The sequence below is a fragment of the Corvus hawaiiensis genome, chromosome 10 (genome assembly GCF_020740725.1).
Source record: "Corvus hawaiiensis isolate bCorHaw1 chromosome 10, bCorHaw1.pri.cur, whole genome shotgun sequence".
Taxonomy (NCBI): domain Eukaryota; kingdom Metazoa; phylum Chordata; class Aves; order Passeriformes; family Corvidae; genus Corvus; species Corvus hawaiiensis.
Window position 1 is genome coordinate 9,454,362 of NC_063222.1, and position 144,179 is coordinate 9,598,540.

The 144,179-nt window shown below is 41.3% G+C and overlaps 1 protein-coding gene across 3 annotated transcripts; it reads left to right on the top strand.

Moving 5' to 3' along the window:
- Positions 1-39,971: 39,971 nt before the first annotated feature.
- Positions 39,972-89,188, top strand: PXYLP1 (2-phosphoxylose phosphatase 1). Of its 3 annotated transcripts, XM_048314609.1 has the most exons (6): positions 39,972-40,069; positions 55,306-55,437; positions 76,268-76,429; positions 77,319-77,445; positions 85,317-85,456; positions 86,849-89,188. In XM_048314609.1, exons 2-6 carry the CDS (start codon positions 55,359-55,361, stop codon positions 87,778-87,780), a joined length of 1,440 nt encoding a protein of 479 aa, XP_048170566.1. In that variant the 5' UTR covers positions 39,972-40,069; positions 55,306-55,358; the 3' UTR covers positions 87,781-89,188. The 3 variants fall into 3 exon arrangements, with proteins under 3 accessions (XP_048170566.1, XP_048170565.1, XP_048170567.1); XM_048314608.1 differs by lacking the exons at positions 39,972-40,069; positions 55,306-55,437 and adding an exon at positions 71,072-71,273; XM_048314610.1 differs by lacking the exons at positions 39,972-40,069; positions 55,306-55,437; positions 76,268-76,429 and adding an exon at positions 82,577-83,966 and having other exon boundaries at positions 77,364-77,445.
- The last annotated feature ends 54,991 nt before the right edge of the window (positions 89,189-144,179 follow it).

Here is a 144,179-nt window from a genome sequence, read left to right on the forward strand (position 1 = left end):
GCCTGCACGTCGCTGTTGTGTTTCTTGGGAGAAGCTGAGTCTCAGTGCAGAGGAGGGGTCACAGCAGCACATGTTGCTCTCTGGGCTGTGTTGGCCCTTGGTGTTCTATGTGAGCATCCTGCTTTGGACAGCTGAGCAAACCCGACCATCCTAGATGTGCATGGAGGCTAAAGAAGTGTTTTCAGGCCGCTGGCAGTTGCCTAGGGAGTCAGTTGCCTTGCTGCTCTCCCTTGATAAATGTGGTTTAATAATTAGTGTCCCTCTGGAGGAGATGTTATTTCTCTAGCTTGTCTAAGCCTGGACAAGGAATTTTCTGACCCAGGTGTACATTAGGGACATAAGGTTCATTATTGCTAATGAAGCAGTTAAAGACATTGCCAGGAGGCTTTGTTTTTTGCAAGAGATAATTCATTGGAAGTTTTGGTGTGTAGCTGTGCAGTGTAGTTTGTTTCCTGGATATTATGCATATGACACAAAGCTCCATTAGAGACTCAGTTTTGAAGTGTAGAAACCATACTAGAAGGAAAACTGTTACATCAGCTGCTGCTACAAAGGGAGAATGTTGAGTATTGTTAACAGGTTGTTTATCCTAATGGGGCAAATATTATTTCCAATTTTATTTTCATTGTATAAACTCTTCACTGTTTCCTGTAGACTATTGAACGGTCTTGTCATGTTCCAGATTCTTCTGACAATCTCATTTACTTCCAGAAATGGTGGGGGAACAAAGTTTGTTTAAATTTGTTTTTTTAAAAGGGTCAGATTGTAATTGATTTTCTGCCCCTGAACAGCCTGTGGAAGTGATTCCTTTGCCTAGAAAAGGCACTTTCAGAAATGGAAAGAACCTACGTACAGTGTTAGCAATGCCAGTTTAAAAGATGTTTAACAAAACAAAAAAGAACACTTACAAGTTGTTCTATTTTTTTCAAGGCTTTGTGGAACACTGATTTACTTGACCTTTGATAACAAATTAACAAGATTATGATGAGCAATTAATGGCTCTGGGACAGGGCATCAGGTCAAACAGATGAAATCCCCATTTGTTCTGGAATTTATTTGGCAAAAGTAGGCTCATGTAAGTTCTGGGGTTACATCACAGTCTCAGATACAAAGCCCTGGTAACTCTTCATTTCTCAGTGCTGTTATTTCCTCTCCTGTGAAACACAAGCTCACTTATTTTTTAACCTGTTCTCTAATCAAATGCAGTGAGTTATCTTTCCCTAGTTCTTTGAAAATACTTTACAAAATCTTCTGTGCATTTTTTGTAAGTTTAGACACAATGAACCTCAAGTAGTTTCATTCACAACATGCTGTATGTGCCTTAGCCTTGATGAAATTGCAGCTTGGGTGAATTTGATCTTATTAGGCTTGTGAAAAGAGCAGTGGTTTTTGTGATGTGAAATGAGTGATATTTGATGGATGTGGCTTTGGCAAATTAATCTTTCAAGTCTTGACTGGATTTGGAGTTAGGTTGTTAGTCACTGTGGTGAGAAGAACTATATTTAATTTTTACCTATGGCATGTAATGATGAGGAAATTGAATTTATTATCTTTTCATGATAAAACATGATGTATTTATCTCCATAAATGAAATAGACATGCTGCATAACCCAGTGTCAATGGTGACCTAAGATTTTAACCCCGCTATTTTTAATCATACTATGAAATTTTCTGTCTCTCTTTTTTAAAAGAATCTTTTCAATTTCCATCTCTCAAAATACAAGAATTTCTGGCTAAGAATATACTCTTAATTATTTCTTCTAGTTATATTTGAATCTTATCTTGAGTTCAGTTTGCCTTGTGTGCAAAGCAGAAGTCTATGTGTTCACAAAGCCAAGTCTGTGTGAGATTATGCAATACACATGTACTTCAAGTGTCTCCAAACAGAATTCAAATGGTCCTAAATCCAGCTGTGTAGTACAGTGCTGACTTTGTTTTCTGTGTCCTACAAGTCCAGAGTTCAGATTAGGGGAAGTTTGATTCCTTGCCTGTTACTGTGTTTTATCCAGAACGGAGCAGTGTTGAAATTCTGAGATATTTGACCACATTTTTCCATGAACTGGCATCTGAGGGGAGGTTTGCTGTGTAACTTGAGGCATAGGTCTGTCTTCTGTCAGAGCAGATGTTTCGAATTACTTTTTTTAGAGATACCACCAGTTACTATAAACCAAGCTATCTTTCCTGACCACCATCTGCCACTGCAAAGAAAGGAAGGGACATCCCCACTGGAATAAAGGTGGAGTAGGAGCCCAGCTCCTACTGCTGCTACCCATTGTCCTTCACAGTCTTTTATTGATTTTTATGGTATCAAGAATAAGAATGCTCAAATAATGAAAGTCATCAATCTGTATGTTGAAATCATCCTCAGAAATGGATATGGACAATTCTTATATCTAAGGGAGGATGAAGGGGGGAAGCATTACAACTTTGTTCAAGTAATTGTCAAATTTATATGTAGAGCCTGCATCTCTGGGATGGTGGTAGATATACTGATAGAGGGGTTCTGAGATAAATGTTAGAAATAAAATGACAGGTTTTTGTTTTAACAATGTGTAAAGGTCTTTTTGAATGGCTTTAACCTCTGGTCTTTTAAAAATTATTTTATTTTTTTAAGGAACGAGCACCTGAATGACAGTACTCTGGTAGCTGACTTTCTTCTTAAAAATCTGAATTTGTAGCATTTGGAGGAAAAGTTACTTGCCATTCTGCAACAATTATTTCCAGAAAAGTAAGCTAATGGTGAGATGGATCTAAGATTATTATATCTGCTGCTTCTTTCAGGTAAGCTTAAATTGAGAATGTATTATTCTCGGAGTGTGACAAGTACAAGGATTTATCACAATAAGAACGCTGCTTTCCTATTGTTTATAAAAAACACTGAAACAAAGCCTCTAAGTTATAATTCAACTCCCCTACAGTTATCAGGCTGACACTTTGTAAAAGAGCTATTGATAGAACCCTCATTAAGAGTGTGTTCAAACCACCTTTGAAAAATACGTGTGAAAAGTAGTTCAAAATGCACTGGTGAGCACTACAAGCAATAGGGTCCATGGTATTTACAGGAAGCAGTCATTCCATATTATTATTTAGTATTTAGTAACTCCAAGAGAGTTACTAAAACCAATTGCAGTGATATATTTAAATTATTGGGGGATGGGGTGGGAATCCTGAGATCTGAACATATGTTAAGTGATAGCAGTGAGACTTTCAATGTCAGTTAAATTATATTTACTGTGAACAGATGGGATTTTTGTTTTCTAATTCTCTGAGTTGCCTTTAGGAATTCCATCTTAGACCAAGTCCAAGATACAATTTTTTTTTTCCAGTCAGTCACAGAAAAGACTGAAAGTGCGAGGATATGCTGAAATTTGTTCTCTTCTGCATTTTTTGCTTGTAGTTATTAGTGATATTTTCTAACTGGAGGAACCATAATTAAAATCAGATGGCAAATATATCCTGAAATTTTTATGCATGAAAAATTTCCAAGCACTGCCAGCTGCTGGTACTATTCCAGAAATATAGTTGGTTTTGCTTGTTATATCTGAATGGGTTGCTGTGGAAGTTTATTTTCAATCTCAGCCTAATTCTGGAAAGAAATAGACAGAAGAATAACTTAGAAATACAGCTCCAACATTTTCCTCATTTCTGTCCCTGCTTTAGAAGAAAGAGTATTCCTGCTGAAAGAGGATGTTGCTAATATATTTTTAAACAGTACTGGTGTGTAATGCTGGAAAGGAGCATATACCATGATGTTAATGATATGCAATTATGTAGCAGTCTGTAAAAAACCCCAAAACCAAAACTATTTGGTGGTCAAAAGACAGGCTTATGTTCCACCAGGTCAGATAAGCATATCCACTATTTTGAATACAGTTTCCAAGAACTTCTATAGCTGGAATTTGGGACTGCAGTCACTATAGAGGCTCAACTTAATTGGCTTTAACGATCTTTGGCCAAGTGACTTCTTTCACTGTCTTGGAGGTGATGCACTGGTGTGTGCGCGTGAAGGAAATACTTCAGTTGGAAAACTGAGCCATCCTCAAACAATGTGACATTTCCATCTCCTCAGACTCTGCGTGGAACCTAATTCACACTGAATGTAATCAGTTACACTTCAGTGTTGGCTAATCTTCAACTGCAATCAATAAATCAGCCTGGACAGGAAGAGAGTAGGCGAGTCAGAAATGTACTGTGGCGTTTGCTTTTGTAGCCTTTTTGAGAGGTCGGATAAAGGAGACATCAATTAAAAGCAGGATAAACAGCAGGCTTCTTCGAGTGCAACAGTGTTTCCCTTTCTTAAATGGGAGTGTGAATTTAGCTTTAGAGTAAGCAGTCAAATCATTGGCTGTGTTTATAAGCAATATAATTTAGACATGGCAGGCAAAAACTTCAGTGCTCAAACTTTTTTCATAGAACACAGAGTGTAGATTTTGAGTGAAAATATCAATGTCCAAACCTTCTTTACAGAAAACAATGGTTTGAGATTTTTCAACCTCATTAATTTTCCAGTGGTTTTTTTTCAGTTATTTCAGCCTGCCTTCAACACTCAAAATGAAAGCTGGTTGTGATGCACATATGTGTGAAGGAAATAACTCAATTTGGATAAAACTGAGCAAACCTCAATGTGTCACTTCCAGGCTGTAATGGAACCTAAGTGTGCTATCTCTTAAGTGTCTTTGTTAACAATGATTGTTTCTATGGTGGGTGAGACTACAATATTTATCCATTGACCTTTATTATCTGGGCTATTTCATGCAAATAGCCTCTTTTCCTCCACTGTCTTGTAATCCAATAGACTTGATAAATACCATTGTTTTATCTCTGTTTTTGTTGTGTGGATATTTTGGCTCCCAGCCATGTTTCATAGTCCCCAAGCAATGATGCCTCTGCTAGTTAGAGGTGCCATTGCTGAGACTGTTGTTTAACAGGAAAAAAAACGCTGAATCAGAACATCTGTTGAGAAGTGCTTTGGCAGGGAGTTTGTCCTCAAAACTAGGAAGCAGGTTGTTCTAACTCCAAGAGCTGGTGATCTTGGGCTTGCAGAGGACAGAAGTATGTGAGAGCTTTATGGGTTGTGTTCTTCTCAACAACAGATGTGTTCATTTGGCCGTAGTTCAGAAGATTTACAGGAACTTTATTAGAAAATTTAGCCAAAAGGCAACACGCTCTGGTAGTTGATGGTGATTTCTTACATTGCATTGGATACTGCACAATAATTTTGCAAGAAGGCACAGCCAGCTGTGAGACAGATGGAACCACATATGTTTCCACACCCAAGAGAGAGGTTTGTGTACAGAATTACAGTCAGGAATAAGGCCGAGTGAATGGTATCAAAGGTTATTCACACAGCGATATCTGGATTTGTAGATAAATTCACTTGGATTGGTTGTTTTTGTGTTAACTTTCTGACTATAAAAGAGTTTTATTGCATTGAAGTCTATAAAGCAGTAAACAGCGAAGAGCACTTGAAGATCATTCCATTCTGAACTCAAGAACTGCATGACTTGTGCATGTGGTTTCTTTCCCAAACTTGGAATGGTCATACCACTTCCTTCCTTTTTCCCCAATGGCACCTTGCCACTATCACCACCCAGAAAAGTTTAGTGTGAAGAGAGATGCCACGTTTTCCTCTCACACATGCTGCAGCACCAGAAAACTATGCAAAATGAGGTTAGAGCTTCTGCCATGCTGAGCCTCTGCAGCAAAGCAGGAAACAGACACCAGCCAGGCTTCTGCTTGCTTGTTGTAGCATCAGGTAGAGGGAAGAAAGTTCATTCAGCAGTACTTTGATTCCAGACAGCAGAGTCCTTGGACTGGAAACAGATCAAGGAGTGCCAGTATCACCCAGGGCAGCGGGGGAACATGACATCTCATAGCCAACATGTGTAAAAAGAGTGTTGTCTCTGATGTGAATAAAAGGAGATTTTTTAAAGTGTTCAGGTTGTTATTCACTGTTATAACTTTCTCCTTTAATCTTACTGCCTTTTTAGAGACAATGGGACTAAAAAGACTTGTCTGTGTTTTAGCCTTATTAAGTCTCTTACATGAACATAAAATGAGAACAGTTCTGTGGAGAACTGAGCTCCCAGAGTGCACACAGCTAAGAGCTGTTGAGGGCTGAGTAAATGCACTAAAGGTAATTTGCAGACAGATAACTGGATCTTCCTAACAAATTCCCTTCCCTTGTTACAGTCAGTTTAATGTACTATAACACTCTTCCTTTTGTAAGTAAGGGGGAAAAATCACTGCTGGGATTAAAGCAAGCACAGAGAATTGCAGATGAGGGAGAAGACAGTAAAGTTTGGGAAGCCAAATGTTGGTAGTCATAATCGTAAAGCTTCCATTCCTAGGCTACTCAGTAATTTCCAAAGTGACTTTAAAAAAAAAAATGTAACATTTGAGGACAGATGTTGTATATCTTTTCTAGTTCATCCTAGAACAAATCACATGTATATGGCTCATAATTTGTTTCTATTTCTTTGTTATGTATCACATATATTTCCTTGAGGAGAAGTTAGTTTTTAGAAATACTAAACAAACCTTCAATTCAAGCTGAAGAGCTGCAGATAACTGACCCTGCTAAAATGCAGGTCCCATTGTCATGGTGAAGACTGGTTTGTATGGGCCAGATATTACTGCTGTCAACAAAATTAGTTCAGACAGTAGGGATCCTACAGGCTGGGGGATTCTGCATGTATTGTAAAACAAGTTCAAGAAAACTTAACAACTTAACAGTTAATTTAACTTTACAACAGGAAGTTGTAAATGGTTTGGGGTGAGCTGTAAACATTAACATATCCAGCCTATTAGTGAGCCACTGCTGAAAAGTGGAGTCACAATTCCAGAAGATGGGTTAGGTGGGGGTGTCCAAGTTTAGTTGTGCACTTTCTTCCAGCCATGGCCTGACTGGAAACAACACTGATGAGCAGACTCGAGAATACAGATTCTGCTATGTGACATCACACACTGGTGTGTCACATGATTTGGGACATGTAGGGGTCCTTTCTTCTGTTGCAGGGTTGTCCTAGAGAACTGGCCAGGTAGATTGTGGGTTTTTCCCTATATCCTGTAACATGCTTAAGTACTTCTGAGAATGAGAGACCAGATGCAGTGCTACATTACCCCTGTGCTAGAGCAGCTCGCTTGATTTCTAATCAGGATGTGTTGAGCACTGTCTAAATTGACTAATATTAAATAGACACATGTAGTTCTCTAGGTACATGAAGTTTTGCCTACTTCAGGAAGAGCTGGTAGAAAGGTAGCACAAGATATGATTCCCTTTACTCTAGCCTGTAACAGAAAAATAGGGGACTGAACACCTGATACTTTGGCACCTATCTCTGTTCCTGCTTTCTACCTCTTTTTTCCTGATGTGGTCCTGTGGTGACAGTAATAGCTAGAAGAGCTGGCATATTTGTTCCCATTTGGCCTTTCTTGCAGTTGAGGTGAGTTGCTGTTACAGTACCAGCAAGTCCCACTGCCTGCAGCCTGCCCAGAAGAATGGAAAAGGCAGAGCAACTGGAGCTGTGAGATGCAGATTAAGAGACATCTTCAAAATATTGAGCAATATATTTCAGCCTAAATGTATTGCAATAGATTTGCCACAATGTCAGGGGTGTTTTAAATTGCACTTAAGGATGTAGTTGAAGTCAAACAAACTGGAGAAAAGTCATCTGCAGTACTTTGAACGCTTCAACAGAACCATTTGACAGAACGAAGTGATCAGACTTTATAGGGCCAGTGGGAGAGACTAGCTCTTTGCTTTGGAACTGACTGTCCTTCTGTGAGCATGCCAACAGTGCCAGCAGAATACCAGTGACAGCAGTGTGATGTGCTCCTGTATAACACCTCTGCAGAGCCTGGCTGCTCACTTTATTGGCACCCACAGTTTCCCATATGTGCACTATCACCCCACATGTGAGGTAGCTCTTCACATTTTAATTACAGATAATGAGTGCCTGTCCCAGAACTGAAAGAAGCCCTGAAAGTTTTCAAATCGCCACCAGACTGCCCAGTTGTTCATCTTCTGTTATTGAGAGGTGTTCAGGAAACAAGGCCAAAATTGCCTTTTTACAACACTGTGTTAGTGGTTCATTGTGGGCATCAGGGAAATGCCGCTAGAGGTAAATGTTGCTTCTCACTAGAACTGCTCCAGACAAGCAGGTTGCAATGATAGTGCTGATGATACCAAATATTTAAGGTGAAATTCAGAAGGAAGTGAGGGGTAACCTTTGGAATGATTAAATTATTACCCAAAAATGCATTTGGCATTTGTATATGAAATACACATCTGGCAAAGTAGGTAAGTACTTACATGCCATAGGGCAGTTCAGCTGAGCCATCCACTACAAGACCAATTCTGCTGGACAACACTTTATGTCGGGTATTGCTGAAAGCTTCTTGCTCCTATAGGAACCACAGTGCAGGATATTAAAAAGCTACAGCTGTTTCAAGACAGACTGCAGTTGCCGCCATAACCATTTCCTATAATTTTAAGAAGCTGTAACAAACGAAAAAAAAAAAGAGAATGTGATAGTGAGGTTTAGGTGCAGGGAGTCTAACCAGTGAACATCCAGTTTTGCCATACAGAAGAGCAAAGTTACTAAATCTTATAAAAGAGGACAGCTTTTAAGAGGTTCTAAATTTGCAGAGAATTCAGTATGAAGTGGGACAGCTAAGCTCAGGCCAGACATATTGCTTATCCTCCTTTCTTGGCATTTACTTTCAGATAAAACCAGCTGGATTCAGAAAAGTGGTTCAGTGCTGAGTACTTCCATGACCTGGAACTGGAGTAGTTCCCTTTCTTGTATTTGACTTGATAAAAAAAAGTCCTTTTCCTATCACTGATGTTTTCAACTTATCTAGATACCCTGTTTTCATCAGTATCAGAGGCTGTCCTGCTGGAGCCCTTTGGACTCTGCACCACTCATGCTCTCACATTCCTCCAGGAGACAAAAATGCATGCTTATGCTGCTAGAGAGTGGAAACTTACTGATTGTACAGAGCTTGGCAGGAGATCCTGTTCCAGCCTTCTGACAGGAGCAGGGACAGGCTGCATTTCTGTAAGTGCTGAGCCAATCAAAGCCTTCTTGTCCCTGCACTGATGCTTCTTCTCTGCCTGTTTGTTCCTTTCTCTATTCTTATGACAAGTATGCAAAGCAAGAAAGCTGCTTTTTTCTGTCCCTAGTCAGTGATGTAGGCGAGGTTTGGAGCAAATGCAGACCCATTGTAACAACATTTCTGCAAGAGCCCCACAAGTGGAACTGCCTACAGCAAGAGCACAGATTATGTTTAATGTCTGACACAGCCATCACTTAATGTATTAGAGCAGAAGGTGGAACAGTTCCTTCAGAGTCCCCAAATGAATTAGCAGTGCAAATTGGCTTTCTACTGCCTGGAGCTCTGTCTATGCTCCTTGTTTTAACTCTTTGCTAGCCACAATCCAGACCACGAAGAAAACTGCAGTAAACGATGAAGTTCATAACTGTATGAACATATGCTTTTATTGTATTATTAATTTACATAAGCTATTGCCTGTCGTGGAAATGTGTTGCAAAAGCAGCATCAATTTGTGGCTATATTGGAAGAGAATAGCTCAGTGCACAGTATTTTCCCCCATTTTCCTTTTTGAAACATTCCTACTAGCAAGCTTTAAGGAAGTAGTTCAAGCACATCTGGTGACTCCAAAGCCATACCTGTGCAGATGCTTTAGGGGAAGGCTTGGTGAGTTACTCCTGAAGGTTCAGAGCAAAGGCAGCCTGTTTCTACCCTTCCTTCCACTGCTTGGTGCCCTTTTCATGAAGTCCTATAAAACATGCATTTTGAATGGGTCATATTATGGGCATTTACATAGTCAGACCTGCACTTTGATTAATGACCAGCATTAAAGGTATATCTCCAAATTTTTATCAAAATATCCAAGACTAGCTTTTCAACTCAGTTATGATAAATTTTATTTTGCAGGTATGCCTGTGCATCCAGTATGCCTTAATTTATGGTGTATTAAATCTACCAGAACAAAGACTTAGTCATCTGTAATTGTTTTATTAAAACTGCCAGTCTGATATTTGGAAATATAGGTCTGAAAACAAATTTTCTTATTATAATTGTCATAGGATAGTAAGGAGCGCTAAAGAGCTAAGTCTGAGTTTGGCTAAGCTGTAGTGCAGTACTGAGTATAAATACACTGTCAGTAGATCTCTGGTGGGTATGAATGCCAAGGGAGAGGAGAATTAGTGCTGTACCACTACTTATTTTGAGATGTGCTTTGAAGAAAGTGAAAAACTAGAAGTGAAGAACTATTTTTGTTATCAGCAAAATCCATAAGACCTGGGTTCAATTAGAAGTTTCTGCTTTCCTAAGAAATATTTAAAACCTATTAAACACAGAGAACCAGCTTGCACTTCAAGAAGATAAAACAGATGAGCTATCTTTTCCCTCCCTATCTTTCTGTTCCCCTACTTGGCTGCTGACTGTGGCCATACTGTGACTCACCAGCTGTTGTGCATGGGGAGCACTTGGGCTGGAAGTGAGTGCAGGACAGGTGAGTGCTTGGAGACTGTCCCCACACTCACCGGTCAGTTCCTTCCTTGAGGAAGTGCACAGCAACATGAGAACAGTCACTGCACTCTTCTGCTGCACTTTAGGTTCAGCACTGTATTCAGAGAAAGAAGGTACCAAAGTTGGTAGGTTTTTCAGCAGGACATTGATAAAACATTGATTTGTTCCAGATTTTCCCCCTTCCATTGCTACTTTCCCTCTCCTATCCATCCACACACATTCATTGCCTTGAGTCACAGTGCATTTGTTACTACAATCTGTGCTGCAGCACTTTTCTAAAAGGCAGTTTTCCCTGCTAGTACTCCTGCTGAGAACGCCAAACCTTTATAGACTCTAGTCATTTCTAAGTGACAGGATGCCAGAACATGCAATGGTGAAGAGACTAGCTTGGCTAAAGTTGGGTAGGCTCTGGTTAAAACCTCTGTAACTCAAACAGGGAGTGGGAAAATGTCAAGCAGTGAATGGACAGGAAGTCAGACAGTTTAAAGCCCATGATGTTGTTTTTTTCCTAGCATTGAGTATTTTCACTTTCATTGAAGTTCATTTTCTTGTTGGTAAATTACTTTTGCATTGTTTGCTTTTTAAGAGAGAAAATACGTTTTTCATGGTAAGCAGTGAGTGAACTTTCGATTTTTAACACAAAGAGAACTTGTTTTATGGAGCCATGGCCAAAATGAGAGATTATATATCTAAGTGTTTTCTTTAGCTGAAAGTCCTGAAAACAAGTAAAACTCAGAGAAAACAGTCTTCGATGCAAAGAGTAGCTAGAGGCCTTGTTTTGCTTAACTTGTTTTATTTCAAGATCAAAGAGAAATTTATGGAGAACAGTAATGCTTTAGAGACAGTTGTTTGAACTTTGGATTTGCTAACACTAACAGCTGCTGATATCCTTGAGAGAAAGATCCTTGGTAGCTGTGCAAAACAAGCTCACTGCTTTCATCTGCATTGGGAAAAGCTTGGCTGAAAATATTGCTGCTGTGAACAGAGGAGCAGAGAGAGTGTGGTTGTATGGACTGCCTGGAAAAATCACAGAGGTGAAGGACAAAGTGTCTCAGTCTAATATAGACGAAGTTAAGATTATGATTGATTGGATTTGATTGCCCTGTGGTGTGGTGAGTTCCCTTAGGAGTTAGATGGCATGTTTGTGTAAAGCTTGTATTTCGCTCTGAAGATGGATGGAAATGTTTCTCAACAGGAGATATGTCTCAGAGCTAATCTAGGAAAAACACAGAAATTATGGGAAAAAATCAGTTTTTCAAAGAATTGTAAAATGGGAATTCAGAAGTCCTAGTTTAGGCCAGAAATAATGTTAAAGGCATATTGTAGTCTTCCCCTCCTTTTGACATGTAGAAGGATTCGGATTTGGCCTTTATCTTCTGCCCCTGTCTGACATGTAACAGCTCTGAAGAGAATTGTGTTGACAACTCACGATAAGGAAAGGCAGAACTTGTACTGGAAAGAGTGTTTTTCAGGCAGTTATCAAAATCCTTGCAGCTCCCCATCAAAGCAAACAAATCCACAGCAAAATGGATTGAATGTGGTAGTTGATCCTGAACTCTTAACTACCAACCAGCACAAAGATACTGACATATTCTCTTTGGCTGACATTATTAAATCCTAATGGACTTTCCCCACCCTTCACCTGTTTGACTTGCCTTAGAGTTCCTCTCTACCAAGCTTTGAACTGTTTGCCAACTCACTTTGAGCCCAGCTTCAGCTGGAAGCAGGCCCGACCTGTGGTAGAAAGGGTCTAAAACTAATTTGTTGTAGCAAAGACGTATTTGGCCAAAAGCAGACAAGCGTGTGCTTTATTGAGTGTTTCATGCTGCCTTCCAGTGGGACAGAGCTGAAAACTGTAGCCCTTTTAAAAGCAGTAATGCAATTATGTGCTGTATAAGTTCTTTAAAAGTCCTTTAATGAAAACCAGCCAGTTGTGTTGTTATCAGCAATGCTGGGGAAGGCAGTGTGAAAGCGGAAGGTGTTATATTGCAAGGGTCCTGAGCACTGGGGTGAGTAAAACAGGAACACCAGGACTCCTGAGATTGGTGAGTAAGGCACATATTGAGCAGATAGCTACAAAACCATTGTAACAGCACCTTCTGGCTACTAAATATGCATTAAAAAATAAAATTACTCCTATTACAGTATTGCTACTACTACCACTACTAATTAGATCTGATCTTGAGGCTGTAGCAAATGTGGCCTTTGGAAAGTTGCTGCTTGTTCATACCAATGGCTAAATATGTGTACAAGCCCAAGTTATTTGAAGCATATTTTAAGATTTGAGACATAATGCACATTTATATTCTGTAAAAACTGTAGTTTCATCTATATGACATCTTTGCTTCAGAAGAAGTCCCTTTGAAAGGGCTGCAAAACGGTGCTCTCTGATGTCCACCTGGAGTCTATGTAGTCAACAGGCTTGCTTCTGCTGACTTCACAGGGCTTTGATAGCAGATCATATATGAACTGGAATTTGTATATTCATAAGCATTACACACAGAGCTATCTACAAAAAAATTGGAAAAAATACACAGTCTCTGTTAGTCGGAACCTTTTTTATATAAAGATGGAAACAGGTTTGCTGGTTTTTTTTTAAATAACCCCGCAGTTAATTTCTAATATTAGTAACAAATTATATAAACCCTGCTCTGCGAGTTATAAAGAAATCTGGATCAATGATGTCATTTATCAAACAATGTCTGCTTAGAAAGCTTTCATTCATGTGCTATCCATGCTTTTTCTGGAGATTTTGGCTCAAACCATGTAAACTTAATATCAGAATAATAAGATTCCACAGAGTCCAAATATAAAATAGATTTAGCAGTGGCTGGGATGAGATGAAACTTACCTTTTAGCAAGAAAAAAAAAGACCAACTTCTGACTTGAAACATGCCTTGATGCCTTGCAGCACAAGCCTTCAAATGTCTGAAAACTAAAGCAAAACTGCATGAATTGTTTGCCTTCACTCAGAGTAATACCAGCATTCACAAGATGGTGTTACAGCAGGTTTTTAACCAGAGATACACACACTAAGGTAGATGCAACTGCTTATTGAAACTTCCTTGGCTCAGCCTGACATCCGCCCAACTTGCTCAGTTCTTTGGATTGAGATAATAGCAAGGCAAGGAAAAGGATTCATTTTGGTGGTTTAAAGATGAGCAGCTTGTGCTTTTCCCCTTCAGTCCTGTGGGGAACACGCAGAAAGGAGCAGGTTGGTGCTGTTGATGAGTGCAGGCAGTGTATTTGCTGGTGCTGTTTGCTGACCACAACAGCAAGGAAATGTAATAGTGTACTTGGTTCTCAGTGTTTCCAAAACAGACCCACACTTCACTGATCTGCAAGGCACTCTGAAATTGCTTTGACATCAGTTCTGCCTTCTGGTATAATTGAGTTCACTGATACCTGGTTTTATCTATATCACAAAGGTACTTTGGGTACAAAATGTGCTATTGTGATGGCATTACCTGGCCAGCAGATTGGGAAAGAAAGCTAACCTTGATGGAATGTAGGTATGGGAAGAATGGTATTATTTCAGTTACATTTTTAAGAGATTTTTTTAAAACTCTAGTTCCCTCATCTGTTCTGCTAGAAATCAGAAAATATGTTTGAGGACAGGTTCTCTTTTCATTTGCTCTGATCAACAGGTCTCCTTCCAGAGTAAAGACAGTGGCATAAATGGCAAGAATGAAAACAACTATCAAGGTATGGGCTTTGAAGCAAACTAGTTGTGTGTGTAAGCCTGATTATTCTTAACTTCCATTGCATGTTTCCAGCATTCCCAGGTGCTGAGGTTGTCTTATCTGTTTTATAACATAAAATACTGGAGGATAGTTAGTGACCCTCATTCTCAGCTGTTGCAGATCTCTGCTATGTTTGGAAGTTATGCCCAGTTCACAGTGCTGAATTTGGCCTACTCCTAGAATTCATAGTTCTTCATATTAATTTGGGCACTGTTGAAGGGGGGCTTAAAAATTGAGTCACTGAAATTAATCCAGTTAAGAGGATGGACATTCTAAAAGACAGTATATGACTGATGGCATAGGCCCTGCAAGCTCAGGGTAATTAGGTTTTGTACTTCACTTCTTGCACCTGAGCTGTTGCCTAAGGGACACCAGAATTTCCTGTAGTGTTCATAAAGTCAGTCCTGGCTGCAGAGTCTCTGGACAATTCACTTGGCAACTTCCCAGTGTTTTGTTTTCCTGCTACATTGATACAGACCCTAAAACTTACAGATATTTTAGTTTACTGCAGCCACCTCTTTTAAACCAAGAAAATCAGTTATGTGACCTTCAGAAGTAATCAGGCCTATCTTGGATCTCCAAATTTCCTGTGCTTTTTTTTTTCTAAAGGTAAAATTGAAGTGTCTTTAAGAAAGGTTATAAATTTAGCAGAACAATTCCTTTCTGTGAAGAACATTCATCAGGGAAGGGTTCATGCCAGCTCTGAGGAAAGTCATACATTTGGGTGCAGTGTGGAACAGAGACAGAAAATGGTAGTGCTGCAGGTACAAGGCATTGAGAAAGTCTTGGAGCTGGATCTCACTTATCTGTACAGAATCCACTTCCGTGTGGGAGAATTTCATTTCCTATATCCAGCTTTAAAAAGCAGAGTGAGATTTCCTCAAATATACAGAAGCATGTAGAATGCATGTTCCAGAGAAAGTGAGAGCAAGCCTATTCAAAACCAAATCTGTGACACCCAGTAACATTTCCATGGGAGGGTTTTCAGCTCAACCAGTTGTAGTCTTCTGTCCTTTTTCCATCTGAGTAAGTAATATTACATACTGTAATTTATTTGAAAATAAATGAAAGGGACACTGTTGGTTCAGGGAAAATATTTTTATTACCCCCTTAGAACTTCCTGCTCTTTTTAATTGATTTAAGCTAATAAGATCTAATTTTCATGAAGCAACCACACCAGTTTGAATCTATCACAGGCTGTCAGGCACCATCCTTGAAGATACACTACACTGGGAAAACTACATAAATAGGACAGAGAAAGGGAAGGAATTAGCAAAGTTAAGGTCAATCTTATGCCTGTGGGGATACTTTCCTTTTGTCAAGTAAGGCAGCCAAAAACCCTTCCTGCTGGGTTAAAGAACAGAGGGCAATGGTACTTGTTGCAAAAGCTGTACATGATCACTGTAGCTCTAGGAATTATGCACACCTAGGAACCAGTGCCACACACCCTTCTGATCTGTTTGGTTTCCCTTATATTTACTTTCTGTTAATTAATTTGTGTCCTTGGGATGCAGACCATAACTGCATGCTGTACTTAAGATGTGGGTAAAGCAAGGATTTATATAGAAAAATGATACTTTTCAAAATGTTTTCTCTTTATATTCACTCAGATATCAGAGTCCTAGAAATACAGATGTTCACACAGCTTTATTCCCTCAGATATAGAAAGCAGGAAAGCATCTAAAGATTTACTCAGATTGAATTAGGCAGCAGTTATGCCTCACATGGTAGGGCCTTACATCAGCAATTGCAGGAGGAGGTGAAGTTGCAGCTGCATTTTTGCTGTACTTGGAGTGACTGGTTCCTCATGAGTGCCAATGGTGAGATCCATTCTGTATTGCACTATTTCCCAGCAGGGCAGTCCATCTCATGAAGTATCTGGAAGATAATATTTTTTATTTTGGTGAAAGTATCCCACATAAACAGGACACCTAGGTTTATGGCTGTTCTGTGGTGCTGAAGCAGCATCCAGCACTCTGAGTGTGAAGAACTGGACCACTAAAACTGCAAGTCATCCCTGTTTGCACAGCCTGTCTCGATGGAGCTGCGCATCAATTATCTCTCTGATCTAGCTATGAGTTATACTGTAGAAAGGAGCTTAGTACCAGCAGTTCCTGAGAAATCTGTCAGTGAATTATTAAAACCAGTGTTTAATTAAAAGATGCACTCAATCTCATGGCCAGAGAAGCTCAAAGTAGGACATATGAATGACTTAAAGCCAGTTCAGACCAGTTTTCTCAGAGCATCGCTCAAAGAATCACTGGTAGGGGAATTATTCTAGCAACACTGCTTTGTAAAGAGAAAGAAATCCCATTTTTTCCTTATCAATGCAGGGCCTGTTGTTTTGCAGCTTCTGAAAACTCTTTGACCCTTTCATGGGACTAACACGCATCTTAGTGTTAAACACTTCAGATACATACATGTTATTGTTAAACACATCAGATGTGGTTTATTTTTCCTTTACCATTACTACAGGAACCAATTTAAATGGAAAAGTTTACTAAGTTGGACTAAATAGGACTTAATCTAGTCCTCCTCCCTATGCTGCTACACCCAAAATTACATTCCAACTGATTGTTCTAACTCACTCTTTTACACAAGTTGGCTGCCCAATGAAGCCATGAGGGAGCATCTGCATCAGTTCCAGGCCACTTTCCCTTGAGAGGGATTCTTCTATCACTTTTTTGGATGCAAAACATTTATTTATGTTAGAATTTTTCCTTCTGCCTTTTTTTCCCCCCAGTACTTAGGATGGAGAAAGGAGAAAGATTGTTCTTAATGGGCAGCTCTGGATTTACTTTTAAATGTCCAAAGTCTCTGTAGAACTTCATGTGTGGACACAGAGAAAGTAAAGGTGTAAAAAAGGAAATTCAGACTAATGACTAAAATTCCTCTATTGTTTTTATGTTGGTTAAGAAAAGGAATGAAGAAACTATTCAATGAGGACTCAAGCCTCAAGATCATGATAATTTTTTTAGATCGCACTGGAGGAAGAATTTCCAGGTGATTTGTATTGAGTTATCAATTATCACTGATTACTCACTACTTCTGTTCTATCCGTAAGTATTTATTGGCTTATCCTCACCTGGGGAGAACTCTTTGAGGTGAAAATGTAGGTGAATTCACATTTCACTTTTTGATACTACCAAAATGCCACACACTAATGCCAATAGTACAGGGGGCAATTGGTCTCTGTAAGTGAGGACAGCCCTTCTCAGACTGTGGTGCTGAGAGACGGGGGAAAGTCAGATTGTCCAAATGCTCATGATGTGTGTGTGAATGAGGAGGGAGGAAAAACCCTTTCTTCATTTATCATGGCCTTTAAGCAAATACTTAATACTGGGGGACAAAATCTCCTTCCATCCGTGCAGATCTGATTTAGACTCTGCATTAACAGATAGGAGTTGTGTGTAGTAACTGTTTATTAATGGCCTATTGATATTTTGAGCATTAATTCATTAGCAAAGAACAAAATTTAGTGTACTAAAACTATTCACCTGAAGTTGAGACAGACATGTATCCCACAGGGCATTGTTATTTATTTGTAGTTAAAGAAGAATTTTGTTCTAGTTTGATAACTCTAGAGTAACTGAAAAATGCAGACATAGGATCTCAGGCTAAAGAAGATTTATGGTTTCCAAAGATACTTTTTTTTTGTCTTAAGTTTTGGGGACCATAATATTTTTTTCTTATTTTTGTAATCGTCTTGTTTTTAGGACAGTTTATGTACTTTCAAAATTAATGTCTTGAACATATTTTTTCTCTCTTTTTAAGCAGTTCTATGAGAACATTTTGCCCTCTAGTGGTGCAGAGAAGTGAGACTGAGCTCAACCCTTGCAAGACCTGTTAAAAACATTAAAAGGCACCTGTGGTATTTAAACACAGAAAATACAGCTCCATAGATCATCACCATTTGTGAGCTAGGTTTCAAGGGCCAAGAGAAATAATGAGTTTTGAAAATGTTCTAAATACAGTTGATTGTCTTATGCAATCAGTAATGAATATTGATATATAATAATGAAAATTGTTCTAAAGTGTCCAAAGTGTTTTGGTATTCACAGTAATTTGTTATTCTTCTTTGTTGTAAAGCAAAGGGAAAGGCTAATAACAAATACCCTTTAACCTATTCTAGAAAGAAAACATGCATAATACACCAGTGTTAGAAACAGGCTTTAGACTGGAAAAAGAGATGTTTAATCAAATTGTAGCCAAAAAATGTATAAAAGCTTCCTTTGAAAAGCCTCACTCTGAAGGATTAATATGTTAATTCTGAATGAATTTAATTCAGTTACCCAAGCTCAGAATTCAGCTAATTTACACTAGAATGCATCCTACTTTATGTGGGTTTTTTTTAATATCTCTTCATAATCGGAGAGGTGTTGCAGATACTCCAGCATTACTGACATGCTTGTTTGCCGCTGATGATGCTCCTGGCCTCCACAGCGTCCTTTGGCTTATTCCAGAATATTTTCAGGCTTAAAAAAGTCTGAAGAATGAGTTGCTGGGGCAACCCTTGCAGGAGGTGATGTGCTCTAAGCTGCGAGGACACGCTGTGATGTGCCAGGGACAGCAGTAACCACAGGGAGGCAGGGCAGGCAAGCGTTTAGCGAGCAGGTAACACTACAAAATGCCAAGCGTTTCTGCACTTGCCTCTTCCTAAAACACAAAAGGTTGCTCTGTTCCTTCTGATGGCACGTTTTGCTTGTGCATTTAAGGAAGACACAGAAAAAGGTTATAAACAAGTGATCAGAGGTCCACTGATATGCTTGATTTTTTTTTTAATTTTTTTTTTTTTAAGCAGAGTTGAACAGTAGCTGGTGTGCAAAGGAAATGACACAGATGAAGCAATGGTGATGTGCACTGTGGTTTTCAGGAGACCACAAAACCAGTCCCATTCAGTTTTTCCATGCCATGACCTTCAAAAAGCATTTAAAATTTACATGCAAGAAGAGGCAAACACAAAGGGAGCTGGGGCCTGGGATGAGTTCCTCCCTGTGTAAGTTTTTCTTTCTTTTTTAAGCTCTCTGCTCAGTAAGGTTGAAGCAAACAACAAGGTTCCCCCTCACACATCATACAAATAACTACTTTTAGAAGGTACAGTTTACTATAGCTTCCCCTTAGCTAAATTAGCTATAGCTCTGGTGTTTCCAGTTTGAAATTGAACACAGGCCAAGATCTGCAACACAGTCCCCTCATGACAGTAAATCAGATGCCATTAAAACCCAGCCTCTTACAGAGCAGCTTCCCTCAGTCTATTGTGATGACAAACCCATCTAGCATTTTTGAGGACAATTCTATGCCATATTGCAACAAGGGTTTTCACTTGCAAACAAAGAAGAATCAGACAGAATTCAGAGTGGCCTCCAGCTGCTTCAGTTTTCTCTGTAATTTGCTTGTTGGTCTGAGAATATGTAAGTGTTTGGCAGAGGAATGTTGCTTTTGGGAATCACTGCTGGTGGTTGTTGCAGGTCCTTCTGCCTATATTAATGCCATTGAAATTAATTGTTCCCTTTTTTTCCCAGCCTTGAAATACAAAAGGCTTGAGTTGTGGCACTGAGATTTTTATCTCACTAGGTGGGTAATATTACATGTCTAACTTTATTTTATTTACACTGAATGATGGGAGGGAAATAAACTTCATATGAAAAAATCCCATGAAAGTTCAGGCAACAGGTCAGGCTGGGTTGTACAAATGGAAATTCAGTTTTGATTTACCAGAGGATTAAAGGAATTGCTCAGTTAAGTTTTGCTTATGTATTCCTTAATGTTCAGTGTTTTTCTATAGGCACAGCGACATCTTAATCTGTCTCAGGCACAGTGAACTAGGGAGGAGTTACCTGAGGATTGCTCTTATGGAGTGTCACTGTCCTCCCAAGTCTGGGGCTGTGTTAAACTGCAGTGCTAAGGAAAATTTCCTCAGCATCTTGACAATTAGAATACAATTCTTTAAGGTGTTTGGACCCACTGCCTCAGGTCCTTCTGATCTGATAAGAAGATTCATGGCAGAGGTCTAAGTTGAATGACCAAGGTGCTAGGATTTGTTTTAAATCTGAGAAATTTCACTTTTCTACGTGCTTTTTCTGAAGCTGGCAATTGACTTTCATTCACAAACTTTAGCTACCTTGGAAGTAGCATGAATCCTCTTAACCACACAAAAAACCAACCCACCAAAACAAAGGCCAAACTAACCAAGAACAATTTAAAATATTGCCTAAAACCTACTGCCTTTGAAGATGAATATTTACTCCTGTGAAAAAAATTTACCTGTAAGAAGCTGAAAAAACTTCTTACAAACACTGACTGGTAGATTTTTCAATATATGTTTACAATAAATAGTCTTTTTAAGTCTATCCATGCTGCATCATTTAGTTAGAGAAATGCTTCCTCATGTTTACCTTTGCTTATGGCACTGAACTTAAAACAGAGTTGTTTTGTGAATAAGATTTATTTTACAATGAAATGACAGCGTATTAAGACAGCCACAGAAAATACTGCTTTTCTTACTTTTCCTGGTCTCATGACTTCAAATTCCAATAGTTGCCTATAGATTTGCCAACTCCTAAAAGAAAAGGTGTTTTTTACCTCAAGAGAGGACAAAGAGTAAGGAAAATGGACAGAATTCTGGTTCTCACTTCTTTTTCTGAGCAGGGAAGTAGGAGTCTGTGTGACCCATCCACCCCTGCACATTACTAGAAATGTGTCACATTCACAGGGCCCCTGCTCTCTCCAGGAAAGAAAGACACAGTAAACAAGGAAGGTACTCCACAGGGTTTTTTCTGCTTTACTTTCCACCCCTCTGCTCTCAGAATGGCTCTGCCTTAGAAGAACAATTTGCTCAAATTCTGAGTTCCTGTTTTCTGCTCTGTTGGCCCTCTGAGGGGCTATGACATAACACAACTGTCATTTCTGCTTGTTTCCTGCTTATAGTACTGAGACCTTTCAGGTTCAATATTTGCATTTACCTAAAGTCATTACTGCATCTGCTAAGTAGTGAATAATGAAATTGCCAATAGACCAGCACTTTACTCATTTCATGAGGAAAATCTGCACTGACACTTAGCTGGAAGTCTATTTTGAATTTTTCTAGCTATTGATCTACATTCTGAAGTGCACCCCAGACCTTCTGTCTCTTGACCTGATCATAATTTTTAGTCCTTCATTTACAATGAATTAAAAGATCATTTCCAGTAAACCCAAGTATCCCCCTGGAATGTTGCCTAATTTGCTGGAAAGTAGTGTAACTGCTGTTTGCAGAAAGACATTTGGACTTAGAGCCTTAAACCAAAGGCTTAGGGCCAAATACTGTCTTCAATTGCGCCACGGTAATTCTAATGTAATTATTCTGCTTGTCGTGAAGCTCCTCTCTTGTCATCCTCTTCCTGTTTGGGATTTGCAGAATATTTTTCAGGAGTAGTAACAATTTCCTCTGAAAGCACCTCCAGGAAATGGTCAGAGTGACAAATCTTACATGATTTCTGTAGATTGGTCAGTGTAAAGATGGAGAAATCGAGTAAGTTATTACTTGGCCTCTGGTAAGAGCTGTGTAGCATTTCTCAGAAACTAGAGAATTATTATCTGGCACTTCTCTAACTCTATTTTTAGCAAAGAAGCCCTTTCTTCATCCTCACTAGATTCTTAATTCCAAGCAAGAAACTGTCTTCTCAAAGAGGGGGAGGAAAAAGAAGAGTTGCAGGGATATGGCTGGGATACCAGAAAGCACAGCACCTCAGCTGAACAGTGATGACTTAGCATAGATCCTTAGCTGTATTTTCAAGGTAAATAACTTTGACCATGAAGGGAAACTGGGTGCCAGTGCAGAGGGCACTGACAAGCCAATGCACTCATTAGAATTCAAAGCACTCCTGTGTGTCTTCTGTCCCCTTGAGAGCAGGCCACAGATGGCTTGTAAAATGTACCTCAGCCTTTGGAATATGAATTTTAGAGCTGCCAGCTGATGCCCTGCTTCCCGCTGTTGGTTGCAGAGTCTGGTTGGTGGAGATCAGACAAAATTACGACGTCAAATTGCCTGATATACCTCCACCACATGTTTGCTCTTCAAAAAATACCCTCAAAAGCTCTGATGTAAAAGTATCATCACATATTCCCTGGGCTAAATCATTGCAGCTAGCGAGCGTGGGTAAGAGATCAACTTGAAGGGTTTTGTTTTCCCTGTCAGAAACACTATTTTAATTATATCTCCTGTGGCCAAACAGCACCTCGAATACTGACTTTTAACAAACATGTCAATTGAGGGTTTTAAACTAATGCTTGTAGGTCTATTTTGGCTCACTCCCTGGCATTTAAATGTAGGGTTTCCTCTGATAATGTTTCTAAGTTTTGTTCTAAAACCATGAGAGCTTGAAAAGTTCAGAAATGCATCAGCTAGCTCTAGAAATCAGGAGGGCCCTGGAACCAGGAGATCAGCAGCTTAAATTCACATCACTGCCTATGGATGAAATACTCTATCATCTTTTAGAAAAATATAGCTTGTAAAATTGGACACAGAAATTTAGTCTCCCTCGTAACAGGAAAAGAAACTGTGTTGAAGGAGAAAGAAATGGGATGGTGAGACTATAACAAAGAAAACCAAGTTCTTTACACATGACATGGCAGTGGGCTAAGGGAAAGGGCTTGCTTAGGGAGGGATCTGTGCTGATGGGAAAAGAACCACCCAGAGGGGCAGAAGAAATTTCATTGTGCCCATCCATCACCGGAACCAACCTGGCCAAACCCAGTCTGTCTGTTGTAGTCCAGGCAACAGCACAGGGGTAGAGGTAATGCTGCCTAAAATCCTGCTCTCTTGTAGCTCATCTCAGCTTGGAATAGGAGCAAAGCTAGGTAGTGGCTGTCCCTGCAGGGATAAAGACAAAGTGAGCTGCCAGGTGAGCATATTTATGAGATGGAAAGCATTTTGAACAACACTGACAAAAAGTGGCAGAAAAATTCTTGTTCTTGTCTATAGGTGATAAAATGGGCCACTCAAAGCCCCTTATTTTCTCCGTGTGTCTTACACCAGCCCTGAACAGCCTCAGCCTGCAGCAGAGGCCTGGCTGTTCCTGGGTACCTCTCACATCCTAATGTCACTCTGGAAACCTCAGAGTGCCTCACACGGAGTCCTGGCTCTTGTCTGCTTGTTTGGTAGGAAGGACAGTTGTAACCTATCCCAAACCAATTATATTCTCTAGGTTTGGTTCAAGTTTTAAGAAATTTTTTTTTAAATTTGGGAAAACCGTTCAGTTGCATGAGGGAGGAGGTGATGCCAAGACATCGACTGTGCTTCAACATTTGGTTTTATCAAAGCGACTGAGAGGCAGGCATCTAAAAATTCCCAACTAGCAAACTAATCTTGTCTGTGCTTTATGTGTTAGAAATTTCTGATAAGTTTTGGATATGCTGTTTTAAAGGCAACACTGTAAGTGGTTCTGTGTACCAATGTCTGTCTCTTGAGTTGTGGTTGTCTAAAGCCTCTGTTCTGTACAATAACAGCCCTTGCACTTGCTGGCTTTGTTGTTTTCTCTCCCCACAGTCCCCACCTCTCCCTTGCCCCCAAAATGCCTGCAGAATGCTAGTTGAAATGAAGAGTTCTAAAGAGGTTGGAGTCATTTCTAGACACAGTTACAATTTTGTGGTGTGGAATTCAAGAGGATTCAGCCAATAATGCTACAGCCTACACTTGCCATTGACAGCAAAGTTTAAACCAAATGAGATGGTCTAAATGGACTGAGCCACAGAAACACATTTTGTCCTTTGCTATTTTTCTAGAAAAAAATAAAATCAAGGCCGTTTTGGGATGTAAAACTAAATAGCTGCCTCTGGCATTTAGGAGAATTAGAGGAATGGTGGAGGGTCTGAAAGAAAGCCATTTTGAGGGTCACATTCTTTACTGCTTTCATTTGCTGCTGTTATGGACATTGGAGCACAGTTGTGCTTAGCGCTTGGTTTCCATCTCACATCCAGCTGGGAAAATGCAGTCAGTGCTTCTATGACTGAGGGGTAAAGTTTCTGATTTTGATATACATTCTCTCTGCTGAGTGCTGAAGGTCTAAAATTCCACCTCTCTAAGGCATTTTCTGCTTTTCAGGTGAATTGGACTGAAGATTTCTGACGTCCTTTTGAAGGCTTCCTGCAGGAAAGATGAAATTTCAAACCTATATATTACCTGAACCTTGATCTCATCCTGTCTTCTATTGAAATATATGACCCAAAAATGCTTCCCCATGAATTAGGCACTCATCATGCATTTTAACCTCCTTGGAGAAAATTATGCAGGTCTCTGAGTTGCCTGCATGAGTTATCTTTTATTCATTAGAATCCTAAATGTTATTGACATGCATTCTTAATTATTCCCTGCTGGAAACAGTAGTGTTCCTGAACAAGTATTTTGCATTTGTTATGTCCTGCTGCTAGCATAGTTAATAATGTATATAATAATAAAATATGAAACTATCAGAGCAGAATAAGAGAACTTACTAATATGACTCAATATAAGAAAATTGTTACTTGTGACTTTTACAGCCTAACAACAACATTTTCTGAGTACTTCAAGCATCCAGAATCTTTGTGATAGGCCTAGCATGGAAATGACACTGCCAAAATAAAAGCTGGCAAGACATCATCTGCTATCCCTCCAAAAGCATTAAGTGGGGTAGTACCTTCCTTAGTGGAACTCATGTTGCCAAAAGCTTTCAAAAGCAGTCTTTGGACATGTGTCTGGAATTGGCAGCTGTTTATTCAAACAGAAAATCCCAACCCTAAAAATTATATTTGTGCTTCAATGTTTCCCCTATCTACTCTTTTTCCATCTCTTCCTCTGTGCATACACATACATACTTTTCTTTTGCTTTTTGCTGTATGGGAAACCCAAAGATTTCTACAAAAATAAGTTTGTTCTGGAAAACTGTACAATATTCAGGGTTGCTCTCTGGTAGAAAATCTAGAAGGATCAAAAAAAGTCAGTAAAAATGACAGCCTTTTTTGTGTTGTACAGCAGACAGAGTGTGAGTGATTTGCCAGCGTGTCCACATCTTTTTCCTTAGTCATTTCCAGCTGGCTGCAATTCCTTAAATACACAGCTTTGCATGCTGTGCAGTTACATATCATCCACTTCCTATGCTGTCATCTCAAAGATTTCTCATTTCATTCTGTAGGATATTTCAGTCTTCTCTGATACTGATAACATGTCCCACCTTTGACATTGACAAATATCACCTTCTGCATCTTTTTAATGATAATGGCAAAATTAAATATTAAAGAGATGTAGTCGCAATTTCAGACCTTGAAAAGACCATCTAGGAACCAATTTTCAGCCTTCTCATTTTGGCACAAATTATCAGTTCTTTGGTTTAATCAGATGCCTTGCTGCTTTATACTTATTACACTAAATGTTTTCCTCAGCCTGAAAAACTTAAAGTGCTGTTTAATCACAGCAGGTCTAAACTACCTGGAATTTCTTATCAAAGAAAATACTAGAATGATCTCAAGGGTGTGCTACTGGTAATCTGATACAGGATATTATCTTGTTATCCATTCATCACTTAATCTTCAGTATTTCTTTAAATTGCATCCTAAAATCTTAAAACCTCTTAAAGATAAGCCAACAGGCTCATGGTTGATTAGATTGTTTATCTTGCTTTTATTTTCCAGCCATGTGCAGGTTAACTGCCAACAGCTCCCTGTAGCTTTTCTTCATGTATCTAAAAATCATAGTGTCATAGTATAATTTGGGTTTGATGTGACCTCCAAAGGTCACCTAGGCCAACTTCCTGCTCACAGCAAGTCTAATGAGATCAGGTTGTGGTGGCATCTGTCCAGGGGAGTCTTAAACATCTGCAAAGAGGGAGGGACATTCCACAGCTGACTGGGCATTTGAGTACCTTCATGGTAAGAAAATTTTATTTCTATCTAATTGCTTTCCTATGTTCCTCCTTGTGCCTGTTGCCTTTTATCCTACTGCTGTGCTGTTCCAAGAAGAATCTATCTCCCCTGTACCCCCTGATCAGGGAAGCACAGGCTGCAGTAAGGACATCCTGCGAGTGTTTTCTCCTCCAGGCTCAAGAGGCCCACATCTCTCTGCCTCTCCTCTTCCATAATATTCTCCAGCCCCCTAAACCATCTTGGTGGCCACTCACAGAACTCCAGAATGTGAATGTCTGTCCTGTACTGGAGAGACAGTCCTGGATGTTATATCCCAGAGAGGTCTCACAAGTGCCAAACAGAGGGAATGATCACTTCTCTCAACTGGTGGCCACAAGGATGCACCCCAGGCTAAAGCCTCCTAGGCTCCTTTGATCCAAGGACTCCCTGCTGATTGATGTGAACTTGTCCACCTGGACCTTCAGATTTTTTCTGCAGAGCTGCTTCCCAGAGAGTTGGCTCCAGCCTGTCTAGGTTGTAAGGGTTCATTCCATCCCAGATGCAGGAATCTGTATTTGCTTTTGTTGTTTAACTCCGCCCGGTTCCCATCAGCCCATTTCCCCAGGCTGTTCAGGTCCCTCTGATGGGCTGCCCTGCCATCCAGCATGTTGACAGCTCCTCCCAATGCTGTGTTATCTGCAAACCTGGCAAGAGTGCACTCTGTCCCATCATCCAAATCATTAATGAAGACATTAGACAGCACTGATCCCAGCACTGATCCCTGAGGGACACACCAGTAGTGGCTGACTGCCGGGTATATTTTGCATCAATAGTTATTATTGATGATTTCTCTCTCGACATGCCAGAAACCAGCAGATCTGAGGGAGATTTGTGTGTCTTATTCACATTTGCAGTGAGATCACCAGTGGCAAGACTGACATAGTCCTCAAAAAGTACTGGTTGCTAGCAGTTTCCCAGTGGAGCTTAGTTTGAGTACAAAGTTTTGGGAACACCATTCAGGTTATGCAATTTATGTTGGGAATAGAAAATATTATCTAAAACTGAAGTCTTTAGACTGAGGAAGTCTTTCCAATAATGATTTCTCATATTCTACATAATAACGTGGGGTTTTTTCAAGCAAAATATGTAAAATTAAAAATATTTCCATGCAATTCAGCTGGAAACGATTGAAAAGGCCATTAAAATAAAATACAGCAGTGGGCTGAAAACAAAATAATTTTGTTACTGGCAGTACTAAATGATCCTCTTTACTGCTGTCTTGTGAAGAAAAATGAAAAGATAAAATACAAGAGGCAAAACTGAAAGCAGAGCGTATTGTGTCCACTCTGGACACTTAGGTAACTTTTGAGATTTATTCTCACAGTTAGAATAACTGGCTGATGCTGAAATAATCCCTTGCCAGAGTAACAAGAATCACTAGCCTAAAAAAATTTTTTTTACAGCACATTTTAATATCAATATTATTGGCTCTGGGACTTGTGTTCTGTCACTGGTTTTGACAAAGAAGAGAAAGCAATTATAGAGCTGAAACATGTTTGCCATCAGTTGTACTTGAAAAGCCTTCAAGTTAAAAGCGTGTATGACACCAGATTGGGTAATGTGTTAAAAGATGTTTAAAATGTACAGGAATAAAGGCTGAATTAAACTCTTCTTATAACACTCTTCAACTTCAGGAAGCAGTCAAACTAATCCATACTTGATGCTAAGTAATATTTCTGCTCTACATCCATTCACAAATTACATGAAGGTAAAATTCTGCCAGATGATGTAGACAGGAGGAGTTTGGTGACCCTGTGAAATTATGGGTTAACATAACAATGCCTCAGCTGTAGCCTGTATTGGAAGAGCAAAATATACAAAGAGAAAATGGAATCATTGGAGGCAAGGCTGAGATAGTAAGAGAAGTCTTTTTTTACACTGCACTTTTGGAGAGAAAATTTGTAGAACAGCTGTTTCAGAGGCACTGCCTGGGATCTTACAAAACAGTAACCTTGTGGGCAGATCTGTCTGACCTGAGCATGTTCAGATTTTTAGAGCAGTCAGACAATGAATGTCTCTTTCTCTCCAGGCAAGAAATTCCTCAGTATACCACTCTTGTGTGAAGTTTCATCTGTATTTTACCAGGCAGCTCACTAATGAGTGCCTTTGTAGCCATGTTCTGTTGACTTTGAGGGCGAGAACCGGACATAATCACATGTGACAAACAGGCTGCAACTCCAACTGGAGTTTGTCCTGTAATAACAATGTTTTGCTGAGTACAGGCAGAGGCATCATAATTCAGACTCTGTATTTGGGGGGTTGAAGTGTGATCTTTCTTCAATTTCTCCTAAATTTGGGGTTTTTTTTTGTTTTTTGGGGGGCCATGATGTGCATGTGTGTGCTGGCTTACACTAAACGGTGCAACTTTAGACCCAGTTTGCCAGTCTACTGTTCTAATCTTTATGCACCGCTGCTGTCTGACACAGAGCAGTCTTTAGGGGCTGAGATTAAACACACCGTGAGTCTCCATTTCTGATGAAAGCTCCATGGGAACTCCACTGGGATCCCTGCTACTTTGCTGCAGTCAAAGTTGTATGAGCCCCCGTCCCATCCCTTTGTGCCTTAGGGAGACAGCAGAACCATGGAGACAATGAGAGTGCTCTGCTTTCACGCTTTAGGGCATTCATTGCAAAGAATAGCAATGCTTTCCTCCTGTCCTCAAAGCCACTTGTTTACCCACCTCCTTTCTTCAGAACTGAAATATTTAGCTTTAAAACCGGACAGAAAAACTGCCATTTTTTTTACTTAGCAGCAGTAGGAAAGTCACACAAAATCACTGTCTCTTTTAATATGCTTATTTGTTTAAGCATGCAGGGTGGTAAATTAGCTTTCTCTTCTCCATGTGGTTTAATACCCCACCCATCTATTGGCTGAGGACAAAACAGGCCATAACTCAGTTTTGCCTGCTGTGACAAGTGCTGAGATGAATTAGATCTTAAAGGACTGAATTATGAGATCCAGTATCACAAGGACCTAAAGTCTAGTGAGCCCTATACTGACAACTATGAACTGCACATTTGTCATAAGTGTGAGTAATTATGCACATTTGAGAGGGAAAACAATGCACCCAAGATTGCTAGTGCTAGACTTTGGGGAAATAATGTCTTTTATCAATTCTACTGCTTACTTACCAATTTCGGTGAGGAAGCTGTTATTATGCTGAAGGCTGCTACATTTAATTAACAATTTCTTCTGTGTAAAAGTTTGAAGATGCCCTGGTTTCAGCTGGGATAGGTTAAACCACATCAGAAGATTTACGAAAAGTCTATAGTTAAATATTTTCAGCTCTGCAGCGGGTTTCTAATCTGCCAGAATAGAAAAATCCAAAAGAAAACATACTTGCACTGTAAATAGGGGTCTCTAAACATTAGAGAGTACCCTTAGATAAACACAGATTGTTTAATAGTCTGCTAAGAAACCAGCATTTCCTCCTGGTGTGCAAGATATCAAATAAAAAACCCACATACAAGCAGTGAAATCTCATTTTACTCAGAGAAGGTTTAACACATAAACCCAACTGAGACCTATGCAGTGGTTTTACTTCTTTAAATACAGGCAGCCAGAAAAAGAGATGCTAAACTTTCATAGCACACCCTGTGCAGGTCCTTTTTTGCAGGTCCTTAGTTGTCCTTTTTCCCAGCTGTATGTGGTCCCTCTAAAGGGCCATAAAGTCTTAAAAGGATTTACTGGAGTTACCTGGCATAGTTGGTGTGTCAAGTTTTGATTGTTTCTTTGAGACACGTCAGGTCATCTCCGTAATTCCCACCTGGCTTGGTTTTACTTCTCATGCAAGGAGGTGGAGTAAATCTGACACCAGTGTAGCCAAAAGCAGAATATAAGAGGCAGCTTGCTTTGTATCTGAGCCCATTTAAAGGATTTTTTAAAAAAAGCCTTCAAACACGTACCTAATATTAGCAGAGTTCAGTAGAACTCAAATACTTATTAGATGTAAGAATGCTTTCTTCATTCAGAACTTGCACATGACTGTGGGCAAGAGGCTTGCATTGCTATGTGGCTTTTTAAAAGGGCTAATTCTCCTCCTCTTAGTCATGCTGATGTAAACCTGAAATAACCCCACTGAGGTCACTGGGGAATGGCAGAGCTCTTCTTGCGTGTCTGAAATCAGCCTGCAAAATAAGCACAACCAATATAGACCACTTGAAAAACTCTCAGCATCTACTAAGACTGCTATTGCATGCATACAGGGGAAAAAAAATCACTTAAATGTTGTTTCAACTTCAAATTCAATTTTAGAACGTCAGTTTTTGAAGCAAAAAAATAGACAAATTTCAGTGGCTAATATTATTTTCAAGCTTCTGAAAAGAAGTATCAAACTACTGGGAGTGAGGAAGGGGAAAGACATTCTCAAAATAGAAAACTCTCTTCACTTGCAGGCTGTCAAGAAAACAAACCCCCGCCTTCCTGCAGCTGCAAGAGCAGCCAGAGCTCACTTTAATGACAGTCAGTGAGAGAGAGGCCAAGTTGCTCTATTTTCTCCACACTTGGGCTGCAGCTCACAATGCATACAGATGTTTGGTGTTGGGATACACATCCAATCCCCAGTTCTCCCACAGCACAGACATGGAAAGGAGGTTCCATACCCGGAGTTGTCTGCAGACCTTTGTATAAGTGTCAGACTGAGAGTATTCATGCCCTGCCTGTCTGTCTGGTTGGTATGGCCCCTGCCATGTATTCCTTACCACGCAACATGTTAAGGAAGTATTTTGGTGGATCCCTCAGGTCTTGATCCTTGGATAGGATCTGTGATCCCTCCAGTGGATTCCCTAATTTATTTTTGAGGGGACCTGCAGCTTTTTCTGGGTAGCAGTAGTAAAATGCTCCCTGTCTGTCCAATAGCTGAAAATGAAGCTCTTCAGTCTGCTGCAGCTAGGTCACTCTTCACTTGGGATTGTGGGATTAATCCTTCCTGACAGCTCCATGCATATGGATATGTTTGTTTTCAGACATGTACTTGAGCTAATGAGCGTTTGGGCCTTGCTTGGCTAATTCTTTTCATTATGGGCAATCTGATGCTCGTCCACAGGACTTGTGTTATTTAGCTATTCTCTGCAGTGACTGTGATCAAATGGTCTCTTTTTATCATCACACAGTGCACAACATTATTTGTCTCTCTCACATTCCTGACTCAATACCCTCCCATCTTTGCTTGATCTTGTCCTGCCCTTGAAACATGCTAGTTAGCTGTATGCAAAAACTAACAAGACAAAGACATCACAGTTTTTCTGAAAAGGAAAAAAAGTGAGTCCTCAGAGTGACAATGACAAATGATTTATACTGGCAGGCACTCTTCATTAATGCTGAATGCTGATAGTCTGCATTCAGCAAGACAGAGGTGACCTCTAGGACCATCATTTGGCCTGATGTTTGTTCATTTAACCTAAAAAAATTATGCTGTCTTTAACATACTAAAATTACAAAAATTACATTTCCCCTCACGACATATGCAATAAAGGGTAATCTCCAAGTAGCCTTTTTAGCATCTATAATTTTACAGAGCACTCTAAAAGTTACAGGTTTTTTCCAGCCATCATCAGACCCACTGACGTAAAAGTTGCTGCCATCACGTTGCACATGCTGGACCTTCAGCTGTGGGAAAGTGTCATTCCCCTGACCCAGCATCACATCCCAGCTCAGCATCCTGGCCCTTGCCTCCCTTGTTTGTGTTTGCCATGCTTCACACGTATCTGAACTGATAGTGGAAATCTTGTAAGAGCTGATTGTTGAGAGCCACCGGTGCTCTTTGTAGAATATTAAAAGAACCGATTAATACACCACACAATTCACTGAGGAAGGTGCCTCTGTGAATGGCTGTAAACAAGAAATGTTGCTCATATGGAGAGGAAATAAGTGCTGTGGCCCTAAGGGTGCTAACGGCCCCTAATGATGCTGCCCAGGCTCACCAGGTGCCCCCATCCAAAGGCACGAGAAGATTTAGGAATTAACTGCCTAAGGGGTCCCCAGGTACAGTAGAATGGGGGATTTCTTTTCTTCACAGAATGTGCTCAGCAAAGATCTCTAAGAACAGGAGAAGCTGAAAGGAATCAGGCAGTGCTACAATTGCAGGTTTTTAGATATTCTGCGAATACTGCTTATAACTGGTGTTCACAGTGGGTTCCTCCAGGCTGAATCAAGTATTAAAATATGGCTTTTTCACTTCCTTGTCTGAAACCAAGTTCTCCTAAGACTGGAGCTACTCTTAAGGCTACTGGATTTGTTCCTTTGACAAACCTTAAAGTAGTGAGGAGGAAATTAATTCTTGAAATCCTCACCATATGTGGGTGTAAAACAGAGAAACCTGGCTTAGCCACACTGACTGTTTTTCCTCTGACACACTGAGAAAACACTCCACAACTCATTCACTCTCTACATTCTACACACTTCCTTATTTGTTCCTACACACTGGAGTAGTGCCTTCTGCATGTTAATGCAGAAGAATTGAACCCTAAAAGTGAGGTGTATTCTGACACGAGTATCAAATGCAGCTAGGAATAAATTATATTGAAGCGTCTGGCTTTATAACTGCTTAGTATGTTACTATTCCTGCCTTGGAGCAATTACATGTGTTTATCCTGGAAGTTCATCTGATACAGCAGGATCGTGTGTAGAAGTCTTCTGCTGATTCACAATATGCCAATCAGTGTTGACTATAAGCAGGAAGAATTAAGATTTTGGGAGGGTGGATCTTGCAGTGCTATTTATCTCTACTTAAACTAGGACATGGCTCCAGACTATATGTGTCTTGCATTCTCAGCCAATGGATTTGTGCACAAGAAACAGGACACCAAGATACTCAGATGCCCAAATTATTCAGTGTTATTCATATTTCAGGTAGCAGCAACTTAATATTCTTATTCAAATGTATTCTACACCAACCCATGTTATCTGTGTTCACGTACACATTGTTTCCTGATGGAACATCAGGTCTGTATGCCAAGTGGAGCTGTACCTGCTGGCTTTGTTGCAAAGCACTGTTAGTGCCCACAGACTAAGGAGACTAACATTCCTGTTCCATATGACTTCTTTGCCTCTCTGGTGACAAAGAATACAGTATGAAAAATGTCTTTATGTCAACACCAACTTCTGTGCATGTGTGTCCATAAAGTATTCCAAGGCTTTTCCCAAATTCACATTTTGGACAGCAGTGTGGGACATAAAAGTGCCCTAGATACTGATTTTAATGGAAGGACAATGACTCAGGAGGAAACAGCCACCTCTTTTCATGTCTGGCTGGGGTCCCTCATGAGCTGGTTTGACATGTATCAGAGAACAGGATAATAATGAAGCTGGAAGTGATGTTGTCAGTGCTGAAGGCTATTTTTCCAGGTAGGTTTCCCTAATTATACTTTTTAAGTTAGCAGTTTCCTTGAGAACTAAATACAACAGGGAAATAATATACGTGCTTAAAATTCTCCTAACTTTATGGAAAACTCTTTAGTTCTGTAAAACCAGAAGGGTCAGAAATCTTCCCCAGCAAGATACCTGGGAATTCCTCAGAAACCAGGAAGCATTCAGACACTAAAGCCAGTTTTGCTGGCATCTCACCATCTGGTCCCAACTTGCCCGGCAACAGAAGGGCTAAGAGCTGCCACTCTGAATAACTTTACTGCCTACGTCTTTGGCAAGTTGAGTCTGAATTTAACTAAAATCACAGCTTGCAGCAAGAATATTTATGAACTAGGAAACCCTCCTGTAAGCGTATAAGGGCAATCTTTTATATATATATATATATATATATTTTTTTTTTTTTATATATATATATATTTTTTTTTTTTTTTTTTTTCCACACCCCCTCTCCTTCCTCCTATCTCCACGTTAGCAGCCAGCAATGCGGCCACCCTGGTTGCCTAGGAAGCTGATTGCTGCTCCTAAAGGATCTGTTTAAAATTCTGATCTGGATTCTAGTCAGGTTTGTGAGACCCTGGGAATGGAGCTCTTGAAGTGATGGGTACTTTCCATTTTTCCCCCCTCCTCAGCTTCTCTGGACTGAGAGAAGGCAGCTGTGCTGCTTTGCAAGACAGAGCAGCTGGACTTGGTTACCCCTAGAACCAATTAAGTGCTGGAAGAATGGCTTGCCTTATTCCAGGGAGACAGAAGGAGCTGTTTGGGATCATAAATGACACTGGAGAGTAGCTGTGTATGTATGCAGTTATTTTAAGGGTTGTTTTTGAGGCTTTTTCTATGCACCTGCCCCCTTTTTGGGCATTTGTACTTTCATCTGCATTGTTTGAAATGCAAATAAAAGCAATGATACATATTCAGACAATCTGAGACCTGTGTTTCAGAGGACTATGCCGAACCCTTTGGGGAGTTTCTTTTCAGAAGCTAATTCTAGTGGAAAATTACTAAATGGATCTTTAAGTAGGTGAAATAATAAGCTGGCCAAATAGTGCACCTATCAGAGACGCAAAGGTGGGTGCTCTCTCCAAGTTGGTTTCCATCCCATAGCTCTACTATTTGGACAGGCAAAGCAGGGTTTCTAAGAGGAAAGTTCCTTAGCATTCAATTTTGGCCTAAGGCTGTTCCAGAAGTTGTCTGTCACACCTCATTATATGTGCTGTTCTAACCTAGATAAGCATTCAGAATAACACCTGGATAAAAATCTGTGAGTACAATCACTGGTTATCAGTGCAACAGTTCATTAAAAGAGATCCTAGATGGTAGCAAAAGCTAGAGTTTGAGTCACTTGTTTATGCTCTTAAATGAGTGTAGGATCTCATTTAAAACTGCTTTGAAGTGTGAATTATGAGCAGGAGCCCTTTGATCAGGAGTGAAGTATGATTTGTCATAAGGCGTTATGCCAAAATAAAGAAGCCACTTAAGCTTTCTCTCCAGAGACACTGAGCAAAATGAGAGCTATGGTTCCCCTACAGTGTCTCATGCTAGCAAGTCCATGCTGGAGAAATTGGGCTATGAAGATTACTGCTGAACCTCTGCAAAGTGGGAAATGGCATTTGGTTTTCTGCTGGGGAGAAATCAGAAATGCACGATATGAGTGTTTTCTTAGTGTACCTATAAAGCCTATTTCTACTGCACACTTTCCTCCCTGAGTGTGGTCCCACACACACTTCCTCTTTCAAAAGCTTCAGCCCCAAAGCAAGTTTGTGGTTTCTGCTGCTTGCAGCAATTTCTCCATAAAGAAGTGACAACAAGCTCTGTTCTTCAAAATATGTCACTCCGCACATTTAGAAAAAGCACAACTGGAATGTGATGGGCAGCACTGCCATGTGGTGGCTGCTGTCCCGTGAGCACTACGCTGCCTTTGTACGTAGCTGACTGCATTGCTGTTGGGTGACTTCACTGGCCTTCGTCATTCTGCCATGTGCTCACAATACTCTTGTGGCTCCTGCTGGGATAAAGCATGGACCTGCTGGGATCAGAGGCCTGTATTTTAATCCTGTGGTTGGTCTGCATCCAGCTTCATGGCAGTGGGACATGAAAAAAAAAATTAGGAGGAAGTAATAGGCCAAACGAACTGTACAAGTTATATTTGTTCAGAGGTCCTAATTTATTTTTGAAGTCCTGCAAATAAATCAGTGATTTTCCAAATGAAGGGGTATTATATCCACCAGGACACAGAGTCATGAGCAAACAGCACTCTTCACTCTGAAAAATAAATGGGGTTTTCTATGATGTTATACAGAAGAAAGGGCAATATTGGCATGTACAGCCAGATAAGGCATATTCTTCTGTATCTTTCTTCACCTAGAAACAATGTAGAAGCTGTAATTATTATTCGGGATTTAATCAACCCGTGAAAGAGTAGAGGAAAATAACGAGATACGTGGTAATATTCCTAGTATGTACTTTAATTACTGATTGCTTGATTACTGCTGAAACCGATGAGGCTGAGTGTGATGATATTATCAGGAAGTTAAGCCTGATAGCAAGAGATGAAAACATAGCATTTAACATGATCATGATACTCTGCAAAATAGCATCTTTGAGGGTTGGATTGAATGACTCCCTGCAGAGATAATTTAAATGCTGTGAAGCCATATATGTAGAAATGCTGATGAATAAGACAACAGACAGCCTCTGAGGAAAACAGAAGCTGCTTTAATGCAACAGAAGAGTTACAGAAATCTCTGTGAGTGGCTGTGGCACCATATCCAGGCCAGTGGTTGCAATATTATTAGAAGATTCCAAAAGATCCAATGAGACTTAGAGTCTGGTAATTTAATGGGTAACGATATTTTCATCCCAGGAAGTTATAGGAATACAGTTCTGAAATATACACATGAGTCACCAAGGCACTCAGAGCTATAAAAACGGGGAACTTTGTCAGGCATTGGGCAGATACACCACATGACACCTGGAATGACACAAGAACATGCACAAAACAGCTGAAAGAGGTGACACTGGACTTCAGATATGTGGTGGTGGCAAAAAGAGGCATAAATAACTGTTTTCAAAGGGTTTTCCTTCCAGAACTGTCAGTTTCTGTAACATACTTAAAAGCAGTAGAACCGAAACACAAAGCATCTCAGCCAGTAATTAGTAAAATGAAAATAGTGCTTGCTAAGAATGTCACCTTTTACTAGATGGAGAGTGAGGACTCTCTGAAGCATCCAGGCGTGTAGCTGAGAAATCCAGCCCAAGTCAAACAATGGAACTGAAAGAATGCTTCAGACCACTGAAACTCCTCTGTTCCTAAAAGAAGAAAAAATCCCCACCCACAGACTTAGAGGGTCTGAAACTGTTAGTGAAGAAATAATCCTAGAAGTGAAACAAGCACATAAAAATATCACTTCATATAAAATACTCTCACACAGTTAAAAAGTACAATAGGTTAGAAGTGCCTCAAACCTTTCTTTATGCACAAAACTGACCGTAAACTTATCTCTCAAGCAGTAGCTAGGATCTAGCTGGTATTTTGGGTAACACATTTGAGCTTACTGCCTGATTCCCATTTCTTGCAGAAGTATTCGCTGTTGGATTGAATAGAAAATTGAGTTATTTTATGCTGTGAAATCGAATTGATCGTGTACTACGTGTGTTATAATTTGTCTGCAGGACAGCTGTGAACTAACCCCTTGCTTCTCCCGATCAGCTCAAATTCAAAAGCTGGCAAACAGAAGCATGTGGAGCTGCTATGACTTAGTGACTAGAAATGAAGGAGAGGGAGAAAAAAACCCACCTAACTGTTGGAATAGACATAATTTCCAAAACAATAACAACAACAACAACATTATGACCATGAGCTTGAAAATCTAAGTAAACCATTAATTTAGAACTGTTCTGGCAGGCTGGTGGGGCTGCATTTCACCATGACCTATCATCTCTAACTCAGGTTGTCAGTTTTCCTCTTGGGATTGAGGTCAACCAGAGGAACACTGCAGTGTTTTGACCATATATAACAGTGGATTGTCTTGGCCATGGCTGGTTGATGGTAGTGAATGAGCATGCACTCCTAACATCGAGACATGCTCACAGCTACTGTCTGGTTAATGCAACAAAACCTTTGTCAGTTCATAGCTGATTCACTCTACTGAAAGGACAGAAGAGCAAAACTTGATGCTATGAAATGTTATTTGCACTATCATTTGATGCATAATGGTATGTACAGCAGAAAGTAGATACAGTTGACCAGAATATCAAGTGAGGTGATATGGTGGGGCTGTGAGTAACTCAGAGTCTGCCCCAAGGACATGAGCTGCAGTTGCTCTGTCCTGTGAGTATTCAGTTAGTCTCTTCTAATTTCATCTCTAAAATCCAAGTGCATGTGATTTCTGCAGAGAAATTTTCAGGATATTAACAACTTTAGAGTAAACAGTAATTTGTTGTATAATATCATAACGACTATCTCTAAGGAAGTAGATTTCTTTTGTGTGCATAAGCAAGCATATTTTATTCTCCAAAGCAAAACCATCTTGTAACGAAAATTAAATCCTTTTATTCCATGGAGAACAGATTGACAGTTTCTGAATCCTAAATCCTTTTTGAACTGCACTTTGTTCTGGAGGGACATGGAAATGTGACTGCCCTGGCAGGCATTTGCCATCATGGTAAATCACTGCTCCCGTATGGAGATGACTGTTCCGTAAAGTATGTCTTCCGCTTTCTGGGTAGGGGAAGGCCAGATTTCTCTGTGCAATTGTTGGGCATTTTGCAATCCTAACATGCCCTAAAGTGATCTGGTGAACTGCAGTCAGAACTCACTCTCCACACCTAGGGGCCCATAGTTTGTCTTCTGCTTTTCTGCAAAGCCATTATTTTTCAGATGGTAGGCACTGGTTTTATACTAAATAAGAAAATCATTATGATCAATTAGCTCTAATCTGATGTGATGCTGGTAGCAGGGAAGAACAGCTGCGCCTGCGTTTGATGTGCAGCAGTTGCTTGCAGGATGCTGAGCAGCTCTGGGGAAGGCTTTTGGAGAGCACCAGCGGGTAAAGGCTCCATTCTTCTGATCTGCAGCTGGACAACCCCTTCCCACACTGCTCTGCAGTCTGTTGGTTAAAACTAGATTAATTTCTACTTCTTAACCCAAACAGAAAGTTGCAGAACCTCAGCACATTTCCAGGTGGAATCATACCAGTCATTCAAAAGTAAGAGTTTAGCCAGGAAACCATGCCCAATCTTTTTCCGGGGTATGTTGACTCTGTGGATGTGCAACATCAAAGGAAGACAATTTGGCTCCATGCTGCTGTTTGCAGGACTGTGACCACCAGTCACCGTGACCCAAGGGCAGAGGCCATGGAGATAAGTGTGTCTGCTGGTCTGGCAGAGCAGTGCGACAGCACAGTTGGAAGCTGGCAGAATTATGCAGGGCTGCAAGTGGAACCACGGGAATATGAGAACCGCAGACATTCTTTGAGGTGCCGCCCGACTGCCACAAAAACCCCGACAGCCACTTGCTATAGACACTGGTGCCGAATACTTAGTGCATTGCTTTTCATCACCCAGCATTCACAAAGTATCTGCATCCACATACCAGAGTAGGTGTGTAAAGGGAATTAGGGCATTCCCCAAATCTGTAGAATTGATTTGAGTCTGGTTTAGGGATCCATGAAAAACTGGTGTATTTGAAAGGTGATCAGCTTGTAGGATTGAACAAGCACTCCTGCTGGCGGAGCTTGGAATTGGCTCCTGTGAGGGCACAGACTGATTAGCTGGGAGATGCTTTGTTTGGAGCAAAACCTGGTGAGTACAGCGCAAGTTATGGAATGAATTCACTTTTATCAGCTGCACAAGAGAATGTGCATGTTTTATCTTTGTATTGAAATTTGTGGCATTTTTTCCGAAGGGTCGTGACAGCTTCGAGCCGTACTCCCGGCGAGTCAAGTATGAGAAGAACTTGCCAGCGGAGTCAGCGGCAGTAACCACCTCACCCAGCTGCGGGAGATGGTCGTGCCGCATCTCCGGGGAACTGACGGCCATCCACTCCAACGCTACAAGCTGAAAGCAGCGGGAAGTTGAAAAACAGGGCTGGGGCGTGGGGAACTCGGGCTGGGCGTCCGCTGTTGGCCCCGGAGCCTCTCGGTGCTCTCCGCAGCTGTGCCTGGGAAAGGAGGCTGCTTCAGAGGGCTGACACTTCCCGGCTCCTTCGCGGGCGGGCCGCGTATGGGGCGGGCGGCGGCGGACGCCCTGTCCCACGCCGGCTGTGGGACCCGCCCGTCTCGTTACCGTGCCGGGCCGGGCCGGGCCGTGCGGAGCTGCCCGGGCGGTGGCGGCGGCGGCGGCCGGCAGGGGGCGTGGGCGGGCGGCGTGGCCGTGGGGGCGGCGCTCGGGCGGGCTGGGCGCTCGGCGGGCGCGGAGCCGCGGCCGTGGCGCGGCGGCTCTGGTGGCTCCAGCTCTGGCCGCGGGAGAAGGCGCCGAGCGCGGCGGGGCAGGTAAGGGGTGGCTGCGGGCGGGGCTGTGCCCGCCGGGCAGCTGGGACAGCGCCCGGGGCGCGGCTCCAGGGAGCGCTGGGGCCGGTGCCCCAGTACGCCCCGGCCGTGCCCGCGGTGCTCCGTTCCCCCGGTAAGGGTTCGGCGGCGCCGGCGGGCGGTCGCTGCCGACGAGCGGGGACAGCGGGGGTGCGGCCCGCGCCCGGCTCCGAGAGGGGCGGCGGGAGCGCTGCGGGCGCGGAGCCTCGGCCGGACCGGACCGGACCGGCGGGGGCTCGGCCGGCGGCCCCTCCGCGGGGCCTCGGGGCGGGTCAGCCCTGCACCCTGCGGCCGGACGGGACCGCGGGCTGGAGCTGGGGTGTGCGAGACCCACTGTGTGCGAGCCGTGTGTTACGCGGTGTGTGGGAGCGGTGCAGGGCAGGGGTCTGGCAGGGGCTCGTCCCTCTGGGAGTCCCCGCGCCCGCAGCCTGGCTCGTGTGCCCGCCTCGGCTGGCAGGGGCAGCGCGGCTGGAGCGGAGCTGCTGCGCCGCTCCGGGCACCGGGACTTGTCATCCATTGTCGGCGGGTACGCTGTGGCCGGAGTGGAGTAACTTCGTGAATTCACGTATTTCCTGATGCCTCTTGTCTTTAGCGTGTCCCATAGCATCCTTTTCATCGCACATACTTAACCTAAATATTTTCAGAGCCTTGAACAGACTTCTTAGTCTATTTCTGTGCTGCAGGTTACCGAAGAACAACCCTGAACGTTTTGACAAGCATGGACTTCTCATTGGAAGTGTGTTCTGAGGTGAACATTGTCTTGGCCTTAACACAGAGTGTGGCCCTTAAAAAAACCAAATAAAGCTGTGAAAGTGTATTTTACAATGCCGGGAAGTAAGGGGTTAAAGAATGCATTTGTAAACACTGTAACCAGAATTTCTGGACGGATCACTTTATGTAAAGTCTTTGACTGTGGAAATCACAGGGTGAGAAAAGCATGTGTAATAACCTTATAAGCCTTTTTATTTTGTCTGGCTTGATAGTCTGAGATGAGCATCTGAGTACAGACCTTAAATTTTCTCTTCTACAAATTTTACGAAGATATTTTTATGTGGTGAAAAATCCTGTACTGAGTAAGTGGCTCTATCCTTGACTAACTGCAAAAGCTGTCACATATAATAAGTTATTGTGCCAGTATTACAATAGTAATGGGATATTAAACCAGCACATTTTGGCAGTAAGTAGCTGTAATACTTATGCCCTGTTTTGACGTCTCTAGAAGGAGGATTAGCTCAGACAGAATTTGTAGTGGGAGGGTGTGAGTGGGATGAAAAGCAAAAGCTGCTTAATTTTAATCTTCTCAAAAAGGTAACTACAAGTAGTGCACATGGTTAAAACACATATGCTCCTCTCTCTAATGGCTTTTAATTGTAGTATCTGAAATATTTTATGTAAACTCAGTAGTGCTGAAATACTACTTTCTATGAGATTCAATCCATGGTGAACAAGCTCCCTGTTCCGGGGCAGAGGAAGCATTGGGGGATAGCAGGGTGTCATAGGAAGGTCTGACAACAACAAGAGCTGTGAATTGGCTTTGGTGTAACTGAGGCTGTGTCTGTACCGGTGTAGAGGTGTGCCTCGGGTTAGGCTGCAGGCATTTACTTAAATTGTTTCACTTTTATGATTGGGAACTTCATTTTCTGTAACAGCTTTCTTTTGTCTTCTGAGCTTTTTTTGTCTAGTTTTAGAGGTGGGCATCTTGGAGTGAAGAAACACAAAAAGCAATGCTTCAGGGTGTGCAAAACCACTGTTGCCGGTGAAGTGTGCTTCCTCCAGTGGTTTTACAAGGGGCTGTATATTCTTACATACTTACCATAACCTCCTTAGACGAATGAAACCTCAAGTGTTCTGTGAGGTTTCTTACGTAGGTCTTTGTTTATGTTCACAATCTTATAAGAGACCTTTGAAATTAGATTTTGGTTGAATTTTTTTGGATGCTTTTTCTGATGAAGTTGCAGATACAGAAAAAAAATTTCTTTTACTTACAGAGGCTTTGTATTGTAAGTGTGTCTGCATGTTATTGCCCAAAAGATGAACGGTGGATTCATGTGGTCCTGAGTGTGGCTTTTATCTGGATTTATGGTCAGTTCTAGTTGCAAATTCATCTCCCCATGATTTTATCTTTTGACTAACAAAAACGTGTTGGCAATTAATTAAGTGGAAAACCACTGCGAGATACGTGGTGCTCACAAACATACCTCACACGAGCGTAGGAATTAAATGTTAAGCCACCTACTAACATATGCTTTATGATTTAGATTTATGGTTTATGATGGATGCTACAAAGGAGGTGGTGGTACTTTAATTGTTCAAGAGGGTGGAGTCTTCGAGCCTGCCTCTGCCAAAAGGATGAAGGTGCTCTCCCAAGGAGCTTGGGAGTGTGCAGAAAATACACAGCTATTGCTTTGACTGTTAAAAGAATCATTTGGTGAAGGAAATATGAGAAGATTAAAGAAGATGGAGTTTGTTACAGGGAATACAGGAAAGTTTTGGGAGTTACTGGTAGATGGTAACAGATAAGATGCAGGAAAAGGCAGCATGGCATCCCAGCCACACTGACAGGCACTGGAGCAGCACACACACAAACACTGGTAGACAGCAGCCTCAAGCGCTGCTTAAAAAGAACCTTAGTGGTCCAAATGTTGGACAAACAGTGTAGTTTGGGTCGAAACTGTCCCAGCAGTGCATCACATTCGGGTAGTGTTTGAACATAGCTTTTAATCTTGACTTTTCTGGGAGAGGCAAGCGAGCGATGCATTGATTCACATTCAGAAGGATGTATTTAAAAATACTCTGGCTTGGGTGGTAAATTATATACAAAAATGAAAATTTAAATTTTGCTGCAAAAAGGGAAGAAATGTCAAATGCTTGGGAGGAGACTTTAAATGTAGGTTTCATGCAAGATTTCTACTTGCATGGGTTTGAGTGTCATCGTAGTTTTACTGGATTTGTATTAAAATATTGCAGTACTGATAAAATATTGTGCTTCAAAGTTCTTACTTTCTTTGAAAAGCTTTTGAAAATGCTTTCCATAACAGGGAATGGAAATGCAGGCCACTGTATGGCATAAATTACACAGAAACAGAGTTGGAAACAGTTGATCATAAAGCTATGTAAAGGATGATGACGACTGAAGGTTTCTGTAGCAGTTTTCCAGGACGATACAAGGGATGCTGTACAGACTGTAACATGCTTCATATTCTGTTAAAATCAGGCTGCTCTTTGCTGAATGCCAAAGAGAGTCCCCTGAAGCAAGCATTTGGCTTTGCACACTATTTAGGGTAGAAAAATTTGGGAAATTTTATTGTCTAAAATTTGTAGGGGAGGATACATGAGTCTTGTCAATGTAGGAGCATATGAGCTTTGCCCATGTGGCTTGTTATGTGCCATTGGGTTTAGGTTAGAATTCAAAATTCATGTTCTTGTTTATCTTGTAAATACTAGATGTTCTCTGATTACAGCTGGGTAAGGCATTCTCTTGTTCAGTGAAGAAATAAAAGAGTGGGAAGGTATACTGTGGTGAATGGCATTTACGATTCTTTTTAAAAAATCAGATAATGCCTGAATCATCAATGTAATGGTTCATCCTAAGCAGCAAGAAAGAGCATTTTTTTGCACTGTGCAAGCTGATAATAGAAACATTTTCTAGGAGGGCTACAAAGGTAGATGATAACTGTGTGATTAGGCACTAAGTGGTTCTGATGACAGGCAGAGGATTCAGAGCGTGATCGACAGGCTATTTCATATTGATTAGAGGATTAAACTGGGCTTTGAAAAACTAGACAGCTGGCATATTTCTTGAAAGTAACTGATTTTTGGAAGCTGAAATAATTAGGCTTATTTGTTTGGGCCACATGGTAAACATGTTCAGAACTCTGTCTGGAAATACTAATCAGTGGCTGTTTTCAGCTGATCCATTAATCGTTTCTACAGCCACCTGAAACTTTAGTGTGAACCAAGAATGAAGTCAGTTTCCCACAGAAATTGTCACAGGATTCATGGTTTCCCTTGTGAAAATAAAAAAATAAACACCACAACTTTGTGTCAGTGTCTGCAATGAGAAATGTCACGGTTACTTGAGTAGGGGGAAGATGCTGTTCTGTGCCTTCCTAGTGCTGGCAGTGGCTGGTTGGGGACCCTGCAGACAGCTGGTACCCTCTGTGGTTAATCATTGTTTAAAAGGACAAAGCAATGCTGGTGCTGCTTCCTGCACTTTGCCATGTATTTCTCATGCTTTACTCATCTTCCCTGCGTGGTGGTTGTGGTGTCAGTTTGTTGATTGCTCCTGAGTCTGAACACAGGCTTGTGTTTCTGACTTTGAAGACCTTTGGGTACCTTCACGAGGAGCTTCTGTGAGGGCTGATAAAATGTAAAACCAGCTAAGCAACTAAAGCAACAAAACTGTAGCCAAAGGGCCTTTCTGAGGAAATGCTGGGACATGGTGTTTAATGCCAGCACTGTTTACCTAAACCTATTTTTATTTTTCCTTTTAAAGCAATAATTCCCTGGCCTGTCCCTGTGTATTCAGCTGTCTGTAGCTGTAAGATGATGTGTTCCTAGTGGTTAGCTTGTGCTGCTGCCATGAGGATCCAGTGGAAAGCCAGGCCTGCCCTTTTGCCAGCAGTATGGCAGTTTTCCCAGTATGTTGCCTCTGTTATTCCCCATTCAGCTCTTCAGCAGCCAGGCAAGTTGGCAGTTGTGCAGAGTGTTGTGGGGAAGAAAGGGCAGCAGAAAATGCTGACTGTGTGCTAATGCATCTGTGTAGTCACCATTCTGGGGTTAGATTGCAGGAAGATGACAAAACTGCTGAACAAAGTATGTTTAATCTTTTTTTTTCCTCCCCATGAGCTGCAATAGGTAGTAGTAGAATCTGTGGAGAAGCACAACTTTTCCATTTGGAACAGAAGTGTATTATCTACCCTGTAATTTTGAATCTTTGAGATTGTGTGGAAGTGGTTGAATATGGAAGTTTTGGGTGACCTGACATCATAATATATATTCCATATAGGATGGAACAGATCTCATGCAGGGCTATAGGCAGAAGAAAAATCTTTTGGGATGAGGGTCAAAATACAGCTGGAGCACAAGGATAGGATAGAGTAGAAATGTGATGGGTAATGAAATCAGTGTCATCCCTTCCATCCCTCTTGCACAAACTCCTCTAACATCAGGTTGTTGCACTGCTGTTTTGGAGCTGTGATGTTACCTGATCAACGACTGGCTGTGATCTGGGGGTGAATAGGATCTATGCTCATAGTTATGAGCATATGGTATATGGTTTTAAAGTTGTACGTTTAAAATAATTACATTCTGGTGCTGTTTTTTAAGAATTATTTAATTATCTGTATGTTCTAGAATGGTTTTGCTGCCATTTCTGGCCTTGAGCCATCAAAATCATAAGGTTTCTTTCAAGTTTCATAATACTGTTTAAAAAGAGTTGCTCAGTTTCCTTTAAGGAAGTAAAAGAATTTCCTTTGGTTTTGTTTTTACTTTCTCTCCAGTTCAGAGGCTTATACGACCTATTATTGCATAGGAGAAGGAGTAGGACTATGGGGACATTACTGAAATGGATAACAGAGAGTTGGGCTTGTGACAGATTTTTCTAGATACTAAAATTTGGTTCACCTAGAGTCTCCAAAGTGATATGCTGGACTGGTGGGTTGGTATTGACTTCAAGTTCTTTAAGATTTCTACACGGTAGTGTAGGACATTGATCTTACTTCCAACCAAAAAGAGGTAATCAAAGCCAGATCAAAGCACTGACTGAGAAGTTTGTCTGAATGGAAGAATCTCTTGAACTAAGGGTTTATGTGGACCAAAAGAAACCGAAGTTAAGGACACCTACTCCTGGAAATATTTCATGATCTCATACATTTGCTGTTCAAATGAGTAATCCACATGAGACCTATAAAATCATAGTTGGAAAACCAAAGGCCAAAGCATGGAACTTTCAACAATTCATGAAAGAAATATCAAAATAAGAGAAGAGGTTTTAAGCTAGGAAAGGAACTGCAGTGGTTTCTTCAATACTTCAGATTTGGGTATGCCATGAAGTCTTGACTTTTTAAAAAGGGGAATGGCTTGTGATCCATTGTTATTTAAACTCTGTTGAAAGCTTTGTAATTTGACAGATTTTATTACAGACTGGATTTTATTGGTAGACTGTAACACAGTGACGCTTCTCTGTGGTTTGAGGGAAGCAGTCCTTGCTGTATCATGTTCTGCCTGAAATGCAGCTTCAGATTCAAACCCACATCCATCTTCAGGGACTGTGCTGCACTCTGAGTCGTTAGAGCAGCATTGGTTGTGCCAAACAGACATCTCTGCTGAAGGACTGGAGTTCAGAGGTTTCTGTGGGTGCCAAGTGGAGCTTTCCCTGTGTGTTTTCCATGATGTGGAGCAGAACTCAGGGGCAGAGGTGCCTGCCTGGGCTCTGAGCCCCCAGAGTGAAGTGAGACACAGCATCAGTGACTAAAGGTACAAATCAAAAGGAGAGAATGCATGAGCTGGCAGGCATGAATTTTGCTGCTGACCACTCTTTTGTCCTCTGATCTAAACAGATGTCAAAATCTGAGAAAGTAGAACATAAAGGTTGGAATAAACATTCCATTAATTGTTTCTATGTGTAGCCCTGCTTTTTCTCTTTGTTTACAGTCACAGCTAATTTAGACTCTTGTTAAGTTCCTGCAGGCAGGGACATGTCATCCCTGTGTCCTGGCTGATGGGAACACTGGCTATTCTGTATAAATAGACCAGTGAAGCTGGTAGGAGCAAAAATGCCTGTGCTGTCAGGGTGCTGCCAGAGCCTGGGCATGAAGGCAGCAAGCTGTCTCCAGGCTGAGTCTCTAAAGGGGAAGTGTTCTGGGAGAAAAGGAGACTAATGTTAAAGTGGTTTTATTTACTTATTTTTAACAGAAAGATATGCCGGACATAGACATAATATTTGAATTCAACTGTTCAGAACTTCTCTCACATATACTGATAATTTTAGGAAAAGAAGAAAGCATGGAGAAGGAAAAGAGTGATCTAGGGCAATAACTTAATCCCGAAAGAAATAGATATTTACAGCACCTTATATTTTGGAACTATAATTTTCTTCATCTCTAAGTTAGTTAATGTATTTACTTATATTTTTCTTATTAATAGTTCTAGGAACCATTGATTATGTAGAAATAACTGCAGTACTGATCCCTTTTAGTGAATGCTGTCAGAAATTGTGCTTGATCTTAGAAAAACCATGTTTTGGTATTCATGTGTTTGTAAGTGTGATTTTGAAACATTACTGAATCAAAAAGGATATTTACAAGTCACAAGTATGGTATTTCTTCCAAAAGTTTGAGTTTTCAGAAGCATTTGGTTTTGGAAGTCTTTTCTTGCATGATCATTAGTGGTCAGAGGAAGTAAGCTCACACACCTAAATGTTTTACTGTGCAAGGTTGAAAAAAACCGATTAAAATCCAACACTTAATGATCTTTTCATGCTTTTTAACAGTTCCCACACTTGTTTTTTTTACTCATTTATGTCTGTTCAAGATAACATGGGCATCATTTTGTCAGAAAATTGATGTAAGTCTAAGGAAATTCCAGAAGCTGGAGAGATTTCTGACTGCAAAATAATCCCAATGCTGTGAAACTCATAAAGAATAGTTGTAGTGTTCTAATGTTACTTTGCATTAACTATAACATTAATGCACAAAACTCAAACATAGGTGTCTCTGCATGACTGTGTTTATTGCCCAGGTTCAGGAGGGCATTCATAGACTGGTAGGTTCTAAGTTCAATAAAACAAATACGTTCCAAAGGACTTAGACTGGCAAAATCAAATGCAAACGTAAACTGTGCAAACACTTGTTCTGCTCTCATCTCTTAGCATCTGGTACATGAAAGAAGGCAGCTCCTAATGGTGACTGAGTAGGACAGAATTGAAAAGAAGGAAACAGCCCCTCCAAAAGATGTAAGCTGAAGACAGCTTTTCCAGCATTTCCAGCATAAAACTTCACGAGAGTCCTGCTCAAACTTGAAAGCTGCTTAGGACAAAGGGGTGTTTAAAATGTTCCCCAGTTCCTCTGCTTGTGCACCTTGAGGCTTAAAAGCTCAGATTTTGGAGTCAAGGGAACCTTGTATTTTGAGAGCAGGGGATTATCTTCAAGGTGTGTCAATGTTCAGCCTGGCTGAGGGTCCCTTCATCACTTCTGTGTGCTCAGCACTCGTCACTGTCCAGGCTTATTAAATTCAGGGATAAATCTGCTGCGCAGGGAAAGTGAGTTCTGTACAGAGGGGCAGAATTGTTCAAGTAAGATCTTTTCGATCCCTTGGCTTGCATGAAGAGGGAGCTTATGCTGGTTGCTTGAAATACTGGGCAGTACTGCTGGGCCATTGCCAGGAGCTTTTGCCCTTTGTAGGACCAGCTGTGCCAGTGTGAGGATTTTAAAACTGGCTAGGTAAGGAAGAAACTTGCAAACAGAAGACAAGAAAAATTTAGATGTGGACATTTTAATGTGCTAAAATATATTAAACTTCAGCATCTTAGTGTTTTGGGTTTTTTTTTGATCAGATACTTGTTGCTAAAATGTTAAGTAATTAAAAAATAAAATTATCTTATAAGGAACTATTAGTTTTTACATATTAACATGTAGCCATGCTCTATTGGACAGTCACTGCTTCCTGCTCTTTCCATGCCTTACTTGTGGAATGGTGCACGCTGCCTTTTTTATCATGGCTTTCTTTTTCTTCACTTAGGTGTTGGGGGTTGTCATGGGTTAGCAAGCATAGTCTCGGAAGTGATGTTTTTGCAAAGGGGTGCTTACAGCTTCCTCTGTGACCTGACAGAACCTATCAACTGGCCAGTTTGAATATGGACAATTCTTTAACACACTTGAGAATAGACAAACCCCAGGCAGAGCGCTCTCGTTTCCAGTGCTGGGACAGGTGGCTGCGGGCCCCGTGTGGGGGCCGGCGGGCCCAGCCAGGCCCTGCTCCGGCCGGGCCAGGCCACGGCCATCCTGGAGCCGATGGGCCCTGTTCCACCTGCGGAACCCCCCCACATCCCTGCTGTGGGCAGCTGGAGCGGCTCAGCTCCCCCTCTCCAGTGCGGCCAAGATCCGGCTGAAAGCTGCACCGCTGTCCGGCAAAAGATCATGTAACCAACAGCGATAAGCCACATTCCAGCTGCAAGGCCTGGGTGAGATTAACCCTTTTAGTGCTGTGAAGAGCTGAAAACCTGAGGGAGAAGAAAGAGGAGATGCTTAAAGCTGAAATTCTGTTGTAAAGCTATGGTGTATCAGAGTACCCGTTGTAATTTCATGAAGGCATGGGGGGTGGACCATTCAGCTTGTACTTGTGAGCAAAAGCACCTGTGGTGAGATAAGCAGATGCTGAAGCAGCTGTAATTTGATGAGAAGTTTGAACAGGGAGAGATGGAAGTGATGAGGACTGTTGCTCCAAATGGAAAGGAGAAGACCTCAGTTCCTAGAGATGCTCCCAGAGATAGTCCTAGAGATGAAGATGAGGAGGACCCTTTGCTCCCAGGGAAGGAGTAGGGCCTCTGTTCTTAGAGATGAAATGCTCCCAGAGATGGGTGAAGAGAACTTTTGTTCCTGAACGGCTCAACCTTAAAATTGTACCCCAGTAACTCAAGATTGGACCCTCGAAAGCAGTTGTGGGAAAAGCTGCAAGTTGTGGGAAGGGACTCACATGCGAGCAGAGAACCAACCCAGGCGGCTGCCTCGTTGTGATAATGTTTTCGTAGCATGGGCAAGAGAGACTCCTCTTCCTAAATGAACTGAACAAGGTTATTATGGAAGTGGTAAACAGACTGAACATCTCAAGGGTTGTCTTTTTACATTGTCAGTGGGAGAAGGGAGAAAGGTGGGGGGAGGAGAAGAGTTCTGAAGGTGTGGTATGATTTTATTTTTTCTTTTTCCCTCTTTTAGGTCTGTTAATAAACTTTATATTCTTTCAAGTTTGGTGCCTGCTTTGCTTTTCTCCTAATTCTTATCTCACAGAGGGTAAATAGTAATGAGTATTTTGGACCAAACCACTACAGGGGGTTTTTTGTGTGTGTGGTTTTTTGTTTTGTTTTTGTTTCATGAGGCTGCTGACCTATTTGTATTTTCAGTTGAGTTTTGCATGTCCCGTGGTTACTGACCCACTGGGTGGGTGGGCTAACATGAGTAACACTCCTGAGCAGGTTTTATTTAATATTTCCGATGATGAGCCAGTTTTACTCTTTTTAGAAAAGCATTTATTTACACCAAGTGTTGTGACCTATTTTTCTTAAATGCTATTAAAAAAATATATGCTTCTTGTTTTTTTCCAATGGGAAAATTGAGAATTGTGCTGAACAGCATCACAGATGCTGTCTTATTTTGTGATGCCATGCAAAATGCACCCTCAGTGTTGCAGGGATCGTATGTCCAATTTAAATTGCTGCTGCTACAGTGGCTGCAGGGGTTTTGTGAGGGCTTCCTCACTGTGACAATTACAAGCATCAGTAACTAAGCAGGTCATGCTGACCAGGGAATTGGTTCTGCTGCGTATTCCCATTTCCACTCTGTTCTGGTGCTTGCCACGGCTCTTCATAGCACCGGTTGATTTGGTCATGACCAGAAAATCCCAGCCACTATTTTGTATTCATGCAGGAAAAAAAGCAAATCCCTTGAAGTGCCAAAGAAAAAGTTTGACTTGTGTCATTTGCTGACACAGCTGTTTTCTCTAGTTGCCAATTCAAGGCTATGAACTCACTGTCTGAAGTTGTCTGGGGGCTGGACTTGTGAGTGGATGAAAAATGTCCCTGGTGGGCTGCTGCCCAATGGCTGGGGAGTGATTGGTGGGGCATCACGAGTTAAAGTGAAAGTCAAGGCAGAACTTTTCATTGAAATTGTATCAGGAGCTGTCACCTTCATTTCAGATGCCTTCAAAACAGGCTTTGTCAGAAAATAAGCCTACAGATGGAGATAAATAGCAAAAGATATATCAAAAAGAAGTGATAGTTTAAATCTCTTATGCAGTGTAGAGATATCAGACTAATGGATGGGTCCCTGTGTTCTTCTGTGACCTTTTCTAAAACTATCTATGAATGTTACTCCAGATCGACCTTATGTTATCTCTGGGCTTTTTGTTCTCCCCCCTACACTCTATAAGCTTGCTCCAAAATATACTTTTCTCTGTCTTTGGCACATAGTTATGTACAGACTGAGCACTACCTTCCATTTGGGGCAAAGTCACCATTTGTCTGCTGTTTTTTTCATTATGACCGCTTTTGCTCACTTGTGTTTCAGTAGACAATGTCATTTTGATGCAGCACATCACATAAATATATTAATTTTATTAAGGCAGACTTTGAGGAGTACTATTGATTATTTATGGAGACATGCTGTTTTAATCAAGTAGATTCATTTAAGCTGTCATGGTGAGTCAGTATAATTCTGTGTTTACGCTTCATGCTGGAGAGTAGGTTTGTATTATAGATGGATGCTGGTGATTTGGAGAATATAACAGCATCAGTCAATTGGCACAGGAGTTTGGCAGTGCTGGTTTAATGTCACATCTAATCTCACAAGTGCTTGGAAAGCATTGATGTAAAGTTATCTTCAGGGGCTGACTTAAACAAGCAAAAGAAATAGTTTAGCTGGTCAGCCGTGCAAGAAATGTCTTCTCTCTGGTTTGCTGAGGAGCTGGTGCTGCCAGGGAGAGGTTCTGTGTGATGCCCTGGCTGGCAGTGCCCCTGCAGTGCTGAACAGAAAGTAGGTTAGTGCTGCCAGCTGCTCTGCTCCAGCTTCGTGCCTCGCCTGGGCTCTGGGCTGGCTGCCTCTCTCCCAGCATTTCTAGGTAGTTACTAATTTTTCCTGACTCCCTGACCCGGCCTTCAACCATAACTCTGGTTTTACCTTTGTGGGAGCATGCAATAACACCTTACACCAGCACTTGTGTGAGATTAGGTAAGAACCGAGGGTGCTCTAAATGCTGTGAGTCATTCTGTCTTGTTTTGATGAGTTGAGATTTTGGATCATGTTTAAAAGGAAAAGTTACATTCTGTGGGTAGGTATGTAGGTAGGTATGCTAAATTCTGTAGGTAGGTATGCTGCAAAAGGTGACTCAGAAGTAGCCTTTTACTTACCCCTATTTCGACGTAGGATGCTTCGTTAATGACTATCCCTATGAATTTCTAAACTGAAGTGTGTCACATTTAAAATTAGTGTGACTGATTTTTGGAGTTCTATAGGTCATCTTTATCAAGTACTGCATTCATAGAAACAGAATTGTTTAGGTTGGAAAAGGTTGAGTCCAACCATTCCCCCAGCACTGCCAAACCCACCACAAATTCTGTCCCTGAGCACTGCATCCACAGGTCTGTTAAATCCCTCCAGCGATGCTGCCTTCACCAGTGCCCTGGGCAGCCTGTTCCAATGCTTGACAGCCCTTTCTGTGAAGAAATGTTTCCTAATATCCAGTCTAAACCTCCCTGTCTCAGGTATGAGCATCAACTACTGCACTTTGGGCACACGTCAGAAGCTGCTGCTCCTGATGCTGCTGTTCCACCTCAGTGTGGTGCTTATTCCCCTTTAAAAGTAGTAAGTACTTCCTTGGCTCCAAACCTCAGAGGGTACAAACCAGGCCCATTCCTGCAGCCCAGCGAGGTGGTGCTGTCAGTTGTTGATGGAATTGCCCTTTGGGAGCTCTCAGTGTGGAGATGTGCCCCTGTCCAGGGGCAGGACCTGCACTCTGGCCTGGGTAAACAGATAAAGATCAGCAGTGCCTAAATACCAGGTTAGCAGCGGATGCTCTGCAGTGCTCTTGCTCTGTGGTAGTCTGGCCTGAACACCCCAAATGTTTTTTGATCTGTTGTTTGTTGATTTGTTTCATGTGCATGTAGGAATAGTTTTGTGGGAAGATGAGGTTGGTTTGCTTTTATTTCTCCCCCCTCCAGGCTTCATTTTATCTTTTTTAGTTTAAAAATGCTCACTTCAGTGAGTGCTTACAGTACTTACTGTACTGCTTTCATTTAACATGTGCTGGCCAAGCGTTGCTGTGCCCTGGGAGCACCTTGTGTGCCAGCCTGGAGGGGCAGAGGCTCAGGACTCAGTCTTACGTACCTTCAGCTGATTCCCAGCAGCTTCTTACCAAGGAGGAGCTACTGGCAAATTGTATTGGCAGGCTTTTAATTTACAGCTTCTCAGCAGGAGCTGTTCCTTTTCCTCACAAGTCACAACACAGCAACTTTTAATTTGTTAGCAAGCCAAAGTATATTTAAAAGAAAAATCTTTCCACCTTGTTTGTAATGTCTTGAATGATGCATTTCACACTCAGTGTTTTAGAACTTCTGATCTTGCAATTAAGGCTTAAAGCTCATTAAGCTTAGTCACTAAAACATTTTGCTAATATGAGATGTGTAAGATCTCCTATTTTCCAGTCTTGTAATTTTTCCTTTTTTGTGGCAGCTTTATTTTATGCAACAACAGTATTAATGAGTATAGACTGTGCACAAGACCTCTTGTTCTGAGAGCTTTTTAATAGATTTTACCTTCTCCTCCCTGCTAAGTCTATTTTTTGCTTTTTCCTCTGGTTCCCCTTCTGTTCTCCCATCTGTTTGGTTGAACTGCTTTATTCTCTCCTGTTGTTTGGCATACACTAATCCTTTTACCTTCTATCCTTCACAGCTTTGTTGAGTTGCAGTGGTGTAGTTCAGTTTTGCTTCTGCCTGCCTTTCACTAGGATGTTCCAGGATGAGCTATGATTTTTTGAAATTGAGAACTGTTAAAATTGTTCCTTCCAACTTTCTCTCTCCCTCTCTTTTTACTTTATTTTTATTACTGCTTGCGCATGCCATTTATGGTGCTGTTGGCATTTGGAAAAAATACTGTAATGACTCTGGTTTCTTCGTTCTCAGAATCTCCAGATCTTTCCATTTTTCCAGTTTCCAAAAGCTGCAAAGGTAGCTGTCCAAATAAAATGAGATGGAAAGAGCTCAATCCTACAAAATGTATGAGTATAATGGATTCCACTTACAGCAAGCCCCACTGCCTTAATTTCTGTGATGACCACTTGTGCTCGTGGGTGCCATGGCTTCGTGTTGCTAAAGCCCCCTTGGGGCACCTCATACATCCCACAACTCTTTTCAAGAGCAACCCCAGCAGATAAAATAAGTTCAATGATTCCTGAGACCTTTTCAAATACTAGTAAGAAAATTAATTGGGGGGGGGGGAGGGGGGGATGAGGGGGAATGAGGGAGTAGAAAAAATGAGAATTTTGAGGTTGTGATTTTATCAGCACTCAGAGACTAATATCTTGCTGAAATGGTCAGGTTTTGGAGTCCAGAAGAGCTTTGGTAAGCAAATATATATTAATTACATGTGTATGTAAGACCTGTCATTTTCAAAAGCAGGAAAAATAAAGAGAGGCCTCTTTCTGTGTGGAAATAAGTGCTGGGTCAAAAAGAAACAGTGATGGGGGGAAAAAGTTACTTTCTGTCAACATGCTTAAATGTTCTGTCATAAACAGAGCTCAGTTCAAAGGATCTGGGAATCTCAGAAGATTTCTTTCAAGACTAACCAATTTCCTGCAACACGCTGTCAGTGCTAGGGAGAGGCATCTCTTGCACATAAGAGCAGCTGGTTGTTTAAAAAAGAAAAAAAGGCATGTAGGGGGGAGAGCACCCCCCCCCCCCAGCCCTTATATAGAGCAATTTTCCACAGGAAAACGTACATCTGTGAAAACAGGGCACTTCAGCAAATTCCATACTCTTTGGAATGTCATTTTGCAAGGAAAAGTGTGTTTGGATGTTTTCAGGAGAGGGGTGTTTTTTTTTTTTTTTATTTTTGAAGCAAGTAATGAGTTCTGAGGTTTTATTACTTTTTTTGTTTGTGGTATTGACACCTTTTCTTACTGTTTATTATCTTAAATAAGAATTGTGGATGTAAGTATTAACCCTGTTTTAGCAGGAGGAAGGTTAATTTTATGGGAAATGGGAATCTTTTTATCTACCTGAAAGTTTTGTTCTGGAAATACAGTCAATCCTATTATTAGGGTGAAATTAAGGTGAAGGCAACTTATCCATTCTGTTGTTGCCAATTCGAATTGCCTTATGTGCTTGCCTTTGAGGAACAACTTGACTCTTGTCAAAGGCATATTTAAATTTTCTTTGCTATAGCTGATGCTTCCACATCTGAAATATATATTTGCCAATGTTTTGTTGTTTGCAGGAACCACAGATATCTGAAGATGAAACCATGAAGAGCAAGCAGAGTGAATAATAATGCTTTTCCGAAACCGTTTTCTGTTCTTGCTGGCCTTGGCAGCCTTATTAGCCTTTTTGAGCCTCAGTCTACAATTCTGTAAGTGTCCTCATGTTTTGTTTTCCACATATAGTGGTCTATAGGTGTGTTTAAAAATGCCCATGATTTCATGTTGTTTAAGCATTCTTCCTGTATTGAAATACATGGGGTTTGTTTCGGGGTTTTTTTGTTTGTTTGTAAGGATTTTTGTTTGTTTGTTTTCCAAAAAAATAAGAAACATAGTTTTGTGTGCCATATAGGAGTCTATACGATCTAGAGAGTTCAAATCAGGCTATTTTACGTCAAAAAATTCTGCATTTTGTAGTGCAGTTAAGTAATTTAATGCGATTGAATCCCTCCATGAAAGCATGCAAACCACATTGGAGTGAAAACTGCTGCAATTCCTATTTTACATTGCATCAGACCAGATGGGATTGAGGAAACTGCTGTGAGAGCTTTGAGTGCTGGAACCTCTCCTGATTTGTACCCTCACATCAGGAAACTTCACACAGTTGAATTGGTTCATCACAAGTGGTTGGTTTGTTTAAGAACAGATAAACTGTGTTGTGCTTCAGATGAATTTATCGTGGGTCACTGCAGAGGGCTTTGCTGTCCTGATGAGTGAGCAGGAGGTGGTGCTGAAGGCAGGGCAGTGGAGGAGCACTGTGCCCTGTGGCTGATTAGCCCCTGTTTCATGAGAGAGAACATTTCCTGGGTAAAGCCATGTTTTGTGATAATGTGGTCTGTACTAATGCCCAGCAATGTAATGAGTTGCTTTTAGAGGACAAGTAAAAGTGCATGTCCATAGCATAGGATAATATTCTTCGTTGTTGTTGTCATCTTTCATCGTGTTTTAATGAGCACAGTCCTTCTGGGCTATGCTTTTTTTGCATAGAGTAAAAAAAACGTTACATTTAGAATGTGTCTTTTGCATATGACAGACAACTTCAAAAAAGGGGGAGAAAGAAGATGAAAGAAACTTCGTGGGTTTCTGCTGTTATTTTTGTGTGCCTAAACTCATCTGCATGTAGTAAAGGGACCTGTGGCTCTGAATTGCTCTTTGAGCCTCCTCTGGGCACAAGCCAGAGGGTCAGACTGCAGCTTGTTTTGCCTCTTAGGCTCGTTATGGCTCTGCCCTTGATTTTGTAGGGTTGGTTATGAATTGTGCATAGGGCGAAGGTCCTAGAGGAGCTGCAGCTGAAACATGAAACTGAATTGTTAACTAAAATGAGTTTTATTTAGAGATGAGGAGGTAGACATTTAGGAGAGTGAATCACATTTCATCTAAAGATAAAATTATTTTCTACTTAATTAGACCGTAACATTTCTGCTAGAGATAAGGATGTTTGAGGGGTGCTTTAAAAAGCATGTAAACTGCAGCAGGCAGCCACCATGAAGCCAGTGCCAATACCAACACTGATACAGAAACTTTTACATAATGAGAACTGCAATACAGTCCAGTGGGAACCAAGACATTCAGGTAGCCTGATACTTTTAACTTCTTCCGGCTTCAGGATGTAGAGCAGTTAGTCCAAACTTGGAGTAAAGACCATCTCCACAGCAAAACCAAAACTGTCTTTGATCACCATGTGCTTCTGGGTGAGCTGTGCCAGCTGGGCAGCCTGCAGCTCAGCAGCTTGAGGTGCGTTACCAGTGCTGTCTTCATCAGGAACTTTGTCACATCCTCACCAGTGTCTGTTTCTGTCAGGAAACACTGTTTTTTCACATCCTCAGAATGTTTAACTTTGGGGTTGTTGAGTCAGGCTGGTCTCAGCATTCTTCAGCACCAAAATCAGCATGACCCCCTGCTTCTCTGTCCTTTCATCACTGATAACTTTTGCAAATGGAGTAAAATTTGAGCTGTTTTACCCACACTTAGGCAGAGCATCCTGCTACAGGCCCGTCATGACAAGGCAGATACTGAGATCTGGAGCAGTTCCCCAGTGGAGCTGGTGCAAGGTCTGGAGTCCAAATCTCATAAGGAGCAGTTGAGGTATCTGGGGGTGTTTATCCTGGAGAAAAGAGGGCTCAGGGGGATGTTACCACTCTCTACAATTAAAGAGAGGAGTTTGTACAAGGTGGGGATCGGTCTCTTCTCCCAGGTAACAAGTGATAGGACAAGAGGAAATGGTCTCAAGCTGTGCCAGGGGAGGTTTAGATTGGATACTAGGAAAAATGTCTTCACCAAAAGGGTGGTCTGGCATTGGAACATGCTGCTCAGGGCAGTGGTGGAGCCACCATCCCTGGAGGGATTTCAAAGACGTAGACGTGGCACTTGGGGTCATAGTTTAGTGGTGAACATGGTTAATGGTTGGAGTTGATCTTAGAGGCCTTTTCCAACCTAGATGGTTCTATGATAATATGATTTATGTTCATGGAATGAAAATGAGTGTTTATACATTTAGACTCAGGAAAATGTCGAAGCCACTGTTTTATTTTATTTTGCTTGAAGGGAGGTACCTCCTTGAAGCATTTGGAGTAGAAATGGATGTTTTATACTGTTGTGAGATTGTGAATCTCTGTTAGCAAGCAGTGCACAGCTTTGTGGAGGAGGGCAGGTAATTTTAAAACATGCTACTGCCTTTCTAAGCATGGAATGTTCAAAATGTCTCTTCCTTTCTGTGATAAATTTGTTTATAAAAGAAAAACAGTAACACTAAATGTATAATTATACAAGTGGTACATATCTTCCTTTTTTAAAATTGTGCATTAGGGCAGGGCATAACTCCTGTAAATGTTTGATATTTTATCCCTCTTGTCCACATGTGAAACTGTAACATTTGAAGCCAGACTTGTGAGTTGTAGCTAACTCTGAAGTGAAGGGAGTAGTAAAGGCCAAGCTCAGCTGATTTACCACAAGTTCTGACTCAATATTACAAACAGCCCACACTGGGATGGCTGACAAGGTCACAGTCTGGCTCATGCTTGAGCTGTGAGGGTTCAGGAATTGCTTGCAGCAGTTTGCCATCCAGTCAAAAAGAAAACGATGCTGGTTTACTTTAATAGACTGTGCTTGGAAGGGTCTGGAACTGCTTTATGAGCAGTGATTCCTGCAGCCATGATGAAGTGGAGGTGATGGGTATCGTGTCAGCAGTCCTATTAAGTCTGTCCTTGCTTGTAAGACAAACTCCTGAGGCAATTGTTTCAGAGCTAATAGTTGTCATGTCTTGAGTTTAGACACAGGGAGTGAAATGCTGGGGAAAACAACCAGTGTAGGACCTCACAATCTTCAGTGTTGGTAGGCTGGGGATGGACCCAGGATTGATAGAAAACTCTGTCCCGTTTTGATGTTTGTTTGTTCTTGGTCCTTTTATCTTCTGTTGTGGTTTATGAGTTCTGTAGTCTGCTTTCCTGTGTTGTTTTCACTACGAGGCGGGTGCTATACATGGATACTAACAGTTTAACTTACAGGGTAAATCATGGAGAAAATTTCCCCCAATGTCTCTCTCGACAGCAAACAACAGCTCTGTGCTCTGAGTATTCTCTCCCACCAACAGTTTCAGTGGATGAACATGGAGCAGTTGGCAAGGATGCAGGTCAGAAGCTGCCCTCAGAGCTCTGTCCCAGGAGTACAGCAGGCGGCTCTTGGAGCAGTCAGTTCATGTTCGTCACATGTTGGGTGCTGGCTTGGATGGCTGATCAAATGCCAGCTGCATCATCTTCGTCTCCTTATCCTGGGAAGAAGGAGACATATAAGCAGACTGCACTTTGCTGTGCAGCTGGAGACTCTTTTTAAACTGTAATAGTCATTCTGCAAGGTGATGTGATGCTGTGGATCCTGTAAGACACCCTCCTTCCTGCCAGGGTCCTCTGTCCTGTACCTTTTGGGCAGTGGGGCACCTGACTGGTTCTGCTCTTTATGTCCTTGTACAGGAGCAAAAGGCACAGGGTCTCTGTACGATCTTTGACGGCCTGGCTGCTTTCCTGGGAATTTCACTTGGAGGAGTGGGGTAAGGGAACTTTCTTCAGGAAGTCCTACTGTTTTCAAGCGCCATGTATTTATTTAGATAAATAACGCCACAAGTTTTTTTTTCTGCACATACCTGGTAGATGATGGCAGAAATGCATTTGAGACACATTTGAAAATTTACTAAAATATTCTAATACCTATTCATAGTTTTGCCAGGTTTGGTTACCATTTCTAGTAGGCACATAGGACACTTTTAAAAGAGAGTTTATACTTGGTGAGAACATACAAACCTGAGGAGTTCTAGGCATTTTTAATATAGTTGTGTGGCCTGGACTAAGAAGCAAAAACTGGGGACCAGATGTGCCCTCAAGTTTGGTTTGGCTCTTAATGCATTGCACAGAGTGAAACCTGGAGCACTCAGCAGTAGAGGGAACCTCTCTTGAATGGCAAATCCCACTGGATTTTCTAAGTGTTTGAATTTTTAAATAGTGTAGGAAAATGACGGTGTTAAAAGTTAACACTAAAAATGTGTTCCACTGCTGGCTAAAAGCATACTCTGATGTCTCTGATGGATAATTATATCAATGGAGAGTTTGTGTTTGGGAAACCCATTGGATAGGGAAACTGGTTGACTTTCAAACCAAATATGACTGGCAGATTAACGTTTTATTAGGAATTGTCATTGTTTCCCTTCTTGTTTTATGTTTGGGGCCAGTTCTACATAAAAGGGTGAAGTATTTTTCTTATAGTGTTTATCATTCCACATGTGTTTTTATTATTCTCCTCTTTGTTTATGTAAATGGTCATGGCTGTAAAACAGTTTAAAACTTCAGCATTAGAGACAAAAGGAGAGCTGGTTTTGATAGACTTGTCAGTTAAGGCTGTACTAAAATGTAATTATGTTGTTTTTATCTGAAGTTTTCAGTGTTTTTCTTTGTCAGAAAAACTGCAGAATGAAAAAATGGCCTGTGCTGGGCTGTGGGCTGTATTTTTGTCTCTGTAAATATTATCCATAATGCTGTTGACTAAAAATGGGCAGTTTCCTTGGGTACAAACACAAAGAATATATGTAGGGATACTTTATTCTTTTTTTGCCAGAAGAAGAGGTTGCAGTGGCTGAGGTCTTTCTTCCTTCTCCGTGCTGTGTAACATGCCCGGAGCAGTGCAAAGGGCAGGTAAATGCAGTGTCCCTGTGTTTCAGAGACAGAGGATGGCAGCTGCATTCAAAGGATGTATCAGAATCCAGCTGTGGTCCTGCAGCCTTACTCTAAGGGGAAAAGACAGAATTTAGGACCCTGTCAATGTTAATTGCATTGGTTAGCCGTTAGGTCAGCTGAGCAACAGGAGGTTGCAAGTATGCCCGAGGAGCTGCTCTCTTTTTCTCCCGAAGATAGGTACCTGAGAACCCAATTACTGGGCAAACACAGGCCTTCCACGACATTAGAACATCAGTGAATGGCTGAGGGAGCCTCACGGTGGGTGTCCTCAGGATGTTTCAACTATTTATCCATGAGATACCTTGAATAAACCAAACTGAAAGGCAATTTAAAAGCTGGCTGTTAGGATGCCATGTGTAAACTCTGTAGAGTTTGCTCGACAGTGATTTTTTACTCTGTAATCAAAGGCATGAAAATTAATTTTTTCCATGAAATAAATATTTTTGTTTTATTTTGTTGCTTGTTTTTGTTTTTTTTTTTCTATTTACTGAAAGTCTAAGGAAAGTAACAGTCAAGAGAAGAGGACTAAAACTATAGTGGGAAAGCATCCCTTTTTACAGGGATGCTTTTTATAACCCTGTGCCCAGTATCAGTTCCAGACTGTCCTTCTGAAGGCCCTGGCTCTTGGGCAGCTCTTTCCCAGGGAGCTTCTCCTCTGGTTTAGAGTTTGTTTTCCTGCATACTTTGATACTTTGATCAGTGGCTTAGGCTTGCCTTTTGATAAAAAGAATTTTGGTATCTGCCAGTGCTTTTTAGGATGTCAGCCACTGCTCAGGCAGGGTGCTGGTTCCCGTCTAAAGTGTGGAGAGCTGTTTTATGCTTTTTACAGTTTTTTGAAAATACTTTCCCTGCCTTGATGGTTCAGGCTTGGGTGTTGGTGTATCAGCATGTCTGGAAATGACATTTTGTTGTTCCAGTAATAATTTTTCTCTACTTTCTGTCATTTGATTTTGCACTGGAGCTTTTGGTTTTAAAGATGAGTCACAGGAAACAGAAATTGAGATTTTCCACAAAAAAAAAACCCAGCAGAGTTTTATTTTCTTGGCTTGAGCTTTGCAGGCAGCTCTTACTTACAAGGACAGTGTGGGCATCATATCCAACATTGAGGTGTTTGGGGCTTAGCCTGAGATCCTCACCACGGCTTCCTTCAGCCCCTGCTGGGAACCAGAGCCGTGGGGCAGTGGCTGCTTGGGTGGGTATTGCATTTTGCTGGTGTAGACAAGCAACTGTATTTAAAAAGCCACAGCTTTAGAATCCTTGATGTAGAGAACTTGATTTTGTCATGTGTTACCAGCATACGAAATTAAAAGGAGAGCAGATATCTCCCTTCATGAATTTTGCCTTCAAGCTCATAAGCATGGCAAATTTTCCACTCATGAGAAGTCTCTCTGGGTTTTATTTTTGCGAGTGCTAATTTAATCTGAATTTAAGATTAAAGAGAAAAATGACCCACAAATAATAAGTCCAAGGCTTTGTGCATTTTAATAGTGAGTGAAGAGCGTTAACTGTAAATATAGAGATTTTTGTTAAGGATCCTTTTTATGTTGTAACTGGAGATGTAGATAACTTTTTTGTGATTTTCAAAAGTGGTGGTATAATGCATCAGTACACCAAATGAACCCTTGAAGGGAGAGGAGATGTGATGAATGCTTGAAAATTATACTATGAGACAGTCTTACTTTCTTCTACAAAAAATAAAGCAATCATTTCAAAATAGTTGCTTCAAATATAGGTCAGGGTTAGTTGCTTGAGACGGGATTTGACCAATGAAAGTTACTTATCAGGCTACAGAACTTCATAATTCCTCTTTAAATATACATTCTGACTTCATCCGTGGTGATTAGTTGGACTGTATTTAAGCAGAATTGATATGAACTGTTACAGCACATGTTTGAAGGCTGCTGTACAGTTGATTCTGTAGCAGTAGGTCATGTGATTTGTTTAGTTTTGTCTTAGCAAATTCTGTTTTGTCATGAAACCAGTTCTCTGCCCTTCATTTTTCACAGCTCTCAAAAGCCGAGTCAGGCTGCCTTACAGGTCGCTGCAGGCGTGTTTTGGAATGGCACGGCTGTCTTTTAAAGCCAATAAAATTGTTCCTAGGATTTTTCCATACATTACTTGTATAGTGGGCCAAACTGTGTTTTAACAACTGAAACATTGTTCTTAAGCTTGGAAATTCACCCTATTTTGTTTGTAGAAGTAACAAAGAGAGAATATTGTTCCTAATGTGCGGCTGTTCCATTCTTTATCAATGTTTGGTGAGTCAGGGTTAGTTCACTCAGGTGAAATCTGCACAATGTAAAGCCTCGATTCTCACAAGAGCATGGCCCCTCTGTGTGGGGTTTGCATTGTAGCTCTTGTGTGGGGTTTTCAGGATAGCAGATGCCAGTGTAGGGCTCAGTCCCCCAGCCCTGACTGCCGGGGCTCTCTGGGAGATGGGTTCTGGGCTTTGCTCACCTGTGGGTGAGCCAGCAAAGGCAGAGCTCACCTGTGTCTGGTTCTGCCCTCCTTGCTGAGTGTTCCTGTTGGGGCTGGCTGGGCACTGGCAGCGATTCTCATCCCTAAAGGTTTGCTCTTTCCATAAGCGATTTCTCAGCTGCTCCTCCCCTTGCTTACAGGGCTGCTGCCTTCCCTTGTACTTCTCTTTTTCTCATGTTGCAGAGATGATGACATCAAACCAAAACCTGGATGTCTTAAGCTAAGAAAGTAAATACAGCCTTGTCACTCTGGTTTTTTTTTTAGTAGGAGCCTTTTGTTAATCTTTTGCTGTCCACGCTGATGTTAGACCAGTTTTCTGAGAATTCACAATCAATTCACACTTCATTAGCTTTATCCCTCTTACTTTTAGCAGAGCTTTTAGGACAATGTTATAATGGACTCATCATACTTTAATCATTTGCTGTCCATTGTTTGAGATTTGGGTTCTGCATCTTCCTCAGAGGATGTTCTGACCCAAATTTCTCTTGCCTCCTTGTTCAGTGAGCAGGGTTTGAACGGGAGAGCACTAGGAGAACTACTTGTAATGTCAGTGGGTATAATGCAGTTGTACTTACCCTGTTTCTAGGCCATGTGCAGTCTTCTGAAAAGCATGGAGGGCTACTTAAACTTCATGTTTGATGATAGGTTTGTTTCTCTGAGCTGTGCTTTGTGCCTGCCTTAATCCCCACTGTGCTGCTGCAAATTGAGTTGAAAACCATCAGGTTTATGGATGTGCTGGTTCCACTGTGTGTATCTGAAAGAGAGATGCTTAATATGCTTCATATAGTTGTTCATGTTTCTTCTTAGTCCTTTTAATTTTTCTCTTGTGGGTTATCTGTCAGGGAGTTTTGTTCTTTTATCTGTGCTTTTGCTGGGCTCTCATTGCTGAAATGATATAGCGACTGACTTAATCCAAAGTGTCTTGTCACTTGACTGTGAGGGTTTTTGAAAAATTTACTGTGTGTTCTTGGGCATGTGGAGTTTCTGTGATTAATAAGGGGTCTCAAACTGATTTTGAAGATTTTAATGTGTACAGGCTGGTTTTTTTTTTTCCTAGTAAGAGTAATCTCTGTTCCCAAAATCAGTTCCCTTTTAGCTTTTCAAAACTCATTTTCTGAGAGAAATGCAGTGCTTGTACATAATTAATGGCATTGTGGATTATTTTAAATGAAGCAGGGTCTGGTTTGTATTTAAAAGACTGGGGCTTTTGTGGACTTGCTGCAGTAAAATATGAAGTCTTACAAAGTGGAAGTGATCTCCCTTCATGATTTTTGTGAGATGGTTGGATTAAAAGAGCTGGAAACGTATGTGGTGTAATTTTGGGTTTACCAACTGTGCGCATTAATGCTAAATGAAGACAAGAAATAAGATTCACTGTCTTCCTCTAAGCTGTTTATGGCAAGGGTCCCAAAGATACCAGTAATTCTCTAATCCAGAGAGCACTGTTCTGAATTCCTGAGATTAATGACTAAGTCTGTCATGGAAGGCTTCCCCAGCACAAAAACCTGTCAGGTTGTACTGTATTAAATATGTTGTTTTGAGGTTTGCTGCTGGCAAATCCATGGCAGCTTTCTGTGTCCTGTCCTGGTGTTGACAAGGACAAACAAGTGAGCTGGCTTGGCTTGGGTAAGCAGTGGCATATGGTGTTGAGATCACTTCCCTGAGCAGGTCAGTTTGTGGACAGAAAGCAGTTGGGATTAGATGCGAAACAGAAAAGTGCTAATTTAATGCAGTAGTGAAAATATTGATTTGAATTTGTAAGGCTTTTTACCTTGGAAGGACAGTGCTGTAGAGAAGTGCCAGATGTCTGTGGATCGTGTGGATTGTGTCTGACTGATGACATTAACATATTAAGCAGTTGGTGCCCTGTGCCTTTGCAGAGGCTGTGGCTGAGCTGCAGAGGCTGTGTGTGTCCCTGCCTTTGGGGTGGTAGCCCTTTGAGGGACAGACATCTCTGCCCCCAGCCCAGGTGTGCAGGCAGAGGTGCTGCAGGGAAGTGCAGGAAACAGCTCAGGAGAGGTGATCAGAAGCTGCCTTTACCAGTGAGCAGATGTAGTTTGTTGCAGCCGAAAAGCTGCTGCTTTGGTGTTTTGACACCAGGGGAGCAATACTGGTGAAGATGTGGGCAGAGCTAAGGTGTGTTTTTAAGTCCCTTTATTTATTTGTTTTTCCTGTGTATTTTGGGATTCCTGTTTCAATAGCTGGATGTTCTAGTACATGCCCTAATAACAGTTGACTTGAATGTCAGAAGACATTCTGAGTATTTTGGAATGCTGTCTGAGGAGAACCCTAAGGCAAAGAGGCATCTAGGATGATAGAAAACAGTAGTGCACACTTCCCTGTGTGCAGGGAGCACTCATAGGGCTTCAGCTGCAGAGAGTCCATGTCAGAGATGTGAAGTGTCAGCAACAGATTGCTGGATAACAGAACAGGAGCAACTCTTGAGCTATCTTGAACTCTGCTTTATGGGGCATATTTCTGTATCATTCCCTGCTGCTGTAGATGAAAGGGTCACTGAAGCCAGAGGATTTGCAGTCCGTGTTCCTGAGAGTACTTTTTCCTGCATTTTCTTCTGCTGTGCTGAATCTTCTTGGCTGCGATGTTGGTGTTCAGTTCACATGTGAAATCTGCCAAGCATCTTTTTTTCAGTCATGTTGCAATCACTGCTGCACAGCTTCCCACTCCAGTAGTTGTGAGAATCATGCAGGACAAAAGGAAAAACAAACAAACACAAACAAGCCAACCCCAAACTAAAAGCAAAGGTCCTCACCCCCTGGAAAAGGATGGCAGAGCATTCACTATAGTGTATATCAGTGTAAAGCATTTGATCTTTATTTTGAGACAATACTATGGAAATGGGAAGAGTTGCCAACAGTTTCTGAACACAGCTGATAAAAGCTGTTTTGAAAATCTGTTCCAGGACAATTCAGCTGGATTAGTTCATTTAGCAGTTGATGTGTTCTGTAGACAGAAGCAGGACAGTGCTTTAAAATCTTATTGCAATGCTCATGAGTCTCGTTGGATAAGCAGCAGTGGCTGGATCGACTGTATTTATAAAAATCATGTGCTCAGGCCATAATTCCCCCCTGTTTAGTCTTTGCATACTTAAGCCTTGTTTGGTGGCCCTCAGGACACTGATTTGACGTAGTTGAAGTCATCTCACAGCCTGATGAGACATGGCAGCTCTCAGCAGTAGGAGGGACTTCCTTCAGAGTGTGGTGTTTGTTGCCCTTCTCATTTGGGAATCCCAGTGAGCCTGTGGTAGGCCAGGGACCAACATAACTGTGTCACTGTAAGCACTGCTGAGGCTCCTGTTGCATCTTGTCGCTAAACCTGGAGAATGAGCAAGATGTGACTTGAGCAATGTGTTTATAGAGCAGCAAATCTGTGCTTGTCTGGATGTCCTGTAGGAACCTCGCCCACCCCCTCCAGTCTGAGTGTGGAGCCAAGCAATAGGGTAATTAGTGACATGCTGGAAAGGAAAAGCTTTAGTATGCATGTGTATTTATTTTAAAGAAAGTAGTACATTAAATTGATGAAAATATAAATCTATTCTGTGGTGAACATTGTAGAGTTTCAGTGCAGTAGGAAAATACGATGAAGTACAAGGAGTAATTTTTCACTTTGGGCGGAGAAGTGGAAAGCGATTGTCATCTCTAGAGCTTGAAAAGGCTCAGATTTGCAGTCAGCATTGCTGTGTTACTGCTGTCAGGCAATCCTGGAAGCTATTTAAGCAATGCCATATGCTCCTCTGAATTGTCCAGTGAAAAACAATGGGGGGGCGGAGGAAAACCCCTAAAACTATAAAGCTCTTTTCAGAGCCACATCTGGACTTAATAAATGCAAGCACACAGTGTATAATTTAATGTATCTGCTTAAATTAGGTCTCGAACACAAGAGTGCAAGGCCTGCCATGCTGTGTTTGGTGCAAAAAGGATTTTCTCAACATATTTATTTTCCTCATCTAAGTCCGATTATGACCTTGTAAAAAAATCTGCTAGCCATGCAGCTAATGCGGCTGGAAATAAGAAACCTGTTCTCTGCAATACTGGTGTGAGTGGTTTAAAGCTGGTAAGCTACCAGGCATGGTGGTTGTGTGTAGCTGTTCTATTTTATCTTTGAACATGAATACACAAGTACTGAAATCTGGTCTTTTGCCCTGACTCTGGTATGGAATAAGGCCCTGGCTCAGTACCTGAGAGCTATCGCTCTGTGGGCAAGGGCTGCTTTTGGCAATTGCCCCAAAATGAGGAAAACCTTTAAAGAAGTTCACAACTTGTGAGCCGAAAAAAAGGCAGACACATAGGCCTTGCCCCACTCCTGGAAAGAGGTGGGAGGGTTGGCTATTTCTGTCTAACTCTGTGAAAAAACAGCTAAGGAGAGCAGCCTATTTATAGTAGTTCTCAGTTGTCCATAGGGACATTTTCATCTTCAGGGAAAAACTTTAGGGATCTGAAAACTAAGAAGGCTGAAAACTCAGATGGCATTAGACTAAAGAATAAGCTTTTGGTTGCCTTTCATGTGAGAAAATGACACCAGGATTGATTAGAAAAAGTAAGATGCACCTACAAGTTGTAGCTGCAATTGTGTTATGATGTTCTGGGGAGAAAGCAGGGACTGTGGTGAGAAAGCTCATACTGGGGTGCATCTGTGGACTTCCATTTCTCTTGTGCATGGCAGGAGACCATTGTTAAGTCTTTAGGGTTTTTTTTCCTTATGTCCTAATGTCTGTGATTTTCTTCAAAACATGTGCATTAAAAATTTAAATACTCTAGAGCTCACACTTGTTCCCCCTCAATCAGATCTGACTTCCACTGGGTTAGCTGAGGACACCTGCAGCCTCCTAGTCTCCCTGAGTTCCCATTTTCTGTCAGTGAACCTGTGATATACAGGATGCTTCAGAAAACTTCCATTTCCTACACGTTAAACAGAGGAACGGCATTTTCATTGCAAATTTCCCCTGGGTATTTTTCCAGTTGGAGGAGAATGGTTCTTCCTGTTGGCTGCCCCGCTCTCATCTCCAACATGTTTTGGGTGGAGACTGACTGTAGCTGACTTCTCCAGGTGGAGAAGGGCAGGAAGGGACCTGATGCTTCAGGCTCTGTGGTGACTGAGTCTGCAAGGCTAAAAGAAAAGGGAAATCCGCCTTTTTTCTTTATTAAGTCACAAGAAGTAATTGGGGTTGGAAATGGGGCTGTGACTTCTGTGTTGTCACTATGAAGATGTAGTTTAAGGAACCACATGAGGAAAGACAAACATAGCACTTAACAGAATTTTAAAAGCAGCATTTTTCTAATAGTGACCCAAGTAATGCAGAAATTTACCCAACAAAGATAAGTGCACTGAAATGGAAATGGACCCCCGCCCAAAAAAAAAAAAAAAAAATCCCCAGCTATGTGAATTTAATCAATTTCTCTTGACAGGTTAAAGTTTCTCTGTAAGAATTTGAAATATGATGTTCTGTTTCACAAGTCTGTGGCAGCATTCCTTATGGTCTTCCAAAGTAATTGTTTTTTTTGCTGTAGGAAGGGAGATGTCCATGTTCATTTGATAGGATCGATTGAACTGTTCTAGTGGGCTTTAATTTCTGGTGTCAGAATATGGTGTGCTGAAGGCCACGGCAGAACTGTGGCTCTGCAGTATGAAAATGCAGGTATTCAAGGTTGCTGTAGCAAGCATTTTTCAGCACTTTTGATTAGAAACTCTGGCATGAAAAGAATATTTATTCAATGACATCTGCTACTTGCTTGCTGCACCTAAATAGTCTTCGTGAATATTTTTTTAAAGTTTGTCCTAGAACTTGACATGTAGGGTGTTGGCAATATGACTGTGCTGTAAGACTGCTTTAAAAGTCTCTAAATTACTATGATCTCTTTTACAGAAGGAAAAACAGCAGCTGCAGTCACAAAATTGAGTGGGTTAAATAGGTGTATGTGTCTGGGCATGTGTCAGCCCATAACTCACCGCTGGTGCTGAGTGTTTGCAAACTGTTGGAAACTCAGAGGATGGGATCTGTAGTCTCGGTTTTCTGTCTGCTCCCATTTGGCTGTTTAGTGAATGCCACGAGCTTGGAAGTTCCTGCCCTCTTTCGTACTGAGGTTGATGAATCTGTGTTTGAATCATCCATTTTCGGAGTTTGGGTAGGTAACATTTCAAGTGTGTAAGGAGGGGAGCACTTACCTCTGCTGCCCTGACACAGCTGCATTCTGAAGGCTGTACCTGTGTCACCTTGGAACACACACAATTGTTAGGTTGAAATATTGTGGAGAAATTACACTCCAAGGAACCTTCTTTATATTCTCAGGGGTTTGTCAAGGCAAAGCATTTTGTTGTTACTATTCCAGGTTCAATTTAAGTGTGTGCCCTCCTCCGTCCCCCACTGTTCTTCTCTCTGTTACCCACCTCCCCCATAGCTCCCTTCACTCTTTTTTTTCTCCTTTGTAGTTGTGCTCAGAGAATTTAGCAGCTCTGTGGGAAGAAGACCTTGAAGCTCAGAGCCTGTTCTGTAGTAGAGAGGGCTGTGGATGCCTGTGAACACATCTGTGCTTTAGGGCCCCTTGCTCCACTTGCTCCTTAACAGGCAGGACACTCAGCCAAAGTGGAGAAAATGGAAGGGCAAATCCTTGGGGAAGCAGAGTTGTGGTGAAAGAAGTGGTTAAGGGATAGAGACTGCAAAGAAACTGATGACTGTGATTCTGTGACTGTCACTTCTTCGACTGTCACTTCTTCTTAGGTTCAGTGTGGACAGGTCTCACATATAAAAAAAATTCCTCCTCAGGTTCTATAGGGCAAGAGGTTTGATTTAAAATAAAAATTACTGGCTTTTTTTTCTTAATTAAACTACATGTTCTTAATATACTAAAAGCCAGTGAAAATTTAAGACTGTAAAAGTTTAGTAGCTCCATTTATATTTTATATAAATATAAAATATAAAGCTTAGAAGCTTATGTTCACAGGCTTAGAAAGCTTTTTTAAAGACTTTTATGGTTATTTTTCATAGTAATACTTGATAGTTTGACCAGTGGTAGGTTAATAAGCCTTTTTTTGTGTGATTACTCAGCATTCAAATACAGCACATTAGTGACTGTGGCCTTATGCATTATGGATGAAAGCCCTTGCTGTTAATACAGATCTTACCTTTGAGCCAGTCAAAGCCTTTATTTAGCTGTACAAAAGAAGAAAATGAGAAAGGTGCTGTTGTGTGTCACACAGGTGCATTTGAACTTCATTGATACCCAGATGTGCATTTGCAATCCAAGGCAGAGCTCTAAAACTGATCCTGGGGGTGTGCTGGTCGGGCACGAGGGTGGGGTTTGCCAGGACCACACCTGGGGCTTTTCAGGGACCTGACCTGGGACTTGCAGGGATCATACCCAGGATTACAGGATGTCAGAGCTCTGGCAGTGCTGTGCTCATGCTGCTTCATTTCCCCACTGGCAGCGTACCTTCAGCGTTGGTGTGCCTTAGCTGCTTTTTCCAGATTGTTTTTCTTTACCTTTTCTCCCCACCTCAATTGCTTTCAAGAATTCCTGCCTCTTTTGGGTTGTTCTTCCATACACTACTGTTTTTTCAGGGAGAGAGCAACTAGAAGAAGAGCTGGGGTGTTTAACCTGGATGAAAGGAGGCTCAGAGGGACCTTATCTCTCTCTACAACCACCTGAAAGGAGGTTGTAGCCAGGTGGGGATCAGTCTCTTCTCCCAGGTATCAAGTGACAGAACAGGAGGAAATTGCCTAAAGTTGTGCTGGGGGAGGTGTAGATTGGATATGAGGAAAAATGTGTGGATGTGGCACTTGGGGACAGGTTTTAGTGGGGTTAACAACTGGATTCAGTGGTCTTAAAAGTCTTTTCCAGCCTTAATGATCCTATGAATCTATGAAGTCCACATTCATCACCAGGCTTTCAGAAGCCTGAGCGTTCTGCTCTGTGCTAGGCAGCCTGGTAGGAGCAGAAAGGGGTGGGGGGAAAGGTGGAAGTGTATAAATAACTTTTTGTGCTCTCTGACATGCGTGTTTGCTTTTCTTTACCCATCAGCATAAGGTTACTTACAGTGGGGTTGCTGTTTTTCATTTCTGCTGTGTGGCTGCATTTCTATTTGACTGTTTTAAATAGTATGTTTGCATGGGGCTGAAAGAACCTTCTGTATTATAAAAGATGAAAATTTCAGCTCTCTGTTAAGTCAGAAGATCAGGACTAACATGGCTACTTGTGCTGCTGCTTCTCAGGCTGGTTGGAGCTACAAGGAAAAACAGCAGTGGAAACTGGTTTTATTGCCCATCTTTCTGGTTTTAGGTAAATGTTGATTCTTTTTCATGGATGAATGTGTTCTTCTTGGTGAACAGTGCTGCTACCTTTTGTATCTCAAGATGAAAGCAGGACTACAGGAGGGAGAAAAATTGATAATTAAGTGATTTAGCATTTAATTTGGTGTTCTTTCTACAAGAATTTCACTTTGCTTTGTGTTTGGTTTTCTGCTGTACTGAATTCTGTCAAATTCATGTCAGTTTTGTAGCCCTAATGTGTATCTGGCTCCCTGCTGGCTTCTGAGCACAATAGCTGATTTGGTAAACTCGACATTTTTCCAGAGGGGATTAGTTGCTATGTAGGAATTGTTACGATCGTTCCACTGAAAGCACTTCTGAATGATTGTCTCTCTTGCTTGGAAGCTACTTGTCTGATATTTGGGGGATTTTATATATTTCATGGCATTCAGGAACTTGGTTGGGGAGAGTATGGAAGTCAGACAATCAACTTGTTGCTCTTTAAATAGGTCATACTTAATGTACACTGGAAATAAAACCACGCTCATAATGTTTGAGATGCCACTGGGTTTCTTAAAGATGTTTCTTAGACAAGCTATTGACTTCATTTTAGAATGTGGTCTTCAGGTTCTGTGGTGTGATTTAAAATAAAGGTTCCTGGAGGTTTTTTGTTTAATTAAACTTAGTATCAGAATTTGCATTTTACTTCTTTTGAATTGTGTTGACTTAAAAAAATAATCTCCGTTTGGAGCGGCAAGGATTCTTGAAGGAGTGATTCTGCAGCAGTATTTAGGTGTAATACTGTGTGACCAGTGCCTCTCTGTCTCACAGGGCAGCAGTTGCTGTTTGACTGTTCCATCAGGTCTTACTTTTGTCTGATACCAGCCTACGTGTTTAGTTTTATTTCATGTTTCACACAATTTTAGCCTGGTGGCACCCTGGGAAGAGTTGCATTGAGCTCTCTTTCCTTTTATTGTTTCTGTAACTTTCTACTTTTTTTCCTCACTATAACTTTTTCAGAATTACTGTTTCAAAGTAGTTTTTATGTAGCTTCTTTAGTTATAAAAATAAGTTTATGAATATTGGGAAATAAAATATGGTCTCTCCCTTTTTGTTGTCAAGCTACCTCGGTAATAATATGTCCATATTCTTTATAGTTCCCGTGTTGGCAAAGCTTCCAGTTAGATGATGAAATATGTTACAGATCTGTTTTATTAACTGCTCTGGCTGAGGCAAATGCACATCAAAATCATCTGTTCCATTTCTGGTTTACATTGTTGTATTTCTGTCATAGTAAAACATGAGCTTTGAAAGGCACAGCAGTGGAAAAATCCTGTTCAAAACCTCTCTTAATCATAGATTTAAGTATGCCTATGTGCACACTGTCAGACTTCTGTTTTGGGCAAGTTCATGTTACTGTGAACTAATAGAGAAATTCATATAAAATAGTGCTAAGCTGTAAAAAACAATGTGAAAACTGTGTAGCACTATTCTGACCTTGTAATGCTGTACATCTGGAAGAGCAACTGAGTTTGGAAAAAAAGATGAATTTCAGCTTCCTGTGAGGGGCTTTCTAAAATTTATTTTTATTTATTTTTTCACTTTCCTCTCTGAGCTGTTATCAGTCCAGTACTGTTTGTAGGTTTGCCCATTACAAACGGACCAGAAAACCCACGTGGGAGACAGAGGTGGGATTGACACTTCAGAGGGGGACTTCAGCAGGGAAATACTTGGATACAGAGAGTCAGCTCTTCAAAGAGCTTTAGAGAACTGCTCTGTGTGGTACAGGGAGTACAAAAATGAAGGAACAAACTGAGCCTTCTGTGCAAAAGGAGCTGGAGAAGATGAGGTGTGCAAAGCAGGACTGGATAGCCAGGAAGTGGGATAAATGAAGACAGCAAGGGAGCATGAAGGCCAAATACTTGAAATGAGAAGGGAGGGAGAAAGGGGAGAACATCATAAGTACATGAGGCACAAACAACGTCCAGGGAATGGTAGGAGATGAGGAAATATTTGAGAAACAACTAAGGGCATGGAAAATACCTCTGTTGTTTCAGCAGCCAGAATACAAAGAGAGGATGTGTTGCTTGGGATCCTCATCCCAAAGCTCTGAAACTGCAGGGATGTTCCAGCTTCTGAGTAGTTGTAACAAGGGGTGAGGAGGACCAGTGTGGCTGGGTGGGCTCTTCAGGGTGACCATGCTGAGCAAAGAGAAGGCAGCTCCAGCTGGCATTCATCTCTCCTTGGTCTTACGTTGTCATTCTTCCCTGTTGTCCCCCTCATCCTGGCCGTCCCCATTCTCCCAACTCTGAAATACTTGTTATTTTCATGTATATGCACTTGATGGAGATTTCCAGGAGACTGTAGAGACTGATGCCCAGTTCATGTAATTCTTTTTTCTATTTAGCTATTTTTTCTATTTAGCTATGTTAAATATAAGGTGTTTGTATAGGTGGTTTGACTGATTTTGTCATTATTATTTTCACCCAACATTTGTTATTTCCAGTGTGTTAAAGGAAAATCCTGCCGATGATGTGTCCTTTCCTCTTCCCAGGCATAAGCCAAGCATATTCATTGTACAATAACGACAATATTTACCAGCTAGTACATGAACTATTGTTGTTTCTAATCTGTGAGTCCATTTTCAGTCCACAAAATATTTTTAAGTTGTACCCATAGCTGCTGTACTGACTTAAGAGTCTGCTTTAAGAGTGTTCTTTCAGTTGCTTTTTAAACTGCAAGCATGTATTCTGGCAGTCCTGCAGGTGTTACTTTTAATATTCAATTTTATTCTTAGTATTCAATGTTGTTCTTAATATTCAGTTTTATTTTTAATATTTTAGAGTAGATGCTTCTCTGTAAGATTTAGTGCTTTTCCTTATTCTTAAATTTGTCTGGCAGTGTTATGGGATTTATTAAATTAGTTTGATTAGAAATGAGACTTGCGTTCTGCAGACAATGTATTTGGCCCTAGGAATCATAGGCACTTGATTTTAATAAGCTGATGTATGCATCTGTTGGCTTCTGCCCTTAATAGTCTCAGTACAAAAATGGGATCTGTTCAGGCTTTTTTGTGGCTAAAGCTGCCTTAGATAAAAAAAAATTAGAATCTTTATTTTGCTTTTAAATCTCCCCACCAAAATTGAGGACCCAGAGTTAACTTGGAGTTTTTGCTGTTGGGGTATGGTTTCCCCTGTCTGCTGAAACACTCCTGTGTCTAAGCTGGCTTGAGCTACGTGATCTCTTGAGTATTTCAGCCAACTCTGTGTCTGTGATATTAAGGGAGCAGAAGCAATGTAGTTTGTGGGTTGCTCTAGAGAGAATTGTTGCAGAAAGCTGGGAGTAGTTGCCTGTAACTTTCTGGTTTGGAAACTTGGCCAATAGAATGTACCTGTAATTTTCCATTTGTACTGTGGACAACTGCTGGCTGTAGTGGTGTTTATTTGCAGAGTCCAGTCACTGTTGTAACACATTCTTGGGTTTGGGATTTATACCCCAAATACAAATGTGCTGCAAGCCCCAGAGTTCCCAACCTCTGATAGATATTACCAAGGCTCTGTGTTACTGCCAGTTTCTTGGGCATGGATTTGCAATGTCTCAAAACAATGTGAGTCTAAGCAAGGAGCTAAAAAAATGAATCTGTTAGGTAAATGCTGGGATGGCAGCTGAGGTCCGCAATTTAAGTGTCCAAAGTCAAAATTACGGTTTAATATTCTCACCAAACGGAGTTGAAAGCAAAATCTGAAACAGCTTAATGAAAAGTTTGAAGTTGCTGCACTTGGCAGGTACTGGCCTGGTCAACAGCACTAGCGAGGCTGTGGAAGGTGCTTGGGTTCTGGTTTTGGCAGACAAAGAATAACCACATAAAAACGTTTCAAGTGTAGTGTATTGTAGTGTAAGAATGAAGAGCCTGTGTTTTATTACTGGCTACATGTTCTTAAAATCTATGTGCGTTTTGCTTTAGTTTGCTGTCTTCATTGGTTTTCTTGGTCAGCACAACTCTGTTTTGGGGAGCAAATTCACCTCTGAAATGGGAACTGGAGGTCAAGATGGAGCTGAGGAACTGATGCAGAAGAATTAGTAAAGTTTTGCTTTCAAATTCGTTCTCTCATCTTTTCTTTCTTTTTTCTTTTTCTCTCAAGATGGAAGACTAATGGGGTAAAAATGTGAATGCTTTTCCTCCTCTTTTTCGCCTCTAAAGCTTCTGATTAAAATACCAGAAAACAGAATAGAATAGAGGCATTTGTTACTACAAGTGTAGTCTGGTCAGGCTCATAAATTGACTGAGGCTTTTGCATCAAGGCAGGGTCATTACAACTCTGGCCTTACATTTAGATATGCTTCAACTTTCATCTTCATGTCAGAAGACTTGGTGGTGGTATTTCCGTTAGTTTCTCCTCTGTGTGTGTTTACTGCATTTCTTTGTGTTCCACAGCTTTTGGGTAATATCAATTTCATTTCAAGAAATACATTTCGTGTGCTTTTTTTTTTTTTTTTTTTTAGATAAGCCAGACTGTTTAAGGTTGACAAGGCAGCAATGTAAGGGCAGGGATTAGTGCAGAAAATGATGAATAATCCAGCTCCTTCAGTTGTGACCACTTTGTTTTCCCAGTGGCTTGTACTACCCTCATCATAGCTGTGCTGTGTCTTTTGCTGATGTCCTTCAGTGTCAGTTTTTAGGTTAAAATGATGAGAGACAGCCGGACCTATGTGGCCCTTTTTCTGTGATTCATAGTCAGAGACTGATAGAAAAAGCAGCTTCAAGAAAAGTGCAAAACCCAGAGTTGTTTTACATCCAGATCTGCTTCTGAAGCCATTGGCATTGACTTTGCCAAAAAGCTCTTCTGGGCTATGTAAATCAGGAAAAAAGTCACAACAAAGTTGTTGTATACTATCAAGAGACATCCTTTCATGGAAACCATAGTCTTTATCCATAATTACTTTAAAATAATGATTAAAAAGTCATAATCCTGTATGTCCCTAAACTCTCCTGAAGATGCATGGTGTATGTTTTGTATCTTTCAGTGCATTTAATCCCAGTAAACCCTGTCAGGGAAGATGGGTTGAATCCTAAGAGCCGGAAGAGAATAATGCCCGATTTGCTGACAGAGCCTCCTGCCATAGACCCCGTTTACGAAGCTCATGTTTACTGCAATATTCCCACCATTGCTGAGCGCAGCATGGAAGGTAAGCTTTGGGAGGGCAGATCTCAGCCTAGCTGCTTGTTTCTATGTGCTGTTATTAGAAGTGATAACTGTGTATTGTCAGTTCATTGGTGCTTGGAGAAGGTGCAGCAAATGCCAGCTGGTTGCCGAATTATGTTAAATCATTCAAAACATGCTCCTGCTCTTTCCTTCCCTTTGTATCCTCTCCGTTGTCTTGATTTTTGGAAATGGTTCTGTCTCCAGCCAATGGTCAGCTTAGGCCTAGGATTGAAAGGGTTGGGAGAGGTGTAGATATTTAATGTTTGAATTGTAATTCCTGGTGCAAGTTGGCTGCATTTCAAACAGTTGACTTGGAATTCTGGAAGAAACCCCCCACAGAAGCAATTAATTTTGGAATTCCAAGCCATTAGACATGGTCAGCTAGAAGGCATATTTGCATTCTTTACCCCACAGCGGCTGCAGCGAGTCTGAATGAAGTCTTTCATTAGCATATCCTACTAATGCTTATCAAATAAATCACAAACTAGTATATCAAAAAGATCCAGATTAGACATGCTGCAAAATCCATCATTATGATGGGGACTGGAAGAGAGGCATTATGAAAGTGGAATAAACTTATTGTGTTGACAGAGTTCAGTGCTTGAATAATGTTTTGTGTGGTTGGTGGACTTCAGATGTACTGTGGAGATGTGCTGAGAACCTCAGTCTTGTATAACGTGTCTTGCGATCTGAAGTGAAATCTTTCTTGGGTTGGTAAGTTGTATTTTCCTAGGGATGTTTTCTTTCACTGCAATACCACAGCTATCAAGCTAATTATACCTGCTTTTTTTATTAAAGAAAGTGTATGCAGGTAGCAACTTTTTTCTCTCTCTCTTTTTTTTTTGTTTTTGTTCTCCCTTTCTTCACTTTAGGTCATGCCCCTCATTATTTTAAGCTGGTGTCAGTTCACGTGCTGATTCGACATGGTGATAGGTATCCTCTATATGCCATTCCCAAGACAAAGAGACCTGACATCGACTGTATGTTGGTGCCCAGCAGGTAAAATTCTTGGAGTTTGTCTTTACTAAGCTCTTTTTTTGCTTGAGAATAATTTTTTTCCTCTTCAGGAAACAAGTTGTGCAGCCTGAAGCACATTGTGACTTCTGACCATTGTGTATTACCGTGGTTTAAAAAAACAACCCCTGTATCAGTGGTGCACAGTATTTTCTGTGAAACAACTATTACATGTTACCAGTTCAGACCAGAGTAAGTTCTTCATGTTTTTTTAAAAAGCAAAAGCTATTTAGTTGGATATTTAGGTTGCCATTCCTCTTAGAAAAGGTTCTACGTTTTGAAAATGTAAGTGCCTTGTTTGAGGTGGTCTCTTCCATTTCAGCCCAGCATGCTTCCCTTCATCTGAATACGAAAAGCTCTCAGGCAGTTCAGCACTACCATAAGAAAATTTATATTTGTATTTTATATTATTTTTTCTTTTACTCTTCAGAAATCTAGGCTATCAGAGTTTTCCCTTAATGATTTGGGTCAAAATTTGGGAAAAAATGGGAGTTGTACATTTAACTATTAAAATAAAAGTTAACAGAAAGTGCTACTGTTTGTTACTTGAAAACTACCCCTTTCCTGTAGTTACCTCTCACTGTTTAGAACTGTCACATGTAAGTTGTGTCTAACTGCCACTAAAACATCATTTTCCTTTCTGTTTCAGTATAGTGCTTCTGTCTAACATCATGTCTTTGTAGGTTGCTGAAAACTCTTATCACACCTGAATCACTTTGAGTGCAGATATGATCTGAACTGTTTCTTTGTGGCAGAATCTTCCTTTTTGTTTAGATTTTATTCACTGATACAGATAAATTATAGTGTACAGCAATAGAAAAAACCAGTGATGATGTAATTTCCCAACATGGCTTCTTTGATTACATGTAAGTACTTTTAAGTAGGATGATGATGATGATGACTTTTCCAACAGAGGACTTGCAAGTGAACCTACTGAATACTTAAAAGAAAAATAACCAAGATATGTTAGCAAAACCTCTGGACAAATCTACCCCTTCATGCTGCTGTCTCCTCAGCAGTGTCAGGTGTGGAGATTTCAGTGGCTGAGGGCTGTGTGTTGTGTTCCTGCCTACATCGCTCAGGAAAAGAGGCACAGTAGGTACACAAAGCAGTGTAGATGGACCATAACTACCTTTTTCCAGAATGGCATGAAGTCTCCTCTGTCTTTAATTCCACACCAGAAAAGCAAGAACGTTATTTCTTTATTCACAAATGGCTTTACTCTTGTGCTGGAGGTGTTAATGCCACACTGAAAGTGTATTTCACCTCAGTGCCTGGGAGGATCATGGAGCAGATCTTCATGGAAGGAGTTTTTAGGCATGTGCAAGACAAGGAGATGATCCAAGGCAGCCAGCACAGCTTTACTCAAGGCACATATGCCTGACCAGTCTGGTGGCCTTCTATGATGGGGTGACTGAGACAGTGGTCAAGGGAAGACTGACCAGTGTCATCTACCTGGAGTTCTGTAAGGCTTTCTGTGTGGTCCCACATGGCATCCTTAACTCCAAATTGGAGAGATGTGGATTGGAAGGGTGGACTGTTCAGTGGGTGAGGAATTGACTGAATGGATGCAGAGGTGATCAGTAGCTCTATGTTCAGGTGGAGGCCAGTGATGAGTGGTGTCCCTCAGGGCTCTGGGACTGGTGCTCTTCGATACCTTCATTACTAACACGGACAGTGGAAGCAAGTGCATCCTTGGTAACTTTGCAGTGACAAGAAATTTGTGTCCAGCTTGAGAAATGGGTCCATGAGAAACTCCAGAGGGTCAAGAAGTTCCCCTGGGTCAGGGCAATCCCAGACATGGGGACAGACTGGGAGAAATCACTGAGAACAGACTTGCAGAAGACTTGGGCATTCTGGTGGATGAAAAACTGAACATGTGTGCACTGGCAGCCCAGGAGGCCAGACATTGGCTGCTGCTTTTCTGTGTTCACACTTCAGCTTCCACCAAAGTGCCTGTTCTGTCAAGAGGTGTTATTCAGTGGTCTGATCCAACATCCTCCAAGAGAAGTTGGATTTCCTTGAGCGGTACCTAAACCCAGAAGCACTCTGTGTCTGCTGCAAACTGAGTGGCTTCCTGAAATGAGATGTGCATTCCTGAGATTGCAGAGAGGAGACCAAACTCCAGTTATCTGGAGTCCAGCCATAGAGTGGAGTGGGAAATTAATTTTTCTAACAAGATGGAAAATGAATCGTGTGCTAATAGCTGTGATAACATTTTTAATGACCTGCCTGTAAAGGGTGAGATTATTTCCAGCATGAAATACTAAGTAGAGAAATATGATCCAGATTTCTGTTGGAGTTCCTAAAGGCTCTGATCGTCTGATCTTTCTTTATATCTGTCATGTTAGAATGTATGTGAGAGAGCTTTATTGAAAAGATGTTAACTGCAAGTGACAGTGTTGGATGAGTAGCTGTGTTTCTCAGTGTGCCACAGGAGACCTCAGTTTTGTATTTGTCAGAGAAGCTTTTATAGCTGTTTCCACTTCAGTTTCAGGCAAGGACTACAACATGAAGGCCCTGGAGTCAGAAAAACTATCCATAAAAGGCAAGGGAGTAGTGTGGCTTTGACACAGAATGACCAAATGGAGCAGTTAAGAGGGCACAGCCAGGCTCTGAGGAGGCCAGAGGGGGAATGCCTGTGGCTCTCACTGATTTATGAAGCATTAGAGCATCAGTGTGTAGATGACACAGCCCTTACCACTCACAGCCCCTGAACGACCTTGTCTCCTCAAGAACAGAATGTATGTAAAATAGCATCTCCTCTCCTAATTTAAGGCATCAGAAAGATTAAAAGAGTTGGCTCTGCACCATTCTGTTCAGATGTGTTAAAGCTGACCTTACTGAATAAATCTAGAATTCAGCCATTGTTTTGAATGGAACATTTATTACTTCAGCATCAGGAAGCTATTTGCTGTGTTTGGCTGTCAGGCTTATATTCCTTTGTGATGTAAATTGGGTGCTCGATTGTCAGTGTATTTATATGGGGAGTGTGGCAGGGTCTGTAATCGCTGCCTTTGAACTGAGGGTTTCTTGCTGCTGTGCAGTTGAGTTGAGATGCCTGATGGAAAGTCTGGCTTGTTTAAGCTTTCTGGACTCACAACATCAGATAAGCAAGCTGCTCATATGCAGGCTGCTCTTTATTTGACTTGGCATTCGGCTGATGGAATTCATTAATTAAGCAGATTATGCCACAGCCCCATGGACTTCTAATGGATATGCAAAATAGCCTTGAGGTCACGCTTGGGTTTTGTGAATTATGGATTGTGACATATAAATGTGGAATGAATATAAGCAAATGGATTAAATGCTTTGGAGATTCTTCCATCTAAAACTTCAATTAATATTATTATTATCATTTTTATTGTTCTGGATGCAAATTTCCAGAGGGAACCAAATAACACATACTTTTTCCTCAAGAAAATGACTTGAATGATGTTATGAAAATCCTTTCATTGTAGTGTTTGCTTATGGGGGAAATAAATTAATCCCACACGTTTTTTTCCTTATGTAGCTCACATTTATAGTGTCAAATGTAAAAAAATATACAGTTTCTTCACTGAGTTTGTATATGAGAGAGAAGAAATGCTTTTTGGAAGATGCTGAAATGATTTCAGAAGACTGCTATAATTTGATAGTAAGCTGTGTTAATTAGCATATACTTGAAGGCATTTTGAGAGGTGTTGATGTTAATCATAAGAAGCTTAGTAACAAATACTGAAATTTTAGGTTCAGTATGCACATGTTTTGAAACTGCCACAAAAATGAGCTGGGAGGTGGGAGATGAGACAACCATCATACTGTGAGCTAAAGGGGCTGTGGGTTTGACTTGGGGTGAGGTCAAAGTAGGATCCAGACCAGCATCAGCTGAAGAAAGGTCTCCTGAGGCCTCTGCTGACTTTGAAGACTCAGAGCAGTGAAGTAGATGGAATTACAGAGCCATGGAATAATTTGGGCTGGAAGGGACCTCACAGATCCTCTCATTCCAAGCCCCTGCCAGGGGAGCACTCTGGAGTTTGTTATAAAAATGTAAAAACTGCGAGACCTTTGTGAATAAATAATCCCCAACAGTACTACTGCTGCCTTAGGATCTCTCTTGTAGACTACAGTGATCTATTGTTGGGTTTAGTGACTCTTTCCATTCATTTTCCTTCTAAAAAGGAAACTGTGTAGTCCCTTTGATCTCACACTTTTTTTTTTTTTTTGCCTACTTGAACTTCACAGAAAACACATGTTATTTTTGCTTGAAGTTCTAAAATGATTTTTTGCATTTTAAGTAAAGAGAAAGGGACTTGCTTTTGGTACAGTTTGCAGGGAGAATCTTGCGTTGTACAATCACAGAAAGGTCATGTTTGTGTGTCTGAAGCCTGGTGTGGTCACATTTACTCACTGAGTGATGCACTGAGGGCTCTGCAACTCCTTGTGAGAAGCCTGGTCCTTTCAGCTTTTGCCATGCATCTCAGCTCCTTAAGGAAAAAGGAAATTTTATTGAAGGATGCCAGCTCTGTTCCTGGCAGAAATACATAATATAGTTCAAATAGTTGTGCAATATTTCTTTCCATGTACACTGTAGCAATAAAGAGGTGATATTTCAGTATTAAAGCATTTTAAGACCTTTGCAAATAAGATATTTAAATGTTGGTCCATCTTAATGCTAGTGCATGAAAACCAGAGTATTAAATCTGGGATCTATTATCCCAGTGTTTAGTTCGTAAATAACAAAAAGGTCGCCTGAAATAATTATTTGAGGGAAAAGAAGCATCCTCAGTTTTGTTACAGATAAAATTTATTCTATTGTACATAAATAAAATCATTAAAAGGCATATTAACAGATATTAAATAAAGGAACCAAATGTTAAAATTGGGACGTGTGGCTATTGTTAGTGGGTTTAAGTGAAAAGCTGTTCCATTTTCTGACAAAATATGAAATTTTTTTTATACTAATACCTTTTGTAAATGTGGTAGCTTGCCATTGTAATGCCAGGAAAATTACAGAAGGATATCTCTTTAGCCCGTTTTTATTTTGTGATTATTTTAATGGAAATAAAATTTTAAGGGTAATTCAGTCTTTTCAACTGTACAACTGAGCAATTTCCTTTGCTTCCTGCTCCAACAGCCCCAGCAGCCTCAGCCGTGTTGCCTTGGATACTCCATCTCCTGCAGCATCTGTAAATTGGCCAATTCAACAGGAGGATTCATATTCTAAATAAAAGCCAAGTCGTGGGGTGGGAGGGGGATTGCTTTGTCAGCTGGGAGCCTGAGTGCTGCTGCAAATCCTGCTGCTGAGAAAAATGGGTGTTTGTTTTCCCAGTTGTACAGGGATATGTACTGAACAAGAAGTAAGCTTTGAATTTCTATTCAGAAAGATGTCCAACAGTCATATTTCACAATGCACTTCTGCAGGCATGTGCTTATTTTGTGCTCACTTTAAATACAGTGTAATCCAAAGTTAAGTAACTTGAATCTCCATATCTAATATTATTAATACGCTGTATTAATACACTGGAATATAAATTAGTCAATTATCATCCCTTTTTAAATTTTGTCTTGAAAGTTAATTTATTTTGCGTGCTATTTTTTCAGAAAATGCCTTTTGCAAAGTACAGATAAATACTTTGCTTTCTTCTTTCCTTTCTTTCTTCCCACAAGTGATTGCTGGCAGTTTTATCAGCACAGGTTGGATTCCGTTAGAATTCTTTCAGGCTTTTGTGAGCAAAGCAGAAAAAGAAGCAGAATGGATAATGCAGTTGTTCTAGTTTTCTATCACATGTATTTGCAGAACTTGTTAATTAAGTGAACAGCATTTAAGGAAAATTTTGATTGTCAGTTTATTCATGTGTAGAGTTTTGTGAAGTTCAAGATTTAGAAAATTGGTGGTTCAGCCTGCTACCTCTGTAATAAGCTTAAAAGGCCATTTGCTAATGGGTGTAATTTAATTTTCTCAACTTACTTCTTCATTTTTAGATTTCACTGCTGGGCTGTGAAAATAGTGCGATGTACAAAATGTTCTCTTGGAAATTTTCTTCTGGAGCTGGAGTGAGCTTCTGATGTACGATTGTACAACAGGAAGCCTCTGCTGCTTGAGAAACGTAAACCAGGCTTCGTTCCTTTTTCTGCTTTGCAAATACTAATCTTCATTTGCCCTGCTGAAATTACAATGTACAGAAGAAGCTGTGGATTTAGAATATCATAAATTGGCTGGTTTTCCTTTAATTTGAAGTAAAAATGAAAAAATGAGTCTGATTTTTAATCTCATTATGCTTTTTGTCTCATTTCCTTTCTTTTTCTTACTGGCAGTTGTGGCATAATGGTAGCATTTTCCTGCCAGGATGGTTTTTTTCCTGAATGTAAATAAAATACTGGAAAATTCCAATTTTATAAGATGATATGAGCTACCTTTCTGTTGACAGACAGATTCTTACGAGCCCTCATGCCTATGCAGGCTGTGAGCATAGCCCTGCAAGAGGTCCTCTCATGTATGATAGTTTCTCAGCTGGCTCTTCTAAGTAAGCACGCATGTCTTTGTCTCAGTAAACTTTGATTCCAGACACTCAGTCCTGCTTTAGTGGTGTTACTGCTCCCTCTGGTGGGTCCTGCAACTTGGGTTTCTTTTTAAGACCTGAGGTTTTTATATCAAAAATAGTTTATCATTCTAAAAAATGTAAATATGAACAGTAAACACAAGTCCCAGACTTCTGTAAAAGATCCCTGACAAAATTTATTTTCTATATATATTTTATTTTTTTAAGCACCATGAAAATATATTAACTGTATTCAAGCTGAACATCCTATTAAGACAAGAACCGTCTAGGGCAGAGTTGGGTTGCCAAACAGTTTCTGATTTAGTTTTGCACAAAATTAGAGAGGTGACTGTGTGACCTTTGGTAACTGTTGACATTTAACAAAGAAGACCCCACTCATGTAATGCGTTTCTGCTGTAGGAACATGATCACAGGTTTATTTTTTAAAGGTTCAGATTACCTTTGGGTTACATTGTGGGCTTTTTTTTGTACCTGTAGCTTTCTGCACAGCAGTACCACAGTGAGCTGAGTCTGTAGTGTATTTGAAATTTTCAGCACAGTTTGGGAGATCTAAGCATTCTTTCACTGACTTGAACTCTGTTTCAGTGAGTTAACTCAGACATTTTTGTGAATATCTCTTTTCCAGCTGCATTCATCACTTGCATGGTGGGGGTATCTTACCTGTGTAAGTGTCCAGCAGTGTTGGCCTCTTTCTTCCTGGATAAAAGTGCAGTACCCCAATTATTCCAGTTTTAATGGTACTTTCCTGTCCCATGTAATTGAGACTACACATTCTAATTGATTTGAGGCTGAAGGAAGTAGAAATAAAAGCTGAGATTGTAATCAGCTTTGTACATTACAAAATCTGAGAATTCCTTCAAGATCATCTATTTAAAATACTGGTTATTTGAACCCCTTTAGAATGTCACTGCCTTTGGCTGCACTGTTAAAGAGTGTTGGTACTTCAGAAACTGGAGAGAGGTTTGCAGGGTTTTTAAAGGAATTTTAAATCTCTTTTCTTTTTCATTTTAATTCATAACAGTATTAGTGACTGAATTCAAAGCAACCCCCAGAAATTGCTCTAAATTGCTTACTGAAAGGTATCATAATTTTAACATGACATCTGTTTTCCTATAGTTCTTTGGTTGGTAGTAAGTGGTTAGATTTCTTTTCCATACTTGGAAAAGTCCTGACTAAGAGCAGATGTTGTCTCAGTGGGAAATAACCTCACACCATGAAATTTCTGAGCTGACATATTTGGAATACTTGACTCTCTCGAGTTGCTTTCCCATACGCTTTTGGAAGTTTTCACATTTTGGTTTTTTACCTCTCTAGGAAACCTTCTCATCCTCAGCTTGAAGCCTTCATTAAGCATATGTCCAAAGGGTCTGCAGCCCAAATGGATGGTTCCCTGAGCAGCCTGCCTCGCTTCCCCAGTCATTCTCTATGTGAAATGGGAGAGCTTACGCAGATAGGTGAGTTCCCATAGCAGCTCTGTCTCATCCTCTGCTCTGTAAAACACAGTCTGCTTGAAGAGGGATCTTCTGATTCTCTTTATATTGAAATAAATGCTTGTTTATGTAAACTTATCATGTTGGTCCTATCCTATGCTATGCTGGGATATGGATAAAGTATTAGACTCTCTACTGTAAAAGTGGCAGCAGTTGTAGAAACCATGCTTTGTCCTGTAGCTTGACAACTCTGTTACACACTGGTCAATCTTGGCATCTCTTTTAACTTTTTTTGTAGCAAGGCAGAGCACCTTTCCTTCAGGTTACTACACACCACACAGTTGCACTGTTACCCTTGTGACAAACAGCAGTGTTCACTCCCTCCTGAGGAAGATCTGGTGCTCTGTTACTGACAGGGTTGTGATTCAGAGGGACCCTCTGTCCCCTACAAGAGATGCTGATGTAGCAGACAAACCTGATGCTTGGTCTGTGGAAATGCTTTATACATCTCTTCCCTTGTCAGATCCTTGTGTGTTCTGGGATCCCTTTGGGAGATATCCTTGGTCACTGTCAAGTCTTGCAAAGTGATACCAGGAGGAGAAGGCAAGGCAGGACATCACAGAACGCTTCCTAACAATATAATGTTGTGTGTGAAATTGCACACAGTACATGGATTGTGTAACTGAGCTGGCATCTAGAGACTCCTGTGGCCTGTAGCAAGTTATGTAAAGGTGTTCTAGTGCATAAAGGGTTCATGCCCATTGCTTTGCTGCTGTGAGAGGTTAGTGCAAGAAATGCAAATACTGGAGTAGAGGTTTTTGGCACATGAGAAGGATACACTCTCCCTTTCCAACTGGATAAAGGCAGAGCTTAGCATAAATTACCAAGCAGTTTAAATACTCCCCAAAGGAAGATGGAGAAGGAAGTTCGATGCAATTACTGCACCTCACCACAGTTCTTTGAGTTTACACACTAGTTTACATTCTGTGTATTTGTTTCCTGACTGCTGGTGGTTTTATTGGCTGCCATAAATTTTCAGGGACACAGCATTCTCTGCCTGCCTGAAAACCTGACTCAGGTGCAGTCTTCAAAAACACCTTACTTTTATAGTCATGTTAGACACAATCAGTCTGTCCAAGGAATAAATATTAAACCACTTAAGGTTTTAAACAAATCTGATAGAACCAACTTCTTTTCTATATTTCAGGTTAGTTCCTAGAATCTGAGAGATACTGAAGAATAGCAGGTTTCTCATGTTTCAGACAGTTTTCCTAATAGTCAGTCACAAGTGAAGTTCAGTTTTGTAAGTTTATAACCTTTTAACTTATTGTTCATTTATCAGTAAGGCTGCTAGCTGTAATTCTTTTTCTCAAAACTGCAAAGATTCTAATCATGTGAATTTGTTTCTAAATTCAGGGGTTGTACAACATTTGCGAAATGGACAACTGCTCCGAGAAATTTATATCAACAAACACAAACTGCTCCCTGGTGACTGGACAGCCAAGCAGCTCTACTTGGAGACCACAGGGAAAAGCCGAACCCTGCAGAGTGCTTTGGCGCTGCTCTACACCTTTTTGCCAGATTTTGACTGGAAGAAAATCAACATGAGGCACCAGTGGAGCACCATTTTCTGCTCGGGAAGCTGCGACTGTCCCATGAGAAACCACTACCTAGAAGAGGAGCAGCGCAGGCAGTACAGCTTACGGGTGAAAAACAACGATTTGGAGAAAATATATGTGGATATGGCAAAGATTGTGGGCATTCCCACCAGGCAGCTGAGAGCTTCTAACCCAATAGATTCTCTCTTGTGCTATTTTTGTCATAATGTCTCATTTCCATGTACCAAAACTGGCTGCATTGGTATGGAGCACTTCAAAGTAATCAAGAGACATCAGCTGGAGGATGAGAGAGAAAGACAGGAAAAGAAACTTTACTTCTTGTATGCACTATTGGCTACTCATCCTCTCCTCAACCAGACTGTCAATCGACTGCAGCGTATTGCAGAAGGCAAGAAGGAAGAAGTGTTTGTTCTCTACTCTGCGCATGATGTCACCTTGTCCCCTGTTCTCAGTGCCTTGGGCATTACAGAGGCCAGATTTCCCAGATTTGCTGCCAGATTAGTTTTTGAGCTCTGGCAGGATGGGAAGAGGCCCAAAGAACACTTTATCCGCATCCTGTACAACGGTGCTGATGTCACATTCCAGACCTCATTTTGCAAGGATCATTATAAACGGTCCAGCAAGCCAATGTGCCCACTAGAAAAATTTGTCAACTTTGTCAAGAGGGATATGTTCTTGATTTTTAACAGTACTAGCTACTATGATGCATGTCGTAGGAGAGCACTGTAGAGAAGGGAGGAGGAAAGGAGGCAGTGTTAACTTGTGTCAGTGATCTGTTTTCTGGTGGAGGCACAACTCAGTTTTGTTACTTCTTGTACTTGTATGTGTAAGTACAGAAGGGTAATGGTTGAAGCATTCTTCAAATAGTTTTATTTTCATTCAGGCTGCAGATGGCCTTAAGTAGAAGAACAAATGCCAAGGGTTATGTGTATGTGTATGCTCACAAATGCTGTTAACTGTTGTGATAAATCACGTGGGTGAATGTAACCTGCCGCTTGTTTGATAGAGTGAGAGAGCATAGACTTTGTGTTTCTCTGTTCCAGAGCAATACTTGGACAGCATAAGTTTAAAGCCAAAAGTACTTTTTTTTTTTTTTCACCACCATCTCACTGCCATTTTAAGCAGTTCATGTCAGGGTCATGAATTCTAGGTGTCTACATTAATGCATTTTTAAGGAAATTTTGAATTTCCTTACTTGGAGGAAGCCTTCTGATGTTGTGGGGCAGGTCCGTAAAGCAAAGTGCGTGTATTTGTGTGTGAATACTTGCCCGAGCATGTACAAATGAGTGTGTGCCTTTTGGCCCTCACAGACCTAGAAACCCTTGGCTATTGTTGCCAGTGCCAGAGAAGGGTGTACTGGAAAAGGGATACAAAACTCTACTCTTTGATCGCACTTTCAGCACTTTGAATAGTTGAAACACAGTCTAGAAACATGTAAAGGTCTTGTGGCATTAAAATATATAACACTAACAGCACCACTAAACCTGAGTGGGAAATTAGGGTTAGAAATCAGTTTTATGGTGAAGTGTTGGGCTCTTTCTCATTGTGAACACGTTCAAGCTGTTGTGCTGTGGAACAAATAAGTGTTTTAGGAATTTGCTATGGTGACTGCTTGAGACAGCTTGACTAAATACTGAGAAAATTTTGTAGTTGAGTTAGTATTTTTATGGACTAGGGAGCTCTTCTTTTGTAAGACCAGACTTGTACATATTGTACTGTGTATATTTATAACACAGTAGGTCTTTCTTACTTGTTTAGTTTGTAAAGACTTGTGGAGGTCACTTTTTAGACTTTTTTTTCCCTTGATCAGGATGTTTAGACTTAAGAATAAACTGTCTTTTATGGGTAATTTGAACAAGGAGTAGATATGAAAACCTGTACTTCAGACTGCTTTCATCTCTGTAGGAGTAGTAAATTGAGAACCAATTTTTAATAGAATTCATAGAAATTTTATAATGGTGGAGGTTTTTTAACCTCTAGAAATAAATTAGTCTGTGACTTGTGATTCAATGGTGCTAGTTTGTCAAAGAAAACATAACTCGGCATAAGTTCTCTGACTGTTGGCATTCCGCTCTCTCTGTTTTCAATGCTGCATTTGAACATGTTTCTTTTAATAAAATTCTGGGGTCTCTTTGTATATTTGTGTGTTACGTGCGTTGTGACTTCCTCAGCTGTTTGCAGGAACAAGGTGGGTGTTGTTAAGCTGCTTGTTGCATTTGTAACTTCTGCACTGCATCTGTCCTGGGCCCCAGTCTGGGCAGGAGCAGCTAAACATTTCATGAATGCTGAACTAGAAATCCTGATGGAGTATTTGGGGCTTTTGTACCACATTGGAGTGATAACCTTTCTACCCAAGAGACTGGATCTGCTTGTCGTCATCCCTGTTTGTGTGCTGGTGGGAGAAGAGGGAGAGAATCTGAAAGGCGAGCTCACTGTGGAAATCAGGGGAAGGGGACCTTTTGCCTAATATAAGTAGCAAAGGTAGAGACCCCATAACTTTTCCTTTATGTTGAGGTGGAACCTCTTGTGTTTTTGCCCCCACTGCCTCTTCTCCTGGGCAAGACTGTAAGGATCTCTCTTATAGTTCCCTTCAGGTGAGTACATTGGTGAGATTCCCCTGAGCCTTCTCTTCTCTGCTCTAAGCAGACCCAGCTCTATCATCATGTCAGGTGTTCCAGTCCCTTGGTCGTCTTGGCTGTCAGTGGGGGCTCTCTGGTAGCTCCATCTCTCTTGCCCTGCTGTGATGAAGAGCACTGATAGCTGTTTCAGCCAAAACAGCCTCCACTGTGGCCAGGGCAGTGACAAGAAACTTGTATTGGGCAATTTAAGGAAATCTGGAACTAAAGTTTCAGTTACAGCTTCAGGTTGTCAGCACCTGCTCGCTTGTATGTTTGAGGGTCACTGGGTGAGCAGAACAAAATCTCTAATGTAGAAATAATAATACTAATAAAAAAAAAAAGGCAAAATCTAATTATTCTAGTGTGTATGCATAGTTCATTAAGATACACTCATCTCTTCTAAAACACACACACAGAGGATCTGCAGCAGTGAAAAACTCGATCCATCTCCAGTGCCACCAGAAGTGCTAAAGGAAAGAACTGCAGGGCTGAGATCATTCTCACAAATCTTGGACCTGGCTGTGGAGATAAAGTAATAAGCAAACTGCATTACTGAAGTTGATTAATCATTACCTTTTGAAGTTTGACCTAATTTATGATTCAATTTGCAATTTCAAGTGGATTTATATTTGGATTAAGGTAACAGATGTAACTACCTGAACAATGAAAAGAGGAATCGGTGGGAATTTATTTATCCTGGAATTGATGAATAGCCTTTCTATAGGGGTGCAGTGATGAATTAGCCCTACCAGCTGGGAAGCATTGACTTGAGCAGTTGCACAGTTTAATCAGGTGATAGAGCAGGACTAAAAGCTGCTGCCTTAAGGAATGCTGCTTGAGATCTTACTGTTGGCTTGAAACCGACGTAGGAGCGGGCTGTTCTGTTGTGTGCTAAACACGGTATTCAGAAACTGATGTTTATACATGTTGAGTACTTGTACTGTGAATGAAATCTGTCAGTGCTTCCTCACCCAATCCAGCTCATTTCCCAGAGCAGTGCTGATGTCCCGTCTCTCCCCACCCGCTGCTCGCTTCTGTTTGTGCCATTCCTAGGAAGGCGTAACAGCTTTAGCTTCAAACGCTCCTTGCACCCTGCGAGTGCCAAATGGCTTGGCTTGAGCTGCCGTGTGTTACGCGTGTATAAAAAAGGGAGGGAAGGCGTGTAAACGCAAGATTCCCGGTGCCGGAGGGCTGCGGGAGGCGGATCCCCCGGGACACGCGGGAGCGCGGCCGGGGCTGCGGCGCCCTCGCGTGGCCGCTCCCTGCGGCGCAGCCCGGCACTGCGGGAATTACCGCGGCAGAGCGGCTCCGGAAAAGCAGGAGTTAAAACCGGGAGAGTTGTAGATGGATTTCGTCCTGCAGTCTGAGCAAGAGGCCTCCTTCCCTGTGGTTTAAGTGAGTAGGTGTCTATGTGAGATGCTCAAACCCTTGTGGACCGAAGGAGGAATAAAGATGACAGCTGTGATGAGTATTTTGAAGTGAGTACTTCATGTTGCTGTATTCTGCAGGTATTCTACAGCTTTGCTACCCTGTGTACTAAACTCAGCCCTACAATTTTCAGCAGAGCTATTTTTAAAATTAGTAAAGCTTATTCTATATGGAAATATAAAGCAGAGTATTTTTTTTCCTGTCAGTTTTCTGGCTTGGTCTCAGTTTGCTTGCCTTGCGGTTTTGTTTCTTGCTCCTTTTTCACATGAGAGGAGCTATGCTGCATGTGAGTGCTATGTCCTTATTCAAGCAGTTGAGATGTGATAGAGTCTGAACTTTGTAAAGTTCCTTCAAACTAAAGTCAAATACCATTAAGCTCTTTATTTTCAAATATCCTGGAGAACCATTTTCAAAAGTGATTTAGAATTACACTTAAGATATTCCTTTAGGATCCCCTGCCCAAAATCATCATTAAGCTTTTCTTCTGTTGAAAGTAAAAAGGTAGAGTGAATAAAACTGATGGCATTTGAAATGCAAAGCAGTCCAGATCTCATTCTAGAAACAGGTAGAGTGAAAAAAAGTCATCTGTGCCAGTATTTAAGATGACATTGTAGAATGATCATTGGAGGATATAGGAGGGGAAAGTTTGAGCTGAAATTGTTGCTGTAGGTCCTTGCAAAACAGAATACACAAGATGAAAAATAGATAACGAATGTAAAATGTGGCCTCAGTTGCAAATTCTTGCATGCATCTTTCCTGGAGCAGGTACAGAGGCAGCTGTTTGAAGCTGTTCCTACCAGGAGGCTGTGGACCCAAGGCCAGCTACAGGACAGAAGGAATGTCTGAGGGCAGCTGCAGGGGTATCTGCAGGCTGTATGTGTGAATGCTGGGGTGTATGCAGCAATGCCTGAGGTAACTGGAAGGCTGAAGGGTCCAGGGCCGACTGCTGGACACACTGCATGCTGTCTTGTTGGGGTCCCTCCCCTGCCGTGTAGTCCTGAGAGAGGGGTCCTGAGGGCACAGACACGGGGTTTCCATGTCCCTGCTCAGCCTCGTTCCCATTGGTTGGTTTGTGTTCCCTGCGCGGGCAGAAGGACCCCTGGTCCCGTGACTGGAACAGTTCCTGGGCAGAGCTCCGGCCATGCGGCTGGAGAAATAAACATCTCTGAAACAGCTATCAAGAATCTGTCTGTCCGTATATATATTTCCTTTCCACGGGACTCCTGGTTTGATATATGCGTGTTGCAGGATCCCCACTGCAACAAATGGTGGAGAATGCGGGCAGAACGATCCCCGATCCCTAAGCGACTGATTTGTGTGAGTAAACCCTGGAAACTTTGGATTCCTCTTCTTGGTTTTGCTTTGCTATTCCATATCTAAACTATGGAGGAACCGTGGGAAGACTCTTGGCTCTCAGAGCCGCATATGGACATTTATCTTAAACTTAAAATGATTCTTGAACAACGATTTGTAAATTTTAGCTTGATTCAAGCTCAAAAAGAACTGAAACACTTCCTGGCATGGTTGTTTAAGAACTTTTTCTATGTTTCTTGGGATTTAATTCTTACCAAGGGCTTTTGGAAAACCGTTTGGACACAGTTAATACTGGAGTCAAAATATATGCCGATGGAAGAATATTTTCGTGAATATTATTTAGTTACCGAGACTGTTGAGCAATGTCAGCTGTGTCCTGGCGAAGGGAAACCTGGCGCAGGGACCGTGCGGCCCAGGCCACGTGCACCGAGCGCTCTGAGAGCAGCAGCGAGGCAGTTCCCGCGCGCGGGCGGAGCCACGCGAGCCGCAGTGTCGGTGGCGGAGCGAGGAGCGGCGGGACCCGGCGGTGCCTGCCCGGTCCTGTGCAGCGCGTGGTGGAGCGAGCCCCGTGAACGCCCGGCCGAGAGGGGCGGCACGCGGGCGGCGGCTGGCGGCGGTGGCGGTGGAACGGAGCCGTGCCCAGCCGAGACGCGCGCTGGAGCGGGGCGCGGGGGAGTCATCGCTCGGGGGCCTGGCCGAGACGTGGGTGCAGCGCCCGGCAGCGGCAGCGAAGCTGCGACCAGAGGAGGCGACGCACGGAGAACTGAGCGGCATGGCCCGGCCCGGCCCGCGCAGCCCCGAACGCGACCCCGGGAAGAGCGCGCAGGCACCAGCAGCCCCGACAATTCCAACACGGGAGCGACCGAAAGAGACAGCAAAGACGCAGCGAGACAGAAAACAGCAGCCACTCGGAAAAAGGAAAAGATCATAGCAACTAAGACCTTAGGGATAGTAAAATGGTATAATGTTAAGCAAAATTATGGTTTTATAACAAGGTGTGACAACCAGCAAGACATATTCGTGCATAGAACTGCTATTAAAAAGAATAACCCTGAAAAATGCATCCCAAGCTTGGGAGATGGAGAGGTGGTGGAATTTAATATTGTACTAGGGAGAAAAGGGTTACAAGCATCGCAGGTCACTGGGCCTGATGGTGTTTTTGTAAAAGGCAGTATATATGCAAAAAATCGTAGTCATGTTAGACAATATCTCCATTGTAAGCCCCCCCTACAGTTTCCCTTTCCTAATCCCACCTTTCCCTTTTACCCTATATCCTATTACCCCCAGTGTACTCCCAATCCGTTTTTTCATCCATGGTTTCCCTCACAAAACCATGCTTTTGCCAATTGTTTCCCCAAAAATCCCTTTCCAATGCCGAGTGGGGGATGAAAAGGGGGAGGGAAGAAGTTAAACCCTCTCCTGCCTCAGTTTCCCCACAAAGCATGCTCAGAGAATTCTGTCTCCCTTCTGTCAGCCCTAAGATGTTCCAGAGAATCTGTTTGGACATTTAAAGACTCAGGAGGGTGGCTTGTTTTGTTTTGAAACTGTTCTTGTTATGTTTATCCAGTTGTTTTCATTCTCCTTTTATTAAAATAAAACGGGTGAGGTGTTGGGGTCCCTCCCCTGCCGTGTAGTCCTGGGAGAGGGGCCCTGAGGGCACAGACACGGGGTTTCCATGTCCCTGCTCAGCCTCGTTCCCATTGGTTGGTTTGTGTTCCCTGCGCGGGCAGAAGGACCCCTGGTCCCGTGACTGGAACAGTTCCTCGGCAGAGCTCCGGCCATGCGGCTGGAGAAATAAACATCTCTGAAACAGCTATCAAGAATCTGTCTGTCCGTATATATATATTTCCTTTCCACGGGACTCCTGGTTTGATATATGCGTGTTGCAGGATCCCCACTGCAACACTGTCTTACTCCTGGCTGGTCCTGGGTAGGCACAGCTGCAGCTACTGCATAGGCCCAAACAATTTTGTCATCAGAAGCAGAGTGATCCAAGAAGGGATTCTGCAGGTTTAGATGATGAGAGAGATGGCTGTAATACTGTTTCGTCTTTTTAAAAGTCTGTCTGTCCCCAAAAGTGGTGAGTAACAGAGATTGAATCAAGCCTGGTTTCGGATGAATCAGTATTGACCCACTCGTTACTAATTTCATTTTCCTTTTTGAACTGATCACATACGTAATGTTCTTCTTTAGCAATGCCAGTTATTGGTCAGTTATTATCAACAGCCTTTTGACCAATTCAGTGCCTTTTAAAAACAACTTTGACAACCAAACCTTTATAAGTAACAGGCTACAGTGCTTTTCTGCTACACTCATATATGCATAACTCAGGCTTATCTTGAAGGATGATTAATAGCTACTGTCATTTTTAGCTGTCAAGTGGACAACAATAATGGCTTGAGTCCTATCTCAAGCCCAGAGAGGTGTCTTTTTGCTTAAACCTCTTCCAAGGGGAATTAAATGGTGTCCATGACTATGTAATAGGACTGGTCTAAGATGACATTTGTCAGCAATTAGTGTGCTCTCAGCTGTGTTCCTAACCCTTTAGATGTGAACCCAGAGTTAAGCAGGTTTAGGGGGAGTTTTACCTGTTAATATTTAACTGGAGTCTGCGGTATGGTAATTGGGGTTTTGGTAAGAAAGAGCACTGCATCTTGCTGAAGAGTGATAAAAATACTTTTGCTTTTAATAGGGGACTAGAAGCAGGCAGTGCTGCTCTGAAGTGGTGTTTATAAGGAGGAAGGCAGCCAGCTTAAACACAGATAGACAGGGGCTCATTAGCTGTACGGGCTTGTTGTGAGTCTGGGCTGCTTCTGGCAGTGCTTGTTCTGATTGGCATAGAATGGAAGGTAATTGCCACAGCAGGACCCATGCATCCCGGTATCCATGTGAAACCACTGGATTTGACTGAATCTCACCGTTTCACAAAGGTTTGCCATCCTTAATTTTTGTAAAATGCTTTGTTGGGATGCTTTTCCTGCTTGGCCTGGAGGAAAATTTCCTGCAAATCCTGGAAGCCCGTGGCAGGACAGAAAAAGCCAGCATTTCTGTGTCCTTGATAGCTCCTTGCTGGAGCCGTGATGTGCCGCAGCTGCTGCGGCCCGGGCCCTGCACCTTCCCCGCTGCCCCACCGCCTCCCCGCTGCAGGTTAAATCCCGCGGCTCTGCCCCTGTTCTGGAGCTGCTCCCCTTTCACTGCTGCCATCCTCTCATGTTCGTGGACCAACGCTGAAGAACGCTGCCTGTGGCCTTGCCAGCAGCTCGGTCGGTGCGCACAGAGTTTTAATAGCAGCTTGCTGACCTTGGCCGTCATTGATGGTTGCAATTTTAATTAGGGGTCGTAAGCGTTACTTCCTCAACATCAAATGACAACGCAAATGTTACACCTCCTTTGTTGTCGGGGAAAGAGACTGGTTTACTGTCTTCTAACTCCTTCATTGGATACAAAAAGTCGAATTTTCTGCAAGTGGTCCAGATTGTCAATCCCGCAATTCCACCCGTAAGGTTGTCTCATACCCTGGGCGGGGGGCAGTGAGGGGCGCACGGGGCTGCGGGTGCCGGCCGGGCAGCGCTGGGCTGAGGAGGAGGAGGAGGAGGAGGGGAAGGAGGGCGGAGGCTGCCCCGGTGAGCCGGAGCTGCCCCGCGGTGCCGGAGGTGGGAGCATGAGGGGACCGGGACCGTGCCCTGGCCGCTGCTGCGGCTCGGTTCGGGGATGGACTGACGGCATGCGGTCCCGAAGCGGGGAACGCGGGGAGTTGTTGCTGAATCGCCGGGGAGTGAAGCTGGAGCTGAGAGACCCCCGGGCCGCCCCCGCCTCTCCTCGGGCAGCGTCTCCCGGAGACGGGCCCAGGACCGAGCCCCACTGCAGGAACCCGCACGGCTTCCCCAAAACGTGACCAGCAGGAAGACTACGGTCACCCGGGGGTTAATCTGGGCTTTGAAAATCGCTTCATAGGGGACATTGCAAAGTCGCTCGTGTTCAAGTTGTGACAGCACAGGAATCGTGGGGTGTGACCGTGTGAGTGAGCCGAGGCCCACGCTGCTCTCTCTCCCTGGTGCGTGCAGCCCCGTGTGTGCTTGTGTCTGTGGGAGCAGGTCTGAGCAGCAGCAAAGTCCGGTGGAAGGTGTAAGGCGGGGCTTTCCTCGGAGATAGGATCTCCTCTCCCTGAAGTAAATCCTCAGAAAGCATTTCCTTCAAATAACTGGAATGCCACCTTAGTCAGCCTTTTGCTTCATCCAGAAATTCTGGATGCAGGTTGAGTTCATGCCCTGTGCTGATGTTGTATCCCAGCTTTAAATGATTTATTTCCTGTAAGTACTTATGCTCTCATGTATCTTTAGGGGGAGTAAACCAGCACTGGCACACCCCACAGTCATCAGCTGTTGTGCAAGTATTTATTTCCTTATAAATATGGTATAGATTTCGTCCACCTTTGGCTGTTGTAAAGATATTTTGGTAGTTATATGTTGGACTTGGAAGCTGTCTGATCAGAGAACATAAATATTAAAAGTATGTGAATGAGATGAGAAAGCTACAGAATGTCAAATATTAACCACTGGTAACAGCAGGTGCGGGGAACAGTTTGCATTAAAGCTCAAAATTGAAATATGTTATTAAATCCCTTTGAATATTTCTGAAAGTGGCACTGAAAATATGAAGTTGGATTGATGATCCTTCAGCTCAGACTGTTCTGTAATCCTGTGTGGTTAATTTGTGGATGAAAAGATAATAGATTAGTAAATGGTTCATTGTGCACACTTCCAGCTCTAAACAAACCATGAGCAATTCACTTACTGCTCTGGAATAGGAAATGCACTATTGCATTTCTTTTTTAAAATGGCATTGTTTCGTCAGTACAGAATCCAGGTCATGTTTTCTCAATCCTATGTGCTTTTAAATAATGAATATGGATTGAGGATGAAACATGTTTCATCCTCATTCTCTTAAGCTTTCAATTTATCATGGCAGCAGTCACAATTCCTTTTGCTTCTTGGAGCTCTCAAGCATATTGAAACATTATTTCACCAGTATGAAATGGTGTTAAAATACCTGGTGCAATCTTTGAAGGTTTCTCTCCTCTATATTTATTAAAAATAACTCTCAGGATAACTCAAAGAATAAGTTCCCTGCAGGCTGTACTAATTAAGACAAAATACATCTATGTAGCAATAACACTGACAAGGGAGGAAGTGGGGGTCTTTCTCAGAGCCTGGATGGGGCTGTGTTCCTGAGGGCTGTGTGAGAGAGAACTGGAGCCAAGTGATGTTGCTGTCTGGGGACTGCATGAGGGAGATCCCAGGGAGGAGAGGATGGTGCACTAAGGAAGTGTTTTGCCCTACAGAATGCATGGAGCAATTCTCCCACTCTCTCAGTGCTGGTGAAGGACTTGCCTCAAGTGCCATGTCCACTTTTGAACATCCAGAACAGTGAGAAAGCTCAAAACTATGACTGAACAACCTGGAGGGAGACAGATCTCAGAGAGAAATCTGGAAAGGGAGAAGCGTGTAATCAAATGCAAATATGGTTATTATGAGGAAAAAAAAGAAGGATTTGAATCTCTTCTTCCTCATGTCCTCATGGTTAGGGCTAGAAGTAATTGTAGTTAAAAATACTGAAGTTGGACACTTAAGAAAGAAATTGTAGGAGTAAGCCTAGCAGAATGGTGGGATGAACTGATGGGAGAGGTATGAAGTCACAGTCCTTCAGTGTCTTTATGAACAGGAGATACAAACACCTCCCTGACCATTTATTTTGTTTTGTAACTAGGAGATGAAGAGGTGACTTCTAAGTTTTGCTCATCCTTATTTTTCTTTGATTGTATGGAAATACTTTCCTAATGTCCACGACTTCTGGCATGTATTTGTGGTAGCCTCCTGGCAAAGTACTCATGAATTTGGGTATTTGGAAGCTGTGCATTTCTCCCAAGTCTTCCAGCCATGTACAGTGAGTTGTCTAAAGCCTTTTCATCCATCAAACTGAAGCTACAGAGTTTGGCAGGGCTGGGGTTTCTCTCAGTTCCCACTGGAGTGTGCAAATGTAGATTTCATTGCTGCCAAAAATCTTATCAGGGAAAAACCTGTATCATCTTAATCTTCTACCTTTCATTACTTCCTTTGAACCTATCCCCTCCCCTCACAATTTTCTCTCTTTCTAAAGAAGCTGATAAAATTTTTCTCTTAAATCAGTGGCCACTGAGACAACTCTAAAATATTGATATGTGTGTGGGGGGGATTCTTTTCCAGACACAGAAGTGAGAAGAGCTTATTGCATCTCTGATCCCTCTGTTTAGAAATCTTATAAAGTTATGATTTTTAACTTCTTATTTAATCTTGTTGCAAAGTTTGGCTTTTCCAGAATCCAAATGGTGCCTATAAGTTCACGTGCATTTGTTTGTGGGCCTGCATATAAATACAGTATTTTACAGGGGTTTCTCATAAAGCTTTTTTCACTGTTTCTTATTTATGCCCAGGTTTCAAATCTGTCAAGTCAGAATTGGGATTGAACAGAACACTTTGCTCTGTGTGAACTGTTTTCTTTCCTCAGGCCCTCCTAAATGTGAATTTTCAAAATTTCTTTATGTGATTTTCCAGCAAGGTTCCCTGTATGGAATGTAGTATTTGTAAAGAGAACACTTCCCTGCGAGAGGAGATTACAGTCCTGTTAAATATTGATCAAAATTTTCAAGCTTGTTACAGCATTTATCAATCCAGTTTCTATCAAAACTTCTGGGATTGGTACAGTTCATCTGGACAGAGATAGGCAAAGACATTGGTTGTTGCCTCCTTCAGACGTTAGGAACAGAAAATGACTTTGCCAGTGGAAGAGAGTGAAGTGTCCTTATCAAACACTCTCAGCAGAGGTCTTCTCTGTTGAGTTTTTCTCAGGCTGACAGAACGCCAATATCTGCTGTTACCCTGTTGGGCCTGCTCTGTAAATCACTGATTTTTTGCACGTATGGGAGAAAAAAGCACAAAGCTTTGGTTCTTTAATGTGGTGCTTGAGTCAATCTGGTCTATTGGCAGCCTCTTAACACAGGAGAGAAGGGTTTTTGTAATCACACCGGGTACTAGTTTGGGGAGAGCTTCCCCCTTGGTAAATTTTAAACCTAGGTGGATTTCAACAACCTTTGTCAGGAATGAGGAAGTCACCAAACTCTACAGATTTTGTGAAAATATGTGACCAGGCAGAGTAAAGAGGTTCTCCAGGGGAAGTTAGAGAATGTTCTGAAGACACTGAATTGATCAGAGGTAAGATAAAAATGCAGAGACACCAGGCTTCTAAAATCCTGAGCCTACTTTTTTCTTTGTTGTTTTCCATCAATAGACACTTGTCCATAAATGTTGTGCAGGTAAAGCACCACTTCCAGGTTCTGCTAATACTCCCATACAGCTGGCCTGAAGGGAGAGGTCTCTGTGAGGAGAAAAGGAAGGTAAGTTCCAAATTATTTTTTTTGCCATGGGATTCTGCTTTCTTGATGTCAAGAGAAGAAGCAATTTCAAATGAAACTGGTGGAAATGTTAGCATGCTATTTGCATTAAGAAATGATACATGTACCTCCCTGGTGGGTGTTACTTTTAATGAGCATGGTCCCTTCACAGATGCGAACCAAACTTTGGAAAGGCTCCCCTGCACCCTCATTGAAAACCCTGACCTCATTCCAACATGCAATATCTGTTGGGAAGCTCTACCAGAGCACAATTCCTTTGTGATTTTACTGACCACTGAAATTGAGAGTTGAGTGAAGAAATGTCAATCCAAAATAAAAATGGCTGGAGGAAGACCTTTTCAATAATTTAAGTTTTACAGACTTTCAAAAGAAGCAATGAAACGAATGTCATCCTTAGCATTCTGATGAAATTCCAGACTCTGTAATTATATTGACTTTGAACTCCACCTGCAGTTTCCGTATAAAAAACTGCTCTGCTTCCAGCTGCAGCCTGCTGTGCAGCGATGCTGCTCAGTGTCAAACAGGTGCTAGAGCTCATCTGAGAGGGAAATGATAATATAATTTATATAATTTATACTGTGCTTTGCTGCATATTTTAAAGTCCCTTTAGGATTCCTCTGGATAAAATGCACAACAGAAATGAGATACTGCTTGAAGCGATTTTTTCTATCAGCCTGGCTTATTATTTAACTTTTTGGGGATGCTAAATTTTTATACTTAATTGTGTGTTTTGCCAAAACTTAAAACCTAAATGCACTAGATCAGTGTATACATACATCAATCAGGTGTCCTGAAACATAGGTCAGCTTTCCTTGTAAAAGTAGATCAGCAGAAAGGTCCTATTGATCGAATAGAGAGTCTGTGCTACTCATTTAGGAGCAATTGCTGAGTCCTGTTTGCTGGTCGGGTGTGTATGGACTCTGAAAAATGTGCTCCCAGTGCATAGTTACCTTCAGTGGAAAGCTTTTCATCTGTTTTGGGAAGAGGCAGGGAAGAAAGAGGTAATCTGCAGTTGGCTGATGTCAAGAGTGTGCCATCCTTCACCTGTGTTTTTGTAAATGCAGGCATTACCCAGAGTCTGTCATTGTGTAGGTTGTGGTTAAGGGCTGCTCTGCATGGTGGCTTGCTGGAAGGCTCTTTGGCTTTACCATTTTTTAACAATTTTAAAAGGATTTCTCTTCAGGAAGGCAGCTCGTAATTAATGGGGCAGCAGAGTTAAGAGGTTTGCATTGCTTTCTCTTTAAGGAATTGTTCCCTGTTCTGTGGATTTGTGACTTGCACACTACTCCTAACACAGCAGTGCAGGACCTCCAACATCTATAGCCTGAACTTTGGCTTTATACTGGATGTGAAACATTACAGACTGCATTAAATTCTTGCACGCAACTCAGATTTTCTTGATTCCCTAGACTGATAATGATTTCCTCTGGTTCTTCTCCATTAATCCGGCTCACATGATGTTTTAATTCCTTACTTATGACCGCCATCTTCAATGTGTTCGTAATTTTAGTCATGAGACTGCCAGCTGAGATTAGATCTCACTACCATAATGCACGTGTGTGTACACCAAGAGATGACCCTTTTACTGAAAAGAACTGGACAAAATGCTTTGACTAGACAGTGAAAGAAAAAAGTCTTGTCTCCCTGATCCTCACCAGAACCTTGGCTGTTCCCCTGGAGCCAGTTGGGTGCTATAAAGCCTTCACTACAGGAGCCTCTTTGAAGTGGTTGTGTTTAATTTGCATCTTGTCTCTGGTTCTTGAAAGTCCATTCTTACTGTTTATAGGCTAAACCTCACATTCTTAGGCTAACCCTTACACCAGGAAATGCTGAGAATTTTCTTTTCCTTTATAAATCCCAAACTATAATTGTATGTAGAACTGTTTGAAGTGACTGGAAGGCTGTGACTGAATTTAATCAGAGATTTAATGTATGTTATATATGAATGTAAGTCTCACTCCTTCCTAGAAGTAATTAATATTCTGCTAGTGCTTGTGTAAGAAACCACTGTGTGTGTTGGGGTGGAGAGGGGGAGAGTAAATGATTTGAGGAGAACTCCTGACACTGTGAGATGCGACTCAGTGTGAAATGACAGCTTGAGCCTGCAGGTGATGATTTAGCGTTCAAGTAACTTGAGGGAAGGAATATTTTCCAGTTTGCCTTGGGCACTGAGAACCTTTGTGCTTAATGCATTTTAGAAATTTTCTCTGCAGACTTTTTAAGGCTGTGAGGACTTCCTAGGGGCTTCAGTGCCTTACCCTTGCTATTCATTCCTGCCTTGAGGTAAACAGTGCCTGAACGCTCCTGGAGCTGTGAGGAATAATTCCCCTTTGATCAGGCATAGCCTGAGCCGTGTGCTGATGCCGTTCTTCCATTGATTTTTTCTAAATTGGGCTGCAAACTGAGAGACGTACCTGCAGTTTGATAATTTGTAATTTATTACAAACTTGTCATAGGACAGGAGACCGTGGTTAGAAGCTCTCCAAATGAGAGCAACGTTAGCAATGTCAAATGAAGTTCAAAATTCACATCAGTGACCACACTGAATTGTGATTGTCTCTCTCCTCCCATTCTTTTTTGCAGCTAATCAAGATACAAGTCAGCAGTGTCCCGCTCAGAAGCTGTCCTGCTTTCTGCACACAGCAGAGCTGCCAGCCACCTCAGGGGGGAAAGGAATCCCCCAGGTGTTTGTTCCACTGTAGTGTCTGAGATATTGCTGCCACTGTAAATACGCCATGTTGGAATCCACGCTGCTCATCTGGGAGCCCTGTACTTGTAAAGTTCTTTCATTTTTAAAGGCTGCAGTCAGGAACTTAACACATTGTCACCTGTAGCCTGGTCATTGGCACCACAAAACCCTGCTCTATTCACTGCTTTCCTATTTATCCACAGGCAGTAGCACTTTGGTTATTATTTTGCCTCTTGGAGGCATTCCTATGAGAAGTTTCATAGCCTTACCTTTTATAAATTTTGCAGATAACATCCTAAGCAAATATGAGTGGATTAGTTAGAACTGCCATAATCCATAATGATATGAAACTATGACATCTTAGAGAAATGACTGGAGGAAATGTGTAATACTTGGACTTTTAGCTAAGCAAGATGACCCTTTGTTTCCATCTGAGCTATTTTAATTTTTAACTTTAGGAAGTAACCACCTGAATGGGGATATTCTGCCAGGTTCAAAGTGATGCAGGGAGTCAGTCAACCAACAGGATCTCTCTTGTGGAAGATCTGAATTTGAGTCAAAAATCATGACTTATTTCATCTAGAGGTTCCTCTCTTTATGATTCTAATAGAGCTGTCAATTGCTTGAATGTGAATGAGTGATTTTTCTCAAGGGTGCTGTGTCTTAACAGTGTCTTTGTCAGTCCAGAGAAGAGTCTTGTGTATATTCCTACTTGTTGTCATTATGTCAAGATTTGTTGTGGTAGTTTGTCTGCAGATCCCAGGAATATCACTAATTTCCTATTCTTTCACTGCTGGAGCAGAGGAAGTGTGTCTGTTTCTCCAGGAGAGGGTGTCCCATCACTGTGTGCCAGAAAGATCTCACATGTAGGCTTATGTGCACTTTGGTCTGCTTTTCCCTTGCTGTATCTCTCCACCAAAACCAGCTGGGAGAAATGCAGAGAGAGTAAATAGAAAGAATAATGTGTTAGAAAAGGCTGATGGAAAGACTCTGCATATGTCTCTTTCACTTTCAGGATTATTGCTATTGACAAATCCTTCTGTTGAGTATAGAATGTAGTTCAAATGTCCTGGGGGAATTGTACCTACCACACTCCTTCCTTTTCTGTTTCTGTAACAGTCTATCCTATATTTCATCCAATCCTTACCAAAATGCAACACCTAATTTGTGGGCCATATTTCTGTCCTTGTCAGATTTTGTTTTCAGAAACAAGGTGTGTTCTGTACAGCAAGTACAATATTACAAACACCTACGCTGTGAAGTACTTTTATTTGATTTTAACTCCTCTTCAACACGAATGCATTGTGCCTCTTTTCCTCTTTTCTCTTTAAACAGTGACTCATTATTCAAATACATGGCAACTTTAATGGAGACTTGAATGGGGCTGTAGAAGTCAGGCTGGCTGATGGTTGTGGAATGAATGTGTGCAAAATTTGTTTGGGACTTCAAGTTCTTTGTTATAGTTTTGGTTGTTATTGTTTTCCAAAACCCTAGCAGCTGAAGAATGAGAAAGAGAATAAGCAGAGAGAGGATCGATAGCAGGAAAATTAACTCCTAATGTAAAATGACAGCTTGACAGTGAACACATTCAGCATGAATTGCAAATGCAGCAGAGTCTGGGAACCCTAATCTCATACTTTTTTCCCCTGATTCTATGTAATTCTTCTACAGATAGTCTTATATGTGCTAACACTGTTTGTGTCATAGGAGGCTTAATAGAATCCATATTATACTGCAAAAGCATTCTCAATGTAGTTAGAAGGATCTCATGCCTCCTCAACGGAATTTGCAGTTAATTTTTCGCAGTGGTAAATGTTAATTTTGGGGGAATACACATAAGTCCAAGGAAGTCTTCTCTACTCCATTGACTCACTTCATAAGAACAAATAATCTCAAGACTTCTGCTCTGTGGTGCTCAGATGTCATGGAAGTAACTTAAATTGATATTATTAGACCTGAATCAAAGCACTGGTCCTGACTTGGCTCATGAATTGTGGTGGCAATCAAATCCAGGCTCACATCCTCAACTCTTCTGATTTAAAGGGATAGCTGATGGTAGTGTGTGTGTGGTGTTCAATTTGTGCATTGTGTCCTTGGTAGCTGGGGTTCAGTTGTTTCTCCAAATGCTGTATGTCGTATTTGGGTTTTTCTCCAGCTTATTCCAGCTCTGTTTGCTAGACCTGATCCTTGCCCTTCCTGAGCCTTGAAACAGCCCTTGCATCCCATGTGAGCATATGCACAGCCCCTCATGGAATTTCCTTTTGTGTTTTGGCTTTCCCAGCCTTTGCTGTGTGGCAGTCTCAAAGGATCACGTGTGGAATGTTTCGTCTGAGATCCCTACTAAACAACCACTAATTCTTTCAGATGCTTTCCACAGCTGCAAAGCATTCATTAGAACCAAGAGAACTTTTGAAAACTAGGGAAATGTCTGGTTTAGTAGCAGTAAAAGGATTAGAACTAGATGTGGTTTTGTGACATGAACCTGTTTTATGTCTGAAGCTTAACATTTAATACAATGTGTGGCTGAGAGACTCACCTTGCAGTGGTATCACACACATTCCTGTGCTTACATGTGTCCAGTGGAAAAGATGACATTTGAGGAAAGCCAACACTTGACTGCATTCACTGTAATTTACTACAGGGACTTGGTTCCAGTCTCCTGAGAATGACTTGCAAATCCTGTGTACTGCAGCGATTCAGATCCTCTTTCACAGCTACGAACCGACCCATCAATTATCACTCTACATCTTAAGCCAAGTGGTCATTCCCTCAGCCCCCTGCTTGGCTCCTTGGCCATGGATCACAGCTCCTGCACTCAGGCTCATTTTCATTTCTTCGGCTGGTGGAGCTGAAAGATCATCAGCCAACTCGTTATGGGAAGCGTGATGATGTCTCTCTTCCCGAGGCTCATTAGCGCTCGCTCGGCGGGGCTCCCCAGCGTGCCTGCTCTCTCTGGAAAGAGCAGGGAGGCTGTGTGGAGGTGTAGGAGAGCTCTGCCAGCGACACGGAATCCATCTTTAGCAATTCTGGCTCTTCCCTGTGAGAAGCGAGCCTGAGAGTCCCTTTCTGCTTTGTGTCACACACACACCGTAGCGCTGGCGGCGCTTGCTGCACGCCAGGAGCGTGCACAGGCTCTTGGTTGAACAGCCTGGAGGAGAGAGACTGTGTGTGTGTGAGTGTGGGCTTGCACATGCCCAAAGACACGGTGGTTATTGTGCCAAGTCAGAGACATGAATGTCAAGGCATTCCACAAAGCCTAGAAGGGATAATAAAAGTATTTATGAATGTTACAGTCATAACTGTTACATTTTTTAAGACCTCCACAGACTGGACTGATTTATGGCAGTGCAGCTCCTTAAAAAAAAAAAAAAAAAAAAAAAAAAAAAATCAAAACTTACTGCATACAAAAGAAATTAAGGAAGTCAGAAGTTATGCATTCAAAGAACTATCTAAAAATAAGAAGTACAGCTAGAAAGTTTAATATCCCACTGAGCAAAGGAGAAGGATTTTCTTGTCTGGCTACAGGAGTGTGTGCATTTTTGCTGAAATGTAGTTCTCATTTTGCCTCATACAGTCTCTATGGCAGTGACTGCTATTTTTACTTTAGACAGAGGCTTTTTAATTTCCTTATTTATGTTTTCATTAGCATCATAAAGGAGGTATTGTGACTGTTCTCTGCATTCTGCATGTTTAATTCTAAACTCTGACATGCAACAGCTCTGGTTTGGGCTGCGGCAGCTGGAACTTCAGTACAACTGGTATGCAGTCCCCAAGTCTGTAAAGGAAGTGGAGTGACAAAAATACAAACTTTGCAATAGAACAAATGAAAAAAAATGCTCATAGAGACCAACTGGTGTTGTCTTACACTCACGCTGTGACTGCTCTCTGTCACTGTCTGCATGCTCCGTATTTTTGTATAATTTTGGCTCTGTATTCTTGGGTGGTGTGGCAAAGATTCTGTGTTACAGCACAAGTGTCCAGATGTGGAAATTTAATGTCTAATCATGGCAGCCCAGAGTGGACAGTGCCGTGCTCTCTTCCAGTGACAGAGATGCAAATTTTGGTGGCCTAAAAGAACAGTCATTATGAGAGAGATTCTGGAAGTTGGTTAAGAGAGTGAAGCAATGGAGTGAGAAACTGCTTGTCCCTCTCAAACAGTCCATATTTTTACTGATTCTCCTGAAGGAGTTTCCATCTTGGTGAGAAAATTCTAGCTATTCCATTAAGTCTCTACCAGAAGTGTGAGAAAAAGCTGATGAAAGTTTTGCTTCCTTTTAGAGAATTGTAAGTTACTCCTTGGCTTGCTTGTCATGCTGACAGTCATGTGAGCAGTGGCCTGTGCAAGAAGAAATGTGAAATCTAGTACAGATGTTCTTGGATGTAGAGTGTAGAAAGGAGCAGAGCACTTTGGCTAACCAAGATGTTTTGGCACTTTTGAGAGGTCTGACTTTTAGAGAGAACAAAAACTGAGTTTGTTAACAACCACTGAAAATGAGATGTCAGAAATACAGTGATTAGTAGTGTACCACTTCAGGTTTAAATTTAGAATTTCAGTCCAGAAGTTTTAGCCTCATATGTGAATTTAATAACACAAACATTTATTTTAAACCTCTGCATTGACAGCTTATATAGGAGGCTGAATTCTTTTGGTCATGCACAAAAGATGCAGCTCGCAGAAAATACCTATGCTAGATTTTTTTTTTTTTTAATATGCCTTCTTCCCAAGATGATTTGAGTAGCATCAAACAAGTTATGATAAACAGAACCTGAGGACTGGATAGATTTATGTTGCTGATATGCCTCCTTAGCCATGCTGAGAGATAGCAGAGTTTTTAAATTATCTCCTGAAACCAGTTTCAAGCTCTTTTTGTCCATGCCTGATTTCAGCCATTGGTCAGGAAGATGATAGGGAAATGAGAGTTTAAACACCAGCCTCTAATTAAATCTGTTGGAAATTTATTTCTGGCCTTGCATTGTGCTTGCTGAATGTCTCAAGGCAAGTACTCGTGTCTCTTGAAGAGAGGTGTTGTAAGCAATGCTCTGTAGCACCCTTGGGGTGCCCCAGTGGGGCCCAATGGAACAGTTTGTACTTCTCTTCAGAAACGCTGTCCAGACTCTGTTTCTAGAATGCTTCCATGTCCCAGGTGTGCACAGACAAGTAAAGTGAGATGTGCCCCAGAAAAATGCTGTGGAAGTGATGTATTTAAATGCTTAGCTAATGCAGTGGTAAATCCTGTATAAAAACCATGTGTAACCAGGAAAGAGCATAGGGTAATATATAGACATGCTGCTTTAAGGTATTTCCAGAGTCTAACTACATTTCATGTTCTCCTCATTAGTCAAAATTTCCATACCTTCCTTTCATGTCTGCTATTTCATCTGTCACGTGCAACTGTAGAAATCTGAGACTGGTTTTCAAACATAGTTCTAGGAAGGTGTCCCCCCCCTTTAGCCTCTGCCATGAAATACAGCAGAGAAGAACATTTAAAATGGCATCAATTATAGAATATATGCAAAAAAGTGGCATGCCATAGACCTTATGGAGGAGGCTTGCAGATGTCTTTCCTGTTGTAAAGGGAAGTGACAAGAACCCAAGTTGGTAAAAGTTTGTGAGAAAGATGCCAGAACCTTCTGTCATAATCCCTTCTCAAAGGCTTTAGCTAACAACAAACAAATTCTGTTACAACATAAGCCAGAATAATGTATAAATACACAAAATTCACAATGTCCAAGTCAGTCAGGATGCAAAACAAAGAGTTTAAATAAACTTCTCACTCCCCATCCCTTCCCAGTTCTGTCATAGTGGTGGAAGGTAGATCCTTGCTTCTGTGCTTAGTTTAATTCATTTCAGTTGTTTTGTGGACTGCAAAAGCCTCTAGCAGTGCCCCCCAGTCTCTCAGATGGTTTATTAATTATTTCTCCATTTCTTTCAGTGTGCATTTGTTTGCTCCCTGTTTGAGTTTAAGCTTTTTGCTTTGGGCTGTGGCTTTTTCACTCAGAAGTCCCGAGGCCGTGGCACAGTTGCTGTTGTGCTGTGCTGACTGAGCTGCTGGGATGCTGAGGGAGGAGTGACTCCCACCCCATGGGCCCTTGTGCAGCTCTGTCTAGCACGGTGGTAGGGAAGAGCTGCACTGGAGAGATGGATGCGAGTAGCTCTGGATGTTTTGATCTGTGTTTAGAAACCTGTTCATCCCTGTGGTTACACCCATCACTGGCTTTGCAATACTGTTATTTTTGTTTATTCCGTAGCATAATCAGAACGAGTGTTTCTCAGTAAGAGTAAGTTGTAATTGATGCAATTGCAATATTTTTAATATTCATATTGCTACTGTCCCTTAGCCAGCCTCAGATTTGCTTTGTTAAACACTCATGCATATTGAACAGAGGTATGAATTGATATAGAGAGTTTTGGGGTTGGTTGGGTTTGTTTGGGTTTTTTTTTTTTTTCCCTTCCAAGTGGTTGCAGTTACTTCAAAACTCATCAACTTCTGTTATTCAAATGTTGAACTGCATTAGACGAGTGCAGGCTTAGGAAACATTCAGCCCAGAAAACTCCCACCTGGAAATGCAAATTACATCTTAAGCTCCTTCTTCCCTATTCCTGCACACTGTGGGTAGTCTCCTCTGGAGAAGGAAATGAGATCAAAACCATATGGATGCTCTGGAGAGGGGAAAAGCCCAGAACTGAATTTAAAGCATCATTATGGGCTCATTCAAGCTGCTGATTGTCAGAGAAAGCTGAGCCTTGTACCAACTTGCTAAAGTTACTTTTAAGCCATTAACACATCATCATAATACTGTAGGAGTTTGGAAGGGGGAAAGAAGCCACAAAAATAGTTTTGTGTGACTGTAACTTGATCTGGTGAATGACAATGTGTTCTGAATGCTGTTTGTGTAGTTCTCATTATGATTGCGGCCTTAGATAATTAGTTAATAAACAAGGCTATGGCAAAGCCTATGTCACTGCTTTCATCATATGCTGCAAGTATTTCAGAGGTCAGGAATGAATGGCAGAGTCAATGAGGTCTCTTTGAACTCATTTGCCCCTTAATTCTTCCATAATCTTTAAATCTGCATTACATTACCTCTAAAACATTTGCTGAACATGATTCTATGTCAGTTAAGATGCATATTCCTGGGTTCAAATAACCTCCACTGCCCTCTCTTCCTCTCTGTGGCCTCCACTGGGTTCCACTTAACTGCATTTCAAGCTCTCCAAGGTGTGGTAGCTATTTGTGAAAGAAAAATCCTGTCACTTCTTCTTTTGTGAGGATGGCTGGTTTCTCAAGTGTTTTCTCTCAGGTCTTGATTTTCCTCATTCTGTGTTCCTGGTATTGATGGCTTTCTTTTCCCTATTCTTTATGAAAGAACTGCTTGAATTTAATTCTTTTGCCTCACCAAACTCTGCTCAATTCAGTGAAACTGTTGAGATGCGTAAAATGGGAGGACAGAACTTCTGTATAATGCTATGGTCAGTGTTTGGAGTTTAATCTGCAATGTCCTTTCTTGTCTCTTTTCTTAACCTGATGGTAAGTGATTGTGTAGTGTTGACTCTGGACCTATCTGATTTTTCCATGATCATGTGGCATTGTCTATGTTTTTTAGTGAGCAGTTTTTTGTTTCTTGGTAGTTTGAGTTTTTTGTTTCTTTTCTGCACTTGGGAGGTGGAACTGAATGTGTTCTCAACGCCTTTCTCTTGCATTATTCCTTGATCATTCTTAGACTAAGACTCTGTTCTGGTTTTTCATCTCTCATTTCTTCTCCTGTGTATTATTACTCTCTGGATGTTGGTATTGCATTCTCTTCCTCCTTGGACTTTCATTTCCCATCAGTCCCATTTGGCTGATGATTGTTGTTTTCTCACTCCAGCTACACCTCTAGCAGCTTCCTCAAAAGATCTTTCTTCCTCCTTCTGTCTGAGGGTTGGACACAGAACCTCTCTTTTCTTTGCACCTTTCCAGTGAATATTCTTGTCCCTGATTAATTTTATTGGTGCTAATGGAATTCCGTGGCTATCTCTTTGTTGAAGACCATTAGATCAGCCCATTTCAGATCTGATTCCTTAGGACCAAATTAAATCTTCATCTGGTCTCTTATACCTTGTGGATGTCTAGACCATGAACGCAATTGCAAGAGCTCTTACCTGTGTGTGTCGGGAGAATCTGCCTCACATTTTCATGCCTTGCGTGTTAACAGAGCAAGGTCTGTGCAGATGGCTGAACATGTCCATGTTGCTGTTGTTTTTCCATTGTTTCCATGGATTCTCCTGTTTGTTACAAGCTCTGTTTCTGTCTGTTAGTTCCATTACTTAGAGGTCTTGCACGTGAACCTTGAGAGGGACCTCTGTGGAGTGAATTGTATTTGTACTGGATTTTGTACCAGTTTTTAGTGTTTCTTTCTCATGCCTTTTGTAGTCAGAAAGACACATTCCATTGTATTACAATCTCTGGGACTAAATAACATGAGCTCAGGGAGTGTTCTTTTGTTACACTTCTGCTAAGAAAACAACAGTTGTCCAATCTTCCACTGTCTTTCAGTCTCCTCAAAAGATCAGTTGCTGGATTTTGACTTATCCAACTTCCTTTTTAGCTCTTTAATACTTATGTTATTGGTAGAAAATATGAGTTCTTTTTCATCTTACTTAAACTAATTTTACACCTGTATATTCCCACTAGCATTGACTTAATTTACTGTGAAGTGAATGAAATCAGAATCAGGACCACTGAATGTATAAAACATACTTGGGTTTGCAGGTCTGATTAGCTGTGAAATATTTCATGGCAATTTTGAGTGCAGGATGGTATACAATGACACACTGTTTGGTACTCTGGGACAGCCAGGCCCGCAGGGCCCACAGGAGACAGGCAGGAGAGCTCTGTGAAAATGAGAGAAGTGACAGAACAGCAAGTGAGAAGAACAGAGAGGGAGACACGTGAGGATGGATAGAAGAATGTGTAAATGGACTGATGAATGATGAAAGAATGTGCAGCTGAATTAAAGAATGTGTGAGCTGATAGATGGGAGATTGGGCAAGCAGACAGCAGAACCAAATCCATTTTGGGGCATGAATAAATGTTCCAAAGAGCTATAAAGAGGAGAAGAGACTGAGGGGATATAAAGATTAAATAAAGGGCTCAAAAGATGAGGACATTCACAGCCAGGCTGGCAGACGTTACAGTGGCATGACCAGGAGAATGTTGCTGAGCAATTAAGGGAAGGAGAAAGGCAGCACTGGCTGACATGAAAAGGCTTGGGGGAAAGCTCTAAGTGACACCAGTGTGGCAGGGCAGATCTAGCAGTGCTTTGAATTGCCCTCTGAAGAAGCTGGCTTTTCCTCTGGGATTGTCCAGGGAGGTTTTTAGGCCATATACCATCTCTGTTCTGTGCATGTTAACTTGGATGGATGTGCAAGCATATTTCTTATAATCTTACTTTGTGGCCTGGACTGAGAGCCCACCTATGGCATGTGGGTGCAGAATTTCCAGAGCTTGTGGTATACTCATATATTCATGTTTCCTGAAATAACTTTGAGAGTCTAAGGAACAGCTTGAGAGGTGTAAGCTCTTAATCCTGGCACTGAAATCAATTCACTTAGATTAGACAATGTAAACCTCCCAGGTCATGAGATGCAGCATCCTCAGAGCATGGAACTGGAAGTGTTCTCTTCTGCACAGCTTTAGGGAGATTACTTAGATTTCAGTAGAGGGGACTGGGATCACTCTAATGAACAGTGAGAATCATAAGAGTTTTTTTTTTTTCTCCTGTCCATGTCTACTTCTTTCCCTTAGAAAGCCTTAACTCATGGGAAATGCTGGTAAGAACTGTCTGTGTTGTCTTTGTATGTTTTGGCTGGAAGACTGAGGCTGTCACTTTTTATGCAGTCTTAGCTGGAATTTACTACTGGAAACTAGTCTGAGTTAAAATTAAGTGCTATTTTTGACTGGTCAGATTTTATTCTCCATCTGCTACATAATCTCTTATGCCATGGTGCTGCACAAATGCTTTTGCTGGGATGAGAAATGAGGTTGTTATGGTCAGAAAGAGGCAGCTGCCGAGTAAATCTGCTTTTTGTGAGGGCAGTGGTACCTTAAAAGAGTGTGTGAATCTATAGACAAAGATGCTTCTTACCTATAATGATTTTTAAATTTTTTTTCAAACTGATGATGTAATAGAGTTCACCATGGGGCAAAAGAGGAGAGTAGAGCTTTCTTGGACTGCTGTCATGCAACAGGTCCCATGTGACAGCATAAACCACCAAGAGCAAGGGATATGTGCTGGTGAGGGACTACTGTCTGGCTTCATTATCTTTTAGGCATGGTAGGAGCAGGGTCTAAGTCATTCTTACTCTCTGATCCCTGAAGGGAGAATGTTCCTACGTAACTCAACATGGAGCAAACTCATTGTAACAAAACACATCCACAATACATGAAGATTTGTAATCAATGTGCATTTATTTCTCTTTATAATTCATGAGCATTGTTTTGACAGACTAAATGATCTTTTTTTGAGTTCTGAAGCCATCCTATCTGATTGCTGAAATGAATCAATATCACTAAAAACATAAACTATGACAGTGATCATTCATAAAGGCCTATTTTCTGCAGGTATTGTTCTGGTAGGCAGCAGAGCTTAGAGGTTGTTGCACTTTTTAAGCAAACTGTAGTGTGCAAATAAATCCAAACTACAAGAATTCTCTTCCAAGAAAATGTTTTTTGAAACATATTCCTAAAAATTCCATTAATCTCTTACCTGAATTTACTATCTGTGTTCTGCCAAGGGCTTTGTGAAGCAGAACTGCTTCCTCTTCACCCTGTGCCTGAGTACAGACATCCACATCTGCACCACTGGGAGACAGACTAAGATGTTCAATGTTTCTGTTGAGGACTGTGTGAAGGTTTCAGGGCTTCATTTTCTACGGAGTGAGAGGATTTTTTTAGAATCTTTTAATTTTCCTGGATTAATAGTCTTCAAAAGAATCCAGGTAGAAAAGAGGTACAAATAAAACTCCATGCTATTTTGTTAAACTTTGCATAGTCAGGAGATAAAGTAGGATTTGATAATTTCACCCAGGAACTGAAGCTGGTGATCAACAAATGTCTGATCTTGGCTCAGAATAAGTACGGTGAACAAATTGTGCTCCAGGGACATGCACAGCTTGAATTATGGAAGTGCTGTAGAGGTCACACGTGAGATATGGTAGTGAAGGGGATTTTTTTCTGGTGCGGTTCTTAATACACTTCTAAGTAGAAAGGATAGGAATTTTATTTCAATAAACTCTAAGATTTCTTTCCAATTTAGAAAAGGTATTGTCATACCTTCTGTGACTTTCTGAAGTGTCTGTAAATAGCTGAAATAAATTAGAAAAAGTTCAGTGCTAACTAGTTCTCCTTGCTGATCTGATGGTGGGGGTGGGAAGACGTTAGAGGCACTGAGTAATAATCTATATATCTTCACTAGTCATCCAAACCTTTGTGGTCATGTAAGATTAAAGGTCTGGGCAAGGCTGATAATGGTCCCATGTCCTCACTCATTTTTTATCCAATCTGTTGCCTGAGAAGGATTTTTAAGGGGTACAGACACAATTACAAGTCAGTAGTGTGCTGAACTTCATAGTTATGTGATGGGGAAAAGGAGTATAAACTCCAACACTCCAAACCCTTATGATCTACTATTTTTCTCAGAGATAGTAAGCCAAAACTATCTGCTGGAACTAGTTTAGGATTTTATACAAAATAAAAAGGCAGGGAGATGTGGATTTCTTACTATTTATTCTTGCCACTTATTTTCTGAATATTTCTCTGTCATGGTTTATTGGTGCTGGCCTCTTGTTCTTAGCAGTGTCAGTTACCGAGAATTTTAGAGTAACCTGGTGAGACTTTCACCCCTTTTTTGATCAATTAAAACTGAACAAGCTGCTCCTTAATTCATAGTTACAAGTTTTAATGATTGGTGAGGTATCTAGTGGAACGTTCCAGAGAAAACCACGGTAAAATTGTTGTCTGAGATGTTTTTTCAGATTCCAAGCATAAGAAATGCACTAAATTTACCCTTTCAGGGCAAAGCTCTGCAGAAATCACTGGAAACTTTGCAGGTCATAGAATAACCTGAGGAAACCAGGGACTCCAGGCTGATGACACCACACATTGTAACTCCCATGGTGTGTCTGTACCGTGGGCTGCAAGACAAAGCACTAAATGTTAGAAACCACAGGGTCAGTCTCTTAAAAGCAAATGGGCCCAAGGTAAGTTAGGACAACACTCAGTGTACTCTGCTGGGAATGTCCAGCTCGACACACATCCCTCCTTTTTCAGAAGCTGTGCTGGGTTTATCAGTAAACTCTGCCTCTGTGTCTCCCAATTCCGGTGCTGCCCAGCCTTGCTCTCCAAGACTCTACATTCAGGGTGTACCTGTCCAGTACGTCTGTCCTTGTCTTCCCCCCTGCCCCTTGCAGCCATAAGAACAACCCAGCCTTGTTCTCTGGGGACAGATATCACTCTCCAGTATCTGCTGAGAATCCTTGAGTCAGCCCTAGAGCCAGGCTAATCAGTCAGAGCACAGCACCATGTTGACACAGCCATCCTGCTGCTGGGAGCAGAAATGAAATCTGTGTGTTGTACCACAGACAAGCGCGCTCTTGTGGAGCTGGGATGTGGATCTGTGCAGTGGCATTCTGCTGTACTGTAATTCCCTGTCAGGCACTGGATATGAGCTTTGGTTAGCACAATTCCAGCCAAACAACAGTCAAATAAATTCAGCTATCAAGAAAACAGCCTAATTGTCTGCTAGGTACTATGTATTTCTCTTCTGGACTCTGTGCAATATTATATCTTGTTTATGTTAGATTTTGCCAAAAAGGCTTCCTTTAAACTAACACTAAAGACTGGCTATTCTGCTCCCCACCAAGACAGACGCGAAAGTAGCTCACGTGCTAGGCCTGTGTTTCTTCTACACACCTGCAGAGCAGGGCAGTAGTCAGTAGCTAAAAAAAAAAATTATGATGGATAGCAGCAATTATAAACCAATAATATACGGGAAGCAGAAAAGATTGCAAAGAATTTCCTGCCATATGCATTTAGGAGGCATCTGGACTACATCTGGGAAAGCACACACTCAGGGAGCTGCAGCTTGCTGGAGGTGCATGTCTGTGCTATCAAGAATAATGATAAAATGGTGCTATTCATGTTTACTTCTTTGTGTGTTGAGGGGAGGCATGGAATACTCAATAGGAAGCATTTCTCCAAACAGATGGAGTACAAGGCAGCATTAATTGACTGAGGAGTAGGGGAGATCACCTTGTGAGCTGTTTGCTCACTTTATTGCTTAATCATATTCAAGATGATTGATAACATCCCTTAAAGAGCGAGGTATTGTGATTGTGATTAGCATAAGTGGTGACATGTAAATATGACCGACCTTAACATTTACATTTTGGCTTAGTGGCCACAGGGACAAGCTGATGTAGAGGAATCCATGTTGCTAATGAGTCATTAAAAACAAGGAGGTTTGGAAGCCATCTGAAATTTGTGCCTGCTGTGTCACCAGAGCAGAGTAATTTATTAAAAAAGAATTGGATGCCCGTTGAGAAAATTGCGGAAGGAAGGAGAAGATTATTTCTTAAAGAGTATTTTCTAATGTGTGGAAAGCTTTCAGGTGGTGCTTTTTTTCTTTTTTTTTTTTTTTTTGTCATCCCTCTCCCCTGATGAAAACTGGTTATGGACCTGAATTTCTGAAGGGCTACTGTGAGTTTTGGTCAACTGGTCTCTTCAGTTTATCTGCACATTCCGGTAAATATTGAAACAACTCATAGTTGTCTGTGAGGATATTTAAGAAGAAACGAAAAAAACCCCAAAAACCAAGCTAGGTTTCCTAATTCTACTGAAGTAAATTCAAACAGTTTTCCACTAGTGGACAGTGAGTGGGCTTTTATCCTGGCGCACTTGTACTGTCTGTCAGAAGAAGCAGCTTGAAAATGCCTTTACACCAGGCTACCAGTAAGATGTTCAAAAGCCTCAGTGCATCTGTCTTCTGAGGGTCATTGTAAGGGGCTTCTCTTGCAGCCTTTGAAATTCCAAACTTCAGCTAATAAATTTGACTTCATGAATACACCAGGGGGACAATGATGACTTGGCTTGTATTTTTAGACAGGCCCTAGGCTGATTCTTTGTTCTATCAAAGCTTATATGTTCTGGAAGTTACTGTAAAATATATTTCTGTTTGATCTTCCAAGGCTTGCAATTACTCTCATATTTTCTTTTCTGCACAAAGACTGATGCAGGCAAAAAAGAAAATGCTTGTTTTAAGCAAATTTATTTTACTGGAGATGAGCAACAATTTGGATCTGATGGATGAGTTTCATGACGGATTTCCAGAGCTTCAGACATACCTTGCTGGGGGTCTAAAATTCGTATGTGAGATAGGGGGCAAAATGCTGTGTGCTGTAGTTAATCCATACTTGTCAAGAAATAGCAGCACAGGTCAGCTGCTGGATCCTTTAATTACCAAGGTGTTACATCAGCACTCATTACATCCAGTCCTTCTGCTCTGTAAGTGTCCATCCCTGGAAGGAGTTCAGAATAATTATGGACCCGAGAATCATTCTGAAGCTGAAATAGAAAGATTTTCTACTATAAGAGCAATGTTTTTCTAGGTCTCCCTCAGGAAAAGGTATTATTTACATCTGAAACCTTTCTCACAGGGTTTAGAAGACTAAATTGCCATTTTTTTTCCCTTGCCAATCTAGCCTCTAAACAAAGTAAGTTTTAGTCAGGCTGTCAAGATTGACGCTTCTTTGAGCTGTAACCTGCCTGTGGGGTAGCATGGTTCAAGAGGACTGGTAGATCTGCCTTATTACACACCTCTGTGGTCCTTGGGAAAAGGAAATATGTTTAAAAGCTTTTGTTTCCTTGCTTCTCTGTGTGTTGTTCCCATTTGGCAGTGTGTTTGCAGGATTCTGTAGCTGGTTCCTACTGAATGCTTGACTGTGCCTGAGTATCCGCTGTGAAACCTGGGCCGTTCTCACCTCTTCTACCCCTGCAAATGGGCAGGTAACTGGATAGAAATACCTTACTTTTTTCTTACTCTTCTGGGGAGGAAAGGGCTTGAAAATCCAGGTGTAGTACCACAGGAATTAGAGGTACCTGGAGATTTCTGTGAGGAGCATGAGCTGGTTATTCTGGCTCTGCTCCCTACTTGCTTGACGCTGTCTGCTGGAGATTGAGCTGGAAATTGGTGGCTGCAGATGCTGCAAGTCTGTCTAATGCACCCCAATTCCCAAAGTGGCCTTTCTGCAGTCCCTTGGCCATAAAAAAGGTGGCTGGTCATATCTAAACGCAAATCTCAAGGATATATCATGCCTGGTAACATTTTCCATAGGGTCCAGAGAAGTGCACAAAAGGAGAGGAAACATTGCTAAAAATAAATGCAAATATTATTAAAAAATAAAATGTCCTGATTAAAGTTATCAACACAACAGGATATGCACAGTCATCTAGAGAGCAGATGACTTACTATCATCATAAGTGGAAGTGCCATCCCAGTATGCAGTAAATTAATTATTTTCCCTTTTTTAACTTCAGGCCTGCTGATCCTTGTGTGCTGAGGAGGTGGACTCCATACAGACTTGCTTTCAAGTGAAAAAACAATCAAAGAAATGAAGGATGTTGATGTTCCATTTTTTCCTTTAAAGGCTTTTCCAGCATTTTTTTATTGTGGTGGAGTTGTTTTCCTTTTATTTTTTTTTTCTCTATGACTCCATTCTCATGTCTTTCAGCTGTTGGGCTGACACAAGAGCAGGGGCAGCCAGTTAGTGAAGGCTTCTCTGAGCGCCTCAGTTTGCTCTGGGTTAGTGCTGTGCTATGGGCAAGGCCTGACACAAACACAGGAGGTGGCAGTGCCATCAGGTGGGCTGAAAAATCAGAAATTACTCATAGACTACTTGGTTCACCTAGTTGTTTCCTCACTGTGTTTTACAGAATCTTAACAAGTACCCGTCACACTGAGCTTGATCCAGGATCCAGACAGGTAAAAGCATGTAGTGTTTTCTGTAGCATTGTGAGACTGAGTTGTAAGAGTAAAAACTGGACCTTTTGGACAAATTCCATCTCTGATTCATGCAGTTGATGTATGGTCCATTCATCCATTTTAGGGAGTTTCTGATACATCTGTAGACAATATTTATTGGAATTATTTTGTGAGACTTATGTGAAGAAGTACACATTTGGTGGAAGTATCTAGAAAAGGAATGTTCCCAAAGAATGTTTCTGAAGGCAATTTCTACTTGTTTTTTGGATCTCATGTATCAAAGTAACATCATCATACATTGATGTGCATAGCTGGTTGAAAAGAAAGGAGCCGAAAAATATACTTTGATTCTAGAGTGAGGCTTGAGGGTGATCTTTGTAATTATTGTGCTTTAAATAAGCTCTGAAAAAGACATAAGACTCTTCCATTTCTTTTTTCACATCTTTTTCAAGCTTTGGGGATAAACTGGCAAGATTCACAGGTCCTAAATATGAAGCTGACGGATGAGAGGAGTGCAAAAGCAAGAGTGTGTTGTCTGTCAGCCTCCAAGGAGGAGTTTGTAAATGATGCAGTAAGCACTGAACTCAATCTGGATACTTTAAACAAAGCAAATGTGCCAGAACAAGGGCAGAAAATATCTTATCCCTCAATGAGATTCAGAAACTGATGTGAAAATGAAATTGAAGCATGGGAAGAGCTTGGAGGCCCCAACTGTAAGTATTGACACCATTTCTGCTAACAAAGAAAAAAACCCCAACCAAATAACCCCACAACAAAACAAGCAAACAAGACTCAAAGCTAGAGAGTGATTCATTTTCATAAGTTAAGTTACCAGACCTGCAGATGACAGTATTGCTTCAGGAGACAGAGTGGCTGAGAATACCCCTCCCTGTGTTTTTTACTTTTTGTTCTGTTTTGAAGAAATTGCAGTTTGTTTGTTTGTTTGTTTGTATTTAAAAAAAAGCTGTGTGTGTCCTGTAAGCATCTTCTGATGTTTACTGAAGGTTTCTGATAGCTCCACTGCTTGACCAGGTTGTAATCTTCTGGTGATTCTTCCTTGCAAGTGTGAGTTCCACATTACCACCCAGGAATGGCTCCGCTTTGAATTCTGAGCTGTCAGCCACAAAAAAATGTCAGAAGGAAAGCACAGAAATCAGCTCCAAGTGTGTAGAAAAAACTCCAGATGAAATGGAAGAGACATCCAGTGCTGGGTAGCCTTGTTCCATGAAACTGCACAAGGAAGAGCTGTCTGGCATAAGCAGTTCTTCTCACTGCAGGAAGGAAGTTGTCAAATTAAGAGAAGCAAAGTGTGGGAATGGGCACATCCTCCAGAATTGCTTGAGGTACTCTTTTTCTTATAGTTTCATCTGGGTTTTTTTAATGTATTTTTCTCATGTTCTAGTTTATAGCTAGTGTAAAAGTTAACATCTACGTTTGCAGAAGCTTAACTAGAATTACAGCTTTGAACACACGAGGTTGATGAGATCCCATATTCAAAAGATCTCCTGAAACAAAGGAGGCAAATAGCATAAACCAGAAAAGGAACATTTGAAAATGGGCAAGACACCCCCACCCAATTAATTCTTAGAACATAAAGAAAGGCAATAAGTAGTAAATCTTCCATGCTTCTCAGTCATTAATGTGGCCTCTCAGAAAAAGCTGTTAGAATGTGAACACCCTGCTTGACATTAAAATTGTGAAATATTTTAGTATGTTGTTTCAAAGGGCACAGAGGTAATATAAGAGTACCTGAGAATACTTAACATGTTGCCTGGTTTTGTATCTCTTTGAAAGATCAAAAGTGAAAAAGTATCATTTTAAACAGAATTTTTTATTGTTTCTAAAAATTAATTCTCAGTATATTCAACCAGCTTCCTGCAAGCATGTGTGTGGAACACAGAGAATAGGAATTTTGCTTTTGCTTAGTACACAACCTCAAGCAAATCCCATTTTCTTGTCACTACTCTGGGCCCTAATTTTTCTTTTCCCCCCTGCAGTGCCCCAGCCAACCTGAGCCAGGAAAGACCCTTTCACCTGGGGTTTGTATCTGTTAGTAAACTGGTGCAGCAGAATGGGCCCCCACCACTTTGGGGATCTCTGGATGTGCTTTCATTCCTGTAAGCACATCCCAGTTGCATTGATTTCCCCCGCCTCAAGTCAATACTAGGAGGTTCTTAGGGCTTGATCTTCCATAAAAGATTACTATCAGCCCCAGTGTCATTGAATTTTGTCCTCTCTCTGATTTCATTCTTGCAGTAAGACATGCATGCTACATCCTTGTATTTTCTGAATCAAACAGCCAAGTTTTGATGTTTAAATGGGCTTTTTCTTTTTCTGGTTATAAAATAACTTCACAAAAATTTAAATAATCAAAACCTTCCACAAGAATGATTTTTTTTCATCTTTTGGTTAGCTCTGCCTTTAATAACTGTGGCAGTGCTAGAATTGCTAACCTGTGTGATATTAACTGAGCTGCAGTCTGGATCTAAGAACTATCAAATAAACCTTACATAGCAAGGGGAAGGTTGTTTAGTGTTACAGCTGAGGTATCTTGTTCCATGGTGGTTCCCTCGCCCCTGGCACAGTGTGGTGTTCCAGGCTGTTCAGACACAGAGCCCTTTCTGGCACAGCCAAGCCTCCTTGTGCGTTTTCAGCAATGTGTGCTGTTGGTCTAGTTTTGTCTGGCTGCAGCTCTCTCTTTCATCAGCTAATTTTTATTTATGTTTTCCTGGTTCTTCCTTTCTCCATGTTGATTGGTCCCCCTCACTCTGCTGCCTGCTGGACAATTGTCCAGATCAGCACAACCCATGGCTAGAAGTGGCCTCAGTGGAAAGCCTTGCTGCCTGTGTAGGATGGGGGACAATGGACACCCACCATCCTTTTGGGATGGCGATCAGTAGAACTGCCCATCAATAGTGCAGAGGAGCAAGGAGCCAGCTGGTTCCTTCCAAGTTCCTCACAGCAGAGTTACTACAGCAGCACAGCTTGTGAGCATTCTCAGATACTACTTATTTCTCCTTCCTGTTGCTCTTCTGAATGACATTTGCTATACTTTCTCCTCTACACTGCAAGGGTTTTTTTCTGTCACAGTGTTCTGGCATTCTGTTGCTTTCATTAAGGCTGGGCGGCCATTTCTGATGCCATTAGCCATTCTGAGTTGTGCGCCATGCTGCGAGGAGCCCAGCCCTAAACTAAAGGGTATGGTTACTCCAGTAAACCAGCCCAGCAACATGTTTTCAGAGCAGGAAGGACATGAGACATTGCTATACTGGATTTTCAAATCTATTGCTGTCTTAAATCTTCCATGGTATTGATTTCCTATAGGATAGATACCCTTTTGCATTGGTGAGCTAAAGTAATGCTGCCTGTGAAAGCCTGGCCCTTCTCAGAGTTTGACAAAAACCTTTAGTAATCTCAATGGATCCAGGCTTTCATCCTGTTTTATATTTGGAATTATATTAGAATAATCATCCACAAAACTGGTATTTTGTAATCCTGTTTTGTACTTCTGCAATTCCAGTTGTGACAGTCTCTGCCAGCATGAGAGAGAGCACTTCAGAGGTCCCAGCTGGGATTCCTGGCCTCTGTGGGATGACACCAGCCACACCTTTGGCAGCACAGGCAGCGGAGCAGACGGGAGCTGTTATGCATTTTTAAAAGAATGTGTAAACAGAACCAGCGGGGAGCCATGCAGTGCTTTTTGTGGTCTGTCATGAAATCATAAAGAGCTCTACTGCTCTGCCCTGACCCTCTAAAAGTCTCAGAGCCTGGGCCAAGAAGCTGTCTAAGGCTGTAGATAATGTGGTAACATTAGGATTTCAAACAAAACAAAGCTGAAGATACAATCAGTGGAGAATGCACAGTGTGCGTAGTGGCTTGCAACTGATGAGCTCAGAAGGGCCTGATGTCCTTACCCATAAAAACCGTACCAATAGTGTCCCATTCGAGCAGGTGTTGCCCTGCAACAAACAGGAGAAATACCATATTTTAGAGCTTTAAGATTTCTTCTCTTCTTTCCTCAACAGCACTGTTAAAATTATAATGTTGGCTTCCAAAATAACAGTAAAGCTGAACTTGCACAGTTCTGTTTTCTTTTGGGACTCTGGTTTTGATTGTTTTCCCTGAAGCCACACTGTGTAGTGGAGAAGCTGCCAGCTGTTTGGTTCAGCATAAACCCCATCAATTTCCCTGCATGGAGTGTCATGGCTGTGCAGGGTTCTCTCTGTGCTTATTGTTCTCGCAAGTTGCTGATCAAACTGCTACCTCAGAGCTCATGACTGCAGCTTCAGGAGGCATCTTCCTGAAGTAGTAGTTGCAAGCTCAAATTTCTGAAAACACATTTGAGTATGGACGTGGTTCAGGAAGTCATCAAAGTGCTTTACGGGCCAGCAGAGACATTGTAGCTTGCATGCTGGGGGAAGGCTCTGCTACTTTGTTCAACTGTAGTGTACACCAGTCTGCTTCCCCACTTCAAGCTCTGATGCGCTTCATTTTGTTGTGAAGTCAAAGGGGCATTGTGCTCTTGTTAAGCTTTACTTTTGACAAAAAAAAGTAAAAGGAAAGAAATGTGAACACCTGTGTGGAAATCACATGTAAGGCCAGTCTGCCGAAGGTGTTTGTTTTGTTTGTTAAGAACCACCTGGCTTCAGCACAGTTATCTGTTATGGCATGTTCTGTGTAAGTGAACATTGCATAAACACTCCTGCTGTTCCCTTCTGCCCACTCTTAGACCATCTCTGTCTCAACCCAAGGAACATTTTTGTGCCTGCTTGCCAGCTTTCAAGTTGGTTTTGTAGATTATATGTAAGAGAATAATCAAGCATACATGGAACATGAAAAGCCTAATAGAATCCTAAACTAGAATCATAGAACAGTTTGGGTTGGAAGGGTTCTTTAAAGGCTGTTTAGTCCAATGCTCCTGCAATGAGCAGAGACATCTTCAGCCAGGTCAGATGCCTCAGAGCTTCATTCAGCCTGGCCTTGAAGGTTTCCAGAATGGGGCATCTGGCACTTCTCTGTGTAACCTGTTCCAATGTTTCATTTCCCTAATTGTAAAAAACTTCCTTATGCTTAGTCTGAATCCTCCCTCTTTTAGTTTAAAACCATTACCCTTTGTCCTGTTGCAACAGGCCCAGCTAAAACAGTGTTCCCTCATCTTTCTTACAAGCCCCCTTTAAGTACTGAAATCTGCAATGAGTTCTCCCCAGAGCCTTCTCTTCTCCAGCCTGAACAGCCCCAACTCTCTCAGCCTGTTCTCACAGGAGAGGTGCTCCAGCCCTCTGATCATCTTTGTGGCCTCCTCTGGACCTGCCCCAACCATTCCATGTATTTCCTGTGCTGAGGACCCCAAAACAGGATGCTCACTGCAGGGGGAAGTCTCATGAGGGCAGAGAAAAGGGAAAGAATCACTTCCCTCGTGCTGCTGTCCAGCTTCTAGGGAGCAAAGAGCCTGCTCAGGATTTAGATTGCATTTTCAGGAATGCAGAGTAAGGGCACAGAAGCTATAATGTGTTGGTGGCATAGAAAGGATGAACGCTAAGTGTTTAGGTTTCCTAAAATATGGAGCTGGTAGGGTGAAATCTGCCACTGCATGGAAACCCCCAGTTTGAAGTATCAGTATTTTGATCTGTAAAACATTATTTCACAATTCACCGCACTCCTTTCCCACCTACCTCTCTTTTCCTTTTGCACTGCTATGGTAGTACATTGATACCCCTGCAAACACACTGAACTGATGCAATCCTAGAGGAGCTACAGGCTCAGATCCATCATGATACTCCATGGGACTTACAGTGCGGTTGTGTCTTATTTAAATCCCAATTCCTAGCTAAAGTTCACATTGTATTGCCAAATTGCCTGCCTGGGAGGAAGTGTAGCCAGGAGACACCCTGAGAGCACAACACTGTGGAGTGTTTCACAGTTCTGGGTGAGGACAGGCAAGCAAGAGTTGAGTGTGATCTCTATGTTGAGACTTCACTTACCTTTCTTGACCCACCCTGATTTACGTTCCTGCTAAGAGCAATCAGAATGAAACTGGAGCTCTCTCAGCTTCTCGGTGGGAGTCTGGCCAGGATCTCTTCAGGCAGCAATGACTTCATGTGCTGGGTCAGCAGCTCTTTCTGATTTGAGGATGCATTCCACACTCTGTCTTGTGCCTTTGTCAGGTGGTGCATGGTTTTCAACCACTTACTGGATTAAAATGTACAGGGGTTTCTTATGTTGTGTGTTTTTTTTGTTGTTGATTCTGTTTTGTTTTGAGGTTTTTTTAACCTTTTGGCAAAACAAAAGGTTCAAAAATTTGCCAGAGGCAAGATACAGAGTACCCCATATCTGAAGTGTAGAACTGGGTCTTCCTGGACAGTGAAGGCTTGATTCTGAACTCAGTGAAGTGGGTTGTATGTAAAGACACGGTATCACCAGTTAGCAGTGCCTTGATCTCTACAAGGCAGAAGTTCCTGGTACCACCAAGTTGGAATTATTACAACAGCATTTTCAGAAAACTTTAATACCCACAGCAGCTCCAGCAGTGCACAAAGGAGCTCTTTTATCTGAACAATCTGGTAGCAAAACATCCAAACATCTTTTAGAAGTGTCCCCTCATCTTGGGGGAAGATCGTGAAACCACAATGGAATCTCCAGCCTAAAATGTTGTTCAGCATAAGTCTGGTGCTCATCTGAAGACCACAGCCACACTCAGTGCCTGGGAGGCAGCTGGGTCAGGGCAGGATTTCTGGCACCTCTTTTAGAAGGGTACCAGGACTGCAGCTGTGCCCTCCTGCTACAAGGGCTTGTAAGGAAAAAAATTCCTTCTTTGCTCTCTGGCATCAGCTCTGACCAGTCTTGTGTTCTGAGTGTGGGAAGAAATAGAACCCAGCATTTGTGCTGGGTTAAAATACAGATGGTTTTGTTCTCCCTGTTCCCCCCTCCTAAAAATATTGTGATTAGCACTGTTTTTTCTTTATTCAACAGCTATGCTCGACGCAGTAATTTCTGATACCTCTGGACATGCCTTGATTTCTGTCATGTTGTCCTGAAATTGACCTGGGGTGCTTCTCATAGGACATAACCTGCCAACAATCCCTGGCTAAGTTTTATATGCTCTGTGCCACTTGTCAGTAGACAGGTGTGAAGATGTGAGTGTGGACCAGGGAGTTTCAGAAGGTCTTTTGCTGCTGTTGGTAATGTTGGCAACAGCAGAAAACAAACTCAGAAGTTGCAGTAGAACTTTTAAGCCTATGTAATCATGCTGTTCTGGTCCCAACTACAAAATGACTGAATCTTTTCTAGCTTAATTGAAAGAATATATAAAAGTATATATATATATATGTACATAAAAAGAAGTAGAAAATCAATGAAAATTTGTCTGCAACAGCACTAATGTAATGTGTGACAGTGCCCTTAAGCACAGGTTCCATATATTTTGACTTCTTGATACAAATACTGAAATAGAGAAAAAACAGAGAAAATGTACTGTGATTTTTAGAAAATGATTGATGTGTTGCACTATTTATGCCAAATTTCACCTTGGCATGGTCCTGACATTATGTGATGTTAAACTTTGAAGAAGACAGGAGACAAATGTTTCTCTCTTGCCCTCTGCAAGAAAGTGAAGGGAGATGGTAAAATGAATACATCTTTATTTCTACCTGATGAGGGAATTCTTTTCCAAAGTAGACTTCTTCACATTTATGGATTTCGTATATATAACATCTGCTTGGAAATTTGCCTATGTACAAAATCTTTTTCAGCTAGATTTATTCGTCCTATCAAGATACTTTTCTTATTTATTCAATAGTTTGAAGTATGAGGATGTTTCCTCAGTGAATTCAGTAAAGCCAGGATTTCCCTTGAATTCCATAAACTTGAAGAAATAAATGGCTAAATTCTAGAAATTAAACACCTTGAAAATATTTCTGACTAGATCTGAGACTCTTCAGCAAACACATGGAAACAAAGCAAATCCCCTGCACATTAGTAAATACCTGCATCCTGAAATTGTTAGTTAAAATTATACAATACCACATTTAAAATGAATACTGATACACAAAGCATTATCTCTCTGCCTCCGTGTTTGAGGTCTCTGACACCCAAGTCCAACCTCTCTAGCAGTTAATAAACTTTGAGGAAAAATCCTTGTGGTTTGGAAGTTCAGGAGAGTCTTGGTTTAGTTTTGCTGCAAAGTTCTGTGTTTAATATCTTCCTCTTGGAGCAAGCAGGAATTTGTTCCTTGAAAGATTCTGCCTGCATCTGTTCCTACTGTGCTCCATCTACCAGGCTCCTAGAGTCAACTGGAGTGACTTAAGGCACAGCTGCTGGCTGATGGAGCTCAGAGATTTTCTGTGGATAGATGTGCAATCTACTACAAGTCATTGCTCCTGAAGTCGTGTCAGTTAGTGTTTGATTCAGATCTTGGCTGGGGTTTGCACAGCATCCCAGCCCAGATGCTGGGCCTGCAGGCTTGCCCCAGTGCCTGGCTCAGGCAGCTGCACCCCAAGTCTGCCGCCGAATAAACTGGCACGTCCAAAGTGTGAGAGAGTTGTTAGCACAACAAGCAAGAGTGCAGGCAAAACAGCTCCTGTCAACAGCAGAGCTGATGAGACTTGATTTTCTCAAGATTTATGTCCTGCATGGGAGGATTATACCCTGCATGGGGTGGAGTAGCTGATATCTAATAGCAGGCTAAAATCCCTTTTGCTGTCTTTTTCTCTCCAGAATGCTAAATCAATCTCTCTCTTCATTCCAGCTGGTGATTTAGGAAATTAACATCATTTGGATTCCAACCTTTTTGTCAAATTGCAAACAGACCAGTAAGTTCAAAACTTACTAATGGAGACACAGGTAGACAAATATATCTAGAATATGATCATAGGAACCTCAAGTTTTTTAGAACATTGTGCTTTGAATAAGCCAGAACTCCTTGATGCGGGAAAATTTTCAGTGGGGTCTGTCTTGGATGTCATTATGAAAGAGCATGATGTTGAAATTCATAAACTCAAACTGGAGAAAGAAAAGAGCCCCATTTATTACTGGCTGTAGCTGTCATTTCCACAAAGTAATTTTTACTCCTGTTTGTATGTTGCATTATTACAAAGAGCACGATTACATGGAAGGTGATTTGAGATTAAACTTGCTTTTCTGAATGGCTTTCAATAGGTGTAATGTAAAGCACTTTTCTGCTGTGTAAATTGATGTTTGCTTCTGGATTTGGTTTATGTTTTTGCACTGCACTGAACTGTGGCAGTCAGTTTAAGGATATTACATTTCTGGAAGTAGCTTAGAAGTACATTTTCAAGTACTTTTTACATCATGTCTCTTAGGACTTGGGAAAGTATATATCCATATAGATAAAAACCTTTATGCCCTTTGCAGCAAGTGAAAATGTGATTTTGCTTATAAAATCTTTTTCAAGGCAGAAAATACTTTCAACTGAACAAATTTTTCATGGCAGACCCTAAAGGCATTATGCTAACTTGGCAATGCAGCTCTGAAATTACCAAACCTTTTGATTTGAGAGTAGTGCTTGTTTTCCACCTATCACCCAAACAAATAGTAATAATGAAAGATTGAAGTGATCAGTTTGCTGTTTTTTTTCTTTTTCATGTGTGTGCATTCAAACATTGCCTGGTATGTTTCAGAAAGTCCCACGCAGATAGAAAAATGAAACTGCTAATCTTGACCAAGGCCATGTACATTCTATGCAAGTTAATTCAGTTCTAGGAGGTAGAAAATATGAGATCCTTCTGGTATAGTTTTCTTTTCTTTTCCTGTGGTGTTCTCTTAGATACTTTGTGTTGTTTAAAGAAGGTTTCTGCAATAGTAGCACTAATAGGATATTTCACCCTGTTAGTGTTTGTTTTAAGCTGTGTGCTGACCCTGCTTCTTGTGGGTGACGATCTTATTCATGGGGCTTTAATTCCAATCTAATCCCAACACGTACCTGAGTAGCACTTTGGTTGTAAAATGCTCTTACCTTTTCAGGCCTGATTGTTTTTTTTACTTGCATCTTTTAATTTTCAATTAAGAATTCTGTGGTGAATAAGGACCTGGACTAAAGCCAGTTTAAAGCCATTGAAAGTCTTTTCATGGACTGCAATGGGCTTTGGATCTGACAGCAAGTGTATTAAGAAATACTTATTAGTGGGTTGTGTGTATAGCACAGTCATCTAACACAGTAAAACCAGTGGCTACCTGGTCCAAATGAGACTGAAATCTGCTTTATTAACCAAAGGGAAGTTCAGCTGCTTGCAGGAAATATTTTTGGTTTTTTATCCTCAAACAGCAAAAGATTTTCTCGTTAATATCTATGTAGCCTGCTTCCCATCGAAACATCATCCTGGCAGTTTCATTACCTTGGCACAACAGAATCTTTCTCCCCAAGTCCCCATCCCAGGAACACTCCTATTGAAAGGAGACACTTGTGCCTGCATCAAAACGTCTAGAATACATCGGTGGGTAACGCTTAAATTACTGCCTGTCACAGGATGGAACCTGTTAAACCTCTTCAAAATCAAACGGTAAATTACAGTAATAGGTTTAGCTGTTTAGGGAAAAGATACATTAATCTACAACATGATGGAGCCTTTTATCTGTAGGTTTTGTGAAAGAACAAATGTAGAGGAGATAAAGGTTTTCAAGCCCCCCGCCCTGTTTTTTAGCTCTTCAGCTGTCCCTAGGCTCAGTGAGCAGCGTGTTATCCTGCACAGGGCTCGCTAGATGGCACGACAAGATAACCTTGAGGAACAGGGAATTTCCAGGGACTGAAACAAAAACTGGAGTTACGAAGAAATTGAACAACTAGCAATAAAAGGGAAAAAGAAACTGAAAGAGAGACAGAAAGTTTGTTTGCCCGTGATTAAAAAAAAAAAAAAAAAGAAAAAAAAAATAACAAATTTAGATTCTTAAATTGACATTCCAACAAGTACAATACAGTAATGGCTAAATTGCACATGCAAGTGTGGAAAAGTGGAGTCTTTAGTTCTGAGAGACAATGGAGCACATTATAAAGCAAATAGCTTGACAGTAATTTATCCTTGTCTGTTTTTAGTGAAGATCCATGTGTTTGAATAAGAACTTTCTTCATTGTCTCTAGGAGCTCCTCTTTCAGATAAGTCACTCGATTCATAACCTTATGGCTCTGTTGCAAGAAAATGGATCATGAGAAGGAGAGATGGAAATGGCTCTTGGGGTCATATTTTTATCTCAGCAACACTGGTGTTAATCCACAGTAAGAGTAAGCAGAATCTACCCCATTGTGTAATACAGTTCATTCCCTTGTCAATAGAGAATCATTTCCTGGAGTGAATTTCCAAGCTATTTGTCTGGCATAGCTGAGATGGGACTGAACAACTCATTTTCTGCCACTTCCTCTGGAATAGTAGTCACCAGACAAAGAGAATGTCTGTGACTTCACTCCAGAAGCAAGAATCAGCAAAACGTGCATTCTGCAAGCCATGTCTTTAACTCTCAGTGTGTGAACACACCATTGCATCTGTATTCCACTCTTCACCTTGTTATCAGAACTGCTCAGAGATCTCAACTGTCTGAACAGCAAATAGCTTACCCGTATCAGTACTGCAAAATGTACCAGAGCACACAGCCTCAGCCTCAGATGATGGTATTAGACTGAATGTCTTTGGATTTTGAAACTGGAAAATTTGCTGCTTCACAAGATTTCCACAGAAATCACAGAATTGTAGAACAGTTTGTGTTGGAAGGGACCTTAAATATCATCTCCTACCATCCCCCTTTTCATGTGCAGGGTAACATTCCACTATCCCAGGCTGCTCAAAGCCCCATCCAACCTGGCATTGAAACACTTTCAGGGATGGGACAACCACAGCTTCTCTGGGCAGTCTGTGCCAGGGCCTCACCACCCTCACAGGGAAGGATTTCTTCCTTATATCTGATCTAAATCTATCCTCTGTCAGTGTGGATCCATTCCCTCTTCTCCTGTCACTATATGCCCTTGTCAGAAGTCCTCTCCTTTTCTCTTGTAGCCCCTTTGGGTACTGGAAGCTGCTCTAAGGCCTCCCTGGAGCCTTCTCTTCTCCAGGCTCAACAACCCCAGCTCTCTCAACCTGTCTCCATTGCAGAGGTGCCCCAGCTCTCTGATTCATCTTCATGGCCTCCTCTGGATCTGCTCCAACAGGTCAGTGGTCCCTCGTATGTTGGGATGCAGCACTGCAGGTGGGGTCCCACAAGGGAAGAGCAGAGGGGCAGAATCCCCTCCCTTACCCTGCTGGCCATGCTACTTGTGCTGTAGCCCAGGACATGGGTGGCTTTCTGGGCTAATTTTGGAAATTCTTGGTCAAATTAAGACCAAATGTTTATAAAACAGAGGAGGCTTAGTCCCTGAAGTTCTGAACTTAATGGAATAGAAATTGTGAAAATTTTGTCTTGTAATTATGAAATAGTAAAAGCTTTAAAAGTTCGTTTATTTGGAAATTTGATTGGATCAATTAATTATTTTAATTTGATGAACTAGTTGTTTAATGATAATAATCATCCAGAAACCCAGTTAACAGCTTTTAAAAGCCGTTATTTTTACTGCTACTCATCTACATGGATTTCAATGTGGTTGGAAGCATAGCTCTGGACTGAGAACCTGCTACACTTTTAGACAGACTCTCAGTGTTCAAATTGTCCAGTACTCTGAAATGCAAACTCATGCATACAGTGACAACAGGAAATTGAAAATAAATTAACAAATGAACACCAAAAATAGATTTAAAAAATGGTTTTGTCATCTTTCTTCTGTAAGTTCTGTCAGCTGCCATATCTGTCAGGGTCTTTGAGTGACAGGACTAATCTGGTTCCAGTCTTAAGATCTATGGGAATATAATTACCTTTGAAACTTCCACACCTTTTCTATACTTGGTTTAAATTAACTAGCAGATTCAAAGAATATTAGTGGGAATAGAAAGCACAATCACACCATCTCTGTTTTGTGTATTTTCTTTTAAGAAGTTGAGCTAAAAAACCTTACAAATTGACTGAAACCAGTTAAATAATGGGGCCAAAACCCCCAGTTCATAGTCCTTAAAATCAGAGGATTTAAAATCTTAGTCCTTTTCACTTGCTCTATTTATCCAGTTTATTTCCTAATACAACTTCTTATAACTTCCCCTAGAGACTAACAAAAAGTTATCTCTGCTGGGATGTATTTGGCAGCATGATCAAGCAGGAACATGGAATATTTGGTTCCAGCTCCCCCCTGCTTTACCTCTTTTACCACTTTACGTCACTTTTTCTATTTGTAGAATGATTGTAATGGTTGTGATGTCCTTTGAAAATATTTTATTTATGACAAATCCTTTATAAACACCAAATATTATTGTACTGGTTGTAGGATGGAGCTCCATCCAACTGTATCTGTATTTTCTGAGAGGTAAGAAACATGTTGTGTGAGTGTGGGCACTGAGACAATACGAACATCCTTCTGAAGTTTCTGTGTATGATTTTGTGATTTGATAGGGGTGTGAGGCAGGGTAAAAAGCCTAAAAGAGAGGGCAAATCTGGTAACTGCAGACAGCTGGCCACCTGGGGTTTTACAGGCTCTGATTCTCTTGTTCTGGAATCTACTGCCTTACTTTTTCTGTCTTAAAGTTCCAAAAGGCCACAATCCATCAAGATCTCTTCTACTTGAAGGAATATAAAAGAAAGGATCCAAGCTGCTGAAATGGCTTTCTTAATCTGGTGTATGTTGCCATTGTTCACAGCTGGGTGATAGATTTGCTGTTTCCCCACCAGGGAAACTTTCCTGTCTGAGGCTTCCTGAGGCACACTGGCCTCCAGGTGGGGGACCAAGTGGGACACTGACTGTTTCCATCTTTGCAACCCTTCAGTAGTTTCTGATTCCCTTTTTGTTCACTCTCCAGGAGGTCACACGGCTGGAAAGAGAGTTTGTCTCACAGCTCTATTTAGACCTAAGCCTGGTTAGTAGAAACAGCATTCCTCACAGTTGCAGGATAATGTAACATCATAAATAGAGCTATCAAGAATGTCAGGCAGCCTTTGTGGTTGTCAGAGCAGTGATGTTAAAAGAAAAGGGTTTCTTTTTCTTTCTTTTTTTTCCTAAATAGCTTTCCTCAAACTGTCAGGAGAGCACCTGGTGAAATGAAGCTTTGCTTTAGCTGTGTAGCTTTTGTTCTTAGAGATGGTTTAAGTAATAAATATGATGAAATAATTACATAGAAAAATAACAACTTCATTTCCATCAGAACACTAAGGGGTGGTTGTGATTCTTCAAAATGTCTTGAATACTTGAGAAAATAATTGCAGCTGGGATACAGCTGAAATACTCCACACCGTATCCCAGTGTCTGTGGATAGCAGAGGATGTGTAGTACCTAAAAAAGCAGGGGGAGTGAAGGTTAGATGCTCATGCTAATTATGCTGGAGATGGTTGATTGGGAATGAATCACCTCTCATCTCATTAGCATTCAGCAGCACAAGTGCTGGATGAAAAGGAAACAAACACCTGGGATTGCAAGGACAGGTAAAAGAGGCTGGTTTCTCTGTTGATGGTGGTTTTACAAGGGATTCACTGGAGCTTGGAATGATTTATGCGTGCTGAAGACCTGGCCTTAAGGAACCAGCTGGAACAAAAGTTAGATCTTAAGGGGGCTGTGAGGTGTCCCTGGAATCTCTGCAAAAGCAAGCAGTGGGTTTCTGGCTGCCGGGGGCCTGCCCACATCTGTGTCTGATTTATCAATAAATAGATCGTTTAGATGCTTTCTACAACAGTGAGGGAAGAGGACCATAAGACTTACAGCATTTGCTTTACTGGCCTTACTGTTAAATCCTCAATCCCAGCCCCACAGCTTTTTGTTCTTAATTCTCCCCGCAGGAGGTGGTTTTGGCTAAAGAAGCAGCAAGGGTAGAAACAAGGTGCTTGCTATTATTGCTAATTACTGCTGTTTGGTGCCTTATTATCTCTAACTGTTGGCTTTGCATTTAATGAGGATGATTCTCACCTACCCCACTTTTTAATGCCATCTTCTGCCTGTTGGCCACAGGATGTCAGGGGAATATAAAGCCAGATAGCATTTCAAAGCTAGTGTTGGAATTGCTGTGATGCCTCTGGAGTAAAGGTAAGGAAAATATTAGAAAAAGTTTGTTTCTCTCCTGCTGGTAAGCACGTTCCCAATATTGATACCTCTTTCCCTTCCTGTTGTATGTTTATAGAGGCCAGAAAAAAAAGGGTCTTCCTTGGTGCCTTTTGAATACTAATGAATGAACCTCTCACTGTGACTTGCTGCTCTAGGGCACAGCCTGGTGTGACTCAAACTAGAAGCAAAACCAATTTCAACTGTTTCTTTTTTAATAATGTTGAATGGTATTTTTCTCTTTTTTGGACTTGGAAGTGAAACCTTCTGGAAGTGTGTTTTGGGTTACTTGGAGTGGTTTTCTAGCTCCGTAGCAGCTATTCTCAATAGGCTAAAGGCTAGGACAGAGCATTTGTGGATGGTGCATACCACAGAATGTTTCTGTTGACATAAGATACAGAAATGATCTAAGTCTGCTTTGCATAAAATACAGTATAAAAGGCTGTAGTAGAGGGTACAGAAGTATGGCAGGCCTCATCCACTGCCACAGGAGAGCTCTGTCTCTATAAAATTTTGGTGATCAAGGTTTTGCTAGCAAAAGATGGAATGCTTACTTACTAGAGTAAGAAAATGATTTTTTGGGAATGTTTTCATGCTGAAAAAAGAGGTATAATATATGTGTATGCTTCTGTAGGAGAGTTCGTGTGTGACTAAGAGAAGAGAGGCAGCTCTGCTCTCTTATATCAGCTGTGAAAGGTCAGGAGTAGCTTACACCCTCAGGGCTCAAATACACTTTGTAGATCAGCCACCAGCCTCTACAAAGGGCAGTAGCCCACAAAAACTGATGAGTTACAAGAGAAGTGGATGCAGTTTGGTGCCTTGCATGTTGAACAGCTAAGGGGGAACCCAAATGATTTCTTATTTTAAGAAATTTATTTTGAGACTTTCTTATTTTCTCTACAGGTGAAAATAGGCTTTTGTTTGCTGTCCTGATTCCCCAAAGTCAATCTGTTCTTTAAAAGTTGTGAATAATTACAGATTTGTAGGGTTAGCAGCATTGTTGGAGGTTAGCACAAAAATGTAAGGAGCTTAATAGCAGACCTGTAAATTATATAATGCCTAGGACAAACAATACAATTTTCTAAATAGAAATTATTTCATGGGTATAAAGATAAATTCAGGCATCGACAGATATTCTTGGTTTCTGCTGTGACGTTTTTAAAAATAATACCTGGCTGTAATTTACTGTAATGTACTAGAGTGGAAGCAATAAAATGTGAAGGCTTTTTCCCCATCCTTTCAATATCTTTCTTGCTAAGGTCAGTAAACCTGGTGGGTTTGTAATTATGGCAGGGACCTATAGGAGTGAAAATATTGTGGTCATATTCATGCTTTGTTACTAATTAAATGAATCAAAGAGCTCTTTCTTGAAGAGCAGGAAATCCTTTTGTGAGGATATATGTTCTCAATACAGGAGAGCAATTAGAGCATCTTTCCTCATTCCTCCTCTTTCTCCTCTCCTTTTGTCATTCCCCCTTCATTTAATCTGAAAGCAATTTCCTCTTAATTACAAATACTTCTTTTCCAATTGAATCCATGATGCCTTGGTCTCCATTGTTTGGGTTAGTTAATTTTTTAGAAGGGAACGGGAATTTAAAGGTGAGGGAAATATTTTAATTTGGCATTTTACGGAATTTCAGGAGGTTGAGTCATTTAAGGTCTCTTGCTCAAAACTCCTCCCTCTTTGATGCCTGACTGGCATGGCTTTGGGGGCTGCTTGTAGATATTATGGATTTGGTTTGGGTGCTACCCATATGTGATCTATCTTTCAGTCACTGTCACTGCAGCTCTGGAGCATCTGTGGTGTTTGGCTGTGGAACAGAACAGTGTTTTCCTCTGACACAGGCATGAAAGAGGAAGATGATTATGTTACTGCAAGATGCATCCAGCTTTTTGATGCACAACTGTGTACTTTCTTCAGAGATGTAGTTGTGACCATGTACTTGCATGGGGATCACTTTCCTTGGATGATTTTTTTGTCCCATTTTATTTCTTGTCTGTGGGAATGGTCATGCACAACACTTGTGGAGAGGTGAAGTAATTTGTATGAAGTGTTCATGCAGATGTCATACAAATGCAGAGAACAAATTATCTAACCAGTTGCATGTCATGTACAAAAAAACAATTCCTGTGGCAACACAGCAACCCATGTATGAGAACTCAGAAAGCTAAAATGCTGTTTCAAAATGAAGTGGGTCAATCTGTCTTTAAAAAGGGACACTGCTTGCACAAAAGTGGCTAAACATGTCAGATAAATTGATTGCTGCTAATGTTTGCCCTGCTCTAACCTTATTTTCTTGATCATGTAGCTCCCATTAATGAATTTTCATGAAAACTTAGTAAACATTTATAAATGAACATACTGCTTGAACCAGGGGGCTGTATCTTTCATCAGGAAGTCAACCATCAGTTTAAGACAGTTAGCTCTGACCACCTCTCATCATAAGATGAAATTCTTCTCATTCCTTTATTTATCAATCTGCACATTCTGTGCTGGTACAATACTGTCACTCGCCCCACAATGGGGCAAAAAGGAGAAAACTAAAATTGGCGCAAATGGTGTTACTTTATTGATGGGAAGCAGCAGCCTGGATTCCAAACCCTTGCTATCTTAATAATTTTTCTTTTCCCCTGTGGTTTATGCAGCATCTACTGCCCTTTTGAGCCCCACAGGGGAAATAACGAGTGGTGGATCTGGAATTTGCACTGGATACAAGCTGCATCATGACATAATAGGATGGTGCTAGTATGAGGAATAGGACATCAGGGTGAAAACAGAGATGGGAAGGGATTGGTCTTTTGAGCTTGCATGGGAGGTGTGATCTGTGAGGTTTAGTACCCCAGGTATTTAGACTCTGTTGCCTTGTAGAGCAGACAGCTCTGTGATATGCAGAATAGCAGTCTCAGTGCTGAAGCCTGGAAATAGCAAATAGTGCCTGATCAATACTGTGGCTCTGATTTAGTCACTAAAGTAAATATACATACATTCTTTCCCTATTTTGGTTATGCTATTAGCAGAGGGAATATCAGCTCCTGTCACCTACATGTAATTGCATTACAATAAGCTGTGAAGCACATAATCTACTTTATTTGTTTTTTTTGTTGGTATTTTTGTGGAACAGTTTAGTGTTGTAATTAAAACTGGAAGGAGAGAAAGCAAAATATTGTAATTCTGCAGATATGTGGGAGACTAGAGATGTTTCACAGTGTAAGTCACTTTGAACTGACTCAGTTTTGTTACTTGTGGATTTTGCTGAGCTTGTCAAACAGAGAGAAATGATGTTTAAAACCTTAATGGTGAAGCAGCTGGGAATTGCTAGGCAATGTAGTAGTTTCTTACGCACAGTGTCATATCACTGCAATAGCTTTTTCTATCAGAAGTATCTTTTAAGAGTTCACCAAACCAATTTTGGAGTTCCAAACACAAACTTAAATCTGGCCAGGTCATCTTTTATTGTGGTGATTTCAAAAAAATATTTCTATCTATGTTTTAAATTAGGAGGATATATAAGTAATGGATGTCTTATGGGGAAGAAGATATCCTCAGCTTTTTTCCCAATAAAATGGGGGGGAAAGCGACTTCTTTTTTGGGGGGGGAGGAGTGCTTATCAAACTTGGTTTACAGAATTGATAAATTTGCTATGAGAATAAAAACTAAGCACTGAATACATTATGCTGCACTTGAAGAAATATTTAATGACTCCTGAGAGGGACGTGAAATGAAACATGGTTGGGTGGTCAGCTCAAAGAATTTAGTCAGGACTCTTTAACCTCCATTGCAGAGTGAAGTGACTTTGTCTCTGACCTTCGGCCATTTGTTTGGTTCATGCCATTTGGAGACTCTACTCCTTCAAGTTCACACATATTGACTGACCTCTGCAGTCATGCAGGGCCATGCAGATGTTAGTCCTCATGGCATAAATGTATAGAAAGATGTGTGTTTTGTAGGCTTTCTTGCTGTGACACTGCTGTGAGTCAGTGCTGCCCAGGCTGACATTACACTGTCAGCAGTGTGCACTCAAGTAGGCAGCAACAGGCAAGGATAAGAAAACATTAATACTCAGTTATAATGGGTTTAATGCCCTAAAATTTACGTAATTTAGATTTTCTTATATACATGTTTCCTAGTTTCTGGGTTGAGCTGAAAACACTGGGCTCAACTGGGAAGAAAAAATATCAGTGACATTTCTTCTGTCATCTTTGGAAAGCTTCACAAGGATTGCCTCACAGAGAAGATGCCCTCTAAAGCTGCATGTCCAGGATTTTTGAAGAGTTCAGTCTTCCCTTTGCATTCAGTGGTGAGGGCTGGAGCCCCATATGCAACTTGTGGGATAGCTTTAGGGGCGGATGAATAAACATCAAGCTCCTGAATCCTTAAGTCTTGCTGTTTCACCATTGACTTAGACCTTGTAGACCTGTCTGTGTGGGAGGAAATGGAACAACTGCACTAAACTTCCATCTCTGACTTCTACATTTTACAGCAGTGGATCTTGAGCTAAAAGTTACACCAGTTATTTCAGAGAGGGAGCTGCAAGAAACTGATCATAGGCAGGTGCTAGGAGGAGAAGCTTTGGTGTAGAATGATTGCAGGCTCCCCTCTGAAAAGGTAGTGAAATTTGGGGTGGAGAGCACCACACTGTTGAATTCCCAGTGTGTGCTGGGGAGAGAAAATGAAGAAGATGAGGGAAGAGAGACTGCCAAGAATTGTTGTTTTACAGGAGGTGCTGCGTTTTCATCCTCTTGGTAGGGCATTTGGAAATTATGTCAAAGCCCAGCACAGACTGATGTGTATTGCCAGTCACTTGCAGCAGCAGCACCACCAAGCTTTCAGTTCTGACTCGAATGTTTTCATAACGGCAGCTCCTCCTGAGTCATGAGAAACGTGTGAAATATATGCATGGAAGGTCAGTGTTTGAAAACACATACAGAGAGCACCGTAATTATCTGAAGGTAAACTGCCAGATATTGTGATGGAGTGTTTTATCAGGATGAATTTCTGAGCTGATGCACTTAGGTTGCTGATCCCATTTATAGGAGCAAAAAATCTGAATGACTGTCTCCTGTCCAAATTTACACAGCCGGAATTTTATTATTTTAGAAATGTGCTGTAAGGTCCTCTTGGGAGGGACATGATTAAACTTTGTCCTTGGGTAAAACAAAGCATTATCATCTCGTCTTTGAAAGGTTTCAATAATCTCAGGACTTCAGCATGGAACTAAATTTAGAAAGTCTGGATGCCAGTGGAGGCGGTTCATGTTTTCTTTAGACAGTGACAAACAGTGTATTCTCAATCACTCCCTCAGGTCAGAGTTCAGCTTTCATCTTGCCTCTGGTCAGAGGCTGGATGACATCCTGAACAACTGGCTCCTTGTGGTTTATGATGCCAGCTGACAGTGGAGTAGTTTACTATATGATCTACAGCCTTTAATTGTCTGGCGAGATGTGGAGTTGATGTTTGATAAGCCATTCATGATAAAAGAATAACTGCTACAGAGAAATGAAGAGGAGGCAGCACAGGACACAAACAGATGTATTTATTCTGAGTGCTCTAACTGCCTTTTAAGTCTGATCTAGGGGTACATGGTGAAAAGAATGAGGGAATAAAAACATCACTGCCATTGTATAGATTTTGTCAAAAGGAAACTCAGCTTATCTGGACTTTTAGGTCAAAGCACTGTGCTGAAATTGAATGCCTAGAATCTTAAGAATTAACTTTCCTAGTGTGAGCAAGCATATATTTGTGTATACAAATCAATAAAGAGAATCAGCATTTGCATAGCCTATTATAGGCATGAGCTAAACCTAACAGCTTCATAAAGTGAAAGCTAAGGCAAAGATGTTACATTTGCACTAAAGCCACCCTCTGCTTCCAGCAGTATTGATGTCAAAATCAGTGCCAAGCAACTTGTTTTCAGTCTCCTTTGTAGCGTCCTTGACTTCCTTGTTATTCAGTTTGCCCTCTTCAAAACAAGAGGCTATGCTGACTGCTCGGGAGACAAGCTAAACATCCGCAGGCCAGCAGAGAGCTTGCAGTAATTGTAACACCAGCCACAGCAGTCCCTGAGACACTTTTGCTGTACTTGACACAAACTGGACTACAGCTGTAGGAAACCTGTGACCTTCTTCAGTTGATTTATAATATCAGAGGGCAGGTGTTTAACCAGAAGGAGTGTTATTATTAAAAAAATGGTATGAGAGGATTTCACTGTGGTGTTCTGGGCTAATCTGCATTTTTGTAGGGGAATCCTTAAAAATATTATTTAAAAATTAAGTATTATGCATAAAATTAAAATATCCCTGAAAGTCATCGAGTGGATGTGGGGATAGAAAACCAGGTCTGAGTCCTGTTGCTTACCAGAAGAGTTGGATTTTCACTGGTAAAGATATTAATTCTTAATTGTAAATCCCTTACAGGTAATTCAGGGATGCTTCACCTGTTCCTAAGAATTGCCCAATGGCTCTGACCCCCCACTGGGAAATCTGGCTACAAATCAGAGGGGTGGAATGAGATTTGACTGGTAAATGCTTTGATTTACAGCTTGTCTATATTATCTGTGCTTTGGGCAGGCAGGGCCATAGAGAAGAGAAAGACTGCTGCCAAGTAGAGTAAGTATTGCTGAAGAATATCTTGGAGAGAAGAGGGAGATTTTTAGCAATGATTTTATGTGTCAAATTAGCAAGATTTAAAGTGATGTCATTATTAAAAGTGACCCTGAATTGAGTTTCTTTGAAATGAGGTTCTATTCTTGCCTTGAGTTGGATGAAAACTATTATATAGAAGAGCTGTTAAGAAGAAAGGAGGGTTTACAACTGAAGTTTAGTGGCAGTAAGACTTCTGCCCTGTTGGCCTCCCCTTTAGAGACATGGATTGTGTAATCTCACTGAAGTGGGTGAAATCCTGTTTTCTTCCACCAATCCTCGTAAAATACTCAGACTGAATTACATCCTTTTTATCTAATGTAGAACCAAAAATATAGAATACATGGACCCAAAAAACTAAGTGGTAATGAGTACATTCTTAAATTCTACACTCCATTACCGAGTGTTTCCCTCAGATCTGAAGGTATATGTGGCTGAGCACAGATCAGAAGTCAGAGATTTTTGAGGGTAGTAAATGGGTAATGATTATCCTGGTACCTTTGGCTGTTTTTATCATGGCTGGTAGGAAGGAGGGGCTCTGTAAACCTCAGACCTGCCCAAGTTCATGCAGACACTGCAGAACAGAGCATGGCTGTGTTCCAAGAGATGTCTTGCCTTGCCCAGAGTACTGTGCAGAGAGAGAGAGAGCCTGCTCCAGAAGTTCTAACTTACACAGGAGCAAGCAATGCTGAGATTCTGGGAAATGTTCCTTTCCTGGACATTCAAAAGAGGCTGCTGGAACTGAAGGCTACAAGAGTCTCATCAGCTTCTGGACCAGCCAATGCTAAATCATAGGTGTGCACAATCTTCTCAGGACAGATGCAAGGTTACTCTGTCAAGAGCCCCCTTAACTGCATCAGCCTGTGCCTGCTATTAAGGTAATAAGAGGCTGCTGAGAGGTAGCTTTAGTAGTGGGAGTTGTTGTGTAACTTCCAGCAGTCTGAGATGGGTGAAACAGCTTCACTTTTGTCTTTACACCTACCTTCCCCACTTATCCTCTGCACGGTAAATTGGCCTGTATCATCTCTTATCTTATATATCTGAAAAGTGTAACCGCTGGTGTGCGGGTGTGTGTGTGTCTTGAGCTCCTCTGGGCATTCCTGTTTACCTTTTCTCTCTGTTTAAGTAAGCAGTTTTCCTTCTCACCCCTGCCCCAATTGTTTGCAGTCTGAGAATCTGTTTAAGATTGGAGCCAAGATCTTCAGATTCTGAATTGTTGCTATGAACAAAGCTCAGAGCCAAAGGATACTCTGGAAAGGCTGTTTTTCACATGCTTGTAATTTTGGAAAAATAAGAGAGAGAAAATAGCAAAAACCCAATGAGAATCAGGGGCAAAACTAAATTTAAAGATAGTCCTGTCTGAGAATATGAACAATAAAATTAAAACAATGGGATATGCAGGTCAAGGTTATGACATACTTTTAACCACTCAGCAAACATTTTTAGCAGTGTTTGAGCCCAGCACTTCCAGTGTCAGCTGCACTCCTTCCTCCAGTGAATTAGAAATATTTCACAAAGGCAGGGAAGTGTTACTGCTGTTTTCTACATGAGTAAGCTCATGCAGAGGAGGTGAAGGCTGAAGGTTTTCAAACTTGGCTGTCCAGTGGGAAATCTCCTGCAGGAGCTGCAGATATGTAACGTTTCAGATTACTTCAGATGATCATGCCAAAGCCTCCTGGCTTGCTGGAGCATTACAGCAGGTCTTTTACTTGGGTGCTCCATAAATACGCAGTAGAATATTGTGGCTGAAATTTTCCCATTCCTGTTCAACCACTTTCCCAAGTGAGCTTCATTCCTGTCCTAGAAATAGCAAAGTATTGTCATTACTGAACTACAAAAGGCCTCATTGCCATCAGACCTAAAAAGTCAGTAAAATGGAAGATGCTTGCATTAATGAAAATCACCTGCTAGCAATTAAAACAATACTTTCTAAGCAGAATAGCTGAATGTGCCATTGATTTAATGATCCTTGGCAGTGACTGTTTAGCTGGATTTACAGGAAGCCTCGCATGACATTTCATTAGTATCACAGTGAATTAACTTTATAGCAGTGTAGTGCTTAATCCAATTTAGACTTGGTATTATTAACGATACTACCAGGGAAATAGTTTTTAAGGCAATTAAACAGCAATATGTAATGTTGCCAAGCATCACTACTGATATCCGATGGCATCACAAAATAACACATTTTAAACAGGAATTGAAAATGGGAAGATAGCACTTCCTGATGATTTAATCCTTTGCACTTGGAAGACTACCAAGCTGCATAAAAACCAGATTCTAGAAGATAACTTTTGAGGGAGTGTAAGTAAATACATTCATCCTCCTGCTCTTGTTACCTCCAGCAAATGGTGCTTGGGTTACAAAGGGGGTGGGACAGTGGGGGACAAGTCCTCTCAACAAAGCCAAATCTAATGGCAGGTTAGAACCAACCAAAGCTTTCCACACTGAACGTGAAGTATTAGATCACCTAGGCTCAAGCTCAGGATGGTGCAGGCTGTTGCAATCTCACAGTATTTGTGTAATGACTTCATACCAGTAGATATCTTAAGTAAGTAGTGAGCTCAGATTTCAGGAGAACATCCTTGAATAAAAGATTGGCTCCTTTACTTGTGTCTGTTAGTGTTGCTCAGTAGCAGGTACCATGTATAAGGGCTCAACCCAAAACTCACTGACAGTGATTGAAAACATTGCTGGTGATGTGAATGCTTTGGGACCAGGAATGGGAACAGGTGTTTAGTTTTTTTTGTTTGTTTGTTTTTTGGGCTGCTTTTTCCTTTTAAATAATTCTGACATCAATTTATATGAAGTAACACAGAACAACAGAATAGGCTCATTTTGATCAAAATCCCTGCTCACATCAATTGTAATTTTGCCTAATATAAGACAGCACCCATAATTATCCATAACAACAAGGAACAATGAATTGGACCAAGTGAAGTGACAAGTGCATTTTAAGAGATCGTAAAATTCCCATTTATAGGCATCATTGTGTTAATACTCTATGACCAATAACCCATATCACCATATACAGAAGTATTATTTAACTGTGGTTTATGAGGTGGGCTGCATTGCATGGTGGGCTAGCTAAGAGATCCTGCATTTACATGTTCTGGTTATGTTCTAATTTTGTTCACTGTCTCAGGCCTTTTTATTGAAGTTCCAGGAAAAACACTAAGATATGATGGATTAATGTGTGGGACACCTTAATGTCACCATTTTAAGCAACAAACTGTGGACTCTCTTGAGACAGTTTCTTTTATCATCTTGATGGAGTTCAGTTTGATTTAAATTCTGTTCCCTCTTAATATTTGACATACAGAGTACTACACATGTATTTAAGTGATGCATTAGTTAAAGATGATTCTTATGCTAATCCTATTGTTTGTTTCTCTCCTTGGTATTTATAGCAATGACAAAGTACCTTTCATTTTATTTTATTTTATGGCATCAAAATGTAGTAGGGAAAGGAAAGAACTTGTCTGCACCCTTTGCAGTCTAGTGTTTTACTGCCTATACCCATGTGCCAAGGACATGTGCTCTACTGTGTCATATAATTTAATTTTATTTCCATACAGTGATTTTCCATATCACAAGTACCTTCTGCCTGTTTGATTTTGTGTAGGCACCCTAATTTGTATGTATGGTTTTGTTTTGGTTTTTCTTCTTTAACTAAGGAACAGAAGTCACTTTTCTGTAACTTCAATATGCTGGAATAGATCCCTTTCTGTGCTGTGACTTAAATTGAGTAGCTGATACTAACAGGAACTTATATAACTGAAGTGAGAAGTTCAAAGCAAACAGTGCGAGTTATTCCCATAATGTGATGTTAAACTGTGGCCTTCCCTACTGAAAGATTAAGTGAAA

Coding starts and splice junctions, on each gene's coding strand:
- PXYLP1 (XM_048314608.1), top strand. CDS start 71,180: ATGGCTACTTGTGCTGCTGCTTCTCAGGCTGGTTGGAGCTACAAGGAA. Junction 71,274..76,267: donor GCCCATCTTTCTGGTTTTAG/GTAAATGTTGAT, acceptor TGTATCTTTCAG/TGCATTTAATCCCAGTAAAC. Junction 85,457..86,848: donor GGGAGAGCTTACGCAGATAG/GTGAGTTCCCAT, acceptor TTCTAAATTCAG/GGGTTGTACAACATTTGCGA.